The 119,011-nt window shown below is 52.9% G+C and overlaps 5 protein-coding genes and 1 non-coding gene across 10 annotated transcripts; 3 read left to right on the top strand and 3 right to left on the bottom strand.

The window, feature by feature from the left end:
* Positions 1-6,734: 6,734 nt before the first annotated feature.
* Positions 6,735-28,788, top strand: TRPM2 (transient receptor potential cation channel subfamily M member 2). Of its 2 annotated transcripts, XM_036388846.2 has the most exons (33): positions 6,737-6,855; positions 8,832-9,098; positions 9,436-9,521; positions 9,964-10,132; positions 10,683-10,863; positions 11,661-11,827; positions 12,248-12,428; positions 13,044-13,105; positions 13,286-13,486; positions 13,802-13,904; positions 14,126-14,247; positions 15,189-15,539; positions 15,854-15,991; positions 17,221-17,350; positions 17,605-17,750; positions 17,867-17,979; positions 18,463-18,682; positions 19,255-19,373; positions 19,665-19,797; positions 19,933-20,104; positions 21,000-21,183; positions 21,364-21,542; positions 21,692-21,824; positions 21,943-22,030; positions 23,060-23,147; positions 23,446-23,597; positions 24,088-24,164; positions 24,254-24,355; positions 24,892-24,978; positions 25,120-25,225; positions 26,127-26,228; positions 26,814-26,930; positions 27,537-28,788. In XM_036388846.2, exons 2-33 carry the CDS (start codon positions 8,904-8,906, stop codon positions 27,660-27,662), a joined length of 4,530 nt encoding a protein of 1,509 aa, XP_036244739.1. In that variant the 5' UTR covers positions 6,737-6,855; positions 8,832-8,903; the 3' UTR covers positions 27,663-28,788. The 2 variants fall into 2 exon arrangements, with proteins under 2 accessions (XP_054371884.1, XP_036244739.1); XM_054515909.1 differs by lacking the exons at positions 26,127-26,228; positions 26,814-26,930; positions 27,537-28,788 and having other exon boundaries at positions 6,735-6,855; positions 25,080-25,160.
* Positions 26,085-26,170, top strand: LOC118690455 (Z6 small nucleolar RNA). The gene has a single exon (XR_004980811.1). It is a non-coding gene; the product is annotated as a Z6 small nucleolar RNA (small nucleolar RNA).
* A 747-nt stretch (positions 28,789-29,535) lies between the features above and the next one.
* On the top strand, positions 29,536-34,121 carry LOC118690181 (leucine-rich repeat-containing protein 3-like). Its single transcript, XM_036388933.2, has 2 exons — positions 29,536-29,799; positions 32,039-34,121. Exon 2 carries the CDS (start codon positions 32,052-32,054, stop codon positions 32,907-32,909), a length of 858 nt encoding a protein of 285 aa, XP_036244826.1. The 5' UTR covers positions 29,536-29,799; positions 32,039-32,051; the 3' UTR covers positions 32,910-34,121.
* Positions 33,069-50,455, bottom strand: TSPEAR (thrombospondin type laminin G domain and EAR repeats). Its single transcript, XM_036389193.2, has 12 exons — positions 50,206-50,455; positions 46,627-46,847; positions 46,315-46,553; positions 45,318-45,408; positions 44,767-44,923; positions 43,966-44,097; positions 41,488-41,720; positions 40,032-40,218; positions 37,419-37,648; positions 37,155-37,342; positions 36,514-36,615; positions 33,069-36,289 (listed from the first exon to the last, which is right to left on the bottom strand). Exons 1-12 carry the CDS (start codon positions 50,297-50,299, stop codon positions 36,136-36,138), a joined length of 2,028 nt encoding a protein of 675 aa, XP_036245086.1. The 5' UTR covers positions 50,300-50,455; the 3' UTR covers positions 33,069-36,135.
* An 11,014-nt stretch (positions 50,456-61,469) lies between these two features.
* On the bottom strand, positions 61,470-102,531 carry UBE2G2 (ubiquitin conjugating enzyme E2 G2). Of its 4 annotated transcripts, XR_008508557.1 has the most exons (8): positions 101,223-102,531; positions 98,370-100,927; positions 92,022-92,093; positions 89,181-91,726; positions 82,751-82,822; positions 75,251-82,455; positions 74,309-74,344; positions 74,207-74,222 (listed from the first exon to the last, which is right to left on the bottom strand). XR_008508557.1 is itself a non-coding variant. In XM_036388642.2 (6 exons), exons 1-6 carry the CDS (start codon positions 79,959-79,961, stop codon positions 63,264-63,266), a joined length of 498 nt encoding a protein of 165 aa, XP_036244535.1. In that variant the 5' UTR covers positions 79,962-80,703; the 3' UTR covers positions 61,470-63,263. The 4 variants fall into 4 exon arrangements, 3 of the variants coding, with proteins under 3 accessions (XP_036244535.1, XP_036244534.1, XP_036244536.1); XM_036388642.2 differs by lacking the exons at positions 82,751-82,822; positions 89,181-91,726; positions 92,022-92,093; positions 98,370-100,927; positions 101,223-102,531 and adding exons at positions 61,470-63,376; positions 65,231-65,371; positions 68,825-68,943 and having other exon boundaries at positions 74,177-74,222; positions 79,919-80,703; XM_036388641.2 differs by lacking the exons at positions 82,751-82,822; positions 89,181-91,726; positions 92,022-92,093; positions 98,370-100,927; positions 101,223-102,531 and adding exons at positions 61,470-63,376; positions 65,231-65,371; positions 68,825-68,943 and having other exon boundaries at positions 74,177-74,222; positions 75,006-80,701.
* A 4,225-nt stretch (positions 102,532-106,756) lies between these two features.
* PTTG1IP (PTTG1 interacting protein) lies at positions 106,757-116,154 on the bottom strand. The gene is made up of 7 exons (XM_036389236.2): positions 116,061-116,154; positions 113,642-113,694; positions 112,243-112,351; positions 109,552-109,657; positions 109,381-109,446; positions 108,965-109,011; positions 106,757-107,525 (listed from the first exon to the last, which is right to left on the bottom strand). The coding sequence occupies exons 1-7, from the start codon at positions 116,137-116,139 to the stop codon at positions 107,482-107,484; spliced, it is 504 nt and encodes a 167-aa protein (XP_036245129.1). The 5' UTR covers positions 116,140-116,154; the 3' UTR covers positions 106,757-107,481.
* Positions 116,155-119,011: the final 2,857 nt, after the last annotated feature.

Here is a 119,011-nt window from a genome sequence, read left to right as displayed (position 1 = left end):
CTTGAATATCAAGAGAGAGCACCTACACCTTGCTCTGGGAGTTTGTCGAGCAGTTTGAGGGGAATTGCTGCAGTGTGGGAGGGATATCAGAATATCACAAGAGTTTGGGGGACAACTGTGAGCCAACAAGCAGGAGAAACTGCTAACAGTGGGTTTCAATCTCCAACTCTCAATTTCCAGCTCTGGAATCAGGATGCAGCCTTTGTGAGATCTGTCATCAAGTCCCTCAAAAATGAGGGAGCCAAAGGACTAATCACTGCTGGCCTACAGCAGAGACTCTTCAGCAGGGGCTTGGGCCAGATGGCCTCTGGAGGTCCCTGCCAGCCCCAGGCACTCTGGGAGTGTAACAGTGGCACAGCCCCACCCCAGCAGGGACCGCCTGGAAGGGATCTGGGCAAACACTGAGGTGTGCAGCCCACTGCCAGGTGGGCTTTGTGCCACAGGATCTGCCTGTGGATGGGGGAGCTCCTGGCTGTGCCCCTCAGAACCCCGTGATGCCACCAGAGCCAGGATCACTCACCTGCAGTGGGTAACCATAAACAAACTGTGACCAGCAGCACTGGGCAGTGCCAGAGCACCCAGGCTGTGACCCACGGCAGCCGAGGAGCTTCAGAGTGACAGCAGTGACTGAGGAACCTCTGAGTGACAGCAGTGACTGAGGAACCTCTGAGTGACAGCAGTGACTGAGGAACCTCTGAGTGCTGCCAGTGACTGAGGAACCTCTGAATGACAGCAGTGACTGAGGAACCTCTGAGTGACAGCAGTGACTGAGGAACCTCTGAATGACAGCAGTGACTGAGGAACCTCTGAGTGACAGCAGTGACTGAGGAACCTCTGAGTGACAGCAGTGACTGAGGAACCTCTGAATGACAGCAGTGACTGAGGAACCTCTGAGTGACAGCAGTGACTGAGGAACCTCTGAATGACAGCAGTGACTGAGGAACCTCTGAGTGACAGCAGTGACTGAGGAACCTCTGAGTGACAGCAGTGACTGAGGAACCTCTGAGTCCTGCCAGAGACTGAGGAATCTCTGAGTCCCACGAGAGGTTGAGGAACCTCCGAGTGCCCCGAGTGGAAGCCAAGCCTTCGAGTCCTGCCAGCGGCTGAGAGCAGTCAATTCCAGGAGCAGCAATGTCGGAGGCCAGGGAGGAGCCAGCGGCGCCCCGAGCCGTCCGGGTGTGCCGCATCTGTGTGGATTTCCTGCACAGCCCCGCTGCTGCCGTGGAGCCCTGCGGACATGTGTTCTGCCACGCCTGCATCCAGCCCCAGGCCGCCCCTGATGCCGCCGCCACCTGCCCGACCTGCCAAGGGCCCATCGGGAGCATCCGCGTCCTGCAGGATCAGGAGAGCCGCCCCGGGCCGGTCCCGCGCCGCCCCCATCCCTTCGTGGTGCGCTGGCGCCAGCGGCAGCAGCGGCAGCAGCGGCAGCAGCGGCAGCAGCGGCAGCAGCGGCAGCAGTGGCAGCAGCGGCAGCAGCGGCAGCAGCAGCGGCAGCAGCAGCGGCAGCGGCGGCAGGAGCAGCAGCAGCAGGAGTAGGCAGCTCCTGGAGGTGGCCAGCCCTGGACATTCTCCGATGGGGACAGGGTGCCGAGCCCCCCCTGGCCCCAGCAGCATTCCCAGAGAGTGTCAGGGGAGGTGGGCAGAAACGGGCCAGGGCAGGAATGTCCATCGTGGCCACCGAGGGAGTGAGGAAGAGCTGGCCTCGGGACCACGTGCACCTTCCTCCCCTTGATCCCATTTGATGTGGATCCTCCATGGCCCCTCTGAAATGAAAACCAGGATGCTGAGAAGGGCCTCGCCTGGTTTCTTCTGTTCCTTTCTCATTAGTGCAGGACTGGGGGAGTGGGAGCTGTGGGAGAGGGAAGGATATGGCTGTGGGAACTTGGACAGAGGGTGGGATAAGGCTGAAGAACTGGTGGAGAAGGGTGAATGTGGATGTTGAAAATGGGAGAGGGGCTATTCCTGGTTGCTTCTGTGCTGCTTTGCTTATTCCTGAGGGGATGCAGCCCAGCAAGAGAAGAGGAAGGGGAGAGCCCCCTGGATCTCTCAGCAGATTCCTAAGGGGGTACTGTCTGCTCTTCCCAAGGGCCAGGGTGAGGACAGAGACTGAGATGGAGATTGGGGCAGACCCTCCTCTCCTTGCCCCACAACAGCTGGAGGAGGCAGCCCTGGCACAGCCACCAGCTGCAGGGCACTGCCTGTGGGAGAAGGGACAGCCAGGACAGACCTGTTCAGGGCATCTCTTCTGAAGAGTCCCAGAGCCCTTCCCCATGTGGCACATCACCAGGAGCTGTGTGGTGGCTCCCAAAAGCTGCCAGGTCCTCATTGTCACCCTACTCCATCCCCTTCTACAACCCAGGTGGCTGCAGAACTCTTGGCATTGGGGCTGAACTTCTGCCCACGCCTCCCTGCTGCCTTGGCAGACCTTGTTTCCCAGGAATAGCCCTCAAACACGGGTTTCAAGAGTGTTGGGGGCTGTGTCTGCCCCAGCCAGGGCAGCCAAGCATGGAGTGAGGCTTCTCAGGGCGACCACAGCCTCATGGTGCCTTCTGCCCTGGAGGTGGATGGAAATCTGGAGGTGTAGGTGGGAAAACCCTGGCAAGCAGGAATTGGCTCTTTGGTACTTCCCAGAACCCTCCTGCTGCAGGTCCCAGGCTGTCTGTAGCAGATCCCTTGGAAGGAGACATCCTTCATGGGAGCTGCTCAGAGACAGGGATCCAAATGGTGTCTTTGGGGCATGGAGGAGAGAGGCAGGAGGGATCACCTGCCCCTAGCAGGCCAGGCACGTGTCCTCCCTTGCCAGGACATCAGAATGGCTTCACCCCTGAGGAGAGGGGAAGGGCATGGACTCCCCTGAGGTCCATGCTCTGCAGAGAGGCTCCTCCTTGGGAACACAGGACAGCCTGTGGCACCCAGCAGTGCCAAGGCAGCACCACGATGGCTTCTGGGGGGATGGAGAGGGGTCATGGCTGAGAGAGGCTTGGAGTGAGATCCCAGCTCCAAAAATCCCCATGAAGCTCCAGATCCTCATGAAGCTGATCTCAGCTCTGCAGCACTGGCAGGAGGTTTGCTGTGCTTTGGCAGGAAAAAGCACCCTGGATCCCAAACATTCCTATGGCTGAATGTGACCTGGGGCAGGGGATGTGTGTGATGCGTGTGCAGGCACAGCCCCTGGAGCACAGCCAGCCCTCCATGCTCCCACTCCTGCAAATGGGTGTTAACTTGCTGGCAATTGCTCTCAGCCTCGCTGGTTTCTAGCTGGGCTTTTAGGAGGAGCAGTGGGAACCACCCTAGAGCTGGCTCCAGGCGAGTCCCACTGGCCCATGGTGGTTTTGGCATGTGCAAATATGAAATAAAAGCCCTGTTCTCTGGGGAGCCAGCCAGCCCAGAGCGGATGAGCACTCCCATTAATGTGTCATTAATGTGCAGCCCTGGCATCCGCTCTCTTGGCACTGCAGAGGTAATTACAACCCAACTATAAAGCCCTGCACATGGATTTATTTACTGCCTTATTAGCAGCATCTGTTCTCCCACAGAAGTGGCTCAGCTGTTTGCTCTTGTTCAGGGAGAGCAGTGGAGCTCACCTCCTTGGGCTGGAGAGTGAGCTGAGCACACCACTGTGGTTCCATTCCCACCCTGCTTGTTGGTTTAGTGCCTCTGCCCAGCACAGGATGAGGGGGGCACAGAGCTTCACCCCAAACCTGGAGGACATGACTGTGTTTGAGATCCAGCAGCATTTCTCTTCCCACCTCTCTCCTAGCACATCCCCACAATGTTTTACCATCAGGGAATCCCAGAATCATGGAATCATCAAGGTGGGAAAAGCCCTCTAAGATCACTGAGTCCAACCATCAACCCAGCACTTCCACTAAACCATGTCCTCAAGTGCCACATCCACACATTTTTTTTGAACACTTCCAGGGATGGTGACTCCACCACTGCCCTGAGCAGCCCATTCAAATGCTTGACAAGCCTTTCAATGAAGAATTTTTCCTTAATTTTCAGCTTAAACCTCCCCTTGTGCAGCTTGAGGCCACTTCCTCTTGTCCTGTCCCTGTTCCCTGGGAGCAGAGCCTGATCCCCCCTGGCTGCCCCCTCCTGTCAGGGAGTTGTGGACAGTGAGAAGGTTCCCCCTGAGCCTCCTTTTCTCCAGGCTGAGCCCCTTTCCAGCTCCCTCAACCATTCCTTGTAAGGCTTGTGCTCCAGACCCTTCACATCTCTGTTTCCTTCTCTGGACACAGCTCTCTCCTCCAGCAGGAGCCATGGGATGAGTGGCCCTGGTGCTGCAGGACCCTCAGCTCTCTCAGAGCTGCAGCTGCCCAGGCTCCCAAGTGTTTTTCTGCTGCTGCTGCTGAGCCACAGCAGCCAAATCACTGCTGCAGCATCCACTGCCTTGGCTGCTGGCCTGGCCTGGCTTTGCTGCTAAGCACATTTCCCAAGGAAAACGGATGCTGGGTTTGTTAACTGAGTGCTGTGGCAAATGCAAGTTAAGTAGCTGCAAATCCACCAGAGAACCAGTTCATTCAGGCCACAGAGCATCACAGCAGGAGGGAAGCACCATCCAAAAGGCTTTTGTTGCCTATGGTGGGACATGAGGTTCCTCAATAAAAATTCAGATGTGGCCCATGCCAACCAAGGTGCCAGGTTGGGATGCAAAGCTTGGAATTAAGAAGTGTCAGTATTTATTCATGGGTGTGAGATGTCCCAGCCAGATCAGGGCACCCAGGTAGGGTTTTTTATGAGGTTCTTTAGTCCATCCCATGCTCGGGTACAACACAAATTGACTGAGCACTGACACCCACACTAACAGATCTCAAATCACAGTAAAACTTGGCAAAGCTGCTCTGTTTCTGCTCGTCCATGGATCCAGGTGTCCTTGAGTCCCTCTGGCTGCAGTGACTGAGCTGGGAGGGTCTCAGAGCCTGGGATGCTGTGGTACCTTGGTCATTCCAGGGATAAAGCTGTTCTTTAGCCCTCAGGGACTGCTCTAAGCCTCCAAAAGCAAAATCCTTCTCTTCAGGGCCAGGCTATTTGTTTTACTTCAGCACAAACAATCCCAAAGTCTTCAATAACACTCAACTGCTTCTTTACATCAGTGTTTAATTAATACATATAATATATGTAAAGTTAATATACTTTTTCACTATAAATGATATTTGACAGTTAGAAAAGCGATTTTTCATCACATTTACCAAGCCTGTCACACACCTGGGCTTCCATCAGCACCACCAGGCTGCTGCTACTTTCTGTCACCATCCATCCCCCAAGTAGCCCCTGCTCATCATATCAGCCAGTAGAGAATGAAACAGCTCATGCCTCAAACACTAATAGCTTTTTCTCATTATAAAAAAAAACTGTATAAAGGAGCTACTAGAAAAGAAACCTCCCTGAAGATGCCTGACTGGGACTTTGGACTGAAAGTCAAACTGCTGAGATTAGATAAAGGGAAAACCCTGTCACAGCACATGTCACAGTTGAGATGGCCACAATACACAGAGCATCACCACACAGTTTCAGAAAGCTTCAACCCAAACAGAGTTAACACCTTACCTCATCAGAAGGCTGCAAGGGGCTGCCCTCTTGTTCTTTAGCCCAGCCTTTTATCCCTGCTGTTGATGCCCTGCACCTGTGTGCCCTCTGCTCCCTTTGGTGGTTGGGCAGTGCCCCTGGGCACTCCATGGCTCATTGCTGTCAGTGCTGCTCACCTGCTGCTCACAGCTGTGCCCATTGAGGCTCAGCCCCACTCCCAATCGCCACAAACTGTGTGCCTCCAAAACCCATTCCTCAATCACCTGAAACAAACAAGTAAACAAGGAAAAGAATGTGAGCCAGCCCCAGCAGCTGTGCTAAGAATCTGGCTTCTTTGGAATGGGGGAGGCCATAGCCCACAGACCCATTTGCTGGGAGTGGGTTTGCACAGATTTCTCCCCCAGCTGAGGTGGAGGAAGAAGTTTGGGTGTGCTGTGACCTCTGCTCAGGGGTGAACCCATCCATCCTCCCTTACACAGATTGCTGTGGAACCCCCAATCCCAGGAGGGCCACATCCACAGGACATTCATATGAGAGGCAGCTGAGGTTAATTAATCCATTAATCCATCAAAGGCCCCCCCAAGTCATCCCTGAAGCCTTGCACCACAGGGCTGCACAGGATGCAACAAACCCAAAATCTGTTGTGAGAGACAATGGCAAACTCACCCCTGCCACCCCCACCCTTCCCCCGGGGAATTACCTGGATTTTCCTACCTGGCTTGAGCATATATTAAACCACTGAATTCTATGCTTTTTGGAGGGGATCTTCACCACCAAGAAGACCAGCAGGAGAGAATCAGCAGAACATCACTGAGATCCACAGAGAGCTGATATTTTCCTTATTCTGTCCCTCACCACCTATTTCTTATTTCTTTATTTCCCATATGGGGTTTACTTACCAAATAAACCCCATACCATTGTCACTGGCCTATGTGACAGTGACATTTGCACTTCTGACAACCTCAATAACCCCATCCCGACATCTGCCCCGAGGGGTTTGGGTGCAGTGAGCCCTGCCTGGAGCTGGGGGCAGCGGGGCTCACTGCGGGCACTGCCAGGGTGACTCAGCCACTCCAGCAAGCTCGGGACCGCCTGGGCTCTGCGGCTCCCCGGCACGGATCGCTCCTGCAGCCTGATTCGCTGGGAAGCTGCCAGCGGCTGCCGCCTCCTCCTCCTCTCTGCAGGCAGCTCTGCCCCGCTCCCCGCCGCTGCCTCCGGCGACAAAATGACAAAATGACCCGGCGGAGCGGAGGGACACGGCGCTGAATCGCTGTGGGGACACGGAGCGCAGAGCCGGGGATGCGGCCGGAGGATGCGGCACGAAAGGTGCGGGCAGCGCGGCGGGGTGCGCTGGGGAGGGGCAGGAACTGGGGCACTTTGCAGGGGTTTAGGATCGGGGGCAGTTTTCAGGGGGTTTAGGATCGGGGGCAGTTTTCAGGGGGTTTAGGATCGGGGGCAGTTTTCAGGGGGTTTAGGAACAGGGGCAGTTTTTGGGGCAGGAAGCATCACAGGCAGTTTTCAGGGGGTTTAGGATCACAGGTGCTTTTCGGGGTTGGCAGGATTATACCGGCAGTTTTCATGGGGGTAGGGGCAGTTTTCAGCGGGGGCAGAATCAGGGGCAGTTTTCAGGGGCTTTAGGATCACGGGCAATTTTCGGGGGGGCAGAATCAGGGGCAGTTTTCAGGGGGTTTAGGAACAGGGGCAGTTTTCGGGGTGGGAAGCATCACAGGCAGTTTTCAGGGGGTTTAGGATCACAGGCGCTTTTCGGGGTTGACAGGATTATACCAGCAGTTTTCAGCGGGGGCAGAATCAGGGGCAGTTTTCAGGGGGTTTAGGATCAGGGGCAGTTTTCAGGGGACAGGAGCAGAGGGGCAGTCTTTGGGGGTTTTAGGATCACAGGCAGTTTTTAGGGGGGGCAGGATGGGGGCAGTTTTCAGGGGGTTTAGGAGCACAGGCAGTTTTCAGTGGGGGCCGAATCAGGAGCAGTTTTTAGGGGGTTTAGGCTCAGGGGCAGTTTTCAGCCTTGCACTCCATCCTGCTGGGCGCTGTGGCCACCCCATGCGACCCAGGGCTGACCCGACCCCCTCAAGCTGGGGGGCAGGCAGTGTGTGCCACGGGAGGGGCTCTGTCCTTGTCCCCAAGCCCCTAAGGACAGGAATTCCAGGTGCTGGAGGATGGACAGGTATTCCAGGTGCTGGAGCCCTTCCTGCATGGGCTTATGAGCTGTTTGTGGCCATGCCCCAAGCCCCCACGAGCCTGTCTGCCTTGAGGGGCCATGGACAAGAATTAGGAGTGCCTTTGACCTTATTTCAACTGCTCTTTCTCCAAAAATCAGATCTGCTGGGGGTTGTGCTGATGCAGAAATCCAGCCTGCCAAAATCTGCCTCCCAAGGTCAGTGGGGCTGTGGGAGATCCCAGGAGGAGGCTGATAAAAGAGCTTTTCATTGCTACTCCATGATTTAGCATCAGCACTCCTTTTTCCCACAAGGACTCCCCACCCCTGGGTGAAATGCAGGATGTGGCTTGAAGAAAGCAGAAAAAATCCTCCTTAAAAACAGACCCCACAGCTTGACCAGAGCATCACCTGAGCCTGGTGCTTCTTCCTCCATTACCTAATCCCAGCTCTCCTGAGAGGACACCACCCCCCTTGGGCTCCAGAGACCCCAGGAGCATTTCCACCTTTGCTCCAGCAGCTCTCCCATCTCAGCAAAGGAGACTGTGGATGGTCAGGGGGCTCCGGAGTTTTGCAGCAAGCCCATGTGCATCTTGGGGCTCTCAGGGCACCTTTGCAGGGGACACAGGACTCCAGCACCGGGTCTCTGCAGCCTTCATGTCCATATCCCCAGATTTTCCATGCAGGGCCATGCTCAGGCTGCTCACACAAGAGACCTAGTTTCTGCTCTCCCTGCTGCCAGAAATATCCCAGCTGCCTGCAGTGGAGAGCAGGTGAGAGAGCCACAGGCTGGCCGTGCTGGGGCACTTTGTGGGCATTGAGGGGCTTCCCTGGGGAAGAGTGGTGCATGCTGGGGTCACCACACGCAATCCTATGTCAGGATTGTGCTGAGGAGATGGCAGGTGGACCAGTTTCCACCCTGGCAATGATGATGGATGGAGCACCTCAGTGCTCTTAGCTCATGGGCATCCTTTATTTCTTTGAAGGCCAGGTTGGATGGGGCTTGGAGAAACCTGCTCTAGGGGAGGGTGTCCCTTCCCTTGGCAGGGGGGTGAAAGGAGATGAAATTTAAGACCACTCCCCATCCAAAGCATTCTGGGATTCTCTGATTCTCCTCCATTGCCCTCAGGATGGGGATGTTGAGGCGCTCCCAGCCTAGGAACAGGAGAAAGGAGGCCGAGAAGGCCGAGCCACAGGAGCCATGTCCGCGCGCGGCCGCTGCGCCCGGGTGCTCCCCTCCGAGCTGAACAAGGTGTGCCCCGAGAGAGGAGATGAGCCTGCCACGCACCCCAGCAGGATGAGCGACTTCGAGGTGGTCCCCAACCTGCAGCAGAGCAGCAGCAGTGTCTCCAGGAGCAGGAGAAAGGCTCATTTCCCCGCTGGTAGCAATGAAAAGGCAAGTTCAGGAGGTGCTGGAAGAGGGGGTGGTTGGGCACACGCATGAAACAGTGTTAATGAGTGGCTCACTTACAGGAGCATTAATAACTGATCAGGTTGGTTTTAGGGATGGACAGAAAACCTGCAGATGCCTGAGGCACATGGCCAGCACTCATATTATCCCTCCTCCTTGGAGTGCATCTGGCTTTGTGCTTGCAGACAGCGATGAAGCTTTCATCCTTCACACCCCAAGGAGCGCCCAGATGTGCTCCCATCCCCATGGTGTCTGACCCCTGGAATAACTTTTGGCCCTTTCCAGAAACCCTGAACCCTGGCTGCTTTTCTTGCTCCACCAGGAAAATCTCATCTCCTGGATTCCTGAAAACATCCGAAAGAAGGAATGCACCTATTTTGTGGAAAGCTCCCAGACATCAGATTCTGGGTAAGTGAGGCACTCCCTCCTTCCATCCCCTGCAGGAGAGCAGAAGTGAGGGTTGGTGATAAAGCTACAGCACCAGAAAATCCCAGCTTTCTGTCACAGGGATTCAAAACCCTCTTTTTAACTGGTCCTTCAGCATGAGGTGAGTCACCACGTGGCTGAGATTCATGTCCCAGGGAAAAACATTTCCAATGCTTTTGCAGGCAGTCATTTCCACCCTAAAGATTTCCGTCCTAAATATCTACCCATGGAAATATTTGGATTTTTTCCTTTAATTTCCCCCCAAACATTGCCCTTGTTTCTGCACAAGTTCTGAGCTGGAGGAGCAGCTGGGTGGGAGATGTGGGGTCTGTGATGTTCCTGAGGAGAACAGCACCTCCTGCCCAGGCTGAGGCCGGGCTTTGCCTTTGGGGTTTCTCCATGGAGCTGTTGGTGTGTTTTTCAGGAGGATCGTTTGTGAGTGTGGCTATCTCAGGGAACAGCACCTGGATGATGCTGCCAAACCTCCCATCTTCCTGGGGAAGGAATGGGACCCCAGCAGGCACATCCAGGAAATGCCAACGGATGCCTTCGGTGATATCCGCTTCATAGGGCTGGGACAGAAGACAGGGAAGGTGATCTGCTTGTCCCTCTGTGGGTGTGTGGGGAACCAGTGCTTGGGTCAGTGAAGAGCTCACAGGTGTCATGGAAGAGGACACTCAGTTTGCCCTGGATCAGGGCGATGGTTATCTTGGCCATGGGCAGGTTGGCCACCTGCACGATGACATGGGAGATGGCACAGGAACATTTCCCTCCTGGGTGAGAGGACATTGGGAAGGGCTGGAATTGCCCCAAAGGCAACCGTGACTCAAGCAGTGGAGGGGCTGAGACAGGACCCCTCCTCCCAGCCTTAAACCCTTTCTGAAGCCGCAAGACTTGTGATTCAAGGAGGGACTGTTCCATGTCCTTGACCTCAGATTTGTCTGGGGAATGCTTGTTCCAAGGAAAGTGAACAGGAATAGGGTCATGGATAAAGACCTGGACCAGCAGCAGCAGGACTCTGCTGTGGAATGGTGTTGGGAAGCCTCTGGGGTGGGACAGGAGGAATTGTGTTGGAGGAGGTGTCCTGTTACCCTGACCCTGTTGTTTATACCCAAAATGTGTTTATGGTCCCTTTTTCTGCAGTACGTGCGTGTCTCCTCGGATACCCCCCCAAGGGTCATCTACCACCTCATGACACAGCACTGGGGCCTCGACCCCCCCAACCTGCTCATCTCAGTCACTGGGGGAGCCAAAAATTTCGTCATGAAGCCAAGGCTGAAGAACATCTTCCGGCAAGGGCTGGTCAAGGTGGCCCAGACCACAGGTAAGAGACTTCAGAATAATCAAATTGCAGAATCATAGAATAGTTTGGGTTGAAAGGGACTTTTAGAGGTCATCTGGATGCAGAGGGTCTGTGGTGGTGTCCACAGGGGTCCCAGGAAGAGGGAAGAGATGAGGAGCTGACTCCATGTTTCAGAAGGCTAATTTATTATATTATGACATATATATATTATATTAAAACTATACTAAAAGAATAGAAGAAAGGAATTCATCTGAAGGCTGAAAGGAAAGAGAATAGAAAGATAACAAAAGCTTGTGACTCTCAGAGAGTCTGAGACAGCTGACTGTGATTGGCCATTAATTAGAAACAACCACAGGAGACCAATCACAGCTGCACCTGTTGCATTCCACAGCAGCAGATAACCATTGTTTACATTTCTGTTCCTGAGGCCTCTCAGCTTCTCAGGAGAAAAAAATCCTAAGGAAAGGAGTTTTCATAAAATGTGTCTGTGACAAGGGTCTCCCTGTGGTTGTACCTGGCCAGGCCAGGTTCAGTAAGCTGGGCTGTTCTGGTGATGCTGAGCTGCTTTAGGAGCCCTGTAGGTCCTACCTGGACCACGACCACCAGGGATGGGCTGCTCCTTCTCAGTCACTGCAAAGAGGCTCAAAAGGAGCTGGACTCAGAGAGGTGCTGAAGAAGGCATTGCCTGTGCTGCCAGGGCAGGGAAGAGACATCTTGTGGGGGATGGAGCACCCCAGGGACCCACAGCCACACGGGGGAGGCTGGGAGATCACCGTAGGCAGAGCCTCTCCCTTCCCATGGCCCTCTGTGACCCCCAGGAGCCTGGATCATCACAGGGGGGTCCCACGCTGGTGTGATGAAACAGGTGGGCGAGGCAGTGCGGGACTTCATGCTGAGCTGCAGCCACAAGGAGGGCGACATTGTCACCATTGGCATTGCCACCTGGGGGACCGTGTACAACCGCGAGAGCCTCGTCTGCCCCATGGTGAGCCAGGCAGCCCAGGAAAACCCAGCTGTGCCACAAGCGATGCTCACAGAACTCCAGAATGGGTTGGGTTGGAAGGAACCGTATGGCTCCCCTTGTTTCACCCTCTGCCATGGGCAGGGAACCTTTGCTTAGACCAGGCTGCTCCAAGAGCCATCCAGCCTGGCCTTGAACTCTTCCAGGGATGGTCCCAGGCTGACATTTGCTGAGAAGCCCCTCCACCCTGCCCAGTGGTTCCGTGCTTCTCCTGGGTGGACTCTTGTGGGTGTGAGGGCCAGCCAAGCATGGGGCTTGGCTGATGTGAGCACTGTGGGGGCACAGGGACAGTTTGGCCAGACTGTCCCCACGTGCTGGTTACCTTGGCTATCTGCTGCTCCTCTGCCAGGCTCCTCCCAGAGTGTCTCCTCCTGCACCTTACAGGGGGGCTTTCCTGCTGAGTACGTGCTGGATGAAGAGAACCAGGGCAGCCTGTCCTGCCTGGACAGCAACCACTCCCACTTCATCCTGGTGGATGACGGGACCCACGGGAGGTACGGGGTGGAAATCCCCCTGAGGACCAGGCTGGAGAAGTTCATTTCAGAGCAGACCAAGGTGAAAGGAGGTAATGGCAGCACACAGCCTGGCCTGAGGCAGGGATGGGCCATCCCCCTGGAATGGTGTCCTTCCTGGGCTCCAGCAAGGGGCTGTGGCTTCCCCAGAGGATCCAGGCACAGGGTCTGAGAGGATTGCCATGATAAATGTGGAACCTGGTTCCTCCATGACACAGAGCAAAGAACCTTTCTCTGCCAGACTTATGGGATCACTAAAGGAGTCCCCAAACCTTGTGATGCTGAGTTGTTCAGGGAAAGTCATTTCTCCCAGAGGGCCAGGTCCCAATGGAGCTTCCAGGCATCATCCTCTCACTGTGCAGATGATCTCCTGCCATAACACAGGCATACCTGTTCTCATAGAACCCCAGAACCCCCTGAGCTGGAAGAGACCCTCAAGGATCCTCTAGTCCAACTCCTGGCCTTGCACAGAACACCCCCAAAAATCCCACCATGTCTCTGACCTGCCATGCCAGACAAACACTGGGCATGGTTTTCCTCCCCTCCCCTGAAGCCTGACATGTCAGGGACACTGCTCCCACCTTGCCTTCTGCACTCCAGCACTCAGAGGAGACCACACGGGGGGATCAGCCCTATGGGAAGGTCACCCTGGACTTGCTTCCCTGCAGGTGTTGCCATCAAGATCCCCATCGTGTGTGTGGTGCTGGAAGGAGGCCCTGGGACTCTTGATGTAAGGAACTGCTTGTGGCAAGCTGAGGGAGAAGGCAAAGGAGGGACAGCTCCTTCCCGGGGTGCTGCTCCTGTTGGTGCTGCACTGACAGGAGCACTGGGAGCAGCAGAGGGTCCCAGCTCAGAGAGGGCTTGCAGGTGTCTGGTGGGGATCCTGACCAAGCTCCCTGCTCTGCTGCAGACCATCTACAATGCCATCACCCACGGGACCCCCTGTGTGATCGTGGAAGGGTCGGGGCGCGTGGCCGATGTCATCGCGCAGGTGGCCAACCTGCCCGTGGCCAAGATCACCATCGCCCTGATCCAGAGCAAGCTCAGTGTCCTCTTCCAGGACACCTACGAGCTCTTCACTGAGAGCAAACTGGTGGAGTGGACCAAGAAGGTGAGTCCCTTGCAGCCTCCTCTGGGCTTTGGGAGACCAAAGAGCTCCCAGGGTCATGCCCTATGAGCAGCAAGGGTCCCAGTGGGGAGTTTAAGCCTCATCTGCCCCCAGCCACCCTCATCATTGTCCTGGTGGGCTCTCCAAGGGCTCAGGCTCCCTTTGGGCACAGAGGGAGTGTTTGTGACCCGCCCATGGTGGAGGACACAGCACAGGGGTTCTGCAGGAGTGGAGGGCAGTGAGGAATTGCCCAGCACAGTGGGGAGCAGCAGGGAGGAGATGCTGCTGCCCACTGCTTGCCCGCGGCTCTCCTTGTAGATCCAAGACATAGTGCGGAGCCGGCAGCTCCTGACTGTCTTCAGAGAGGGCAAATATGGCCAGCAGGACGTGGATGTGGCCATCCTCCAGGCCCTCTTCAAAGGTGAGGGCTGGGGGCCTCCCTGGGAGGGTGGGGCAGGGTGAACAGGACAGGCCTCAAGTCACCTCCTACCTCTGCTTGACTCATGGGGTCACCAAAGAAGTCCCCAAACCTTGTTACTGGGGAGAGATGATTATCCAAAGGGCCACACGTCCAAGGAGGCCCCCAGGTGGTATCTTCTCACTGGGTGATGCTCTGTTCTAACCCGTGCACTTTGCATGCAGCATCCCGAAACCAGGACCACTTTGGACGGGAGAACTGGGACCACCAGCTGAAGCTGGCCGTGGCCTGGAACAGGGTGGACATTGCCCGAAGTGAGATCTTCACAGATGACCACGACTGGAAGGTAGGGCCACGCCTGTGCTGCTTGTCTGGTCAGGCTTACAGCTTGTCAGGCACTTCTCACCTGTGCCTGTGGGAGAGTTTTCGAGGGATTTCTTCGGGACCCTGAACTCCCAGTGCATTAACTGGGGCTGTTCTTCAAAAAATGCTCTCAAACACCCAGGGCAGAGCTAAACACACACAAAGGCAATTGGTATTTTGTTCAAAACCAGTGTTTTTAAAGATCCCACCCAGAACCTAAAATACCTCTTGACAGCTCTGCCCTGTGGTGCCTGCTCAAACAGCAATTTGTCTCTAAAGTCATCTCATCCAGCCTGGTGCTTCCCTGCTCAAACCTTACTACAGAGTGGGGCAGGGGCCAGCTCTGCCATCCCTGCCTGATCCTGCTGTTGAGAAGCCAAGGCTGAGCAGTGCTTTCTGTCCTTCCTGATGGGGCTATGGAACTTGGAAGGGATTTTCCTATAGCAGTCAACAGTGTGGGTTCCCCCAGCTCACACACCTTTGGTGAGACTGGGAAGGGCTGGTGGGAGCTGGGAACCCAAAAGTGAAACATTGGAGGATATATGCCCCAAATGTTGAAGGTCAAGCTGGCAACCTGGACACCTGCAAGGTGTCCCTGCCCCTGGCAGGGGATTGGAATGAGATGAGCTTCCAACCCAAAATGTCCTGTGATTCTGTGATATTCCTGAACTTGGGATAGGTGGTCTCTACCCTACCCATCCCTCTGCCCAGCAGCCAAGGGGGCAGAGGGCTCCACTGCCACAGAGGAGTGCCCTCTTCTAACACCCTGGGAAGATCCCACAAGTTTTAGTGCATGCCATGTGCTCTTTCACACCCAAAGACTCCTCCTGTGCTCAGGGACAAAATCTCCCCCGAAGTGAGGAGCACGGTAGGGTAGCTGCTCTGAGACCAGGGAGCCCCTCACCTCTGCCTCTGGCCTGCCAGCCCTCAGATCTCCACCCCGTGATGGCAGCTGCCCTGATTTCCAACAAACCCGAGTTTGTGAAGCTGTTCCTGGAGCAGGGAGTGCGCCTCAAGGATTTTGTCACCTGGGACACCCTGGTTTACCTCTACGACAACCTGGCGCCGTCCTGCCTGTTCCACAGCAAGCTGCAGAAGGTGCTGCTGGAGGAGAGGGAGCACACGGCCGGCTCCAAGGTGCCGAGGCTGCAGATGCACCACGTCTCGCAGGTGCTGCGGGAGCTGCTGGGCTGCTCCACGCAGCCGCTCTACCCCAAGCCCAAGCAGGCGGAGCGGCCCCGGCTCTCCATCCCCGTGCCGCACATCAAGCTGAACGTACGCATCTCAGGTTACCGCTGGGGAGGGGAGGGACACCGCCTCCGGGTCTCTGTCCTCCTGTCTGCTCAAAAATGGTACTAAAAGTGCCCTTTAGTCGTCTAAAAGGTGCAGCTCCCAACAGCTGTAGCACTGTGTGGATGCGCGATGCTGGTGGGGTGGGTGCACGGTGGATGCACAGATCCACCCGATCCCACTAGAAAAAGGGAAAATCCCGGGACTGATCCAGTCTTGGCCACCCCTGTAGCTGGGCAAAGCCCTTTGCATGGGTGGTGGAGGCAGCAGCAGGGGTTTGAGCATGGCCCACCTTGCAGGTGCAGGGCTCCAGCCTCAGGTCCCTCTACAAGCGCTCTCCTGGCCGAGTCACCTTCACCATGGACCCCGTGCGGGACCTGCTCATCTGGGCCGTGGTGCAGAACCGCAGGGAGCTGGCAGAAATCATCTGGGCACAGGTACTGTAGGAGCCAGGGGGGTGGGACAGACAGAGACAAGAGATCTCTGCAGCCAGGTCAGGAACTTGGGGTTCATTGCAAAGGGCCTGGGTGCAGGGCCCTGCTGGGAGCTGCCACAGCTCAGAGCAGGACTGAGAGAAGAGAGGGGGAGAGAGGATGAGAGGGTGAGAGAGTAAAAGGGTAAGAGAGTAAAAGAGGCAAGAGAGCAAAAGCATAAGAGAATAAAAGGGGTAAGAGAGTAAAAGGCAAGAGAGCAAGGTTCCCGTTACAATACAATAAATCTTCTTCTGTGTTGAATATTCTGATTCTCACTAACCAATCTAGCACAAGATACAAATCCTATAGCATTTCCATACAGCCTATAAGAATCATTACATTACCCCACTGTGTTACATTTTAAACCCTAAAAACTCCTCTTTGGCCCCTTCTGCCAAGCTGGCAGGGTCTGCTCTGACCCTTGGAGCTGTCTGCAAGCACAGGGTGTTGTTCTATCAAAAGGGGATCACCTTCAGCTGGCCACAGCCATTGTTTTCCTGTTGTTCAGTAACTAAAGGATCTCAAAGCTTGCTTTCATTTCAATCTCACTTATAGTTTCCATATTCTCAAAATCTTTTGCCAGGCAATCATATTTGTAAGGCTTTCCTGTTTCATCTTCCCCAACAAGGTACCACAGCCCAGAGCTGAGGGGCTCACATGGAGCCAAACCTCACAGCCCCACTGGGATTTGGGGTAGTGGGAGAGCTCTCCTGAGCCTGACCCCAGCCAAACAGGAGCCAGCCAGCCTGAGGGCACTTAATGTCCATCCCCAGCCACACCATGAGGCCAGATCCCTCATTTCCTGGCCAAAACAGGCACAGGGGATGTGCTGGGCCAGAAGTGGGCTAAGTCAGGCTGAGAGAGCCCCCAGGGACATGGCAGCTGGGGTCGAGAAGGCTTCCGCCATAAACAGCATTCCTGGAGAAGAGGCAGTGTAGCTGGTGGCACAGTGGGCATGCCAGGGAGCCACTCTGTCCCATCAGCTGAGGGCAGGGCTGTTCCATATTCCCCAGGCAGGGGGTTATCCACAGGTGAGCGTGGCTCAGCCCTTGTCATGGCAAACTGTCCACCCTGAGCACCAATCTGCTTGGGCCACCCTCCTTCGTTCCTGTGGCAGCTGGGCAGGGCTTGTCAAGGCTTCTGGGACGTGACAGACAGAGTGTCCATGCTTTCCTTATCCTCTTCTGTGCCAGAGCCAGGACTGCATGGCAGCTGCACTGGCCTGCAGCAAAATCCTGAAGGAGCTGGCCAAGGAGGAGGAGGACACGGACACCACTGATGACATGATGGCCCTGGCTGAGGAATATGAGCACAAAGCAATCGGTGAGCAGGAGGCCACCAATGCCCCCAGATCTGCTCCTGCCCCCCATGGCTGGTGAGCCAGGAGATGTCTGGGGGGTGAGAAATGAGGGTCCCATCCCCACAGCTGGGGATTATGCTGCACAGGCCATGCCCACACGCTGGTGGGAGTACAGGGAGTGTCAGTGTGTGGTGCCATGTCCTGGTCCTGCTCAGAAGGGTGAGGACTCTGTGAGCCCCAGAGCTCAGGCTCCTCCTGCTGGTCCTGGCCCTTGCAGGTGTGTTCACAGACTGCTACCGCAAGGACGAAGAGAGAGCCCAGAAGCTTCTCACCCGTGTCTCTGAGGCCTGGGGGAAGACAACCTGCCTGCAGCTGGCCTTGGAGGCCAAGAACATGAATTTTGTGTCCCATGGGGGCGTTCAGGTGGGCTGCCAGCAGTGGTCCTTGGAGGGAATGTGCCCAAGAGCTCCTCATGGGTGGCTGTGTGACTCTGCCCTTCAGCCTCTGTAAGCAGCACTCCTCTTTGTCACCCTTCACAGGCTTTTCTAACCAAGGTCTGGTGGGGGAAGCTGTCTGTGGACAATGGCCTTTGGAGGGTGATCACGTGCATGCTGTTCTTCCCACTGCTCTACACCAACCTCATCACCTTCAGGTATTCTGGCAGCGGGGACACTCTTGCACTTGTCACAGACATGTTTGATGAAAAATCCTTTTTAGGATTTTTTCTCCTGAGAAGCTGAGAGGCCTCAGGAACAAACTGTAAACAATAATTATCTGCTGCTGTGGAATGCAACAGGTGGATCTGTGATTGGCCATTAATTAGAAACAACCGATGTGGACCAATGGATTGGCCATTAATTAGGCGCCACCAACATGGACCAGTTGATTGGCCATTAATTAGAAACAACCCCATGAGCCCAATCCCAGATGCACCTGTTGCATTCCACAGCAGCAGATAACCATTGGTTACATTTTGTTCCTGAGGCTTCTCAGGAGGAAAAATGCTAAGGAAAGGGTTTTTCATAAGACATGTCTGTGACAGTGCACTGAGGCAGGGCTTCCTGCAGCTGGCTGGGCTTGGGGAGCTGCTGTGGCACCTCCTGAGCAGCTGAACCCACGTCCACCCCTCCTGCAGCAGGGAGAAGAGGCTGCAGCCCCCCATGGGCTGCCTGGCGCGCCTCCGAGCCTTCTTCACAGCGCCCATCGTCATCTTCCTCGTGAACACCCTCTCCTACTTCACCTTCCTCCTGCTCTTCGCCTACGTGCTGATGGTTGACTTCCAGCCCGTGCCCTCCTGGCGGGAGTACCTCATCTACTTCTGGCTCTTCTCCCTGGTGTGCGAGGAGACCCGCCAGGTGTGGGCAGGCACAGCTGGGGCTGGCAGGTGGCACAGGAGGGGACACAGCCCTCTGGGTGCTCTGGGAGGTGCCACCACATGGCTCATGGTCCCATGCTGCTTCTTGTGTCACCCCCTGTTCCGAGAGGTCCTGGCAGTGGAAACACCCGATCCCCCATCTCTGAGGCCAGGGATTCTCCTTGGCTGCAGCTGGCTTGGCCCTGTGTATTTGCAGAAGAAAATGCTGTTGGGCTGGTGGGCTTTTCCCAGGAGGTGTCTGGTGTCTGTTTTGGGAATGTCAGGAGATGGAAGGAGCTCATCCTTTGGGTGAATTCCCAGCAGGATTTCCAGGTTTTGCTTGACATTGGATTCCAGATTTGCTCATCTCAGTGCCTTTCTCCTCCAGCCTGAAGAGCCCCAATGTCCCAGGTGTCCTCATGCTCCTCCCATGCCCCTAGAGCATACCACATAGGCTCAGGTTGCCTTTGGGTCAGCAGGAGTGTCCAGTGATGGCCAGATGACCTGTGTGGTCCCTCCCCTCCATGAGACACGTGAGTATCTTACACCCAGCCCCTTTTCTCTTCCCAACAGCTGTTGTATGATCCAGATGGACTCGGGGTTGTGAAAATGGCTTCTCTGTACATCAAGGACTTCTGGAATAAGCTGGATATCTGTGCCATCCTGGTCTTCATTGCAGGGCTGACTTGCAGGTGAGCTGCAGAGCTCAACAGTATTTTCACAGAATTATGGAATCTCAGAGTGATTTGGGTTGGAAGGGACCTTAAAGCCCATCCATGGGCAGGGACACCTCCCACTCTCCAGGTTGCTCCAAGCCCCATCCAGCCTGGCCTTGGACACTGCCAGGGATCCAGGGGCAGCCACAGCTTCTCTGGGCACCCTGTGCCAGGGCCTCACTTCCCTCTCAGCAATTCCAACCTAAGTGATTCTGCGTGGTTCTATGGTGGCACTGAGGTGTTTCCTTTCCTCTCTTTCCTGTCCAGGCTGATCCCATCAACGTTATACCCTGGGCGCATCATACTGTCCCTGGCTTTCATAATTTTCTGCCTGCGCCTGATGCACATTTTCACAGTCAGCAGAACACTGGGGCCCAAGATCATCATTGTGAAGCGCATGGTGAGAGCTCCCCTCTGTCCTGGGGGGTGAGGCTGGACCCTCCTGCTGCAGCAGCTGGGTGTGCCACCCTTGTCATCCCATCCTGGAGAGGGGCTTGCTCCAGGACACAGCCATCCTCCCCCTCTGTCTTTGCAGATGAAGGATGTCTTCTTCTTCCTCTTCCTGCTGGCAGTGTGGGTGGTGTCCTTTGGGGTGGCCAAGCAGGCTATCCTGATCCACAACGAGGAGCGCGTGGAGTGGCTTTTCCGTGGCGTGGTCTACCATTCCTACCTGACCATCTTCGGGCAGATTCCCTCCTACATCGACGGTACAGGACACTGGCTGTGGCAGCCATGCCACGAGCAGGGTGGCTGTGACAGCCATGGCAGCGTGGCTGTGACAACCATGCTACGAGCAGGGTGGCTGTGATAACCATGCCACAAGCAGGGTGGCTGTGGCAGCCATGCCGTGAGCAGGGTGGCTGTGATAACCGTGCCATGAGCAGGGTGGCTGTGGCAGCCATGGCACGAGCAGGGTGGCTGTGATAACCATGCCATGAGCAGGGTGGCTGTGATAACCATGAGCAGGGTGGCTGTGGCAGCCATGCCGTGAGCAGGGCGGCTGTGATAACCGTGCCATAAGCAGGGTGGCTGTGGCAGCCATGCTGTGAGCAGGGTGGCTATGGCAGCCATGGGATGAGCAGGGTGGCTGTGACAGCCATGGCAGGGTGGTGGTGGCAGCCATGCCGTGAGCAGGGTGGCTGTGATAACCGTGCCATGAGCAGGGTGGCTGTGATAACCATGAGCAGGGTGGCTGTGGCAGCCATGCCACGAGCAGGGTGGCTGTGATAACCATGGCACGAGCAGGGTGGCTGTGATAACCATGGCACGAGCAGGGTGGCTGTGGCAGCCATGCCACGAGCAGGGTGGCTGTGATAACCATGGCACGAGCAGGGTGGCTGTGGCAGCCATGGCACGAGCAGGGTGGCTGTGATAACCATGCATGAGCAGGGTGGCTGTGGCAGGGCTGGTGTACCAAACTCATGCCGTGCTGGCCCATGGAAGTGCCGCAGAGCTGGCAGCGAGCAGAGCACCTGGTATGGTGCAGATGGAGGTCAAGTCCCTGCCTGGTGCTGAGCTCCCTGGAGCTGTCTGAAAACAGAATGTGCTCCCCAAGACACCCAAGGTTTGGCCGCCGTAGAATCACGCTGTGCCCTCCCACAGGGGTCAACTTCAACATCGACCAGTGCAGCCCCAACGGGACTGACCCCTACAAGCCCAAGTGCCCGGAGACAAACGGGGACAACAAGACACCCATCTTCCCAGAGTGGCTGACAGTCATCCTGCTGTGCCTGTACCTGCTCTTCACCAACATCCTCCTCCTCAACCTCCTCATTGCCATGTTCAAGTGAGTCTGGGGGGCCCTAGATGTGGTGGAAGCAGTGGGATCCCACCTGGGGATTGTAGACGTGGTAGGAGCAGCTGCAGCTCAGGGCTGATGAGGGAGCTGGGTAGAGCTGGGACACCATCCAGCCACGATGTGCCCCCTCATCCCCATGGCACGGCTGACACCTGGGCTGTGCCCCAGCTACACCTTCCAGCAGGTGCAGGAGCACACGGACCAGATCTGGAAGTTCCAGAGGCACGACCTGATCCAGGAGTACCACGGCCGCCCGCCCGCGCCGCCGCCCCTCATCCTGCTCAGCCACCTGCAGCTCCTGCTGCGCCGGGGCCTGCTCCGCCAGCCTGCCACCCACCACAAGCTCAGTGAGCACCAGCATCCCCCTCCTGCCCTCTGCCCCCTCCTCGGGGCATGGTGCCACGCACCGAGGCACAAGGCTGGGCACAGGGGCTGTGCTCCTGGGGTTTGGGATGGCCAGGGGTGTGACAGCACTGCTGTCCTCTTCCCTGGGCAGAGGAGAAGCTGGAGAAGAACGAAGAAGCTGCCCTGCTCTCGTGGGAGATGTACCTGAAGGAGAGCTACCTGCAGCACCAGCAGTGCCAGGAGAAGCAGAACACGGAGCAGATGATCCGGGACATTGCACAGAGGTATGGCTGCCCCCTGGGAAGGAAATTCCTACTGTCCTTCAGTGTCCTGGGCATGGAAGAGTTGGGATCAGGGCAGGGGTGGCTGCTGAGGGTGTTCCAGCCTGCACTGTCTCTCCAGGGTTGATGTGCTGGCAGAGCTGCTGGACTTGGACAGGGTGAAGAGGACGGGGGTAGTGGAGCAAAGACTGGGCTCTCTGGAGGACCAGGTGAGGCAAAACCAGGGCAAGAAAGATAAATTTTTTCCAGGGTCTGAGTCAATTGAAAGGTGGAATTTTTCCAGGGTCTGAGTCAATTGAAAGGTGAAGTTTTTCCAATTTTTCAATTTTTTCAATTGAACCAGAACATATAATCTCTCTGAGTCAACACCCTTTGAGACAGTTTGAGTTTCCTTGCTATTAGCCATCTGAGGGTTAAAGGTTTATAGGAAAAGCTCTGTTTGACTCCAAAGTAAACAGGATGCAGGTGGGAAGTGCTGGGATGGGCCACTGCCCCCACTGGTCACCCAAAGAGTTAGAGCTGACCCAGCTCTTCTCCTTTATTGTAAATCAAAGGCAACTCTGGCGAAGGGGAGAGACTGATGAGGAGGACTCCATGGATATCAGAAGGCTAATTAATTATTTTATTATACTATATTATATATATTTCATCTAAACTGAATCTGCCAAGCACTTCCTCTGCACACACCTGCTCACACTGCACTGAATCTTGTGACTGTCAGTGACAGTCCCAACACACACACACACACCTGGCCCTGACAGGCCAAGGGAACAAAGCACCATCACTGTGGGTAAACAATTTCCATATTGCATTCTACTGTGGCACAAACACAGGCACAGCAAGTGATAAGAATTGTGGTTTTCCCTTCCTCTGAGGTTCAGAGAATGTGAATCTCAGAAATCCTCGGGAAGAATTGTGCCTTGCTTTTCTTGTGAAGAGAAATGCGGCAACACTCCTTGGCCTGAGAGGGCCCTCCAGAGCTCCTGGGGACAGAGGCTCTCTGTCCCCTCCCTCTGGAGCACTGGGGTGCCCAGGGAGCCAGCCCATCTGTTTCCATCTCCCTTTCCACCTGCTCTGTAAGAATATTCCCCTGGAGAAGTTTTTCCGAGGCAAACACCAGGACACAGCCAGGCTCACAGGGCGCGGCGGTCGGTGCCCAGGGTGGCAGCGCCAGGGCAGGGTCCCGTGGCACTCGGGGGACAGTGGGGCTGGAGGTGACCCTGTGCTGTGCCCTGCAGGTGCATCAGAGCGCCCAGGCCCTGCGCTGGATGATGCAGGCGCTGCGGGGCAATGGCTTCAGCTCGGCGGAGGATGTGCCGCCCGTGGGTAAGCACAGCCGGCTCCTCCCCAGCAGCACCGGGGCTGGGCTGCCCCCCACGCCCCTCTGCCAAGCAGGGAGACACGGGTTCCTTTGCTCCTGGGAGGTTTGGTGCCTCCATGAGGTCATCCAGCCCCTCCTGAGGCCGTTCCCACCCTCCCCGGGGTTTAATGCCAGAAGGGAAGCCAGGGGACACCAACATCCCCATGGAGAGACCCAGGCAGCCCTCTCAGCAGGGCCCCAGCCCACAGCGCTGGACGTGGGGCCCTGCTTTGTGGGACCCTGCAGTCTGTGTCTGCCCCACAGGCTCCTCCACAGCCCTGGGCACCAAGGAGATTGCCCTGGAGGGGAGAGCTGAGGAGAGGCAGCCCCCGTGCCACGTGCTGGCCCGGAACCTCCTGTATCCAGGGTCCCACATTCTCCGCTTCCCTGTGCCCGATGAGAAGGTGCCCTGGGAGGTAGGAGCTGAGAACAGGGGCACTGGGGCAGGGAGGAGAAGGCTTGAGGCACATCCTGACTGGTGGCAAGAAGAGCCCATCATCCCATTTGGGAGCTGTTGTTCTTCCCAACCCTGAGACCCTTGGCTTCCCGGAGTTGCTGTTTGAGTGACCCCAGAGAAAAGGGCTGGGATCCATTCCTGCCAGGACCTGCAGTGCCAGGAGTGCCTGGGGATGCTTAGTGGGACACAGGGGGTACAACCAGCCACCTCTGCATTTCCTGAAGCACGGCTGGCTCAGGGGCAGGGACAGGATCCAGTACTGGCTTCCATGGGGGTGTGTGAGTCCTCCAGCCAGGACTCTGAGCTCAGCCCCCAGCAGAGCCTGGAGCATCCCACGAGCTGGGCAGAGGAAGAGACTGTGCCCTGAGGTGTCCCTGGGGTCCCAGCCCCTGCCTGCTGTGAGAGCAGGGGCACAGTTCAGGGGCCTGACCCAGCCATGTGTTGTGCAGGTGGATTTCCCGCTCTACGACCCCCCTGCCTACTCGGCTGAGCACAAGGACATGGCAGTGCAGGACCCCTTCAGCCTGTGAGTGTCCCCCCACGGCTCCCCAGCCCTCCTCCCTTCCCTGGGTGGCACAGCCAGCCCTCCCAGCCGGGCTGCCTCCCACCCTGCAGCTCCTTGGAGTCTCTGCTGAAGATCAACTACAACACCATGGACGGGCTGATCGACCGGCAGAGCTTCCACGGGCTGTACACCGTGCAGGACGGGCTGCCACTGTGAGTGTCACTGTCACTGTGTGCCACTGTGAGTGCCACTGTCACTGTGAGTGCCACTGCCCCTGTGAATGCCACTGTCACTGCCATTGTGAGTGCCACTGTGAGTGCCATTGCCACTGTGTGCCACTGTGAGTGCCACTGTCACTGTGTGCCACTGTCACTGCCATTGTGAGTGCCACTATCCCTGTGAATGCCACTGTCACTGTGTGTCACTGCCACTATCACTGTGTGCCACTGCCACTGTGAGTGCCCCTGCCACTGTGAGTGCCCCTGTGAGTGCCACTGCCACTAAGAGTGCCCCTGCCACCGTGTGTGCCACCACCATGGCAGCTGCCTGGCAGGACAAGCACGGGCACACAGAGAGGCCAGGGCTGCCTAGGCACATCCATCCCATCCCATCCCGTCCTCACTTTCCTACGGGGCTGGGATGATTGCATGCACTGTCCTTAGGGCTGAACCCCAAAAACACCCCCAAAATGTGGGGTTCAGGGGTAGGGAAGGGGTGCACAGAGGGAGCCCTCACTGTCACCCTGCAGGAACCCCATGGGCAGGACGGGGCTGAGAGGCCGTGGGAGGCTGCACTGCTTCGGGCCCAACCATGCCCTGCACCCCGTGGTGACCCGGTGAGTGTGGGGTGAGGATGTGGGGCGGAAAAGGGACCATGGGGTCACCCCAGAGACATGGCCCAACCCCACACTGCCAACGAGAGCACTGCTGGGCACAGGGGAGCCACAGCTGCAGCATGACAGGGGCCTGTCCCACAGCTGGAGGAGGAACTTGGATGGGTCCATCATAAGGAAGAGCCTGAAGAAGATGCTGGAAGTCCTGGTGGCCCAATACCCCCTGTCAGATGTGTGGGCTCTGCCTGGGGTGAGAGCTGGCAAAAAACAGGGAAGGGAAGGGAAGGGAAGGGAAGGGAAGGGAAGGGAAGGAAGGGAAGGGAAGGGAAGGGAAGGGAAGGGAAGGGTCCCACAGAAAAGGGGGAATCACAGGCGTGTGTCCCAGCCTGGCTGAGGAGGTACCTCTGCCCCCCCTGCAGAGCACCTCTGTGACCGTGTTCACAGGGGTCTTAGGATGAGGGAAGAGATGAGGATCTGACTCCATGTTTCAGAAGGCTGATTTATTATTTTATTATATATATTATATTAAAACTATACTAAAAGAATAGAAGAAAGGATTTCATCAGAAGGCTGGCTAAGAATAGAAAAAGAAGGAATGATAACAAAAGCTCTGTCTTGGACTCTCTGTCCAAGCCAGCTGACTGTGATTGGCCATTAATTAGAAACAACCAACATGGGCCAATCCCAGATGCACCTGTTGCATTCCACAGCAGCAGATAACCATTGGGTACATTTTGTTCCTGAGGCCTCTCAGCTTCTCAGGAAGAAAAATCCTAAGGGAAGGATTTTCCATAAAAGATGTCTGTGACAGACCTGCATGCCAGGCTGCTGGGGGAGCAGTGCTCTCCTGACATTCCTCCACTCACCCTGACCCCCTGCCTTTCCCTCCATGGCTTCAATCCTCACATCCTTCATGTGAGCCTGTTAAGCCATTGGCAGAGCATCCTTTGGCAGACACTGGATCAGGCAAACTCAGACATCAGCTTGGGCAGAGCTGAGGACTTTGGGCAGCAGAGGGAGGGTGGGAGGCACCAGCAGACCTTGTGGCATCTTCTGCAGCAGTGGCAGGCCTGATGGCCAAGCTGTTGGCAGGGAGGGAGGCTAGAGTGTGCTGGTGGCAGCCCCCAGCGCTGACATCTGCTTTGTCACAGGGCTCCCTGGAGCCAGGGGAGACGCTGCCACTGAAGCTCAAGTGGATCCTGCGCAGGGAGTTCTGGCCCCAGTTCCAGAACCTGCTGAAACAAGGCACTGAGGTGGGGACACACAGGGGTCCCCGTGGTGTGGGGTCGCAGGAGGGCTCAGGGGTGTGGGCATCACCCTGGGTGACACACAGGTGTCATGGGCACATCACCACGGCACGGGGACATGTGGCATCATGGTGTCACAGGGCTACATGGGTGGGCCAGGGTACAGAGGCAGGGTGCATCCCTCATGGCCACTGCTCCCACCAGAGGGGAAGGGGCAGGGGAGGTGAGGATGTGCCATAATTTGTGTCTGGGGGTCAGGGAGCAGCCCAGAGACCCCGGGGGAGGGCTGCCCACACCAGTCTGTGCCTGCAGCAGTAACACCCCATGGCTCCAGGGGCAGAGGAAGGGGCAGGGGAGGTGAGAATGGGCTGCTCCCTGACCCTGAGACATGAATTATGGCACAGAGACTCTGGGGGAGGGCTGCCCACACCAGTCTGTGCCTGCAGCAGTGACTCCCCACGGCTCCAGCTGCACTGGGAGTGGGGCTCTGGTCTCCAGCAGGGCGGACCTGCAGGACAATGCCCCACCCACCCCCAGGGTGCCCTCAGAGAGGTGATGAGGGCTCTGCTCAGGTGTCATCCCCATGCACAGGTGCACAAGGGGTACCTGGACGACCCCCGGAACACGGATAACGCCTGGGTGGAGACGGTGGCCATCAGCGTGCACTTCGACACCCAGCACGACCTGGAGATGAAGCGGCTGAACTCGGTGAGGGGCTGCCACCCCCGGGGCTCCCTGGGCACAGCAGCCACATCTGCAGAGCCACAGCCCCACAGGACTCTGCTGCATGCAGCAGGAGAGGAACGGGGGATGAACGTGGGGTGGCACCTCAGTGTGTGCCCCAAAAAGAGGCAGGAGGTTGGGGATGGGAGGTGCTGTTGGGTGTGGCTGGCAACACACGTGTGACCCTGTTCACAGGGGCCTTGGGTTGAGGGAAGAGATGAGGATCTGATTCCACTTTTCAGAAGGCTTGATTTATTATTTTATGATATATATTATACTAAAACTATACTAAAAGAATAGAAGAAAGGATTTCATCAGAAGGGTGGCTAAGAATAGAAAAAGAAGGAATGATAACAAAGGTTTGTGGGTCGGACTCTCTGTCCAAGCCAGCTGACTGTGATTGGCCATTAATTAGAAACAACCCCATGAGCCCAATCCCAGATGCACCTGTTGCATTCCACAGCAGCAGATAACCATTGGTTACATTTTGTTCCTGAGGCCTCTCAGCTTCTCAGGAGGAACAATCCTAAGGGAAGGGTTTTCCATAAAAGATGTCTGTGACACACATTTGTGCCATCTGTCCCCCTGCAGTTCCTCCAGGGCTGTGACCCTGAGCTGTGCATCCGCTGGCAGGTGCTGGACAAGAGGATCCCCCTGCACGCCAACCACAAGGAGCTCCTGCACAAGGTCTCAACCCTCCTTGGTGCCTACTACTGAGGCCTCCTCGGGCACAGGGCTCCTGCTGCCCCACTCCAGGCTCTGGCTGGGACCTGCAGCTCTGAGAACACGGGAGCTGCTGGAGCTGAGGTGCTCTGGGTGTCTGTGTGAATGTATGCTGCAGGTGTCTGGGAGGAAAAGTGTCCCCTCCCTGCCACCTGAGCCACCAAGTTCAGCCCCAGCTGGTGTCTTGGTGCTTCTACATCAGCCCTCAGCACTAGCCCAGAGCTTGGGGCACACAGAGCCACAGGGCTTTTCCTGTGAGATGGTCCTTCTGTCCACTCCAGCCTGCTCTTGGCTTTGGGGTGGGCACTGGGGGCTCACCAGCCCCAGCTACCCCTCCTCCAGAATATCCATCCCTGCTCTCTGCTCCTGCTCCGAGCCCTGGCAGCCCCAGTGCCACAGATCCCAAAGGATTGCTCTGGGGAAGGCCTGGAGCCACTCCTGTGGTGGCTGCACCCGTACCTCTGGTTGCCTCACACCCAACAACATGGTCCTGAGCTGTGAGCCAGCACTCCTGAAGGTGTGAGCAGCTCTTGGCTTCTATACCTATGGTTTCACAGCCCTGCACAGGCCCACCTGCCATGCCCCAAACTGTGTGTGATCCTGCTTGTGTATGCTGAGCACTGGCTTGTAGCTAAACTTCCCTCCTCTCTCTGAGCTAAGTGTCACCTGCCTGTCCCCACCCCTCGTGCACACGGGTGGGAGGTGGCAGCTTGCTGGGACACAGGTGCTCCCTGCTCTGTGGTTCCTTGGGCAGGTGGGGACAGGAGAGGGGACATCTGTGTGTCAATCCCAGACATCCCTGCTTTTTAGGGGTCTTTCACTCATGTTTTCTGCTGCTGCCTGCCCTGGGTAGAACAAGGCACAGTGGACACATTTCCTGATCATCCAGAAGAGCCCCACGATGGTGTGTTATGCCTGGGACTGCTCAGGAGGGGATTTTGGTCCCCCACCGCCTGCCCGTGGATCAGACCCTGGCCAGCCAAGGCTGCTCATCCCACGCTGGTGGCCACCAGAGCACAACTGCACTTTCACCAGTGCTGCACGGGGCTTTGGCAAGGGGAGGGGGCTCAGTTTGGCAATGTGTTCAACCCAGCTCAATAAACCATTATTAAACACTGCAGGCTGCTGGTGTCTGACAGCTGTTTAACCAGGGGCTGCTCCTGGGGGCCATGCTTGGAGCACACCTCAGGGATAAGCCCAATTCCCACCCCAGTCTTGCTGTACAAACTCACTTTGCCTGCAGACTCACCCCCAGGGATGGCTGAATCACAGAAGCGTTTGGGTTGGACAGGATTTCAGTGATGATTTCACTTCAAGCCCCCTGCCATGGGCAGGAACAGCTTGCAGCAGCCCAGGCTGCTCGAGAGGACTGGCCCCGTTCAAAGCTGGTATGGGAGCTGTGCTGGCAGGGCACCTTCTCCTACTGCTCCTGGACTGATGTCTGCTCCTGCTTTCCTGTCACCTCCAGGCCGGGGCCCGGCCGGGGAGGGACAATCGCTCCTTACAGCAGCTGATGAAGCTTCTAGACTGGCAGCCCGGACCGCAGCCTCCAAAACCTGCGGGAATCTCATTAGCAGCACTCAATTTGTGCGCACTGGGCTCGGCGCCGCCACTCTCCCGCAGCCCCCGGCTGTCCCACCACGCTGCTCCCGCCGCTCCGCTCCCGCACCGCCCCCATCCCCATCCCCGCACCGCCCCCATCCCCATCTCCGCACCGCCCCCATCCCCACCTCCGCACGGCCCCCATCCCCATCCCCATCTCCGCACCGCCCCCATCCCCATCCCCATCTCCGCACCGCCCCCATCCGCATCCCCGCCCCTATCCCCATCCCCATCCCCGCACCATCTCCATCCCCATCCCCGCACCGCCCCCATCCCCATCTCCGCACGGCCCCCATCCGCATCCCCGCCCCTATCCCCATCCCCATGCCCGCCCCCATCCCTATGCCCGCCCCTGTCCCCATCACCTGCCGCTGCCGCCGCGGCGGGGCCGCCCGGCCCGGGGAGCGGCCGCAGCAACAGGTGGGGCCGGCCGGGACCGCGGCTGAACGGAACCGAACCGAACCGAACCGGCACTGACACCGGCACCGAACCAACAACCGGAGCGAAGCAGAGCCGCCCTGCCGAGCCGGTAAGCGACCGCCGGGCTCCGGGGTCGGCGGTGCTGCGCGGAGGAGCCCCGGGTCCCCGGCAGGGCAGCGGGGCGGGCCGGAGCATCTCCCCCGACAGCCCCGGTCCGGAGAGGCTGCGGCTCCTGAGAGCCCCCGGAGCCCTTGCATGCGGTGGGAACCGGCATAACGCGTCCTTGTTCCCCCGGAGAGACGGAGCTGTGAGAGCTGCCAGAGCCAGGGGCATTTTGCAGGGCCGGAGGGATTCCCGGGAAGCCCAACTTCCATTTTCCCGGGAAGCCCAACTTCATATCCCGGGCTGAATCCACTGCTGTGGGCAGGGCTGAGGGCAAAGCTGCAGACAGCATCCCTCGAGTCTGAGCACACCTCGGGTGTGAGCATCCCTCGGGTATGAGCATCCCTCAGGTATGAGCATCCCTCAGGTGTGAGCATCCCTCGGGTGTGAGCATCCTTCAGGTGTGAGCACATCTCAGGTGTGAGCATCCCTCGGGTGTGAGCATCCCTCGGATGTGAGCATCCCTCAGGTGTGAGTATCCCTCAGGTATGAGCACATCTCAGGTGTGAGCATCCCTCGGATGTGAGCATCCCTCAGGTGTGAGCACATCTCAGGTGTGAGCATCCCTCGGGTATGAGCATCCCTCAGGTATGAGCATCCCTCAGGTGTGAGCATCCCTCGGATGTGAGCATCCCTCAGGTGTGAGCACATCTCAGGTGTGAGCATCCCTCAGGTGTGAGTATCCCTCGGGTATGAGCACATCTCAGGTGTGAGCATCCCTCAGGTGTGAGCATCCCTCGGGTGTGAGCATCCCTCAGGTGTAAGCACAACTCAGGTATGAGCATCCCTCAGGTGTGAGCATCACTCGGGTATGAGCATCCCTCGGGTATGAGCATCCCTCAGGTGTGAGCATCCCTCAGGTGTGAGCATCCCCCTGTGGTACCCTGGGCACACCTGAGGGATGCTGCTGTTGCCAGGGGAGTGCCATTAGCAGAAGGATTCTGGTGCCAGAGGGACAACTTGGTGTCCATAATGACATCACATGGGACATTTAATTCCTGTGAGAAATGTTCCCTTGGCCTCCCAGACCTCCCCTCAGTGAGGGTCTCTTCTGCCAGGCTGGCCAAGGCAGCAGCAGGGACATGAGCAGCACCAAAGGCAGAGGAAAGGTGCCCCACCTGCTCCACCTCCTGCCTTGCCACTGGCAGCACTGGGGTGCCCTTTGGGGCTCCTGCATCACCCCTTTTACTGTGCCAGGCAGTGGCTCCTCCCTTCCCCTCCCAGCCCCAGAGTCAGGCTGTCAAACCACACTCCTTGTTTACTTTAAAAACACAACTCACCTCCAAACACTTCTTTGGTGAAACTCGTGCAAACTTGGCTTGTACCAGCTCGCAGACCAGAAGGGAAGGGAAGGGAAGGGAAAGCAAAAGAGCTCCACATTTTGTTATTTAAAACCCTGGGGGTGATTAAATCACTCTGATGATTCTTGGAGTCTGACTCATAATTTTTTTTAAACATTCAGGGTTGGTGAGATAGGGATTTATTGCTGCTGTTCTCAGCAGCAAACCAATGCATCCCCCCTGGAAAATGGCAGCAGGATGGGGCAGAGGCTCCCAGCCCATCTCCACTCCCCATCCTGCAGCTCCCTTTGTCCACCTGGGTGCTCTCTGCAGAGACAGGGGTAGGGCAGCTGGGGTTTCTATTCCTAATTAATCCAAATTAAGCTGTCCTGGGAAAGACAGCCAGTGTCACTCCAGCCTCATGAGCCCAGCCTCTCACCCCTTTGCCAGGCACATCACACACGAGCCATGCCCTCTGTTCCAGGCAATAATGCTGTGTCACATTGTGCTGGTGTTCACAGGGGTCTTAGGATGAGGGAAGAGATGAGAATGGTGACTCCATGTTTCAGAAGGCTTGATTTATTATTTTATTATATATAGTATATTAAAACTATACTAAAAGAATAGAAGAAAGGATTTCATCAGAAGGCTGGCTAAGAATAGGAAAAGAATGATAACAAAGGCTTGTGACTGGCCGAGACAGCCCGAACAGCTGGGCTGTGATTGGCCATTAATTAGAAACAACCACATGAGACCAATCCCAGATGCACCTGTTGCATTCCACAGCAGCAGATAACCATTGGTTACATTTTGTTCCCGAGGCCTCTCAGCTTCTCAGGAGGAAAAATCCTAAGGAAAGTATTTTCATAAAACGTGTCTGTGCCATAACATCCCCTCCACCCACAGCTTCCCTCCAGCCATGGCAGAGGCCTTGCAGGGACACCCAGGGACCCTCCTGGTGCCCAGGAGCTGCTGCCATGCCCGGGGAGCTGCCAGGGGCCGTGCTCAGCTGCCTGCCTGCAGGATGACCCTCACCACCACCACCAGCGTGGCCCAGGCTTTCTTCTGCCTCCTGCTCTGCATCCCCTGGGGCAGCTCCTGCCCCCGCAGCTGCCGGTGCACGGAGCGGGCCGGGGCCAAGGCTGTGCTCTGCAGCTCCCAGCACCTGCAGGAGATCCCCAAGGACATCCCCAGGGACGCGGTGCTCCTCAAGCTGGATGCCAACAGCATCACCAGGATCCCCAGCAACGCCTTCAGGCACCTGTCCCACCTGCGGGAAATCGACCTGTCCGGGAACGCCATCGAGCACATCGACAGGGCGGCTTTCAGAGGGGTGGCAGCCGGGCTGAGGAGCCTGGACCTCTCCGGGAACCGCATCCGCAGCATTCCCAAGGAGGCGCTGCTGGCTCTCAGGGCCAAGCTGCGGCTGGCCAACAACCCCTGGCACTGCGGGTGCGCCCTGCAGGAGGTGCTCGGGGAGGCGCGGCTGGACCCCGACTCCGTGCGGGGCATCACCTGCCACACGGCCCCGCGCCACGAGTACGTGGGCAAGCCTCTGCTCCAGGCGCTGGACAGCGGCGCCAACTTCTGCAGCGTGCCACGGAGGAGCACGGACGTGGCCATGCTGCTCACCATGTTCGGCTGGTTCGCCATGCTCGCCGCCTATGTCATCTGCTACGTGCGCCACAACCGGGAGCGCTCCCGCGGCCACCGGGAGCACCCGCGGGCACTGCCGGGCACCCGGGGCCGGGCCGAGAGCTCCAGCACTGCCCTGTAGTGAGGGCTGGGTGCCAGCTCCAGGCTTAGCCACAGGGAGCCCACGGCAGAGAGCACCAGTCTCGGGGTCTCCAGCTGGTCAGAGTGACCCCAAAATAGGTTAGAAAGTGTGATGGTGTTCACAGGGGTCTGAGGATGAGGGAAGAGATGAGGATCTGACTCCATGTTTCAGAAGGCTTGATTTATTATTTTATGATATATATTATATTAAAACTATACTAAAAGAATAGAAGAAAGGATTTCATCAGAAGGCTGGCTAAGAATAGAAAAAGAAAGAATGATAACAAAGGCTTGTGGCTCAGACTCTCTGTCCAAGCCAGCTGATTGTGACTGGCCATTAATTAGAAACAACCACACAAGACCAATCCCAGATGCACCTGTTGCATTCCCCAGCAGCAGATACTCATTGTTTACATTTTGTTCCTGAGGCCTCTCAGCTTCTCAGGAGGAAAAATCCTAAGGGAAGGATTTTCCATAAAAGATGTCTGTGACAAGAAAGTCTCTTTTCCCAGTTCGGCACTCGAAGGAGTCAGAGCTCTTCATTTCTCAGTCTCAAGGTTGTTTATTGTTTCTTATCTATAAAAGTTTTTCTCCTGTCCAGCTGAGGTCCACTCAGCAGGACAGTCAGAGGCACTCTGCCCACCTTGGTGTTATCTTTTTATACTAAAATCTATGTGTACAATATTTACAATTACTCCCCAATACCTATCACCTATGTTAGACAGTGAGCTTCTACTCTAAACCAGTCCCAAAGTGCCACCATCACCGCAGAAGACGGAGGCCAAGAAGAAGGAGAAAGGCTGGACACACCCAGTTCCCTCCATCTTGCCCCCTGAACCCCCATACCAAAAACCCCAAAATCTACTTTTCCACCCTGTGATAACTTCACTATTATTCTGCCTAAACTGTTGTGGCTTGCAGATCTTCATCTAAGGTTGGTAATTTGCTCCACGGGCCACAATCAAACCCACAGGTGTTTTGGGCTCTGTGCCAGGGCTTCTGAGCCCCCTGGCAGGGGTCTTGGCCATTCTGGACAGCCAGAGGGATGTGCTGGTTTCCCACACCATCACAGCAGAAGATGGAGGCCAAGAAGAAGAAGGAGAAAGGCTGGACACACCCAGATTCCTCCATCTTGCCCCCTGAACCCCTATTCTTAAAACCCCAAAAATCTATTTTTTCACCCTGTGATAAATTCACTATCATTCTACTGAAACTTTCATGGCTTGTAATTCTTCATATAAGGTTGGTAATTGTTTTTTCCAAGGGATAAATCAAAGGCACAGGGGTCTTGGGCTCTCTGCCAAGGCCTCTGAGGCCCCTGGGCAGGGGCTCAAACCCTCCAGGGCAGCCAGAGGAATTTCCTGGGTTCTGACACACCAGCACCACCCTGTAGTGAGCGCTGGGTACCAGCCTCCAGCAGCTCCACAGAGAGCTCATCACCACCTGATGGGCATCAAAGCTTCTCAGCAGGATTCTCCAGTGCCTTCTCCAGACCAGTGCCCCAGTCCTCCCTCCCCAGCAAGGCTGGACTGAGTGTAAGCAGGTGACATGGGACACCCCACGTGGGTCTGTCCATGGTGAGCAGCCTCTGGGGACAGACAGCCCCAGCCAGAGCCTTTTTCCCTACCTGGCTCGCAGGGAATGCAGCCCCAGGCACACCCTTGTGGTGGGAGAGATGCGTTGTGGGGCCAGGAGGTCCCTGCAGGGGTGCACAGGGGTGACCCCATCCTGGCTGCAGCGAGGCATCAGCCTTGCCAAGGGCAGGACAGGCTCCCCAAGGCCCTCAGCACCAGGGAAACTCCAAAACCTCTGTCTCCTCAATAAAGGCCTGCACTTAGGGAAAAGCCCTCAGGGTTTGTGTTGTGCTGGGAGATGGTGGAGCTCATGGTGCTTGGGGGGCTTATCTTAATCCAATCTGTCCCAAAGCAGACCAGCCTAAATTCAATGTACCAGCACAATTCCCATTAGGGGCCATCCCCTCCCACCCTCAGCCCAAATACATCTGGTCTTGCCTTATCTTGCCCTTCTCAGGGCTGGATTAGAGTTGTTGCTCAGAGCTCAGTGATGGAAGCAAATCAAATTCTCCCTTTTCTCACAAGGGAGAAATGGTCCTTCCTGGCAGAGCCAGCTGCACTGAACAGGGACAGGAGGGAGGGATGCAGAGGCTCACCCTGCAGCTCAGGACCCTGCACAGGCTCAGGCTGTGACCCCCCCAGCCCTTCTTGATGGGGCTGGCACCTCCTGAGTGCTCCCAGTGCTCAGCTCTGGGGAAGGCTGAGAGGTGCTCTGGGACACTCCGTGGGGCCTGGGTGGGGGGAACAGAGGGGCACCCCCAGCCCAGCACACTCCTGAGCTCAGGGCCACCTCATCCTCACTGGCCATGGCCATTCAGGGGTGATTTGATGGGTGAAGGGATGCAGAGCAGCTGGATTACCCATGTGGGAGAGAGGCTGGGTGCACACAGTTTATTAGAGCTCTGGTTAAGCAAAAGAGTCCCCCCCAGCAAAGGTGAGGAAAAGAGGCCACAGTTTCACCTGAAGCAGGTTTGGGTTTTTCCCCACTCCCATGCAGGTGGATGGGTCCAAATGCAAAGCAGGTTTTCTCAGGGGTCCCTAACCCCAGGCAAAGGTGCATGGAGCAGCAGTGGCCCTGGAGCACACCCACAGCTCTGTACAACACACACAACACTCGTTGAGGGACACCCAACCCACAGAGGGAGGGTGGGCAGGCCCTGTGGCACGAAGGTGACATGAAGAATGGCTGCAATGCCAAACCAGATGATGCTCAGGAACATCACAGCCCCAGGCAGACAGGGCCAAGCCTGGACACACTTTTCCCCCCAATTTCTCACGTGTTTACTCCCCTGTGCCATGCACCCATCCCAGCAGCTCCTGCTCTGCTCTGCCTCTTCCTTCCCTGCCTTTGTGCAGGCTCTGGGTCCCTCCTGGGCACTGGAAATTGCCAAGCACCATGGTCCTGGCTAAGCCAGGGGATGCGCCCAGGCTCCAGCAACCTTGGCTAGGACATGGCTCTGGAGCGTGGTGGCAGAGCTTTCCCAGGAGAAACAGCCCCTGGACAAGGCTGCAGGGAGCCTGGAGCTCTCCCCTCCTCCTCCTCTTCCTCCTCCCTTCCTGCAGCAGCCCCTGCCCGGCTGATGCTCTGATGCTGCAGCCATTCCCGGGCTCCGTGTCCATCTGCGCCGATGGGCTGGGCGTGTCTCAGCTGCCTCAGGTGGTTTTCAGCTTGAGCACCTTGGAGAGCGGCTCCTTGGCGCTGGAGTAGAGCAGGAAGGAGCCCTCGGCGGTGTGGAACGCCTCCCAGTCTCTGCAGCCCACCGTGGGGAGCTGGTGGGCGGCCACGAAGCCTTCGTAGCCTTGCCACCTGCACAGGGAGGGCAGTCAGCTCCTGGGGGCGGGGAGGCACCTGGGAAGTGCCAAGGGGATGCCAGCTACCAGCTGTGGCTCAGGGTGGGATGTCCCTCACCAGAGCTTCCATGCCTGCCTGAAAGCAGGGAATAATCCTGCCCACCCTCCCTGGGCAGGTGCAGCAGGGTGTGCCCGGGTTGTCCCTGCTGGGAGCAGCCCCCAGCCCGCCCTGTGCAGTACCTGTAGATGATGCTGTTGACAGAGAAGGTGAAGCCATCGAAGGAGTTGGCCACCACCAGGAAAGAGTCGTCTCCCACCGAGAAGAACTCCCAGTCCAGGGCACTGGGGAGGGAATGAGCAGAGGGACAGGTGAGGTGATGTCATGTGGCCACCCCACCCCAGTCTCTGACACCCTGAGGACACACAGAAAACCCTGCTCTTCCCCCCAAGGCTGTTCCTGAAAGAAATCCACCCTCATTCCCAAATCTAGGCCCTTCTCCCAGTCCCCACTGGGATTTGGTGCCAAGGAGCCATCACCCACCACCCTCCCCACCAGTCCCAGTCCCTGGGAGTGTGAAGCCTGCAGGAACCCTCCAGGAGACAAGCAAGTGCAGATTGAAACTGAAAGAGGAGAGGCCCTGGCACAGGGTACCCAGAGCAGCTGTGGCTGCCCCTGGATCCCTGGCAGTGCCCAAGGCCAGGCTGGACAGGGCTGGGAGCAGCCTGGGACAGTGGGAGGTGTCCCTGCCATGGCAAGGGGTGCAATGAGATGGGCTTGAAGGTCACTTCCCACCCAAACCATTCTGGGATTCTGTGAGACCTTTGGGGTGCTCAGGGGAAGGGCACAGACCAAGGAGCACCCTGAATCCGTGCACAGGTACCTGTAGGTGAGAAGGTCCTGGAATTTAACAAACATCTGGGCCGTGATGTTCAGCTCATAGATGGAGGAGTTGATGGCATAGAAGTTGGAGGGTGCTGGCATCCCACTGTCATAGCTGTGGCTGTTGGCAACAGCCAGGAACACTCTGTCCCCAATGTGGAAAACCTCCCAGTCAGCTGCACCAAATGTCTGTGGGGAAGGAGGCCATGAGGAGCTGGATGTGGCTGCCCTGTGTAAACACAGAGGAGCAGGGGCCAAGCCTTACCAGGATAGACTGGAAGAGCTGGAAGGAGCCCCTGAGCCAGATGTAGATGTGTGAGTAGATCCTAGTGGACGTGCCATTGAATGTGTTGGCTACAGCCAGGAAGGAATATGGCCCAATGGTGAAGAACTCCCAGTCGTAGGCTCCAGAGGTAGGAATGGTCTGGTTAGTTTCAAACAGCCCTGTCCTGGGGTTCCACCTGTATATCACACTGTCTATGTTGTGGTTGTTCCCTGGGGGAGACAGATGGGCACCATGAGGGAGAGCAATTCCTGCTTTGTGTAGGAAACAAGACCTCAGAACAGGCTCAGCTACCTTAACATTTACCAGCAGGTCACGAGGCTGTTTGCAAGTGACCTGCTGCTCCCCAGGAAGCAGCCAAGAGATCCTACAGCCTCCATTCCTACCTAAAGACCCCTCCATCCCTACCCAGAGTCTCCCTTCCTAGAGCCTCCATCCCATGGAACACACCACAGCCTGGCCCACGTGCACAGTGGCAGCAGCAGCTTTGTGGCAGCCCTGGCAGAGGAGGGACAGGCAGGGGCTTTGTCCCCACTCAAGCAGCACTCCAGAGGCTCCCTGCCAGCAGCCCAGGGTGGACAAGCTCTGCTGGCTGTCCCACAGATGCGTCCCTACACCACAGCACATGTCACAGTTGAGATGGCCACCATACACAGAGCATCACCACACAGTTTCAGAAAGCTTCAACCCGCACAAGAGTAACACCACAGCACTTCAGAAGGCTGCAAGGCTCTGCCCTTCTTGTTCTTTAGCCCAGCCTTTTACCCCCTGCTGTTGATGCCCTGCACCTGTGTGCCCTCTGCTCCCTTTGGTGGTTGGGCAGTGCCCCTGGGCACTCCATGGCTCATTGCTGTCAGTGCTGCTCACCTGCTGCTCACAGCTGTGCCCATTGAGGCTCAGCCCCACTCCCAATCGCCACAAACTGTGTGCCTACAGCCCCAACATCCTGACACTGGGGGCTCCCCCCTGCCTTAAAGCTCCATCCAGCTCCTGGACTCTGCTCGAGCATCTCCACCTCACGCCTGTGTGGGACCCAAAATCCTCATTGCAACAGGGACTTGGGCAAAGAAGGGCAGCAGGAAGAGTGGCAATGGCCACATGGATGAGTGGCAGCTCCTCAGGGACTGAACCCCCAGCCCCCTCTAAGGGAAACATCCCCAGCTTGGCTTGGCCATGATGGTCTCACGCCCTGTGTGATGTGCATGGCTGCCACAAGGGAAGATCTCAGCCACCTGGTCCTGATGGAGTCCAGCAGGTGACACAGGGACTTTCCAGCCCAGCAACCAGCTCTGAGCCTGGTGCCAGAGGCAGTGATGCCCCCTGAGCCAGCCCTGGTGGCAGGGAAGGAGCCAGTGGCCATCACCTGAACCCAGCTGGGAGCATCCACAGAGCCAGGGCTGTGCTGTCAGCCAGGGCTGCACATCCCAGCCCAGAACGACTCCCTGGGGAGGGGAAGGAGGCTGGATCATGGCTGCAGGGTAGCCAGGGAGGGAGGTCAGCTGGCTCTCACTCAGTTTCCTGTGTGCTCACAAGGCTGAGGATCTGGCCTGACCAAAGGCTCAACCTGTGGCACTACCAGGTTACACAGAATTGGGAACAAAAATGAAAATAAACAGAAAGATTCAGCACAGACCCCCTCCCCACTCTTTCCTTGTCCCTTGCAGCCAGAACCCCTGAGGGTCACTGTGTCAGCCACCTGCTCAAGAGCTTTTCTCTCCTCCCAAGGCATTGGGTGTCCTGGGGGACCCCAGGCTGAGTGCTCACCTCCCCGGCCCCCCTGGGCATGCACGGGGAGCCTCCTCTGAGCAGGGCACTGCCAGGCTCCCAGGCTGTTGGGAAGGATGAAAGTTTGACAAGAAAGTCTCACAGATATGTGTGCTTAGCAGAAAGATTTTTGAATGGGGAGCCTGAAGAATAGAAATGAAAGCAAGTTTTGATATAGAAGAAAAGAATTGCTGAGCCAGTCTCACTGGATAACCAAGGAGGCAAAGGGTGTGCTAGTTAGAAGGGGTTTTTATGCCTTAGAGCAAAGGATAAACCCACCCCAAACAAGAAGATCTTTTTACCAAGCACAAAGATAGCACAGGCAAACAAGGCAGCAAAGTTGCAAGTAGAAAAAAGGTCTCAGAATTTTCCTCTGCAAGAAAACTGAAAACCAACTTCTAGCTTAAACTGTAATGTACTAACTTTTAGTGATTGGAGAACAGTAACATGAATATGGTAATTATAGTAGTTATGATAGGCTATAGATAACAATTAAGGTATAGATTGGTTCTACTGTATGAAGATGCTCAGCAAAGAAAAGTATAAAATGCATTGTAACCAAAACCAAAGGGTCTCCAGGCCTGCCTGCAGCTGGAGCTGACAGCTGTGGGCACAGCTCTGTCACCCACAACCCTACACTGCTGTAATGTCTTGGATGGAATAAACTGCATTTTGGATGGAATAAACTGCATTTTGGATGGAATAAACTGCATTTTGGATGGAATAAACTGCATTTTGGATGGAATAAACTGCATTTTGAAGAGTCCCACATCCCTCATTTTGGCTCCCACACCAGACACCCCCCTGCAGGGAGCACTGAGGGCTGGCTACCTTCTCTGTGGTTGACCACAGCCAGGAAAGCCTCTCCCTGGATGACAAAGGCCTCCCAGTCGCGGGCGCTGTGCGTGCTGATCCTCTGGTACGCCAGGAACTTCGCCTTCCTGCGGCTCCACTTGAAAATCACTGAGAACTCCTGGCCCCTCTCGTTCTGCTCAAAATTCGCCACTGCCAGGAAGATCTGGAAAAGGAAAAGGCAGGATGGCTTGGGTTTCTCCTCTCAAAGCAGCATGGGTAAGGAAATGCAGGGGGAGGTGGGATGGAGGTGGCTGGTGTGGGATGAGATGGTCCTTGGGCTGTCCCCAAGCAACACAAAGTGGGGACAGGGACCCAGTGGCCTGTGGGGGTCTTTGTGCATGGCAGGGGCACAACTGGCAGCCAGCAGCTCTTAGACAAGGAGTGGGAGAGCTGAACTGTCTGCATGCACACCCTCCAGCCCCAGGAATGGGAAGCTTGGACATGAAATGCACTGGGGAAGGAGGGAGGTTCAGCTGACAAACCCCCCTGTAAGCAAAGGTGGTTCAGAACAAAAAAAGGCAGATGTGATAATAATAACAATGACAATAATGATAACAATCCCCTGAGACAAAACATCTTCCAGACCAAGAAACCCAGCAGAGATGGCCAAGTGCAAGGCAGGGAGCACATCCAAGCTCTGTCATGCTGTGCCAGCCCAGTGTCCTTCAGATGGAAGGAGATTATGCAGGATTATGCCCCAGTTTGGGCCACAAAGAGGCACAGGGCCACAGCCCACAAAGAGGAAGAGTCAGTGGGGGTGTCTGCTGCCTCCTGGCCTGTACAGGACCAGGGCTTTGTTCAGCCATCGCCAAGGACAGGGCTCTGCTGGGCTGTCCCCCTGTCCCTCCACAAAAGGTGAATCCCCAGCTCTGCTCTCTCTGCAAGCACCAGTCCAGGGAGCCCCTTTGGAGCATCTCCAGAAACAGCTTCAGTGGGAAGAGAAAACCCTGGGGACAAAGCCAGAATGGGTCACAGCAAAGGGGGAACAATCCCAGCTTCCCTGGGAGCCCTGCACAGAGCTGGCTCTCAGCTGATGGCTTTCCTGGGCTCCCCCAAAGTGCTAAGTAGCTTCCCAGGGAGAGAAACCAGGCAAATCCTCTGCTCAAGCCCCAGGGCAGATTGCCCAGGGGAGGAGAGGTAGCTCTGAATTCCTGGAATAATTTAAAAGCAAGAGAATTTAAAAATGCAACAGGTTGGACTCAGTGGGTCTCAAGAGGGAACTGCAGGTCCTGATGGCTCTTTAGGACCACAGGCAGAAGATCTCTGAGATGCAGCTACCTATATTCCCTAAACCTATATTCTCTAAACCACACCCAAGACTCCAGGCTTCAGAGAACCCAGTGTTGGGCAGCTGCAGTTTATACCTTCAGTTTATACTTTACACCTTCAGTTTTTATACTGAAACATGGGAGCACCTTCCTGGCAGCCTCACCTTCTTCCCAATGGTGAAATACTTCCAGGACTGGGCCTGGTGTGTGGGGATGTTCTGGTAGTGCACAAACTTGCCGTCAGTCCACCTGTAGATGGCTGACCCCGGGGGTGTCAGCCGGTTGGCCGTGGCTGCAAACAGCCCCAGCCTGGGGATGCTGAACACCTCAATGCCCATGGTCTCCGAGTTGGTCACCAGCTTCTGGTGCTCCTCCACGTAGTCCAGCCTGGGTTGGACTGGGAGCACACAAAGAGAGGGATGAGGTTAGAACCAGGTGGGTTTTAGCTGGAGAGGAGCGACATGAGGGGGGCTTAGTGTGGGTATTTTTGCCCCCAGCAAGTGAGAGGAATGGTGAGGAGGACTCCATTGATATCAGAAGGCTAATTAATTACTTTATTATACTGTATTATTCTATAATATATTACATCTAAACTGCAGCTGCCAAACACTCAACTGCCCAGAATTGTCGCCATGATATTTTCTGAAAAATCACTTTGCCAGGATTTTTTCTCCTGAGAAGCTGAGAGGACTCAGAGGAAAAGAAAAAACAATGGTTATCTGCTGCTGTGGAATGCAACAGGTACATCTGGGATTGGTCTCATGTGGTTGTTTCTAATTAATGGCCAATCACAGTCCAGCTGTCTCAGACTCTCTGGTCAGTCACAAGATTTTATTATCATTCCATTTCCTTTTCCTGTCAAGGCTTCTGATGAAATCCTTTCTTCTATTCTTTTACTATAGTTTTAATATAATATATATCATAAAATAATAAATCAGCCTTCTGAAACATGGAGTCAAGATTCTCATCTCTTCCCCTGTCCTGGGACCCCTGTGACACCACCACACAGAATCTGGTGACTGTCAGCCCACAGTCCCAACAAACAATTGGATTCAATTGGTCAGTGAATCAAAACACTCACACCAGAATCCAATTAATTACCAATTCCCTTCAGGTAAACAATCTTCCACAATGCATTCCACTTGTGAACAACACAGGAGCAGTAAATGAGATAAGAATTGTTTTTTCTTTCTCTGAGGCTCAGAGGATGTGAAACCCAGAAATATTCCTGGCCAGAATTGTGCCTTGCTTTTCCCTGTGAAGAGAAATGTGGTGACCCTGGCTCAGTGGCACCTGCTGCTGTGCAGAGCTCTGTGGGGCACATGAAGGTCCTGGTGCCACTGGGGGTGAAGGGCCAAACCCAGGGGTGGGAAGAGGCTGACTGCAGCACATCCAGCCCTGTTCTCCAGCAGAGAGCAGAGCTGTGTCCCTGGGAGCAGGGAAGAACCACATGCCACAGATTTTGATCACTTTGATGTATTTATCCTCAAGAGAACAAGGAGGAGATGACAGCAGGAGAGGTTAGGGGAGGCTAAGACAGAATTCATGTCAGAAATTGGAGCAGAAACCTCCAGAGTGGCCCTGATAGCAGACAGATGGGCACTGAAGGGGCAGTGTTGGTGGCAGCAAGGGACACAGGTCAGTAAGACCCCACCATGAGCTCTCCTTGGGGAAAGAGGGAAACTGTGCCAATCCTGATGGCCTCCAGAGGTAGGGAAGGAAAGGGGGTCCCATCACTGCTGTGGGGAACAAATGGCTCATCCAAACCCACCCTGTGGGTACCAGCAGAAGAAATATGCTGGGAGAGGAGGGAAGGGAAGGACAGCTCAGTTAGGGACTTATCCCATCCTCCATGTCCTCTCCAGGGATCCTGGGAAGACAGCCTGGAGTGAGTGAGAGTGCCAGTGGATGAAATCCATGTCATTATTGAAGAGCACCCATCCATCCCAGGCTCTGGTTGCCTTTCCCACCTTGGTACTCCCACTGATTTCCTTACCAGAGGCCAGATGACATTGAGACCTGTGTCTGCCACCCTCCCAGTCACCTCCAGCATTTCTGGCAGCTTTGGGGCCTCTTTGTTTCCCCTTATCCACCCCACAAATGCTTCAGCACTGGGGCAGCACCCCAACACCCTGAGCATGGCTCTCCATGGGGTAAGCTGTCCTGCTCAGACAGGTCAGGAGCTCATCCAGCCCAGAAAATTCCCAGGAGGGACAGATAACATGGAGAACATCCTTCTTCTCTGTGAGACAAGCAGAGAAGAAGGAAAACACAATTCTTATCACTTGCTGTGCCTGTGTTGTACTAAAGTAGAATGCAATATGGAAATTGTTTACCCAAAGTGAGGATGTTTTGTTCCCGTGGCCTATCAGGGCCAGGTGTGTGTGTGTGTGTGTGTGTCAGACTGTCATGGGGGAATCAGAGATGAGTGCAGTTCTGTGCAGCTCTGAGCAAGAGTGAGTGCATGGCAGATTCAGTTTAGATGAAATACATGTAGTATAGTATAATAAAGTAATTCTTTAGCCTTCTGATGATGGAGTCACATGCATCATTCTCTCTCCCTTTTGATTTACAATAGCAAAGCTCAGCTCCTGCTCTGCTGCAAGGGTCTCCTTCCCTTCCCCAGAGCCTCCCCTGGGTACCTTCCAGCATGGAGAGCCAGGTGCTGCCGTTGCAGAGGTAGAGCCCTCGCTGGGAGGCGTTGAACCAGAACTGAGCCTTCTCCTGCTTGGAGCAGCGGGGCCGGGCCCCCAGGGTCACCTTCATGTCAGTCTCTGGGCATGGAGAGTGTTGTCATTACATTGCAAGGGTTCCATATTGCTAGAGTTTTTTGTACCTCCTTGATGTTTCTTGCAGGCAGCTCCTCCAGGCACTGACCCTTCCTCATCCTCACAGCAGCCAACTGACTCCAGTTCCCCCCTCAACCCACCAATCCACTCTTTTGTAACACTCTTCTTTTTGGCTGCAGCTGTCGGCCTGTTAACATCAGGCCTGCTCCTAATCTCTAATAATTAACCCAGCTGCAACTCTTTAGGGGGTAAGATTATTTTCTATACTACCTTTATTTGCTTATGTTCTATCTCCCTACAGGAGAGGAGCCAGGCAGGAGCCTCTCAGTGCACACAGTGCAGGAGCACAGAGGCAGGAGGGGCGAACATCCTGCTCTCATCCTGATGATGGGCATGGGGGGAAAATGGAATCCCAGCACAGATCTGGGAAGCCACAGACTGGGAGAATCTGTGTGGGGCCACTGACACGAGGCCAGGGAGCCAGGCAGGGCCACCTTGCCTGTTCAGGGAGATTTTGGACAGGGATCCCAACACACACACACACTGAGAGTGCTGGGAACAGGAACACCCTCCTGCCCTCTGCTCCTGCTTCATTCCCAGCCCCTTCCTGCCAGAGGTGGAGGAGGCCAGCAGGGCCTGCCATGGGGCACTGACCGTAGGGGTATTTGAGCACCTCGTTGCTCACTGCCTTTGCAGGCACATCCTGGAGGACACTGGGGACAGAGAGCGTTGCTACTTTGAAGTTCAAGCCGTGGCACATCCGGGGGGTGGCATCAGCTCCTGGCAGCAGGACAAGCTGTCTCAGCAAGCCCTGGGAAAGTGGGAGCAGAGGGATGGAGACCAAGTGCTACAGATCACAGGATGGGACCTGCAGGCAACCCATGCCTTGGACTTCCTGCCTGCCTCCTGCTGCCCTCCCTGCTGGCATGCACAAGTGCCCACGGGATTCGTGCACATCTGTCAGATCCCAGATGCACAGCTGGGGCAATCTAACAGCTGGAGTAAGGGGAGCATTGGCACGGGGCTTGGAGCAGCTGCCTTGCAGTGCCCTCACATGGGAGGGACCCACAGGAGGGACTCTGCCTCCTGTGCCATGGCCCAAGCCCTGCCAGCACAGGGGACTGACTGTGGGTCACCCCAGAGCAGCCAGGAGCAGCCCTGAGCCCGCTGGGCACCCTGGGGCAGCCCACAGCAGGGGCACCTACCGTGAACAGGCCTTTCCTCCTCCTCCTGTTGCCCAGGTAGAAGCTGGCTCTCCTCACGGACAGCGAGGCTGGAAATGGGGTCTCCACCACCCTGGGGACAGGCAGAGGAGATGTCTCACAGAAAAGGACAGTTTCAAAGCATCTATTGGTGGCCAGAGGAGATGTGGGTTAAATGGGAAAATAATCTAGGTGTCAGGTCTTAATTGGATAGTTTAGCCTTAAAAGATCTTATAACAAGAGATTGTTGGCCATTTTGTGCCTTCTAATGAAAAGCTGCCAAACTCACAGTAATGAGACTGTTTTACTGATAATAAATAATAAAAAAATAATAAACACCTGAGTGTGAACACGAATTACTGTCTCAAGTCTTCAATCCAGACCCAGAAAAACCAACGACTGGTACCCCCAGAGTGGAACAACATCACCCTGCCCACCCCACTGAGCCCCCCAGTGCTGCCCCAACCTACACATCCTTGGGGTTCTTAATTGGATAGTTTAGTCTTAGAAGACCTTGGAACAAGAGATTGTTGGCCATTTTGTGCCTTCTAATGAGAAGCTGCCCAACTCACAGTAGTGAGACTGTTTTACTGATAAGAAATAATAAACACCTGAGTCCAAAGATGAATTACTGTCTCAAGTCTTCAATCCAGACCCAGAAAAACCCACAACTAGGACCTTCACAATGGAAGAACATCACCCTGCTTGCCCTGCCGAGCCCCCCAACCTACACATCCTTGGGGTTCTTAATTGGATAGTTTAGTCTTAAAAGACCTTGGAACAAGAGATTGTTGGCCATTTTCTGCCTTCTAATGAGAAGCTGCCCAACTCACAGTAGTGAGACTGTTTTACTGATCAGAAACAATAAACACCTGAGTGTGAACACGAATTACTGTCTCAAGTCTTCAATCCAGACCCAGAACCAACGACTGGTACCCCCAGAGTGGAAGAACATCACCCTGCCCACCCCACTGAGCCCCCCAGCGCTTCCCCAACCTACACATCCTTGGGGACGCTGCAATCCACCGTCAGGGAGAAGGACTGTCCGGACACAGCCAGGACGAGCGTGTGCCAGCGGCTGTCGGAGAGGGACACGTTGGGGAAGGTGACGCGGCTCTGCCATCCTCCGGCGCGCTCCTGGCTCCAGAAGAGGAAGTGCAGCTTGTCGGGGGCGTAGCGCAGCCCCACCAGCACGCCGGGGCTCTCCTCCCCCATCAGCGTGAAGATGTACTCGTTCCTCTGCGGGAGGGCACGGGCTGGCACCTGCGGGGCCGGGCCGAGCCGAGCCGTGCCCAGCCGTGCCCGCGCTCACCTGGGCGGGGCGGCGCAGCGCCCGCAGGGTGACGATGATGGAGAACTCCTCGGGGAAGCGGTCGCAGTGGATGAAGAGCCTCGAGGCGGGGAAGGCCAGCGCTCGGGGCCGCGATGCCGAGAGCTGCAATCCTCGCAGCCCCTGCGCCTGCAGGACCCGCATGCCCCGGGCCAGCCCCCCGGCCGGCACCGCCTCCGACAGCACGTCCAGCGGGCGCAGGTCTGTGCCGAGAGACAGCCCGGGGGGTTAGCCCCAGGTGGGATGTGCGGGAATTTATAAAATTAGAGGGCTTGGGGAAAGCTGCAAAAGGCAGGCTTTAGATAGCAGCAGAGCTAAAGCAACAGTCATGAGATAGGTCAGCAGAAAAAGTATTTAAACTGTGGAAAAAGCAAAGGCAAATAGAAGAATAGCTTGTGTATTAATGCTTGTCTGAATAGCTTTCTAAGCTGCAGAAAGTTTATCTAGCAAGATATTAAGAAGGTTAAAACTTAATAATGGAGCTCTGTGCGTTGAGGCTTACAAGCAGGTATTGTATTGGAAATAAGCAAGCATTGTTTTAACCAAAGGCACGAGTGCTTATGGTGATTGATAGAACTACTGCCAATGTGCTTTTGCTTTGTGTGATTGGTCAAGAAGCTTATAAAGTAAGTTGTAACATTAAGTTTTTTGGCCTGCTGCCTAGATTGTGAGCTGCTGGCATCTTCCCATTGTCATAATCATGCAATGAGACTGATGCTGAAAAATAAAACAGCTCGAAGCACTGTCCATAGCAGCCCCATCTCGTTCGTGTCTGTAAATAGCCCCCAGCCGGTGTCAGGATGGGGTACCCGGCTCTGGCAGAGCAGCAGGATGGGCTGGTGTGCTGCAGGAGCATGCCAGTCCTTCAGTCCTTCCCTGGAGTCTGCCCCGAGCCCCTGCTCCAGGGCCAGAGGAGAGATTTGCCCTTCAGACACAAGGCTGGCGTCTCCATCGCCACAGGGGAGCAGTGGGAGTGCAGAACCATTCACTGAGGCAGCTCTGAGTGCTGACACTGGAGCTGGGAGCTGCCAGCCAGGCCCTCCCTCGGGATCCCCCGGCCCCAGCAGGCAGGGATGTGCTGTGATCCCTTTGGGATCAGTTCTGAAGGGGATTGGGGGAATTGTTCCCAGGGTGACATCCCCAGATTGCAGTTCCCCAAACCACACTGGGTTCAACAACTGGAACACCTTCCCAGCACGGTGGGATGAGGCCTCCATCCTCAGCTGCTTCCAAGGCTGCCACAGAGCTGCTCTCAGGGCAGTGGGGACAGCTCCACCCCTCCGGTGCCGCTCGGGCTCTCCCAGCCCAGCCCTCATTGCACACACGCACACGCACTCTCCCAGCAGGCACCAAAACCACTCATTAGAAATAATTACCCTCTCCCCTGAGAAGAGAACGCCGTGCCCAGCCCCAGGGCATCGCCCCGGTGAGAGCACACAGCACAACAGCACCAGAAAGAGCCACCCCATGGAACAATGCCAGGTCCAGCGTCGTGGCATAGGAAGGGCTGGAGCAGCTCTGGGGACTTCTCCTGGCCTTGGACCCTCCTGGTTTTATTTTGGAATGCTTTTCTGGCAGAGGAGAGAGATGGTGCCCGAGAGATGAAGCAGCTCTTGGCTGCACTAACCATCCCTGATTCGGTCCCACCCCGCTGAGACCTGGCTTTTAGCTCCAATTTGTACAAATAAATCCGGGCTGCCGGGGCACAGCAGGAGGGCTGGGAAGGAGGGAGCTGCGAGCAAGGCTGGGCTGTGTGTCTCAATCCAAACCAGCTGCAGAAGGGAAGTGCTTCCTCCAGAGACGCCTGGCCAGCACCAGCCCCGTTCCAGGTGGGCAGAGCCAGGAGGAATCTGCTCATGTGGCTCCATCCAGACCAGAGCAGGGACATGGGTGAGGTCCTCCCCACCCTGGCAGCTCTGTGTGCCCCCTGCCCACCCCACTGCTGGTTTAAGCTGTTCCTAAAGCAAAGCCCTGGTGGGGGGGGGTTAACTGGAACAGCTTATTTCAGAAATGCATTGCTCAGGCAATGGCCAGTTCCTGTTTTTCCCAGCAAAAAGTACAAGCTGAGCTCAGGCTTGGATTTGCAGAGGGGTTTAGGAGCCCCCAGTTGCCCCTGAGACGCTGAGGATGAGCTGGGGGAGAGCTCAGTTGTGGGCCAGGAAGGGGCCAAGTCCTGAAACCAAACCCAAATCCCTAACTCCAAAGGTGTGCCTCCCACATCCATCACTGCTAGGGCTGGCAGGGCAGCTGGGGTGCTCCAGCCCAGCTTGGGCAGCACAGGGGGGGGCAGGGGGCCAGGGGGCCTCGTGCTGGGGTCCCCAGGATGATGCTGGGGCCTCAGCACCCCCAGGATCCTCCCAGCCAAGGCTGCTTGGGGACAGCAGGGACATTCCCAGAGAGACTGGAACCCCTCAGGGAGGAGGCAGAAACTCTCCAATCCCTCCCTGTTTTTCTTCTCACATCACCTGGGCTGGAAGAAAAAGCAAACACAATTGCCATCAAACTGGGACAAGCCCTCAGCAGCCCCAAAAACGGAGCTCAGGCTTCGCTGCCTGCAGAGCACAGGGGTGGGGAGGGGATGGCAGAGCCGGGGCACCGGGACCCTCCTGGGCTCGGGAATGACGCCGGGGACGGCGGGACGGGAACTTCGGCTGCCGGGAGGGTGGGGATTGTGCCTGTCAGAGCACAGAAGAGTCCGGGCAGGAGGGACTTTCCAGGGGGACTTCATGGCTTTTTCCAGTCCTTCCCCTGCCCTGTGCCTCCAGCAGAACCCGGGACCAGCCCTGTGCAGCAGGGACAGGCACAGCTCTGCCCGCAGCTCCCAGAGGGCTGGGGGCTCCCCTGGTGGCCCTGCCGGGGCTGCAGGCCCGGCAATGACCCCACACCCTGCCACCATCCCTGGTGCTGGCATGCAGCCCCTGAGGCATCACTGAGCACCGAAACACCAGGGCTGGGCTGCCAGGAGAGGCTGACCCAAAACAGAGCACATCTTCTGGGCTTTGCCCCCAAATCAGAGCTCACCTCCTGGGCTTTGCCCCCCAAAACAGAGCTCACCTCCTGGGCTTTGCCCACCAAAACAGAGCACACCTCCTGGGTTTTGCCCCCCAAATCAGAGCACACCTCCTGGGCTTTGCCCCCCAAAACAGAGCACACCTCCTGGGCTTTGCCCCACAAAACAGAGCTCACCTCCTGGGCTTTGGCCCCAAATCAGAGCACATCTTCTGGGCTTTGCCCCCCAGAACAGAGCACACCTCCTGGGCTTTGGCCCCAAATCAGAACACATCTTCTGGGCTTTGCCCCCCAAATCAGAGCACACCTCCTGGGCTTTGCCCCCCAAATCAGAGCACATCTTCTGGGCTTTGCCCCCCAGAACAGAGCACACCTCCTGGGCTTTGCCCCCCAAAACAGAGCACATCTTCTGGGTTTTGCCCCCCAAATCAAATCACACCTCCTGGGCTTTGCCCCGGCAGCGTGGGGAGCAGCCCAGCGCTGGGAGCAGCCCGGTCCCGGCAGGTGAGCGCACCTGGCCCCGGTGCAGCATCCCCCGCGCTCGGCCCCTACCTGTGCAGTGCTGCCAGGTCCTGCCCGCCCGGATGAAGCCCCCGCCGCTGGCCCAGCGCAGCAGAACCACCCAGAGCAGCAGTGGCGCCGACATCGGGGCCCGCCCGAGGGGGGTCCATGCACCGGGACCCCCCCGTGTCCGCTCCGCCCGGCCCGGCCCGGCTCAGCGCCCCGGGGGCTCCGGCATGCGGGACCCCCGGGTCAGCCCCGGCGGCTGCAGCCCCGCTCTGTGCCCGTGCCCGGCCCGGGCATCGCCGCCGGGGCACGGCCGCAGAGGCAGTGCCGGCTGCAGCCTGCACACAGACATTTAAATGAGAGGTCGGTGGTGGGAGAGGAGGAGTCCCGGCTCCTCCGAGAGCTTTTATCTTTTGCCCAACCCTCTGGAAGGCGGCTTTGAGGAGGGATTTTTTAATCTTTTTTTTTTTTTTTTTTTTTTTTTTTTTTTTTTTTTTTGCTTGCTTTCTTTGCTTCCTTTAATTTTTGGTGATTCATTTTTCTGGGCTCACGTGGGAGTAGGTGAGAGATTCACCCCTGCCTGGAGAGAACCGGGTGGGAACCCTCCTGCCCCTAAAATGCATTGGTTTTCAGCTTGGATTGGATGAGAGACCCTCTGGACCACTCCACTGTGGCCAGATCCCCAAAACCGTGTATTTTTCCCTCAGAATTGTCCCAGGCAGGTGATGCACATCCCCCAGGCAAGGCTCCCTCCCAAGGGCCAGCCACCAGACCCAGCTCTGCCACCAAAGCGCCACCGACTGAGAAACCCTCCAGGTTCTGCTGCTGCAAGGGAAGCACCAGCAGTGGGAAAGCTCCCTGCACACAGTGAGCTCTGCTGGGCTCCACCATTCCCCAAACAATTGAAACAGGCTCCCACCCCCTCGTCCCCACAGCCTCCCTGCGAGGCGAGCGCTGGAATGGGAAGCGGATTTTTGGCGAGGACCAAACGCCAAAAACTGTGTCGCAAACTGGGGGTTTTGTCAGCGAGGAAGAGCCAGAGCCGGACCCACAGCCCTGTTTGCTGTCAGTCTGTCCTCACCCCAAAGTGCTGGGGCTGAGAGTGCAGCCCAAGGAGTGCAGCACCATGCCCACACCTTGGTCCCACAGCCCAACAGGAGCTGTGCTGAGCCCCATGAAGCACAAGAATGTTGGTGCCTCTGTCTCAGAGCTGGAGATGGCTGTGTGTCTGTCCAACAGCCCTAGCAGGGCTCCATGGAGCTTCCCCTTCCTAACAGCCTCCCTTGGGGCATCCCCCAAATTTGGGTTCTACCAGGATTGTGCTTAAACAGAGCTTGACATCTCTGCAAGAGACAAAACACTGCTGTCTCCTCATCCTCATCCTCGTGCTAGGGATGGTGTCCAGTGGCACAGACATAATCAAACCTGGGGGTCCCAAAAGGTAGGTGGGGGTCCTGAATGGCTCCTGGGAGTTCCAAATGGCACCTGGGGGTCCTGAATGGCACCTGGAGTTCCAAATGGCACCTGGGAGTTCCAAATGGCAGCTGGGGGCCCTGAATGGCAGCTGCTGGAGGTGAACACAAGGCATGCAGGAGGACAAACCGTCCCATCTCCCCTGGCAGGCACAGTCCCTCCTGATACTCCTCACAGCCCTGAGAGCACCCACCAGGGCTGGGACTGGGAGCAGTCACCCCACTGGAACCCCAGGCCATCTCCAGGATGGATTTGGTGTTCCAAGCATGTCTGGCAGAGAGGTGTGCACTGGAGGGAAGGCTGCTGTCAGGTTGGAGCTGGGGAAGGCATCACAAACAAGAATCAGAGCCACCACAGTTCCCAGGGCTGCACACATGTGTCAAGTTAAGCGTGGCTTTGGGAGCTGGCAGAACTGCCCTGAGCAAGGGAAGGATTTGGGGAAGGCTCCTGCTGAGGCTCTGCAAGGGTCCAGGGAGGGAGGCAGGGAAAGTCCTGGCAGAGATTCCGAGTCCATTGGTTTTCCAAAGAGGATGCAGCTACCTTTCAGTGCTTTCTTGGCCAAAAAAACCCAGTCAGTGGGGACATCCTCAGTGCCAAGGACATGCTGACACAGGGAGACCTGTGGATTTCCAGGCAAGAGGTGGAGGGACTGAAGCCCCCCAGTGATGAGCACAGAGGACATGGTGGGCTCAGGCTGCTGTTCAGCCACGTTAATGAACAGTCTCCATGTGAGGACAGGGACATTGAAGGACCTGAAGGGTTTTGCCCCTCCCTGGGCTGGGATGCTGGTGTGGCAGGAGATGGTGGAGTGGCTTGGCCAGGGCCTGGAGCTTTGCTGGAGTTGTGATGTGAAGTAAGGACAGGGACACATCGCTCCCCACTGTCACATTGGGTCCAGGACCTGCTCCTTGTCCCCAGGACAGTAGGAAGTGGTCTGCAAAATAGCTCCTAAGCACACAGGCACACATTCCTGTGTGCAGAAACAAGCACGAGGGGATGAAATAAAAGAGACAAACAGCGAGACGTTTGCCTAATTCTCATGGGGCGTAAATAAAACCATGTGGTGGCTCCACAGAACAAAATGATCCTTGGATTTTCACCAGAAAGGTTTGGCCCTCCCTGGGTTAGGAAAGGTTGAGAAAGCCATCTGCAGGCAATCCACTGCAAGCAGAGCTTTCCTGCAGGGGACAGTGTGAGGAGGGCACCTCGCCGACGCCAGGGGCCGGCTGGACCCTGCACACGGGGGAACGTTCCTGCTTGTCCAAGGCTGTAACTCATTCCTTATTATTTGCAGACACAAAGCCGTGTTTCAGGGCTTCATGCCTTATTCATTTCAGTCTTTATTCCTGACATCTGTATATAATCAGAGGATCCTTTAGGTTGGAAAAGACCTCTCTAAGTCTGTCAAGTATTTTTCCCTGAAACGCAGCGCAGGCATCAGCAAGGGCAAAGCTTTGAGGGACCCTATAAGTAACTGATGGACAAATGCCCAACCCATGGTGTCCCCAGCTTTTGTCTGCTCTGCTGTCTGCATCATCAGAGCCTGCCACACTCACATGCACGGGGAGAGAACTGGAGGTCAGTGATGAGCACGTGGAGCTGGTCTCACCTGTGTGAGCAGCAGGGTGGACATCAGCCCTTTGGGATCAGCTATGAACGGGATGGGGGGAATTGTTCTCAGGGTGACATCCCAGGTCGCAGTTCCCCAAACCACACTGGGTTCAACAACTGGAACACCTTCCCCAGCATGGTGGGATGAGGTGGACATCAGCCCTTTGGGATCAGCTACGAATGGGATGGGGGGAATTGTTCTTAGGGTGACATCCCAGGTCGCAGTTCCCCAAACCACACTGGGTTCAACCTTCCCCACCTTCCCCACCATGGTGGAATGAGGCCTCCATCCTCAGCCACTTCCAAGGCTCCTCCCTTGTCACCTCTGCCCTTTCTCCCAGGCTGAAAATCTTCCCTGGAGCAACTTGAGCTCCCTGAGTCCAACCCAGCACCATAAAGCAGTTCCGGCGAGAGATCCCCACCCCAGGGAACCTGTCAGCGTTGTACAGAAGAGCAAACGTCTTTAACCCCAACGCCTTTCAAAAGCTGAATTCCCAGAAGTTTTGGAGAGGTTCTGCCAGGAAAAGTTTTGTGAAAGACTGGGAGGATTGCAAAAGGCACCGTTTTTAGGAAAACCACCAAAAAAAAAAAAAAAGCACAAAGCCGCCCCAACACAGCAAGTCCTGCTGCCAGCTTCCCAGCATGGAGCTGCCTTCGGGAGCAATCCCTGCCAGCCACCAGCATCGTGTCCCAGAGCCCTCCCTGGCCCCACACCCACTGCCAGCCCCAGGGAAGGAAGGAGCTGGGAGCCCCCAGCCTGCTTTGGCCATGGGTTGCAGCCCATGTGCCTGTCCAGGCAGCCAGGAGGAAGCTGAGCATCCTGCCCTGCATTTGGAGGACACATGGCAGCTGAGCTGGCAGGCTCTGAAAGGGCTCCAGAAAGCAGACACTTAACTTTCACCAGTACAAGGGAAGACAGGCTTTGAGACCATGCTTTGAGACCACGCTTTGAGACCACGCTTTGAGACCACGCTTCCACACTGGAGCTGTTTCAGATGGGGCTGTGCAGCCCCCACAGCTGCATCTCCCCTCATTTCGCCCTGCATGTGACCAACAGCTCTTCACTATTGCCTGTCCCTTGTTGATGTAGTTGTTTTAATTTTTGTCACCTTCCTCCAGTGTGCCCAAACTTGTTGAAGAGGCTGAGCCACCTCCCCACAGCCACAGGATCCCCAGACTCACCACTTTGGATGGACAGCATCCAACCCAGGCAAACACGAGCACACCAACTGTGGGAACAGTGCTCTGGGTATTTTCTGTACATTTCAGAGGCAAAAGAGCAGGACAGGGGCTTACAGCTCACTGGGTGGTGGTGCAAGAGACCCAGGAGCTCTGCCTGGACCCTCTGCTCCACCTGCAGTGGGAAAATTCTGCTTGGCTTAGAGCTCAGCTGAGATCTCTCCACAAAGGGAATAAACAGAGTTCAGAGGCCAAGGGGAAGGAGGCAACACTCATGTTCCTTGCTCACTGCCTGTGCTTTAATCTCCTTCAGCAATGACTCTTGTCCCAACACCTGGGGCTGTGCAGAGCAGCTGGGTTTTGGAAACACCTGTGCTTTCCTCCCTGCATCAGGATCAGCAGCTCACCAGGCTGAGCATGCACACCCAGGGGCTCTGAGTGGGGAGCTGCCAGCTTGGCCAAACAAACCCCGCGCCAAGTGCTCTGTGCTGACTGTTGCTCAGAGATGTTGTGGGCTCTCCATCCCTGAAAATGCTCAAGGCCAGGCTGGATGGGGATTGGAGCAACCTGGGCTGGTGGAAGGTGGATTGGAGTGAGATGAGCTTTAATATCTCTCCCAACACAAACCACTCAGGGATCCTGATGCTGTGATCTCTCTCTGTAGGCTGCCTTGGAGTAACACCTGAGCCCCAGGGCTGGCTCTGGCATGGGGAATCTCCCTTGGCAGTGCAGGGGGAAACCCTCCCCCGCCTCTGCTTGCAGCCCTTTGATCTGGGCAGTGACCACAGCACCAGCTCTCAGCAGGCAGATGGCTGTCAGCAGCACAGGCAGCCACAGCAAGGAAACCCAGGGATTTTCCCCACGTGCTCGGGCCCACTGAGGGCTGGCAGGGATAGAAAACGGGAAGCACAGTGCTGAAATGATCCCATGGCTGCCAGGTTAGGGACAGTCAGCAACTTCTGTGCCACAAACCCACCTCAGACCGCCTGCCCTGGGAGAGTGTGGGCACCACAACCCCCAGTGCTGGCAGCAAATCTGGGCTGAGATCACGGGGTGAGGTCCCTGAGCAAACAGCAGCTTTAGCATCTGCAGCTATAAGAAAACCTCCTGCCCCCAGACACAGAGAACCACTGGCCAATTTTATCTCTGACTCGTATGACAATGTCAAACTTTAATAGGAAAAGTGCATATTATTATATGGCTCTACGCAGATATTTACTATATGTATTTTGTTGTATTGATTAGTAGTGCTGTATTAACATTTTAATAGAATGGTAAATGTAGTTTTGTAGTTGAAGGGTAACTTTTGTAGTTAAAATAGGAACTATGTATGTGGGGTATGTTTTTTTAAAGAAAGGAATGAGGTACTTGCACCAGATAGCAGCCACAGGACACCTAAATCTTTCAGAGAAAGAAAATTTATTGCTCTCTTATCAGAAGAAACGAACTTCCTGCCTCGCTCAGCCATGAAGACACCGTTTAGGATTAAGAGGAAGAAGTTGACACTGACCAGACAGAATCCTGTGTTGGAATGGAATTTATGCATCATGTATGAGATGTATGAATATTCAACAGGCTATTGCTTTTAAGGGTTAATCCTTTATTAATGGGTGTCCTTTTTTGGGCTTATGCTGCCCAGAAAAAGGTACCCGAACTGTCTGTAACTCTTTGTTTCTGTTGTCTCATATTGTCCTAATCCCAATTGTCCAAATCATTATTCCTCTAATTATATTACTATTTTATAACCATTTTATTACTACTAAACTTTTAAAAATTTTAACGCCAAGTGCTGGGCGTTTTCCCCGTTTAATTCCCGCAGGAGCGATGATCCCGGCGCGGGAGGAGCGGGGCAGGCGGGCTGCTGGTGCCACGCTCGCTCTGCTCTGCCCACCCGCCGGCTGCCTCTCCTCCGACATCCGGCAAGGAAAGCGAACAAAGGCAGAGAACAATTCCTATTGTTTTCCACGACTTTCTTCAGGGCAGCTCTTCCAGCGCGACGCTGCTGCCCAGGCTCTCCGGCTGCGGCACCGCGGCCCCCTGCGCTCCGGGGACGGGGTTCCCCTGCCACCGAGGCTCCGAGCTCTCCACCAGCGCACAGACAGCACTGTCAGCAGGGGCATCCACCCACCACAGCTCCTCTCCAGCTCCACAGCAGCGCTGGGCATTCCTGGGATGCTCATGCATGGGAATATGGCAGCGCTGGGTGGATGGTTCGTCTCGGCGATCTTAGAGGTTCTTTTCCAAATAAACGATTCTGTGATGACTCACAGATCCCTGTGACCAGCCTGGCACAGTGCCTGTGGTGGGGAAGGGGCAAGCTCAGCATGGACTCAAAGTGAAAGAGAACACCCTGATCACTTCTCAAAAAGGAGATCATCCTGATCACTTCTCCAAGCGAAGATCACTCTGATCATTTCTCAAAGTGAAGATCACCCTGATCACTTGGCAAAGGGAAGGAGATCACCCATATCACTTCTCAAAGTGAAGATCATCACCCTGATCACTTCTCAGTGAAGGAGATCATCACCCTGATCACTTCTCAAAGGGAAGGAGATCACCCTGATCACTTGTCAAATTGAAGATCACCCTGATCACTTCTCAAAGTGAAAGAGATCATCACCCTGATCACTTCTCAAATGAAGATCACCCTGATCACTTCTGTGTGTCTCCAAGGGGGAACAGAAGCCTTTCTACCATTCTTCTTCTACAGAAGAATGGTAGAATGATTTGGGTAGGAAGGGACCTTAAAGCTCATCCAGTTCCACCCTTGCCATGGGCAGGGACACTTTCCACTGTCCCAGGTTGCTCCAATCCTTGTCCAGCCTGGCCTTGGACACTGCCAGGGACAGGGCAGCCACAGCTTCTTCCCTGAGCAAAGAAGGGATCTACTGTGTGAGAGAGAATTCAACCTATGAGTCTTGTAGGATGGTGATGAATGGATAAAATAAAGCAAATGCCCCCTGGTCGCTGACTGGGTGTTCCAGGGACAGATGCTGAAAGTTTCAAATGCTATGTGAGGCTGGATAGGGACACTTTGGAGAAGTGGCTTCTCCAAGAATACTGATGTTTTTGTAAAGCCACTCTTCATACAGAGCCTTAGGAGCTTCCCACAGCCCACAAACCCCAGGCCTCCCACCAAGGCCATGCCTAGGTTCCAAGGAGAAGATCCCATATCAAACCAGGATCTGGCCAAGGACAAAGCTCAACTTCTAACTGCCTCTCCAGGCAAAGTGAGCTTGAAAACACCTGGACTGCAGCCTGCCTGTCTGCCCTCCTCCTCCATTGCAAGAACAGGTGAGAAAAGCCAAGCTCTGGCTGAGCAAGGCCCCTCTGGAGCCACCCTCAGAGCAAGCCTATTAGATACCAAGGAAGGATCTCCAACACCAGAGGTTTTTGCTTCGGAACAAGTTCACCTGATCCAACCCACTCCATATTTCACCATTTCCTAGCTCCCAGAAGGATGAAGGGCAAGGGGAAGCAAGGCATCCCTGGGGATGAGCTCTGCTGTTCATTTTCAGCTTGGAGACCTGGCCATGTCTCTAACACACCTGTCTCACAAAGGGAGATCCCCCAGCACCTGACCTGCTGACCAAGCTTGGAGGGATCCAATCTGCTCCGATCTCAGGGATCTGACCTGAAGATCCCTCAAGACAGGGATCCTGGTGAAGCACCACACCAGGAGAGGAGTCTGTGTGAGCCCATCCCAGGCAGACTTTGCAAAGAAACCCAGATTCATTCAACATCCCCATCCCAGCCCAATTGGGTTCAATCTGCCAGATTATTTTGGCATGGGGAGAACTGTTTGGGGCCCAAACTTCCATCCCAGCTGTGGGTGGAGAACCTCCCCATGCTGGGCCCTGCACACAAGTGCGTGGGTGCCCCCCATCCCCTGCATGTTGCATCCTGCATTTCTCTGCTTTGAACCCACCCCTGGCTGCAGCAGGGGTGTTTGCCTTCCCTCCTCAGTGAGCTCTGGCCCAGGACAGCCCTTCCTGGCTGTGGCATTCACATTCTCTGAAAAAATCCCTTCACCCAGGATTTTTCTCCTGGGAAGCTGAGAAGCCTTGGAGAAAATGAAAACAATTCTTATCTCATTTGCTTCTCCTGTGTTGTGCTCATGTGGAATGTGTTTGGAGATTGTTTACCCACAGGTGATTGTTTTGTTGGATTCTGCTGTGAGTTGTTTTTACTCATTGGCCTATCAGTGCCAGGCTGTGTTGGGACTCTGGAGAGTCACAAGTTTTCATTACTATCTTTTAACATTCAGTAAGTATCCTTTCTGTATTCTTTACTATAGTGTATTATACCTTAAAGCTCATCCAGTTCCACCCTTGCCATGGGCAGGGACACCTTCCACTATTCCAGGCTGCTCCAAGCCCTGTGCAGCCTGGCCTTGCACACTTGCAGGGATCCAGGGGCAGCCAGTTTCTTCTCTGAGCCACAGTTTCTTCTCTTCCTTCTGTATTCTTTAGTATAGTATATTATACTATAATATAGTATAATAAAGTAATAAATTAGCCTTGTAAGAACATGGAGTCAGATGCATCATTCTCTCTCCTCGTTGATGGACCCACATTTTCCAATGCCTGGCCACCCCCTGCAGTCCCTCCAGGCAGGGACACCCAGCTCTGGCCAGAGCTGTGACAGAGCCCCAGCCTCATCCCCCCCTCAGGATGGAGCATGGAGGAAGGGGACTGAGGACAGGACTTGGCAGGGACATGACCAGACAGACCTGCTCCCAAATCCCTGCTGAGAGCTCCCCCACACACACACACACACTGCTCCCTCCAGCAGCTCCCCTGTAATAACCCACAGGCCATGGCACTGCCATTCATTATCTATTAACACACCCCATCACCTCAGCTACTGCCCAGTCCCCTCTCAGGGCTGTGGGCCACCTTCAAAGCCACCTGGCTGGTTCTCCTGGGGCTCTTACACCCCCTGCCCAGGGAGAAGACCCATGGAGAGGCAGAAGATCACCAGGATTGAAAGGCACAGATCTCCCAGCCCTCCCACGCTCCTGTGGGGCCATGAGAGCACCAAGCAGGATCACCAAATGTCAGATGGCTTCAACAATTCCCTCCTCAGTGATGGTTTCATCCCTGCAGCACCAGGGAGCCTGGCACAGCACTTCTGGTGCCCAAGACATCAGGTGGCACCTGGCAGCAGGAGAGGGGGCATCAGGAGCCCTTGCAATGCCACATCCAAGACAATCCCAGTCTCAGCAGCACGGCTGGCACTGGGAAGGGACATTTCAGATCTCTGCTGCTTCTCCTTTCCATCCTCACAGGGGTAAAACATACAGAGCATCCTCACCAGGAAGGCACCTGGCACAGAGCTTCCCTGCTGCATCCATCCCAGAGCAGAACAGCACCTTCCATTCAAGACAGCACCCCAGAAAGGCAAAAAAAAAGCTGGCAGGGAGCCCAGAGCTGGCTCTGCCCCCGAGCTGCAGCCGTTTCATGTGGCTCCAACGCCTCTCACACTTTCAAAGGCACACCAACCCAGTTAATGGATGTCTCCCAGCCCACTGTGTGTGTTCTGACACAGCCCCTCTGCCAAGGAAAAACAACAGCGAGCGTGTGTGGATGTGTGTATATACAAAAGCTTGACAGAGGATGTTGCTTGCATTTTTACAGCTTTGTTGGAGGGTTTGGTTGGGGTTCTTTTTTTCAATATAAAAGCCTAAAGCAAATACAATCCAGAGAAAAAGATTTTTTAAAAAAAAAAAATCTTTAATACTTTCCTACATGCATGACACCTGTAGAGCTCTGACACTCCCCAAGGAACATGTTTTATAGTAAGTGTTTCAGGCTGAAAAAAGACAACTGCTCAGAAAAACATTGCTACTGGCCACTACTGCACATCCTGCCAACATGAGTGCTCATTCAGGGACACAATTAAGTCTTTCAGGGAAGTCTATCCCAGGAGCTACACACCTATTTGCCAAAAAGAACTAAAACTTCAGGTGTTCCCCACCTGCAGGAGCTGAACCCTCCTGCTCTATGCAAGGATTCAGTTTGTTGCAGAATAATGAAGTTTTAGTTCTTTTTGGCAAATAGAAGCAGGGAATCTAACCTTTAAACCTTCCACAGAATCCCAGAATGGTGTAGGTTGGAAGAGACCTTAAAGCTCATCCCACTCCATTCCTTGCCATGGGCAGGGACACTTTCCACTATCCCAGGTTGCTCCAAGCCCTGGCCTTGGACATTTCCAGGGATCCAGGGGCAGCCACAGCTGCTCTGGGCAGCCTGTGCCAGGGCCTCACCTCCCTCACAGGGAGGAATTCCTTCCTAAATGATCACAATGAACAATGAATTTCAATGCACACAAATGCTCACCCTCTGCCTGCAGCTGAGTAAACAGCCACCAGGGTAGGACAGTTCTCACGGCAACATCAAGTTTCAGTGCTCTGAGGTGAACTTCTGCCATCTTTAAGACTGAGAGGTAGATATTGTCACTGGGTGGCTTCAAATGCCCATCAGCAACCCCACTGCATGTCAGTCACTTAAAAAGAAAGTTTGGGTTTTTTTACTTTTGAACAGAGATTTGAGGACTATGGGAGCTCTGAGTAGGAACTGGGCATCTGAGAAACCTGCTTGAGTGGAAGTTGTCCCTGTTTGTGGCAGGGGGCTGGAACTAGATGGTCTTTAGGGTTTGTTCCCATCCAAACCTTTCAGTCATTCTATGATCTACGTGTTCTCCTCAGATCCAAGTGCTGATACCAGCACATTCTGAATGAATTCACCTGTTTCACGTTCACAAGAACTTCCTAGGCCAGACACATGGATATAATGACATAAACTACACCACATCTGCCCACCATCAGATTTTTATAGTTTTCTTTTAATTACCCAGCCACTGCCAGCATTAGAGACAAGACATTTGCCTGGAAAGTCCATGCAATCATGTCAGCTCTTTCACTGCTAAAGTATGCCATGTTTTAGCTGGGTTAGAATGAACCCTTCCACCCCTTTGGAGCAGGTCTCTTGCTGTGTGGTTACTCATATACAACACCCACTGCAATACATTTGTGTACAACTATAAAAGGAGAAAATATAAGCACTTTATTTTCAGTATACAGACTAAATCCCACCATAAAATCAAGATAATGAGCAAGCACACATGAATAAAACACTCAGCACTTAAGCAAACCCCACTTTTGCCATGTCTGTGTTTCTGCAGTGGCTGCTGCAGCTCTCCAGGGTTGTTCCCAAAGGTGGCTGCAGTACTCCCAGGAACAATCCTCCCTCTACTCCAGAAAACGCTCCCAGTTTGCATAAAGTGCTACATTTTCCTGTATGCCTTGAAATACTAGTTAGGTACAACACTATTTCATCATCTCTGCTCCCAAACTATGTCCAGTCCCACTTCCACCCTGACATCAAAGCCACAATTATTTCTACAAGGAGGTAAAATCAGCAGGTTGTAGCAATACAACTCTTCAGAGGTGCACAACAATGGCAAAGTGTGATCTGCAGCACAGGCAGCAAGACAGAAATGCTGAACAGTTGTACCACACACATGCACACGATCACCTCTGTAAAGCTTTCTTCATGGTGTGACTCCTTCCACATCACACTTTTTCACATTAAAAAAAAAACAACAGCCCTTGTCAAATTTAGCCCATTTAAAGCTGCCAACAAAATTGGATTCCATGTGCTATCAATGGGCATGTTATTGCTTGTAGTAAATTGGAGAAATTTGGACCTACACATGAGATTGGCTTGCAAAGCAGAAAGGTCAGCAGAGGCCCCTCAGCAGTTTTAGGAACTGACCAGCTGGTATTTCCTGCACCCTGCACGCTGGCTACAACACTGCAGATGTCCAAAGCACACCTGGTACCATCCTCCAGCAAACAGCCCATCCTCTCTGGCTCCTATTTAATACACAAGAGCACTCAGGTGATTTTTGTAAGTCCATCATGCTCACCTTGGCTCGTTCACCTGAAAATGGGGGACAGGTGTAATGGCAGAGCAGTGCCAAATCCTCTCAACACTCACATGTCACCAGAGCAAGCTGGTACTCTTGCAGAGCTGTGAACATGCCCAGCAGAGCAAAAACATCCTCACTGGATTTTGCAACTGCCAAGGACCTACCTCACCCAGGTGACCTTGCACAATGCAGCCTTTACACCTTGTGCCTCTGAGTGTGAAGTTTACAACTGAGTGTCCTCAAGGAGCAGCTCTTGGGATTTCTGCCAAGCCAGCACTGACTCAAAGGCTCAGTACAAACTCACAGTGGTACATGGGAACACCAGGCCATATCAGACCCCAACTAGCCCTCACAGCTCACTCCCTGAAGTTCCTTTCTTTGCTAACACACCTTGACTACAGCTCTGCTCTACAGCCTCTCCTGCTAACTATACTCTTCAAATCATTTCTGACTGCAACTGCTGCCCTTAACCTAACAAGTACAGAATGGATAGAGTAATTCCTGTCTACTGCTGCTCCAGATGCAATGCTACCTATAAAAACACAGCTAATTCTGCCAGCAGATGATCCAAACCAGCACTGCTCTCCAACAGCAGATGGGTGAGGGAGGGCTGCAGATTGCCAAATCTCCAGGCTTTCCACACCACAAAGGAAGGTAGCAACAAGCAGCCTTTGAAACAGCATTGTCTCTGTATTTTTCTCTACCATTAAATCCCTTTTCCACACAATTTAGTGAGTGAACTAGAGGCTTCTCTGGAGCAGTGGAAGAAAAGAGATGGTAAATAAATAACAAATTATAAGAACTAGGCCAATAGTTTTACAAAGTTTTCCTTTTTGGTACCAGCACTGAGCACTGCTCATTTCCAGGTGGAGAGAAATACAAAACGCTTCAGTCTCTCTGTGAGCTTAAAGTCCAAGTGACTTCTGCACAATCTGCTTGGCAATTTTGTTAAATTGTTCTCTGTCTTCCCGCCACATCTTGGAGGCGTCTACATTGGCTCCACTTTCATCATTTGGCTCTGAAACAAGAAAGACAAAAGTAGGTGGGCAATGGAGCTTCTTGCTTCCTCAGGAATGCCTCTTCCCCAGGGCTTTCCAACACTTCTCCTCCTTGAGGCTGCAGAAACATCACTACAGCAAATCCAGTGACAGCTCCTGCATTCCCAGAAGGCTCTGATTTGACCGACCACGAGAGAAAGGATATCACAACAAGTTTGAGTTTAGGCAAGAAACAAATGGCACAGGGGCAGCAGGGCTTTCTTTTGTTTGTGCTTTCAGCAGTGGAGCCCCACTATGCACATGGCCAACACAATGTGGCACCCCCAGTACTGTCAAGGGCTTTTAAAACTGTGTGTTTCTCCCTGCACAACGTTTTTTTCCTTATTCTCCAGCTTCCCAGACACAAAACCCCTCCAAGCAGGTCACCCAAACAGGCTGTCCCTTGTTGGGATGGTTTGGTCTATTAGAAACCCACAAAACAATCCAAGGAAACCCATGGAATATGCTTTCACTTCTGCAACATCTTTCATCAGATGATTTCAGAATGCTTTATGAAGCACAGGGAGGTCTCCATTTTTTATGGAGGTAAGCTGAAACCCAGGGTTTACAAGATCTGTGGGCAGCAGGACTCTATCCTGGGGCTCCAGAAGGCACTACCATCCTCTGCTCACCTCCCTTGACACACCAGTCACACCCACCCCAGCCCAGTTCATGGCAGTATCTGGGTTCCATCCTTCTCCACGTGGAATATGCCCCACTCTGCCATCTCTGGTTCAGAGGAAGGCTTCTTGAGAAGAGACCTGGGGTGAAAAACTTTTTGTGGAGCCTTTCAAATGGTGCACCTTAAAAGCCAGCAGGTGTGCAGGTCCTCCAGCCTGGTGAACCTGGGCTTACACTACCTGCATAGCCAGGGCTCAGAGATTTCCAGTGCCCTGAAAGAAGCTGGCCACTGGTGTTTTAGCCTAATTTCTCCAAAAGCCATGGGAAAACAGGATGCAGAGGCAGAGAAGGAGACCAGGTGACTCCCACACCTCCCAGTCCAGGTGAGGCTGCACCACAAACCAAGCTCTTGGAAGCCATGGGACTCCCATGGGTACTGCTTGTCTGCACAGCTTCCCAACTGCAGGTTACTATTCCAAAGCTGAAACAGTCCCATGCAGGAATCTGCTGCTTGCTCCTTGGCCAACTTTGCAGCTTCTAAACCCATTTATCCTTCACAACCAGTTCTAAGGGACATGGCTCTGCCCTCTTCAGGCAGTTCAGTGGCTCTGTCCACTGTGTGGAAAATGATCCATCTTTCAGAGAGCTGTACATGACAGAGCTGATCCACAGCCCTTGTTAGATTTATGAAAAACCATTTGAAAGGCTCCACAAAAAGTTTTTCACCCCAGGTCTCTTCTCAAGAAGCCTTCCTCTGAACCAGAGATGCCAGAGTGGGGCATACTCCCAAGCTAGGAACAACAAAGGGAAACAGAGTGTGCTGGCTTCTGAACCAGAGGCCATGGGCTCCAGTTTACTGTACTGGTTTGGTCTGATAATCCTTCAGCTGCCAAAGCCAAATCCAACACAGCTTTAAAACATAAAGAACAGCACAGCAAATACAGAGAGGGCTTTGTCCAGCTGAGCCTCTGGCACCACCTGACCCATCACTAGTTCCCAACCTGGAAGAAAAGCCTTGCAGTAACCCCCATTACTAATTCAGTTGCATTTTTCCCAACCCTTCTCAGAACACTGGTTCACTAATAAATAAATAAACCCCAAGGCTTTAAGAACTGTGGCTGCTGCTGAGCAGCTTTCCACATGCTTTGCTCAGTGAACAAAGCAAAAAGCAAGAGGCTACACTCAGGAAGGGCTGCCAGGACAGCAGGGCTCACCTGCCAGCATGCTGACAACAGACAAGAGGATCTTCTCCACGCTCTGCACGGGGCTCCACCGCTCCGCGCTGCTCTCGTAGCCCATGGGGTCATCCCCAGGAGCGTGAAGGATGGAGATGCACACTCTCCCATCTGGGTAAACTGCACAAAAAGTACACAGGATTGCTTGTTACTTGGTGGAAATGCTCAGCATCTCCATCTCTTAGGCACAGATCAGCCTTAAGACTTAGCTCTTCTATGATTAAAACTAAGTTGAGGTTTAAATTTCCTCTATAAGCAAGAGGACACAAAATATGATAAACAAAACCCCAGGGCAAATCTTCTTTAAGCAACTCCTTCTCCAAATGCCTGCTGGGAGCACTTGTGTCATTTAATAACCAGTGGAAGGCTCCATGGAAAAAATGAGTGATGGAGCCTGGTGGAATAAGGCAAGAATTTATGCACAGACACAGCTCCAAGCAGGTAACCAGTCCCACTTAAATGGAAATGAATGCACTGAATGCACATTGGAGTCCTCCACTGGACTGTGACCATGAAAAGGATTACACAAAGGAGGGAAAAGTGTTATGTTATATATATTATAAACATGAGAAAAAAATAAAGTGTTATGTTAAATATATTATGAACAGTAGAACTGATCTTTTTTTTAATATTACTGAGGTGCAATCAGAAGAATTCCCACTACTATTTTTTTTTTTTTTTTTGCTTAAAGCTCAGCTGCATTAAAGCACCTGGAAACAAGGAAACCTATGAATTAAGGATCCAGGTGCTTCCCCTCCCACCTTTAGCACAAGCAACAGTACAAGTTGTCTTCACAGAGACTGGACTCCACTGACTTGGTAATGAAACCAAACAAAGGTTAGGAGGCACCTCAAAAGAAAACACTGCTCTACCAACATGGCCTAATTCTCCTGCATGGCAGGCTCCTGAGGAATGACAACCTTAGCACAATAATTTCAGGGCTCCTATTCCTCAGGTGACCAAGCTGGTGCCATTGCCAGGAAAGCAAGACAAAACAAAAAGTGGGAATGACTGCCGGAAGCAGCTGTGCTCATTTCCAGCTCCTTCCATTCCCCCAGCTATGCCCAAGCACGTAAGCACTGTGGAGCACTTCAATTTACAGTCCTTCCTGCAGCCCCAGGCTGGGGACTGGAGCTGCTCTAAACCATAGCTGGAAGAGGTGAAAACAGCAGGGCAGGTGCTGAATCAGCACTTTCTGCAAGTCAGGAACCCACTGGCAGAAGGGATTTCACTCCTGTTCCTGTGCAGTGCCTCATTTAAAACAGCTGGAACACAGCAGCACAGTCAAGACATCAAAGGCTGATTGCAGGAAGATGTATGGAGCTTCTGTGCCTCTGCTCAGGTGAGACCCACCCCTGTCCAGCTGTGGGGCCCCAGCCTAAGGACGTGGAGCTGTTGGAACGAGTCCAAAGGAGGCCACAGAGAGATGCCCCAGAAACAGGCTGGGAGTGCTCAGCCTGGGAAAGAGAAAGCTCCAGGAGACTTCAGAGTCCCTGCCAGTGCCTAAAGGGGCTCCAGGAAAGCTGGAGAGGGACTGGGGACAAGGGGCAATGGCTGCACACTGCCAGAGGGCAGGGTAAGAGGGGATATTGGGAAGGAATTGTTCCCTGTGAGGGTGCTGAGGCCCTGGCACAGGGTGTCCAGAGCAGCTGTGGCTGCCCCTGGATCCCTGGCAGTGCCCAAGGCCAGGCTGGACAGGGCTTGAGCAGCCTGGGACAGTGGGAGGTGTCCCTGCCCATGGCAAGGGGTAGGACAGGATGGGTTTTAATGTCCTTTCCAACAATCCTTCCCAAACCACCTGTGATCCTGAGATCTCCCCACACTGATGCTCAGTGCCAATGCAAGCAATGCCTTTCATCACTATTCAGTTACTTTTGCCAGAGTATCCAAGGTCATTTTAATATAAGAGAAGACAGAAGTTCTGTGATATCCCAATTCCTCCTTCACATAAGATAAACTGCAAAGATGAGGGGACACAGCAGACTTTTTAAACATTTTCCTTGTGATTTCTCACAGGGGGAGAAATAAACAGAAAAAGCACAGCCCAGCCACCCCTTTCTGGGTAGAAGCAGCCCACCACAACCCCAGCTGAGAAGAAAGATTCAAGTGTCTACTTCAGGTGATCTCAGCTTCAGATTAAGAAGACTCAGAGACTCAGGGCTTTAAAGAGCTGAGCTGACCATCCAGTGTGTTCCAATTATCCCATGGAAGAAACACCCATGTGTAAAGCCACTCTTTAACACAGGAGTCAGGCAATTTGTGCTTCTCCACACCCCACTCCTCCTGGCAGTGCTGCACACAACACAGCTGCAAGCAGTGAACCTCAAGCCAAGGCCACAGCTGGAGCTGCAGGGACAAGGATTTGCTCAGGGAGACCAGTCCTGGCAAGAAGTTTGGGTAAATTAGTCCAGCTGGAGCAAGGTGCTGACATGGCCACACTGCTTCCAAGTGCCAAAGTGCTCCAGAAGTGATGCCACAATGCCTTGGGCATGTCCACACAGTTCTGTGCTGTAACATGCAGGTGTGTCCTCCACAGGAGAATAAAGATGTGGATTAAATGGGCAAGAACCTGCACAGGTGGTGCTTCCAGAAATGAATAACAGAGAAACTTCAAGAAATTGCAGAATTCCTTGTATATAGGGTGAAATAAATTGATTGCCAGCTGAGATTATGAGCTGTGTTTTCCAAGTGCAAGAATGTCAGCTGAAGAGGCAGCACTAGGCAGGAGCACAGCACTTGCCTTTTCCTTAAGGAACCTTAAGGGTTTTTAAAAAAAACTTAAGGTTTTCTTCATGTCCAGGGCTCAAACTTGTTAACTGTATTTCTTGTCACTGCAATTACTCCCACTGAAGAGTCTTCAGGAAATATTGTCACCATCACAGATTCACTAAGGTTGAAAAAGGTCTCTAACTCAATCAGTATCACAGAGCAAATGCCAGCAAAGTCTTAATATTAAACACCTGTAAATGTGTTGTCTGCTTGGACAGAGCACTCTATTTCAGAGAGATCCCTCAGAAAGGTTAAACCCGTGATTTCATGGGGCAAAAGCCCTGCTGCCTAATAAAGCTGGACCCATGAACAACCTTTCAGTCATCAAAATAACACCAAAATACCTAAATACAAGCCATAGAGCAAGACTGAGCTCATGGTGTGTTGGGACAATGCTCTCAGGCACATGGTGGGATTCTTGTGGTGTCCTGCATAGGGCCAGGCGTTGAACACCGTGATCCTGATGGGTCCCTTCAAACTCAGCATATTCCATGATTCTGTGTCTGGAAAGAGCCTGCATTAATTCACTAAGTCTCACATCCTGTACAGAAGATTTAAAGGCATGGAATTTGCTGGAATCCTTTTTGGATGAGCAAAAATTTTATGAGGAATAATGGGATAAAGATAAAAGGACCTTAAGACAGAGCAAAACTGCTGGGCAGCTGAATGCTCGTGCTGCCTGCTCAAGGTTGGGAAGGGAGAGAACCACCCTTGGGAAGGATGCCACATCTTCTGCTGCAAAAGTTTCTTTTTAAGCTGCACAAGCAACCCACCCCCATGGTCACCCTGTGGCATCAGACTCACTGTTGGGATGGAACATCTCACAGGTGAACCTCATCTTGGGAGGGCTCAGCGGGTAATCCAGCGGGAAACTCAGGATAGCAGGGAAAACCCCATACTCAAAACAGGTGTCTTCAGGACCCCTAGAAACAGAGAAAATGTTATTCACCAACCTTTTAAACAGCTCTTTCACCCAAATTCTTGTTTAATGAGACTTGTGAGGCATGGGTTACATCATCTTCTCCAGGAAACAAAGTGTTAAGGTGCTCTTACCCCACACCTCATAAACTTAAATCCAAATATGAGGCTTGGGAGGCAAGGGGGAAATCAAAGCTTGCACGCTAAATTACTAGGAAGGTCACAACACTGTTTAATTAGCAGGGTGTGTCTGGATATAATTGGAGTATCTGGCTCCAAGGCATGTTCCAGGATTTGAGTGTCTGCACGTCAGAAAGCAGAGGCAGGTGTGGGACTCCTGTGCCTTTGAAGATACTGTTATGCTCTGCAAGACAGAGATGTCAAATGCTGGAGATCAAAATTAATTTATAAATGCCACAGAGATCCCAACTGCCAGTATCTAGGACAACCACACAAACACTTATCACTGTCTGATGCAGAAAGCACAGCAAAGGTTTGTAAAAATAAAAACACAGCTCAGAGACCATAATTGTCAGAAGAGATGCAGGACAACAATGTGTCTTTGCAGACTTCAGCTACTGAGTTTGCCCTCCCTCGAGTGCAGGTGGAGAACAAATGGCTTCATCAGGGCTCTTGTAGAAACATTTCCTTATTGTGTTCAGAATCTAGTTCAAAGTGCAGTGGAGTTGAGAACTTAAAAACAACTATTTTACCCTGCCTACATAAAACACTTGTGGAAAGTGAGCAAAAAACAAGTTATTTGAGAGCAAAAAACGAGTAATAAATCATTAGCCATGATTTATTCAAACTTGATGAACCATCTGGAAGTTGTAACACAAACATGATTTCCCTTGATTGGACAGATGGCGAAAAAAGCTTCAGCACCAAAAATTGTTGCCAGGGAAACCTCATGTATTTAGTAAAAGGCCATTCAAACAAAGGTTCCACTGTCTGGAAAATAAGGGTTAGGAATATATTCATGTTTCCTCCTCCCAGTCCACATTCTCCACACAGAAAGAACATTAAAGTTGGAGAGCAGCAAATCCTAAAGCACTGGAAGACTGTCTCAAACTTGGGGATTCAAAAGACTTGGCTGGCAGATAAACACAAGAACTATGTGATTTAAACATGGATATTGACACTGGCAGGTAAGGTAAGAGAAATGCACCAACATTCTGCAAGAATGAAAGCTAAACTGTCTCAACCACTTTGCTCCCTTTCTGGCCTTTTCCCTAAATTTAGTCAGGATTCAAGTCACATCTGAGAGTAAACGGAATGCATTTTTTCCTGACCATTTTAATTCCAGCTGCATTTTAAAGGCTTATTGTTGAACTTCTGAGAGTATGTACATACAGGCATTGAAAAGCTGGTGGGAGTCTATGTTCTGTTTTGAGAGCAAACCCACAGCCTTAAGGGCTCTTCTGTCAAATACACTCAGCTCAACATACTCCATTTTAGGCCCTGTATTATGTGAGCAAAATGCTTTTGTTTTAGCCACTCAGCGCTGCCAGGATCAACTTCAAAGAAATTATTAAAGTTAATCCAAGACAGCATTTGCAGCTACAAAACACTCAGCATTTGAACTTGACAGCATCACTTTTAGCTCACAAAGGACATTGGCAGGGCCAGGGAGGTAAGAGCATGGCAGCTGCTGCAATCACCCCCTGCTCTGCAGTGATTCCAAAGCTGACAAGAAGACAAAGCATGAAAATGAGAAGCTCTGCCCTCCAGGAGCTGGCTGTAACTCATGCAAGGGGCAGAGAAGAGTGGTGGGTATCTTCCAAACAGGAGAGAGAAGTACCTTGAGGAGGACAGCTAATGGGAGTTTGGACAAAAGGCACCTCAGGGGGGACCTTCTACACCTGCCTCACAGGAGGGTGCAGCCAGGTGGGAGTCAGGTTCTGCTCCCAGAGGACAAGAGACAAATCAAGAAGAAACAGCCTCAAGTTGCAACAGGGGAGGTTTAGGTTGGATATTGAAAAAAATTTCTTCCCTGAAAGGGTTGTTTAGGATGCCCAGGGCAGTGGTGGGGTCACCATCCCTGAAAGCATTCAAAAACCATGTGAATGTGGCACTTGGGGACATGGTTTAGTGGTGGATTTGTCAGTGCTTGGGGAATGGTTGGATTTGATGTCTTAAGGATTCTGTGATTCTAATTCTATAATCACAGCTTCACATACATTTGCAAATGGCTTATTTGTGAAAAGATGCTGGAAAAACACCAAACCCCACAATCATCAGATGCCCAAAAGGGGAATGGAAACAAAAGTCATAAGCCTAATTATAGATCTAATTACCTTTCTAAACAGCTTTGTGATAAGTTGACTTCAATTTATGCTGTTTAGTTTTCAAGCAATCTTTAGGCTAATAAAGTTCTTAACCATTGCATGCTTTTGTGTCTTTTGGGGATAAACTTTAATAGCAACACACATTCATACATGCCAACCAAAGAGGGCAAAACTTGGCCTTGAAAAGTTAAATCCATGAACACAACACAGCCTGGAGGACCTCACGCAGCGCTAGGGAATGGAGCAACATAAGGCAAACTCTCCTGAAATGATGTTGCAAAGACCTGGCTTTCAACAATGCTCCCCACCTCTGGTCTTCAGAAAGGTTTTCACATGGGTATTTTCAGTTCTGTGCCCACCACACTCATTTTAGGAGTGTAAGATTAGTTCTCTATTTTATTATGGTCTTAACATTCATATGTTTCACATTCCTCCAGCATTGCTGCTGCAGACCAGAACACTGGAGATACAAATAATTATTATTTCCATTATTTAAAAATGCATTGCTTTATCTCCAAGTCAAGCTCTTACATCAATCTATGTAACATTACCCAGCCTACCTTTGAATTGATAAATGAGAGATGTCTTTTCTCTCTTAGGTCTCTTTTTTAAAGTTATGTGCCATTATATGTGCTCCAGCTTTATATAAATTGGGTGAAGGAAAGAAAGTATTCTGCTCTTTTCACAATTATGTCTCTTACCATTTGCACTTCATCTGTCTAAAAATTTGAAGGCAGCTTTACTCCCATTTTCTCATCTGCACACCTCATTCCCTGAATCTCACACAGCACATCTGAGATTACAAAACACTGGAGGGAGACCACCACAGACAAACACAAACAAGTCATGTAACTTACTTTCCAAAGGTATTGCAAACACTGCTACTAACAAGATTTGTAAAGAGATGAAAGTAACCAAATGTGTTTGGGGTAAACATGTTTCTATTGTATCACACCTTCAAAATTGAGCAGATCTTAAAATATAACTTTATTATGACACACACACCATATAGAAACCAAAATTAAAGCACCTCCGCCTCTCATTTTACGCTGACAAAGACCTGAAGCTCAACACTCAGCACTTTAAAGGGCTTTCAAGTCTGCAGAGCAGCTCCTCTGTTCTCTAAGGATGTGACAGTAAACATCAGAAAAGGTATTTTCTAGGCAATTCAGGAGTACCTCTGAGCGTCCCTCAGGAAACCTCTACTCAGCCACAGCACTTTGCTAGGAGGAAGCACTAATAAGCAGGAATTTCCTTCCATGTTCCAAGAAGTGCATTAAACCCTCTGGGATTTCCACACTGCCAGCAATCACAGCTGTCTGACCTGAAATCTGGCCCATTACAAAGCAAATGTGCTGACTATGCCTCTCACAGAAAGCCCAAGACCCTGCAGCCAAAATCTCTGATGTCAGGCAACAGAACAAACCAATTCCCATGCTAAGTGTTTCTTTTCAGGGGACTGAGCTACCAGGAAGCACAACCTGTTATCCCAGGAGAAATCACTGCACATAAGCAGAGGCATTTGCCAACTCTTGCCATCACTGAGCAAAACAAGCAGTGGTAATCAAAACCTCCACTCAGCAAGGTCTAAAATAACTCAGAGCTGTGCAGCAGGATCACCCACACAGGCACTTTGTGTGGAATAGGGAACTCAGCTTTTGGATTGGTTGCACCCCTGAGCCCAAGAGACAGAAATCTTGTTTTTCATCCCTAGACAACACATCCCAAGCAAACCCAGCTAGGAAAACTCTGCCACCCACACCAACTGAGAATCTCCCCAGTCAGCACTGGTGGGTGCAGGGAAAACCTGCCCAGATCACAGCAGACACACAGAGAGCAGGGTCACAGCCACTGCCTGCTGTCCCCAGAGCCCTCTGGGACAACCCAGGCCTGGCTGAAGGAAAAGAAATCCCCAATTCTTACCAAAGGAATCCTGAAATACAGAGCCAGGATCCACTCCAACAACAGACCAACAGACCACCAACTACAAGATGGGCTCAGTGGTCTGGAGCTTCTTCATCTTTTAATTGTGCAGTATTTGCATAAATTGTCAGATGTGAATGACAGACTTTTTTTTTGCTCTCCTCTAGCATTTTAGAAGTTTATTTTGTAAAAATCACTGGTTATTCCACGTACTCAAAGTGCCCAAAGGAGGTACAGCTTGAGTAGGAGTACAAGAAAGAGAGAAGACAACCTGTAAGATGCTGGGCAAAAAGATTTTGTCTTTTCATGGCAAATTTTGCCACCACCAACCACACCCATCAGCTGGGGAGTGGAAGAGAGAGAACACAGCTTTGTAAAGGAGTTTTCATCAGCCCCAAAACACAGCAGGTCAGGATCAGAGCTATTCACCAACAGAAGAGTGAATCTTTTTCTACACAAAACCACTGGATCCAACTCTTGGCAACACCAACTGATTCATGAAGGGTAAAGAACTTCAAAAGAATTTTTACTTTAATTTCAATACTTTTTCTGATCAGAACATTTCAATATTTCAAGAAAAAAAAATAGTAAGTAAACTAATTTTAGACATTGATTTTTTTTCTCCTGTCACTAATAATTTGTGTATTTTGCTCCACTCAAAACTTGTCCTGCACTTGCAGTTAGGTAATGTTCCAACAGGTATGTGTGATCTACAAGCAATTGTTTGTTTCCTACAGTGTTTGTAAATGTAACATATAGCCAAGGGAGCCCAAATGAGGATTCCTGACAAATTTGTGAGCTTGTTATTATGACACCTGTACAACAAGTTGTACACATCACCAATGCTGCCTCTGTCACTCTGTTTAAAGTCCAAATTAAGTCCCTGTTTGGATCAGAGGAGTTTCCAGCCCAATGCAGGCCAATGCTGATGTCACATAGAACTGAAAGTACTTTTTTAAATTCCTGCCCTCCTAGAAGCTCATCACAGCAACTGCTGATTTCAGACACCAAACAGAATTTAACTCACATGATCAGGGCTTCCCATTCAAAGAAGTTCTCTTCATTCATGGGACCTGTGAAACAGAACAGAACAATGCTCAGAGCTACCTGAACACAAGGTCACAGCTCCAGAGGGCACAAACCCTGCTCAGCTCCTCACCTGCCACAATCCCTTCTGGTGGGTTCAGGGTCAGCTCTGCAAAAACAGAAACACAAAGAAGATTGAGGTGACTTGTGAGCCCAAGAATTTCAGGGAGTGTGAGAGTGGCCCTGGCTTAGCACAGGGGCCCCACCACCATTGCTTAATGCAGCACAGTGTTCTAGACAAAATGATTTGGCACTTTGGGGTTTTCCAGGCTCCTAGAACTAGCCTTGGAATCGCAGAATTGTTTAGGTCGGAAAAGACCTCTAGGATCAAGTCCTCTGTCTTCACAGAGGCAATAATTTAAACCTGAGAAGGAAGCCAAAATCATTTCACAACTCCTGGGAAAAGCTCTACTCTTGCACCCCTGTGGTATCTGCTGGATACCATAACAGCCTGAAGTTTGTATTTCTGTAACCTCTCCAGGTTTGATGCACCTCAGTGCAAAACCCAGAACAACACAAAAACAGGAGAATTCAATCCAACCTCCTGCATGGCCTGGAAAATGTGAGTTTAAAAAAAGCAGCATCAATAAAACAGCCATGGCTGCACAGCAAGTTTGGATCCATCAATCCTCACTTTCTCTAGGAAACTGATACAATTCCAAATTCATGAAACAATCTTCAGCATCAGTCCCTTACTTCAAGCTGGTGAAGGCCAGTACACCAGGTGCTGATAAAATAACAACCAGGTTTTCTCTATCTAGTAGACTGACCATCAGTTTCTAGGTTCTGATGTTCTGCAGGGAGGCAGCAGCAGCTGAAGCACAGCTCAGCCACAAACAGGCAACCAATTCCTGGGGGCTCAACACCAACCCCAAGACTCTGAGTGAGCCAGGGGGCAGCTGCTGCAGCTGGTGGCAGGAGGTGACACTCCCAGCTGCTTATCCAGCACTGTTTCCTCATCAATGACCTCTGGAGCACCTCAGGAACACACAGAACACAGCCAGAGACACTTGACCTAATTTCTGTTCAGGCTGTAGGTGAAAGCTGTATGGGCAGTGCTGCACAGAACAGACTTCTGTCTTGAAACAGCTCCTTTAGTGCAGCATTCAAAGAAGATGCTGAGATGCATTGCCAGGAGAGATCTCCAGTTTCCTCAGAGTGCCCCTAACCTTGGCACAGCCCTCTCTGAAGTTCCAAAGGCCAGCAGCAGACTGAAACTCAGCCCTGCTGTTTTCCACACTTCTGACATTCCATGGCAGGCTTTTCCAGCTTCACAGTGGGTCTCCAGTAGCTTTTCTTGTTGATGTTTTTAGACAGAAAGAGGGAGATGTCAAACACAGGAGCTCCTGGAATCATTTTGCTCCATCTTGTGGTTCTCCCTAAGAAGAAAATCCCTCTGATGTCTCCCTGGAAAAGCTGGCAGCAGTCCCTGTGGTGGGCAGCCACATGGAATTGTGTCAAACAGGACAGCACTCCAAGGAGAGCAGGGGCAATGGGAATAAACAGCCAAAGCCCACAGAGCAAAGGGTCCTCATGAGGACAGAGGTTCCATTCTCCACTTCCTTGCTCAGCTCTCCCCTCAGAGAAAGGTTTCCATCCTTGAAGATCAGGTAAAGCAGAATCTGGGCACTCAGGGGGAAAAGGTACTTTGATTTTCCATCTTGTTGTTCTCCCTAAGAAGAAAATCCCTCTGATGTCTCCCTGGAAAAGCTGGCAGCAGTCCCTGTGGTGGGCAGCCACATGGAATTGTGTCATACAGCACTCCAAGAAGAACAGGAGCAATGGGAATAAACAGCCAAAGCCCACAGAGCAAAGGGTCTTCATGAGGACAGAGGTTCCATTCTCCACTTCCTTGCTCAGCTCTCCCCTCAGAGAAAGGTTTCCATCCTTGAAGATCAGGTAAAGCAGAATCTGGGCACTCAGGGGCACAGGAGCTTTGATTTTGAGTGGCTGCACATGATCACTGAGAAAGGTCTCCATGGGGACAGTGACATCCTACCCTGTGACTTCCCCAGAGCTGCTCAAAAGGAAACTGAGAGCCCAGTGAAGCACTAGGAGCTGACCCAGCATCAGCTCACCAGAGCCTCCAAAACAGGGTCACTCCAATGGAATGTCAGGGAGGTGTCCAGCTATTTGTAAGTGAGCAGCAGAAAGCAGGGAAAGGCTAAAACCAGTGTTCTGATCACATGCACAGTGACTCTGACAGAGCAGCTAGGCCAAGCAGTCCCACTCAGTGCAGAAATCTTCCATAATAGCCAATCTAAACCTCCCCAGGTGCAACTTTTTTATTTGTTCCCTGGGAGCAGAGCCAGATCTTGTGAGCTTAAAACAGAGAGCTGACATCAGACAAGTGTGATGCCTCTATCAGGAATTCAGGGCAAATTTGCTGCACACACAATCAGCCCCTTCCTTTTCATGTCACTGCTCTTTGTGGAGTCATTATCAGCCATTTCCACTGTGGAGACGGTTCTCAGGGGAACTGAAAACACATTTTGTGAAAGCACTGAAGAGACTGAGATCATCCTTAAAAGAGAAGTTCAGCAGTATCCTAAAAACTGCAGCAAACCTGCAAGGGGATTAAAAGCCCAGGACTCAGGAAATATTATGGGTATGTGCTCAGTGCAGTATCTGACAGCATCTGGACTGAGAAAAACAGTGAGTTTTCTTCTGACTCCACACAATCTCCCCAGGCACTAAGGATGGGAGGTACCCACTGAAGCCCTGCCAGGTTCAGAAGCTTTATTGTTTCTGTGACTTCCCAAATCTCACAATTCACATAAATCTTTTATTTTCAACATGACAGCACTTCCAAAGAAACCTGTTGGCATTACAATCCACTGCCCTGCTGCCTGTTTGTACCAGGAAGGAAATCCAGTGCACACAGTCAGGGACTGCATTTCTCAGGTCTCTAGAGATTTAATTCTTCCACAGTGACCCATTTTAGACTTGAAATTTCAGCCAGCATAAGACATCTTCAAGATCTGGCATCAAGAAACAGTAAACACAGAAAAATAAGGTTTCCAATTTTTAACTCTCACAAAAATAAGCTACTGAGGGACTTAGGTCAAGCTTTAATACTATTATACATCTAGAATTAACAACAGGCACATGCTCTAATAAAAATGATGCCCTTTTTATATCTATTTTTTTTAAAGCTTTAGCCAAACTAACTCTGGCAGAGTAGAGAGTAAATCTGAGAAAGCAAAAAGTCAAACATGCAAAGATCTAAATGAGGACAAGAAACCAAATCTGTGTCATCTGGATGCCCACAGCTTCCCTTCCTTCTTTAAAAGGAAAGAAAACCAGTGCAATTTCACAGCCTCTCCCAAAATGCAGTAATATATCTGGGCTCCACCAGGTAGAAACTCCTCACAATGTCAAGAATTTTTCACAGAAGGAAACAATCAATCTTTAAATTAAGACTTAAACATGAGTGTGTGGGCATGCACAGAAAAAGATGAAAGACAAAAATTGAAAAAGGAAAAAATGGAAAGAATTAGAAGTCTGGTAAGGAAAATACACCCACCAGCAAGGCACTGACAGCCACACTGTCACAATTAGAAGTAACTAAAGGGAAGAGCTGGAGGGGAGGAGAGGAGGGAAAATGAAGAAAAAAGAAGTGTCCACAACTTTGTAGACAACACATACAAGATTTCACCCAAGGTGAGCAGGCAACAGAGGGTCACTGAAAACCATTCCCATGCCCACATTCACCCAGGGCAACACACATCATCAGGAGGGAGAAACTTCACACTGAGCTGAACCTCAGACTCCAGCCCTGTCCCAAGGCAGGACTGGCTCCTTCTCTGCAGAAAGAGGCAGCAGAACTACCTCCAACCAGGAGCTATTTTTATTTTTCACTATAACTTCAGCTGAAAATCTCTAGAGGGCTGAGAGATTCTGCAGAGCTACAATTAACTGCCAGTCTTTAGAGAGACACGAGGGAAAGGTTGTAAGTCAGGCTTGATTCTGGGGTTTGTGCTAAAGGAAAATAACAAACATGCAGCAGAGGGGAATCCACAGACACCAAAATGTCTGTTTTACTGCACTGCTGCAGCTCAGGCTTCCAGAAAGCACTGTGCACTCAGCCACTGCCAGTTACATTCATTTTTTACAATACTGTGTTTTATTGGGCATGGGAAAGTGCTTGTAAAGGCAGATCACAGACAAAACATTATCTCTGTTCCTGCCTAGTGTTACCCTGGGAAACTAGGCAGAGAAGATTCACCACATGCCTGCCTGTGGCATTAAGTCAAAATCTTTCTGAGATCATTTTATATCATTTTTCCTAAAGATTTTGTTCATACAAGACACTCCAGTAAGATCTCTGTGCTCCTCAACAACAAAGGATCATAAATGCTTTTTTGAGACTTAGGGCATTGATACGAGAGGACAGAAGCAGTGCCAGGACTTTCTGTGGTTGTTTTTCAGGTCACTGCCTCTGGATTACAACAGGAAAATGCAGATTTCTAGGACACACATTGTCAGCACAAAATACAGCCAGCTGGGTGGGGAGTCTTGGCTGCCCAAACACCTGTGTGACAGCTCAGCTTAGAGAACTGCAGAGCACCCTGAGAGCAGGCACAGTGCTGGCAGAAAATGTGTGTCTATAAATGCTCTCCTTCACACAGGCTGGAGTATTGCACTGAATGATGACAGAAACAAGTCCCTGCCTCTGGACAGAGCACAGGAAGTGATCTTCCCTGGAGCAGAGAGTTCTTACAGCCCCATCCCCACCAAACATTTCTTTCCTCCATTCTACTTCCTTGCTGTAAATAAAAGCCAGAGCATTAAAGCCCAAAAGCACCTAGGTACACAAACAAGTATTTCTTGCCAACAAAAGGCACCTCTGGACACGTCTCAAACCCATGAGGGAGCAGATGAGCCATCCCAGAAGCTCTGGGATTCCCAGAGGTCTGGTCTCTGGTCCCTGTGGTGAGCATCACTGCAGCCACCCCCTGCAGCCACATCCCACAGTGGTTTTTAAACAAACAAGTCTAGTCTTTCACTACTAAATTCGAGTTTAAATCCTTTTACTAGCCATTCTGCTTCCATTAAAGACTCCAAAGAATTACAGAATCATTCAAGTTGGAAGGGACATTAAAGTTCATGTCATTTCACCCCTGCCATGGGCAGGGACATCTTCTACTGGCCCAGCTCGCCCCAAGCCCTGTCCCACCTGGCCCTGGACACTCCCAGGGATGGGGCAGCCACAACCAGAAGGATCTGCCCTGACAAACACCTCGACTTATCTTTGCTGTAATAACAGAGCTCTGCAACAGAGATTTCCATACCTGTATTCTGTCCCATCTGGAAAATTTAACAAGGAAAACATCAAAATAACTTGCCGCTTGCCCAGGGTTCCCAGCCTCCCCGTGGAACAGCGGAATCCCAGAGGTGTCACCCACACACCGAGCTGTCCCCTCGGTGTCCCGGTGGGACACGGGGCAGGACTCCCTTCCCACAGCCCCCTCAGAGCGGGCAGTGCCCCGGACCCGTCCGTGACCCTCAGCCCGCCCCGGGAGCTCTGCACGGAGGCAGAGAGGACGCGGGGCACGGCGAGGCCCGCGGCCCGGCCTGCCCGGCGGCCGTCACGGCCCCGCCCGGCCCGCGGGCCCTGCCGGGCTTTGGGAGCGCTCCCCTTCGGGAGGGCAGCGCCAGGGGCCCAGGGAGCGCCACTCACGCTTGTACTCGGCCATGAGCCGCTTCAGCGCCGTCCCCGCCATGGCGCGGCCCCGCCGCCGCTTCCGGGTGCGCGGCCGGAGCGGCCGCCGGCGGGGCGGGGCGGAGGGCGGCGCTCTATCCGCCCTTATCGCCTCTATGGTAGCGGCCGGTCCTCCAGCCGGCAGCAGGTTGGGGGGGGGAAACCTCGGGAATTCCCTGTGGGAAATGTGAAATATAAAGCTGTGTTTCGTGTCAGATACATACAGGCAATGTGTGTATTTGTGATTGTGAGATGTGTGGAGACCGACAATGGGACAGTTGCGAATTCTAATAATAACTGAGGAAAGTAAAGCATGGAAGAAGGCCTTTGAACCTATCTTTTGTTTGCAATTAACCTTAGTTGATTTAGGAGCATTGGAATTAAAGCGTTAAGGATGTTGCTTTTTGCTTGTAGTTAATCCTTACAGAGTTCTGCAATAATAACCTTTTGAAGTATAATTTTAGAATATTGCTTGTATCCTTAAAACTATAGCTTTGGAATATATCTAAAGGAAATATGCTTATCTCACGCCTTAATAAAGCAGAGAAAAGCAGCTTGAGAAAGGAAGATGACCATCACCTCAAGGATTTATAGTTTCGACCAAGGGAATCCGGACATCACTGTTGTTAGATTATAGTCCTTGCAATTAAAAGGTGGACCCACATCTGGGGAGCTGGACTTCACCAGATGGGATTCATCTTTCTTCTTTTGGAAACTGGACCACCACCATCTGGAGATGCTCCTTTTGGGATACATCCTGAGAAAAACTAAATCACAATAGTGTATAGAACTGTGATGTAAAAATTGGGAATAGAAACTGCTGAGAAAGCTGATGAGTACCCCTATAAATACCTGTAAGCCTCAACTATGGGTGTGCAGTTGGAGGGAAAACTTCCCCCACTGTACCCAGCGCTGTATTGCTCATACTTTACCGTGTTAATTAATAAATTGATTGCTGCTTGAATATTGGCCTGGTCAAGCTTCTCCTTTATAACAGCAACAACGGGGAGGATGCAGGAGAATCTGCAAAACGCCCCAGGGAGCGGGGGTAGTGCGGGGCGGATTGGCCGGAGTAGCCCCCACGCCGCCTTTCCTGCACAGAGAGCGGACCCGAGTCCCGGAGGGGATCCGCGGGATATCCCACCCCAGCTCACCGCCACCCCGAGAAGGGAACAGGGACCTTTCCAACCAGATTTCAGCAAGAAGGAGCACAGCTAATGTGAACAAATGGAAAGAGAAAAGGCTGGGGATGATTCCATGGAGCAGCAGGACAGCCTGAGTTAAAATTCCTCTGGAACAGGCTTCATGGAGCCCAAACCACCACACAAATAATTAAACCTCAGCAAGGCTGGAGGGGCAGGACAGCCGTTTATTATTATTATTATTATTATTATTATTATTATTATTATTATTATTATTTTGAAGACACCTAAATGTCTCTCCTCACTTACTAGCTCTTCTGCAGAGTTTGGTGACATTAAAAGGCATTTCCCCCCTCTCATTTACCAAGTTTATATACCAGAAAAGAGGAATTAAAAAGAAACCTGAGGCCACAGACTTCCAGTGCCCACAGAAAAAGACTCAAAGTTAAGGGAGCAGGGCAAAGGGACAGATGCTGCCCAGCCCTCAGCAAACAGCTGGAATTTCAGTGATGGGATTTTTTTATAACCTTGCACAACAAAAAAACACAGCTACTCTATCACAAGCATTAAGTTTTTAGACCAGCTGTCCTGCTGCTACATCCAGTTCTGCAATAGTGCAAGCCAAAAAAAAAAATCTAATTTCTGCACTTAAAAAGTATATTTTGGCCTACTTTATCATAATATGAAAAAACACATGTAAACCTTTAGTATTTAAACACTATCCCTAAGCATTGTATTGTGTTCTAGCCCCAGTCAAGGGCAGGATGCTGCCCAAGGGACTGACTGAATTTGTAACATGAGCTAAAAATTTAAAACCTGTATCTGTGTTCCTTCTCTCATGCACATCTTTAAAGGAAACTTTTACACTCACACTTGGCATGAAAATACATTGAACTATTTATATAGTTTGAGTTAAAACAGAGGGACAAGACCAACCAGAGACAGGAATGAACACTCAGTGTCCCAGCACATGGATGAATGCTTAGGCCACAAGTTTAAAGAGAGAGTGAAAAAAGATAATACAACACATTTTAAAAAAGGCTAACAACAGAGAGACAACACATATTACTTAATCTGAATTTTAAATGGTGAAATTCAGACACAGCTCAATCCCTGCAGATACTATTTTGACTTGTGCACACAGAATGTCAAAGACAACAAGCAACTTTGGTAAATATCCTGTGAAGCTTCAAAGAACCCTGTGTGATTGGCACATTCATCTGTTGCCTAATCAAACAGCAAATCCAAGGAGAGATGAGAGAGTGGGGTGTGATGAGGATCCTCAAAGTGTTCCCCAAAAGATGCTGTGTCTTAGCACCCTCCTCCTGTCTGCTGCTGGTACACTTCGATCGTGTCATCGTGTTCCATCTCCAGCTGTGGGAGTAACACAGGGATTATTTTAACATTTTAAAAATAAAGAAATTATAAGAAATATAGAAAACTTGAAAAACATGTGGTGACAAAAGCACGTGGCTCTCTGCTCCTAATCAGCACTGCAGGAATAACTAAGACATGAAACACTTTCCGTCAGTCACCCTGCACACATTTGTTGGACCATGCTAAACTCACAGCAACTATTTCAGGATCATTTTGATTTCAAGCCCCTTTGATCACCACTCAGACACCCGAATATCTGTGTAACAATTTGCAGTAAGAGTGTTTTTCATACCTGTGCAGGTGTGTCTGCTTCTTTAATGGGCTGTCCATCAAACAGGAACATAATGTGCTTCAGTGACAAGCCCTGCAAGTTCAAAGTTATAGATGAGAAACCACACTTGATTTCTGAATGCAAACTAAGTGTTCATGGATTTACTGTCAGGACACATGGTAACAAAATTAACACTCAAGAGACAAGGGGGATGACACAAGATAGATTTAGATTAGGTATTGGGAAGAAATTCTTCCCTGTGAGTGTGCTGAGGCCCTGGCACAGGCTGCCCAGAGCAGCTGTGGCTGCCCCTGGATCCCTGGCAGTGTCCAAGGCCAGGCTGGACAGGGCTTGGAGCAGCCTGGGATAGTGGAGGGTGTCTTCATGGCAGGGGGTGGGACTGGATGGGCTTTGGATTCCCTTCTAACCCCAAACCATCCAGTGATTCTCTGATTAAGCTTTAACCACCAGGACACTGAGCATATTTGTCTGGCTGTCTACACTGAGGGAAGGTTAGATGCTGTTAACTTTACATTACCCTTAAAACCTGAGTTACCACACTACTGAATCCTGTTCTGACAGTGTTTAATCACATGAGGAAATCTTTATTCCCTGCATCAGGGATTGGGGACCTTGCTCTGTCCTCTAAAATCCATGTGATTCACACTTCTGTCACACACAGGAATGCTAAAACTCCTGTACCTCTTGCAGCACTTTGGGCTGGAAAATGAAGTATTGGGACTTGCCTAAAAGAGACAGTCTCAAGAAAAGGGGGGACTTGATAAATAACACAGAGACCAGAAATTTTCAGTTCCCCTGAAGATGCTGAATAGAGCTTTAGGGCTAACTAGCAAAAAAGATTAAAGGTATGTATAAAGGAGGATAAATGTAGCTGGAACCAGTGGAGAAAAAGATAGAGGACTACAGAGGGGTTTTTGCAAGTTACGTAACAAAAACCAATAGTGCATACCAAAGAAAAAGTTCAAAGAAAGGTCACCAGTAATACTGAAGCATTCAGTGAATATGACCATGAGACCCCCCTGTTAGATGACCTCCAGGACCAAAAAAAGACTTCCAGTTAAAGGTGAATGCATGCAAATTAGTTCTAGGGAAGTGGTGTTAGCGTATTAGGTAGGAGACACATTGTAATGAATATGTATGATCAGGATGGAATAAATACCCTGTTGTGAATTTTCACCACACACATCAGATTAAAGGAGATAGATACACTTCTGTGTGTCCAGCACTGATAAAGAATGACTGCTTTCTAACGCTTTAAATTGAAAAAACGTTTATTTCATAGCGAACATCCGAACAAACATCCTAACATCCTAATAAACATCCTTAACATCCTAAGAAACATCCTAACATCCTAATATCCTAATCTCCTAATATCAATATCGAACTCTATCCCCAAGTTTCTACAACTACATGCTTTCCCTCCCACAGTTCCCATTCTCCTAGTCTTGAAGTAATATGCAAAGGGGAAGAAGAAATCAGACGAGGCCCTTCTCAGCATGCTGATTTTCAGTTCCGACGGGCCGTGGAGGAGCCACATCAAATCAGATGACATGGGGGCGGTGCCGGTTGTCCCCTGCGGCCATGGCTTCATTTCCCCATGGTGGCCGCTGTCCCAGCCCGTTTCTTCTCAGGACATCCAGCTCTCTCCGGGGACGCTGGCGGGGCACAGGGCTTGGGGCCCTGTCCCCATCAGCCAGTCTGCGGCGCCGGCCACCTCCAGGAGCCGCATCCTCCTGCGCCTCCTGCTGCTGCCGCTGCCGCCAGCGCGCCACGAAGGGATGGAGGCGGCGGCGGGGGCGGCGCGGGACCGGCCCGGGGCGGCTCTCCTGATCCTGCAGGACGCGGATGCTCACGATGGGCCCTTGGCAGGTCGGGCAGGTGGCGGCGGCATCAGGGGCGGCCTGGGGCTGGATGCAGGCGTGGCAGAACACATGTCCGCAGGGCTCCACGGCAGCAGCGGGGCTGTGCAGGAAATCCACACAGATGCGGCACACCCGGACGGCTCGGGGCGCCGCTGGCTCCTCCCTGGCCTCCGACATTGCTGCTCCTGGAATTGACTGCTCTCAGTCTCTGTCAGGACTCAGAGGTTCCTCGGTCACTGGCAGGACTCAGAGGCTCCCTGGTCGCTGGCAGCACTTGGAGGTTCCTCCTCAGTCACGGGCAGACTTGGAGGTTCCTCACTCACCGGCAGGACTTGGAGGTTCCTCAGCCACTGGCAGCACACAGCAGATGATCGCTCGCTGGTAGCACAGAGGCTCCTCAGATGCTGGCAGTGCTTGGAAGCTCCTCAGCTGCTGTGGATCACAAGCTGAGTGTGCTGGCACTACCCAACGCTGGTGGTTATAGTTACGCAGGTGGCGTCATAATGACCATGAGTGACACGGCCTGACATCACAGGGCTCTGAGGGCCACACCCAGGAGCTCCCCATCCACAGACACATCCTGTGGCACAAGGCCCACCTGGCAGTGGGCTGCACACCTCAGTGTTTGCCCAGATCCCTTCCAGGCGGTCCCTCCTGGTTTCCATGCCATGTGCTGGGGTCTGGGGCTGCACCTCCCCAGCGGGAGGACTCTGTTCAGCCCTTGGTTGAACTTCAGGAGGTTCCGTCAGCCCATTTCTCCGGCCTGTTGAGGTCCTTGTGGGTGCAGAGTCACCTTCTGGTGTCTCAGCAGCTCCTCCCACTGTAGGAAATTCAGCAAACTTGCTGAGGGTGCCCTGGACCCCTTTATTCGGGCCACTATCAAGAAGGAAGAGGACTGGTCCCAGTGCTGATGCCTGGGCTACACTGCTGATGATCAGCCTCTATCTCAGCTTCATGCTGCTGATCAACATCCTCGACTTAAAATCCAGTGTCAACAGTTAAAATCACTTCCTCACAGGGCAGAGCTTATTTGCAAAGTTCTGCTTCCTCCAAGCCTCCTGCTTTCTCCAAACTCATGAGAAATGTCTGGCTGATCATTTATCAGCCCCAGTGAGCATTTTCCCCTTCAAATACAGCAGCTCTGGAATACAGCAAAGGATCTGTTGAATCATTTGCCTCTTCCACCACTTTTCCTGAAATATACCTGAAACATACCTGGTATTTTCCTGAAAATACCATTGTAGCACTACACACCGACACCAGCTCTTGGAATCTTTTTGTGCCCTTTGCAAAGAGACTGAGGTTGTTTGGCAGAGACTCTCCAGGACCAGGCAATACAACAAGGCACCTCTAGGGCCCCTGCTGCTGCTGCTGCCACCATAGCCCTGCTGTGGATGGAATGGAAGAGGCTGTGATGGCAGCAGGCCACCCCAGCACAGTTATCCACCTGTAGCTGGGCAGCCTGTGCTCACAGCTCAGTCTGTCCCTGGGATTTCACCCCTCAGAGTGCTGGCTGTTTGTCCCACCTTTCCTATCACATGGCTGGAATTGGCCTAGTGCCGGCTTTTTGTGGCCTTTATGTGCAGGGCTGTAGAACTCCCCTTGGGCTCAAAGCCAAGCTCCCTGTTACATCTCATTAACCCCTTCTTTCCAAGTTCCCTTGTGCGTCCTCCTAGTACCCAGTGCAGGTGGTGGGGCACTGTCCCACTCCTCAGCTGTGATGTCCCCATCACTATCTGCTTACCCATCCCACTCAGGACAGATTTCCATTGTGGCAGCCTTGCAAGGGACCAGTTAATCCTCATGAAATGTCTTTTTAGCTGCCAGGCTCCACTCTCAGTTACACTGCAGGCACTTCTTCCCAGACCTGACTGGCACCTTGGCCACCCAAGGACACAACTTCACTTCCCCACCATGGCCCAGCCAAGCCAAAGGGTTCACCAGCTTTGCAGGGCCTCAGCCACATGATCCCTGCACACAGAAACATTCACAGGAGGAATTAGAAACATCAGTAGCTCCATGCCAGCCTATGGGAAGCAGCCCCTGGGATGAGGATGCTGGAGCCCAGGACAAAGCTCCAGGATAAGAGCAGAGGACACAGTGCCTCTGTCCAGGGACACTGGGTGCTGCCCTGGCAGCATGGCCTGGCCTCTGCTTGTCCCCAGGGCATGGCCACATTCCATCCACCATCCACCCTGGCTCCCAGCAGGTCTCTCTGCTGCCCTGGCTCGGCAGAGGAGGACAGAGACAGTCACAAGTGGGGTTTCAGGAAGAGGAACTCGCTTGCAGGGGTCTCCCATCCCTGATAGGTTTGGAGACATCACCCCTTAGTGCCAGTGGGGGCACTTAGGGAACCCAAAATGAATTTACTGGTCCCAGTCCCAGGGCAGGAGGGGGACTGGACCCTCGTGCAGGGGAAAGGCAGTTCAAAAGGATTTAGCACCAGCTGTCCCTGGATGTTGCTGGCCCTCAAAGTCCTCATAGCTTTCCCTGTACCTTTGGTGGGCAGAGACACCATGGGTCCTTTGGGCCAGCAAATGCAGGACCCCTATCAGCACTTTCCCTTCTCTTTACTGGGCTCCACGGTCCATCCTCCATGCCCAAGGGGACTCCAGCCAAACGGGGATGGATCTCTTTGGATCATCACCTCCGTGCCGAGCACACCCGGACACGCTGCTCCCGGCACCGCCCCCGGCTCCTGCCGGGCAGCACCGAGCGCAGCCCCTGCCCGGACACAGCGAGGGAGAGCAGCGCCCAGAGAGCCTGGCAGGGCCAGTCCCTTTGTTCCTCCCACCCCAGCCTCTTCTGGCATAGCCTGGGACGATCTGGATCAAAAGTCACCTGCGAGTCCTGCCCTTGGGGCGTGCTGGCAGCAGCCAGGGCTCCCCAGCTCAGCTGGAGCAGCCCTGCTGAGCTCCACAACCATGCACAGGGAGAGTTTTATCCCAGCCAGGGCTCCCGGCCCTTCAGCTCCCCAGCTCAGCTGGAGCAGCCGTGCTGAGCTCCACAAACGTGCACAGGGAGAGTTTTATCCCAGCCAGGGCTCTTTCAGCTCCCCAGCTCAGCTGGAGCAGCTCTGCTGAGCTCCACAAACGTGCACAGGGAGAGTTTTATCCCAGCCAGGGCTCTTTCAGCTCCCCAGCTCAGCTGGAGCAGCTCTGCTGAGCTCCACAAACGTGCACAGGGAGAGTTTTATCCCAGCCAGGGCTCTTTCAGCTCCCCAGCTCAGCTGGAGCAGCTCTGCTGAGCTCCACAGCCCAGCCCTGCACAGGGAGAGTTTTATCCCAGCCATGGGAGTCCCCTCACGGGCAGCTTTGCTCAGCCCAGCCTCTCCTGTCCTGCCCAGCCTCACACGGGGCTGTGGGTGCTGCATGGCCAGCCCTGGGCAGCTCCATCCTCCTTCCCAGCCCAGCTCCCTTGCACTGCTGGGGCTGCAGGCTGAGCCCCCAGGCCACCCCAGGTACACAGGGGCTCTCTCCTAGAGATGCCAGGGGACAAAAGGCCAAACTCTTGCCACAACACCCAGCTCCTTCCTTAGAGAGCAGCCTCGCTTCCATCCCAAGCTCTTCCTAACACCTGAACATCTCTGGGAACTGACTCCTCCTTTCAAGTCCAGCAGGAGCCCATCAGCCTTGCATCTATTCTACTTCCTTGCTGTAAATAAAAGCCAGAGCATTAAAGCCCAAAAGCACCTAGGTACACAAACAAGTATTTCTTGCCAACAAAAGGCACCTCTGGACACGTCTCAAACCCATGAGGGAGCAGATGAGCCATCCCAGAAGCTCTGGGATTCCCAGAGGTCTGGTCTCTGGTCCCTGTGGTGAGCATCACTGCAGCCACCCCCTGCAGCCACATCCCACAGTGGTTTTTAAACAAACAAGTCTAGTCTTTCACTACTAAATTCGAGTTTAAATCCTTTTACTAGCCATTCTGCTTCCATTAAAGATTCCAAAGAATTACAGAATCATTCAAGTTGGAAGGGACATTAAAGTTCATGTCATTTCACCCCTGCCATGGGCAGGGACATCTTCTACTGGCCCAGCTCGCCCCAAGCCCTGTCCCACCTGGCCCTGGACACTCCCAGGGATGGGGCAGCCACAACCAGAAGGATCTGCCCTGACAAACACCTCGACTTATCTTTGTTGTAATAACAGAGCTCTGCAACAGAGATTTCCATACCTGTATTCTGTCCCATCTGGAAAATTTAACAAGGAAAACATCAAAATAACTTGCCGCTTGCCCAGGGTTCCCAGCCTCCCCGTGGAACAGCGGAATCCCAGAGGTGTCACCCACACACCGAGCTGTCCCCTCGGTGTCCCGGTGGGACACGGGGCAGGACTCCCTTCCCACAGCCCCCTCAGAGCGGGCAGTGCCCCGGACCCGTCCGTGACCCTCAGCCCGCCCCGGGAGCTCTGCACGGAGGCAGAGAGGACGCGGGGCACGGCGAGGCCCGCGGCCCGGCCTGCCCGGCGGCCGTCACGGCCCCGCCCGGCCCGCGGGCCCTGCCGGGCTTTGGGAGCGCTCCCCTTCGGGAGGGCAGCGCCAGGGGCCCAGGGAGCGCCACTCACGCTTGTACTCGGCCATGAGCCGCTTCAGCGCCGTCCCCGCCATGGCGCGGCCCCGCCGCCGCTTCCGGGTGCGCGGCCGGAGCGGCCGCCGGCGGGGCGGGGCGGAGGGCGGCGCTCTATCCGCCCTTATCGCCTCTATGGTAGCGGCCGGTCCTCCAGCCGGCAGCAGGTTGGGGGGGGGGAACCTCGGGAATTCCCTGTGGGAAATGTGAAATATAAAGCTGTGTTTCGTGTCAGATACATACAGGCAATGTGTGTATTTGTGATTGTGAGATGTGTGGAGACCGACAATGGGACAGTTGCGAATTCTAATAATAACTGAGGAAAGTAAAGCATGGAAGAAGGCCTTTGAACCTATCTTTTGTTTGCAATTAACCTTAGTTGATTTAGGAGCATTGGAATTAAAGCGTTAAGGATGTTGCTTTTTGCTTGTAGTTAATCCTTACAGAGTTCTGCAATAATAACCTTTTGAAGTATAATTTTAGAATATTGCTTGTATCCTTAAAACTATAGCTTTGGAATATATGTAAAGGAAATATGCTTATCTCACGCCTTAATAAAGCAGAGAAAAGCAGCTTGAGAAAGGAAGATGACCATCACCTCAAGCATTTATAGTTTCGACCAAGGGAATCCGGACATCACTGTTGTTAGATTATAGTCCTTGCAATTAAAAGGTGGACCCACATCTGGGGAGCTGGACTTCACCAGATGGGATTCATCTTTCTTCTTTTGGAAACTGGACCACCACCATCTGGAGATGCTCCTTTTGGGATACATCCTGAGAAAAACTAAATCACAATAGTGTATAGAATTGTGATGTAAAAATTGGGAATAGAAACTGCTGAGAAAGCTGATGAGTACCCCTATAAATACCTGTAAGCCTCAACTATGGGTGTGCAGTTGGAGGGAAAACTTCCCCCACTGTACCCAGCGCTGTATTGCTCATACTTTACCGTGTTAATTAATAAATTGATTGCTGCTTGAATATTGGCCTGGTCAAGCTTCTCCTTTATAACAGCAACAACGGGGAGGATGCAGGAGAATCTGCAAAACGCCCCAGGGAGCGGGGGTAGTGCGGGGCGGATTGGCCGGAGTAGCCCCCACGCCGCCTTTCCTGCACAGAGAGCGGACCCGAGTCCCGGAGGGGATCCGCGGGATATCCCACCCCAGCTCACCGCCACCCCGAGAAGGGAACAGGGACCTTTCCAACCAGATTTCAGCAAGAAGGAGCACAGCTAATGTGAACAAATGGAAAGAGAAAAGGCTGGGGATGATTCCATGGAGCAGCAGGACAGCCTGAGTTAAAATTCCTCTGGAACAGGCTTCATGGAGCCCAAACCACCACACAAATAATTAAACCTCAGCAAGGCTGGAGGGGCAGGACAGCCGTTTATTATTATTATTATTATTATTATTATTATTATTATTATTATTATTATTATTATTATTTTGAAGACACCTAAATGTCTCTCCTCACTTACTAGCTCTTCTGCAGAGTTTGGTGACATTAAAAGGCATTTCCCCCCTCTCATTTACCAAGTTTATATACCAGAAAAGAGGAATTAAAAAGAAACCTGAGGCCACAGACTTCCAGTGCCCACAGAAAAAGACTCAAAGTTAAGGGAGCAGGGCAAAGGGACAGATGCTGCCCAGCCCTCAGCAAACAGCTGGAATTTCAGTGATGGGATTTTTTTATAACCTTGCACAACAAAAAAACACAGCTACTCTATCACAAGCATTAAGTTTTTAGACCAGCTGTCCTGCTGCTACATCCAGTTCTGCAATAGTGCAAGCCAAAAAAAAAAATCTAATTTCTGCACTTAAAAAGTATATTTTGGCCTACTTTATCATAATATGAAAAAACACATGTAAACCTTTAGTATTTAAACACTATCCCTAAGCATTGTATTGTGTTCTAGCCCCAGTCAAGGGCAGGATGCTGCCCAAGGGACTGACTGAATTTGTAACATGAGCTAAAAATTTAAAACCTGTATCTGTGTTCCTTCTCTCATGCACATCTTTAAAGGAAACTTTTACACTCACACTTGGCATGAAAATACATTGAACTATTTATATAGTTTGAGTTAAAACAGAGGGACAAGACCAACCAGAGACAGGAATGAACACTCAGTGTCCCAGCACATGGATGAATGCTTAGGCCACAAGTTTAAAGAGAGAGTGAAAAAAGATAATACAACACATTTTAAAAAAGGCTAACAACAGAGAGACAACACATATTACTTAATCTGAATTTTAAATGGTGAAATTCAGACACAGCTCAATCCCTGCAGATACTATTTTGACTTGTGCACACAGAATGTCAAAGACAACAAGCAACTTTGGTAAATATCCTGTGAAGCTTCAAAGAACCCTGTGTGATTGGCACATTCATCTGTTGCCTAATCAAACAGCAAATCCAAGGAGAGATGAGAGAGTGGGGTGTGATGAGGATCCTCAAAGTGTTCCCCAAAAGATGCTGTGTCTTAGCACCCTCCTCCTGTCTGCTGCTGGTACACTTCGATCGTGTCATCGTGTTCCATCTCCAGCTGTGGGAGTAACACAGGGATTATTTTAACATTTTAAAAATAAAGAAATTATAAGAAATATAGAAAACTTGAAAAACATGTGGTGACAAAAGCACGTGGCTCTCTGCTCCTAATCAGCACTGCAGGAATAACTAAGACATGAAACACTTTCCGTCAGTCACCCTGCACACATTTGTTGGACCATGCTAAACTCACAGCAACTATTTCAGGATCATTTTGATTTCAAGCCCCTTTGATCACCACTCAGACACCCGAATATCTGTGTAACAATTTGCAGTAAGAGTGTTTTTCATACCTGTGCAGGTGTGTCTGCTTCTTTAATGGGCTGTCCATCAAACAGGAACATAATGTGCTTCAGTGACAAGCCCTGCAAGTTCAAAGTTATAGATGAGAAACCACACTTGATTTCTGAATGCAAACTAAGTGTTCATGGATTTACTGTCAGGACACATGGTAACAAAATTAACACTCAAGAGACAAGGGGGATGACACAAGATAGATTTAGATTAGGTATTGGGAAGAAATTCTTCCCTGTGAGTGTGCTGAGGCCCTGGCACAGGCTGCCCAGAGCAGCTGTGGCTGCCCCTGGATCCCTGGCAGTGTCCAAGGCCAGGCTGGACAGGGCTTGGAGCAGCCTGGGATAGTGGAGGGTGTCTTCATGGCAGGGGGTGGGACTGGATGGGCTTTGGATTCCCTTCTAACCCCAAACCATCCAGTGATTCTCTGATTAAGCTTTAACCACCAGGACACTGAGCATATTTGTCTGGCTGTCTACACTGAGGGAAGGTTAGATGCTGTTAACTTTACATTACCCTTAAAACCTGAGTTACCACACTACTGAATCCTGTTCTGACAGTGTTTAATCACATGAGGAAATCTTTATTCCCTGCATCAGGGATTGGGGACCTTGCTCTGTCCTCTAAAATCCATGTGATTCACACTTCTGTCACACACAGGAATGCTAAAACTCCTGTACCTCTTGCAGCACTTTGGGCTGGAAAATGAAGTATTGGGACTTGCCTAAAAGAGACAGTCTCAAGAAAAGGGGGGACTTGATAAATAACACAGAGACTAGAAATTTTCAGTTCCCCTGAAGATGCTGAATAGAGCTTTAGGGCTAACTAGCAAAAAAGATTAAAGGTATGTATAAAGGAGGATAAATGTAGCTGGAACCAGTGGAGAAAAAGATAGAGGACTACAGAGGGGTTTTTGCAAGTTACGTAACAAAAACCAATAGTGCATACCAAAGAAAAAGTTCAAAGAAAGGTCACCAGTAATACTGAAGCATTCAGTGAATATGACCATGAGACCCCCCTGTTAGATGACCTCCAGGACCAAAAAAAGACTTCCAGTTAAAGGTGAATGCATGCAAATTAGTTCTAGGGAAGTGGTGTTAGCGTATTAGGTAGGAGACACATTGTAATGAATATGTATGATCAGGATGGAATAAATACCCTGTTGTGAATTTTCACCACACACATCAGATTAAAGGAGATAGATACACTTCTGTGTGTCCAGCACTGATAAAGAATGACTGCTTTCTAACGCTTTAAATTGAAAAAACGTTTATTTCATAGCGAACATCCGAACAAACATCCTAACATCCTAATAAACATCCTTAACATCCTAAGAAACATCCTAACATCCTAATATCCTAATCTCCTAATATCAATATCGAACTCTATCCCCAAGTTTCTACAACTACATGCTTTCCCTCCCACAGTTCCCATTCTCCTAGTCTTGAAGTAATATGCAAAGGGGAAGAAGAAATCAGACGAGGCCCTTCTCAGCATGCTGATTTTCAGTTCCGACGGGCCGTGGAGGAGCCACATCAAATCAGATGACATGGGGGCGGTGCCGGTTGTCCCCTGCGGCCATGGCTTCATTTCCCCATGGTGGCCGCTGTCCCAGCCCGTTTCTTCTCAGGACATCCAGCTCTCTCCGGGGACGCTGGCGGGGCACAGGGCTTGGGGCCCTGTCCCCATCAGCCAGTCTGCGGCGCCGGCCACCTCCAGGAGCCGCATCCTCCTGCGCCTCCTGCTGCTGCCGCTGCCGCCAGCGCGCCACGAAGGGATGGAGGCGGCGGCGGGGGCGGCGCGGGACCGGCCCGGGGAGGCTCTCCTGATCCTGCAGGACGCGGATGCTCACGATGGGCCCTTGGCAGGTCGGGCAGGTGGCGGCGGCATCAGGGGCGGCCTGGGGCTGGATGCAGGCGTGGCAGAACACATGTCCGCAGGGCTCCACGGCAGCAGCGGGGCTGTGCAGGAAATCCACACAGATGCGGCACACCCGGACGGCTCGGGGCGCCGCTGGCTCCTCCCTGGCCTCCGACATTGCTGCTCCTGGAATTGACTGCTCTCAGTCTCTGTCAGGACTCAGAGGTTCCTCGGTCACTGGCAGGACCCAGAGGCTCCCTGGTCGCTGGCAGCACTTGGAGGTTCCTCCTCAGTCACGGGCAGACTTGGAGGTTCCTCACTCACCGGCAGGACTTGGAGGCTCCTCGGTCACTGGCAGCACACAGCAGATGATCGCTCGCTGGTAGCACAGAGGCTCCTCAGATGCTGGCAGTGCTTGGAAGCTCCTCAGCTGCTGTGGATCACAAGCTGAGTGTGCTGGCACTACCCAACGCTGGTGGTTATAGTTACGCAGGTGGCGTCATAATGACCATGAGTGACACGGCCTGACATCACAGGGCTCTGAGGGCCACACCCAGGAGCTCCCCATCCACAGACACATCCTGTGGCACAAGGCCCACCTGGCAGTGGGCTGCACACCTCAGTGTTTGCCCAGATCCCTTCCAGGCGGTCCCTCCTGGTTTCCATGCCATGTGCTGGGGTCTGGGGCTGCACCTCCCCAGCGGGAGGACTCTGTTCAGCCCTTGGTTGAACTTCAGGAGGTTCCGTCAGCCCATTTCTCCGGCCTGTTGAGGTCCTTGTGGGTGCAGAGTCACCTTCTGGTGTCTCAGCAGCTCCTCCCACTGTAGGAAATTCAGCAAACTTGCTGAGGGTGCCCTGGACCCCTTTATTCGGGCCACTATCAAGAAGGAAGAGGACTGGTCCCAGTGCTGATGCCTGGGCTACACTGCTGATGATCAGCCTCTATCTCAGCTTCATGCTGCTGATCAACATCCTCGACTTAAAATCCAGTGTCAACAGTTAAAATCACTTCCTCACAGGGCAGAGCTTATTTGCAAAGTTCTGCTTCCTCCAAGCCTCCTGCTTTCTCCAAACTCATGAGAAATGTCTGGCTGATCATTTATCAGCCCCAGTGAGCATTTTCCCCTTCAAATACAGCAGCTCCGGAATACAGCAAAGGATCTGTTGAATCATTTGCCTCTTCCACCACTTTTCCTGAAATATACCTGAAACATACCTGGTATTTTCCTGAAAATACCATTGTAGCACTACACACCGACACCAGCTCTTGGAATCTTTTTGTGCCCTTTGCAAAGAGACTGAGGTTGTTTGGCAGAGACTCTCCAGGACCAGGCAATACAACAAGGCACCTCTAGGGCCCCTGCTGCTGCTGCTGCCACCATAGCCCTGCTGTGGATGGAATGGAAGAGGCTGTGATGGCAGCAGGCCACCCCAGCACAGTTATCCACCTGTAGCTGGGCAGCCTGTGCTCACAGCTCAGTCTGTCCCTGGGATTTCACCCCTCAGAGTGCTGGCTGTTTGTCCCACCTTTCCTATCACATGGCTGGAATTGGCCTAGTGCCGGCTTTTTGTGGCCTTTATGTGCAGGGCTGTAGAACTCCCCTTGGGCTCAAAGCCAAGCTCCCTGTTACATCTCATTAACCCCTTCTTTCCAAGTTCCCTTGTGCGTCCTCCTAGTACCCAGTGCAGGTGGTGGGGCACTGTCCCACTCCTCAGCTGTGATGTCCCCATCACTATCTGCTTACCCATCCCACTCAGGACAGATTTCCATTGTGGCAGCCTTGCAAGGGACCAGTTAATCCTCATGAAATGTCTTTTTAGCTGCCAGGCTCCACTCTCAGTTACACTGCAGGCACTTCTTCCCAGACCTGACTGGCACCTTGGCCACCCAAGGACACAACTTCACTTCCCCACCATGGCCCAGCCAAGCCAAAGGGTTCACCAGCTTTGCAGGGCCTCAGCCACATGATCCCTGCACACAGAAACATTCACAGGAGGAATTAGAAACATCAGTAGCTCCATGCCAGCCTATGGGAAGCAGCCCCTGGGATGAGGATGCTGGAGCCCAGGACAAAGCTCCAGGATAAGAGCAGAGGACACAGTGCCTCTGTCCAGGGACACTGGGTGCTGCCCTGGCAGCATGGCCTGGCCTCTGCTTGTCCCCAGGGCATGGCCACATTCCAACCACCATCCATCCTGGCTCCCAGCAGGTCTCTCTGCTGCCCTGGCTCGGCAGAGGAGGACAGAGCCAGTCACAAGTGGGGTTTCAGGAAGAGGAACTCGCTTGCAGGGGTCTCCCATCCCTGATAGGTTTGGAGACATCACCCCTTAGTGCCAGTGGGGGCACTTAGGGAACCCAAAATGAATTTACTGGTCCCAGTCCCAGGGCAGGAGGGGGACTGGACCCTCGTGCAGGGGAAAGGCAGTTCAAAAGGATTTAGCACCAGCTGTCCCTGGATGTTGCTGGCCCTCAAAGTCCTCATAGCTTTCCCTGTACCTTTGGTGGGCAGAGACACCATGGGTCCTTTGGGCCAGCAAATGCAGGACCCCTATCAGCACTTTCCCTTCTCTTTACTGGGCTCCACGGTCCATCCTCCATGCCCAAGGGGACTCCAGCCAAACGGGGATGGATCTCTTTGGATCATCACCTCCGTGCCGAGCACACCCGGACACGCTGCTCCCGGCACCGCCCCCGGCTCCTGCCGGGCAGCACCGAGCGCAGCCCCTGCCCGGACACAGCGAGGGAGAGCAGCGCCCAGAGAGCCTGGCAGGGCCAGTCCCTTTGTTCCTCCCACCCCAGCCTCTTCTGGCATAGCCTGGGACGATCTGGATCAAAAGTCACCTGCGAGTCCTGCCCTTGGGGCGTGCTGGCAGCAGCCAGGGCTCCCCAGCTCAGCTGGAGCAGCCCTGCTGAGCTCCACAACCATGCACAGGGAGAGTTTTATCCCAGCCAGGGCTCCCGGCCCTTCAGCTCCCCAGCTCAGCTGGAGCAGCCGTGCTGAGCTCCACAAACGTGCACAGGGAGAGTTTTATCCCAGCCAGGGCTCTTTCAGCTCCCCAGCTCAGCTGGAGCAGCTCTGCTGAGCTCCACAAACGTGCACAGGGAGAGTTTTATCCCAGCCAGGGCTCTTTCAGCTCCCCAGCTCAGCTGGAGCAGCTCTGCTGAGCTCCACAGCCCAGCCCTGCACAGGGAGAGTTTTATCCCAGCCATGGGAGTCCCCTCACGGGCAGCTTTGCTCAGCCCAGCCTCTCCTGTCCTGCCCAGCCTCACACGGGGCTGTGGGTGCTGCATGGCCAGCCCTGGGCAGCTCCATCCTCCTTCCCAGCCCAGCTCCCTTGCACTGCTGGGGCTGCAGGCTGAGCCCCCAGGCCACCCCAGGTACACAGGGGCTCTCTCCTAGAGATGCCAGGGGACAAAAGGCCAAACTCTTGCCACAACACCCAGCTCCTTCCTTAGAGAGCAGCCTCGCTTCCATCCCAAGCTCTTCCTAACACCTGAACATCTCTGGGAACTGACTCCTCCTTTCAAGTCCAGCAGGAGCCCATCAGCCTTGCATCTATTCTACTTCCTTGCTGTAAATAAAAGCCAGAGCATTAAAGCCCAAAAGCACCTAGGTACACAAACAAGTATTTCTTGCCAACAAAAGGCACCTCTGGACACGTCTCAAACCCATGAGGGAGCAGATGAGCCATCCCAGAAGCTCTGGGATTCCCAGAGGTCTGGTCTCTGGTCCCTGTGGTGAGCATCACTGCAGCCACCCCCTGCAGCCACATCCCACAGTGGTTTTTAAACAAACAAGTCTAGTCTTTCACTACTAAATTCGAGTTTAAATCCTTTTACTAGCCATTCTGCTTCCATTAAAGATTCCAAAGAATTACAGAATCATTCAAGTTGGAAGGGACATTAAAGTTCATGTCATTTCACCCCTGCCATGGGCAGGGACATCTTCTACTGGCCCAGCTCGCCCCAAGCCCTGTCCCACCTGGCCCTGGACACTCCCAGGGATGGGGCAGCCACAACCAGAAGGATCTGCCCTGACAAACACCTCGACTTATCTTTGTTGTAATAACAGAGCTCTGCAACAGAGATTTCCATACCTGTATTCTGTCCCATCTGGAAAATTTAACAAGGAAAACATCAAAATAACTTGCCGCTTGCCCAGGGTTCCCAGCCTCCCCGTGGAACAGCGGAATCCCAGAGGTGTCACCCACACACCGAGCTGTCCCCTCGGTGTCCCGGTGGGACACGGGGCAGGACTCCCTTCCCACAGCCCCCTCAGAGCGGGCAGTGCCCCGGACCCGTCCGTGACCCTCAGCCCGCCCCGGGAGCTCTGCACGGAGGCAGAGAGGACGCGGGGCACGGCGAGGCCCGCGGCCCGGCCTGCCCGGCGGCCGTCACGGCCCCGCCCGGCCCGCGGGCCCTGCCGGGCTTTGGGAGCGCTCCCCTTCGGGAGGGCAGCGCCAGGGGCCCAGGGAGCGCCACTCACGCTTGTACTCGGCCATGAGCCGCTTCAGCGCCGTCCCCGCCATGGCGCGGCCCCGCCGCCGCTTCCGGGTGCGCGGCCGGAGCGGCCGCCGGCGGGGCGGGGCGGAGGGCGGCGCTCTATCCGCCCTTATCGCCTCTATGGTAGCGGCCGGTCCTCCAGCCGGCAGCAGGTTGGGGGGGGGAAACCTCGGGAATTCCCTGTGGGAAATGTGAAATATAAAGCTGTGTTTCGTGTCAGATACATACAGGCAATGTGTGTATTTGTGATTGTGAGATGTGTGGAGACCGACAATGGGACAGTTGCGAATTCTAATAATAACTGAGGAAAGTAAAGCATGGAAGAAGGCCTTTGAACCTATCTTTTGTTTGCAATTAACCTTAGTTGATTTAGGAGCATTGGAATTAAAGCGTTAAGGATGTTGCTTTTTGCTTGTAGTTAATCCTTACAGAGTTCTGCAATAATAACCTTTTGAAGTATAATTTTAGAATATTGCTTGTATCCTTAAAACTATAGCTTTGGAATATATGTAAAGGAAATATGCTTATCTCACGCCTTAATAAAGCAGAGAAAAGCAGCTTGAGAAAGGAAGATGACCATCACCTCAAGCATTTATAGTTTCGACCAAGGGAATCCGGACATCACTGTTGTTAGATTATAGTCCTTGCAATTAAAAGGTGGACCCACATCTGGGGAGCTGGACTTCACCAGATGGGATTCATCTTTCTTCTTTTGGAAACTGGACCACCACCATCTGGAGATGCTCCTTTTGGGATACATCCTGAGAAAAACTAAATCACAATAGTGTATAGAATTGTGATGTAAAAATTGGGAATAGAAACTGCTGAGAAAGCTGATGAGTACCCCTATAAATACCTGTAAGCCTCAACTATGGGTGTGCAGTTGGAGGGAAAACTTCCCCCACTGTACCCAGCGCTGTATTGCTCATACTTTACCGTGTTAATTAATAAATTGATTGCTGCTTGAATATTGGCCTGGTCAAGCTTCTCCTTTATAACAGCAACAACGGGGAGGATGCAGGAGAATCTGCAAAACGCCCCAGGGAGCGGGGGTAGTGCGGGGCGGATTGGCCGGAGTAGCCCCCACGCCGCCTTTCCTGCACAGAGAGCGGACCCGAGTCCCGGAGGGGATCCGCGGGATATCCCACCCCAGCTCACCGCCACCCCGAGAAGGGAACAGGGACCTTTCCAACCAGATTTCAGCAAGAAGGAGCACAGCTAATGTGAACAAATGGAAAGAGAAAAGGCTGGGGATGATTCCATGGAGCAGCAGGACAGCCTGAGTTAAAATTCCTCTGGAACAGGCTTCATGGAGCCCAAACCACCACACAAATAATTAAACCTCAGCAAGGCTGGAGGGGCAGGACAGCCGTTTATTATTATTATTATTATTATTATTATTATTATTATTATTATTATTATTATTATTATTATTATTATTATTTTGAAGACACCTATATGTCTCTCCTCACTTACTAGCTCTTCTGCAGAGTTTGGTGACATTAAAAGGCATTTCCCCCCTCTCATTTACCAAGTTTATATACCAGAAAAGAGGAATTAAAAAGAAACCTGAGGCCACAGACTTCCAGTGCCCACAGAAAAAGACTCAAAGTTAAGGGAGCAGGGCAAAGGGACAGATGCTGCCCAGCCCTCAGCAAACAGCTGGAATTTCAGTGATGGGATTTTTTTATAACCTTGCACAACAAAAAAACACAGCTACTCTATCACAAGCATTAAGTTTTTAGACCAGCTGTCCTGCTGCTACATCCAGTTCTGCAATAGTGCAAGCCAAAAAAAAAAATCTAATTTCTGCACTTAAAAAGTATATTTTGGCCTACTTTATCATAATATGAAAAAACACATGTAAACCTTTAGTATTTAAACACTATCCCTAAGCATTGTATTGTGTTCTAGCCCCAGTCAAGGGCAGGATGCTGCCCAAGGGACTGACTGAATTTGTAACATGAGCTAAAAATTTAAAACCTGTATCTGTGTTCCTTCTCTCATGCACATCTTTAAAGGAAACTTTTACACTCACACTTGGCATGAAAATACATTGAACTATTTATATAGTTTGAGTTAAAACAGAGGGACAAGACCAACCAGAGACAGGAATGAACACTCAGTGTCCCAGCACATGGATGAATGCTTAGGCCACAAGTTTAAAGAGAGAGTGAAAAAAGATAATACAACACATTTTAAAAAAGGCTAACAACAGAGAGACAACACATATTACTTAATCTGAATTTTAAATGGTGAAATTCAGACACAGCTCAATCCCTGCAGATACTATTTTGACTTGTGCACACAGAATGTCAAAGACAACAAGCAACTTTGGTAAATATCCTGTGAAGCTTCAAAGAACCCTGTGTGATTGGCACATTCATCTGTTGCCTAATCAAACAGCAAATCCAAGGAGAGATGAGAGAGTGGGGTGTGATGAGGATCCTCAAAGTGTTCCCCAAAAGATGCTGTGTCTTAGCACCCTCCTCCTGTCTGCTGCTGGTACACTTCGATCGTGTCATCGTGTTCCATCTCCAGCTGTGGGAGTAACACAGGGATTATTTTAACATTTTAAAAATAAAGAAATTATAAGAAATATAGAAAACTTGAAAAACATGTGGTGACAAAAGCACGTGGCTCTCTGCTCCTAATCAGCACTGCAGGAATAACTAAGACATGAAACACTTTCCGTCAGTCACCCTGCACACATTTGTTGGACCATGCTAAACTCACAGCAACTATTTCAGGATCATTTTGATTTCAAGCCCCTTTGATCACCACTCAGACACCCGAATATCTGTGTAACAATTTGCAGTAAGAGTGTTTTTCATACCTGTGCAGGTGTGTCTGCTTCTTTAATGGGCTGTCCATCAAACAGGAACATAATGTGCTTCAGTGACAAGCCCTGCAAGTTCAAAGTTATAGATGAGAAACCACACTTGATTTCTGAATGCAAACTAAGTGTTCATGGATTTACTGTCAGGACACATGGTAACAAAATTAACACTCAAGAGACAAGGGGGATGACACAAGATAGATTTAGATTAGGTATTGGGAAGAAATTCTTCCCTGTGAGTGTGCTGAGGCCCTGGCACAGGCTGCCCAGAGCAGCTGTGGCTGCCCCTGGATCCCTGGCAGTGTCCAAGGCCAGGCTGGACAGGGCTTGGAGCAGCCTGGGATAGTGGAGGGTGTCTTCATGGCAGGGGGTGGGACTGGATGGGCTTTGGATTCCCTTCTAACCCCAAACCATCCAGTGATTCTCTGATTAAGCTTTAACCACCAGGACACTGAGCATATTTGTCTGGCTGTCTACACTGAGGGAAGGTTAGATGCTGTTAACTTTACATTACCCTTAAAACCTGAGTTACCACACTACTGAATCCTGTTCTGACAGTGTTTAATCACATGAGGAAATCTTTATTCCCTGCATCAGGGATTGGGGACCTTGCTCTGTCCTCTAAAATCCATGTGATTCACACTTCTGTCACACACAGGAATGCTAAAACTCCTGTACCTCTTGCAGCACTTTGGGCTGGAAAATGAAGTATTGGGACTTGCCTAAAAGAGACGGTCTCAAGAAAAGGGGGGACTTGATAAATAACACAGAGACCAGAAATTTTCAGTTCCCCTGAAGATGCTGAATAGAGCTTTAGGGCTAACTAGCAAAAAAGATTAAAGGTATGTATAAAGGAGGATAAATGTAGCTGGAACCAGTGGAGAAAAAGATAGAGGACTACAGAGGGGTTTTTGCAAGTTACGTAACAAAAACCAATAGTGCATACCAAAGAAAAAGTTCAAAGAAAGGTCACCAGTAATACTGAAGCATTCAGTGAATATGACCATGAGACCCCCCTGTTAGATGACCTCCAGGACCAAAAAAAGACTTCCAGTTAAAGGTGAATGCATGCAAATTAGTTCTAGGGAAGTGGTGTTAGCGTATTAGGTAGGAGACACATTGTAATGAATATGTATGATCAGGATGGAATAAATACCCTGTTGTGAATTTTCACCACACACATCAGATTAAAGGAGATAGATACACTTCTGTGTGTCCAGCACTGATAAAGAATGACTGCTTTCTAACGCTTTAAATTGAAAAAACGTTTATTTCATAGCGAACATCCGAACAAACATCCTAACATCCTAATAAACATCCTTAACATCCTAAGAAACATCCTAACATCCTAATATCCTAATCTCCTAATATCAATATCGAACTCTATCCCCAAGTTTCTACAACTACATGCTTTCCCTCCCACAGTTCCCATTCTCCTAGTCTTGAAGTAATATGCAAACGGGAAGAAGAAATCAGACGAGGCCCTTCTCAGCATGCTGATTTTCAGTTCCGACGGGCCGTGGAGGAGCCACATCAAATCAGATGACATGGGGGCGGTGCCGGTTGTCCCCTGCGGCCATGGCTTCATTTCCCCATGGTGGCCGCTGTCCCAGCCCGTTTCTTCTCAGGACATCCAGCTCTCTCCGGGGACGCTGGCGGGGCACAGGGCTTGGGGCCCTGTCCCCATCAGCCAGTCTGCGGCGCCGGCCACCTCCAGGAGCCGCATCCTCCTGCGCCTCCTGCTGCTGCCGCTGCCGCCAGCGCGCCACGAAGGGATGGAGGCGGCGGCGGGGGCGGCGCGGGACCGGCCCGGGGCGGCTCTCCTGATCCTGCAGGACGCGGATGCTCACGATGGGCCCTTGGCAGGTCGGGCAGGTGGCGGCGGCATCAGGGGCGGCCTGGGGCTGGATGCAGGCGTGGCAGAACACATGTCCGCAGGGCTCCACGGCAGCAGCGGGGCTGTGCAGGAAATCCACACAGATGCGGCACACCCGGACGGCTCGGGGCGCCGCTGGCTCCTCCCTGGCCTCCGACATTGCTGCTCCTGGAATTGACTGCTCTCAGTCTCTGTCAGGACTCAGAGGTTCCTCGGTCACTGGCAGGACCCAGAGGCTCCCTGGTCGCTGGCAGCACTTGGAGGTTCCTCCTCAGTCACGGGCAGACTTGGAGGTTCCTCACTCACCGGCAGGACTTGGAGGCTCCTCGGTCACTGGCAGCACACAGCAGATGATCGCTCGCTGGTAGCACAGAGGCTCCTCAGATGCTGGCAGTGCTTGGAAGCTCCTCAGCTGCTGTGGATCACAAGCTGAGTGTGCTGGCACTACCCAACGCTGGTGGTTATAGTTACGCAGGTGGCGTCATAATGACCATGAGTGACACGGCCTGACATCACAGGGCTCTGAGGGCCACACCCAGGAGCTCCCCATCCACAGACACATCCTGTGGCACAAGGCCCACCTGGCAGTGGGCTGCACACCTCAGTGTTTGCCCAGATCCCTTCCAGGCGGTCCCTCCTGGTTTCCATGCCATGTGCTGGGGTCTGGGGCTGCACCTCCCCAGCGGGAGGACTCTGTTCAGCCCTTGGTTGAACTTCAGGAGGTTCCGTCAGCCCATTTCTCCGGCCTGTTGAGGTCCTTGTGGGTGCAGAGTCACCTTCTGGTGTCTCAGCAGCTCCTCCCACTGTAGGAAATTCAGCAAACTTGCTGAGGGTGCCCTGGACCCCTTTATTCGGGCCACTATCAAGAAGGAAGAGGACTGGTCCCAGTGCTGATGCCTGGGCTACACTGCTGATGATCAGCCTCTATCTCAGCTTCATGCTGCTGATCAACATCCTCGACTTAAAATCCAGTGTCAACAGTTAAAATCACTTCCTCACAGGGCAGAGCTTATTTGCAAAGTTCTGCTTCCTCCAAGCCTCCTGCTTTCTCCAAACTCATGAGAAATGTCTGGCTGATCATTTATCAGCCCCAGTGAGCATTTTCCCCTTCAAATACAGCAGCTCTGGAATACAGCAAAGGATCTGTTGAATCATTTGCCTCTTCCACCACTTTTCCTGAAATATACCTGAAACATACCTGGTATTTTCCTGAAAATACCATTGTAGCACTACACACCGACACCAGCTCTTGGAATCTTTTTGTGCCCTTTGCAAAGAGACTGAGGTTGTTTGGCAGAGACTCTCCAGGACCAGGCAATACAACAAGGCACCTCTAGGGCCCCTGCTGCTGCTGCTGCCACCATAGCCCTGCTGTGGATGGAATGGAAGAGGCTGTGATGGCAGCAGGCCACCCCAGCACAGTTATCCACCTGTAGCTGGGCAGCCTGTGCTCACAGCTCAGTCTGTCCCTGGGATTTCACCCCTCAGAGTGCTGGCTGTTTGTCCCACCTTTCCTATCACATGGCTGGAATTGGCCTAGTGCCGGCTTTTTGTGGCCTTTATGTGCAGGGCTGTAGAACTCCCCTTGGGCTCAAAGCCAAGCTCCCTGTTACATCTCATTAACCCCTTCTTTCCAAGTTCCCTTGTGCGTCCTCCTAGTACCCAGTGCAGGTGGTGGGGCACTGTCCCACTCCTCAGCTGTGATGTCCCCATCACTATCTGCTTACCCATCCCACTCAGGACAGATTTCCATTGTGGCAGCCTTGCAAGGGACCAGTTAATCCTCATGAAATGTCTTTTTAGCTGCCAGGCTCCACTCTCAGTTACACTGCAGGCACTTCTTCCCAGACCTGAGTGGCACCTTGGCCACCCAAGGACACAACTTCACTTCCCCACCATGGCCCAGCCAAGCCAAAGGGTTCACCAGCTTTGCAGGGCCTCAGCCACATGATCCCTGCACACAGAAACATTCACAGGAGGAATTAGAAACATCAGTAGCTCCATGCCAGCCTATGGGAAGCAGCCCCTGGGATGAGGATGCTGGAGCCCAGGACAAAGCTCAGGATAAGAGCAGAGGACACAGTGCCTCTGTCCAGGGACACTGGGTGCTGCCCTGGCAGCATGGCCTGGCCTCTGCTTGTCCCCAGGGCATGGCCACATTCCAACCACCATCCATCCTGGCTCCCAGCAGGTCTCTCTGCTGCCCTGGCTCGGCAGAGGAGGACAGAGCCAGTCACAAGTGGGGTTTCAGGAAGAGGAACTCGCTTGCAGGGGTCTCCCATCCCTGATAGGTTTGGAGACATCACCCCTTAGTGCCAGTGGGGGCACTTAGGGAACCCAAAATGAATTTACTGGTCCCAGTCCCAGGGCAGGAGGGGGACTGGACCCTCGTGCAGGGGAAAGGCAGTTCAAAAGGATTTAGCACCAGCTGTCCCTGGATGTTGCTGGCCCTCAAAGTCCTCATAGCTTTCCCTGTACCTTTGGTGGGCAGAGACACCATGGGTCCTTTGGGCCAGCAAATGCAGGACCCCTATCAGCACTTTCCCTTCTCTTTACTGGGCTCCACGGTCCATCCTCCATGCCCAAGGGGACTCCAGCCAAACGGGGATGGATCTCTTTGGATCATCACCTCCGTGCCGAGCACACCCGGACACGCTGCTCCCGGCACCGCCCCCGGCTCCTGCCGGGCAGCACCGAGCGCAGCCCCTGCCCGGACACAGCGAGGGAGAGCAGCGCCCAGAGAGCCTGGCAGGGCCAGTCCCTTTGTTCCTCCCACCCCAGCCTCTTCTGGCATAGCCTGGGACGATCTGGATCAAAAGTCACCTGCGAGTCCTGCCCTTGGGGCGTGCTGGCAGCAGCCAGGGCTCCCCAGCTCAGCTGGAGCAGCCCTGCTGAGCTCCACAACCATGCACAGGGAGAGTTTTATCCCAGCCAGGGCTCCCGGCCCTTCAGCTCCCCAGCTCAGCTGGAGCAGCCCTGCTGAGCTCCACAACCATGCACAGGGAGAGTTTTATCCCAGCCAGGGCTCTTTCAGCTCCCCAGCTCAGCTGGAGCAGCCATGCTGAGCTCCACAAACGTGCACAGGGAGAGTTTTATCCCAGCCAGGGCTCTTTCAGCTCCCCAGCTCAGCTGGAGCAGCTCTGCTGAGCTCCACAGCCCAGCCCTGCACAGGGAGAGTTTTATCCCAGCCATGGGAGTCCCCTCACGGGCAGCTTTGCTCAGCCCAGCCTCTCCTGTCCTGCCCAGCCTCACACGGGGCTGTGGGTGCTGCATGGCCAGCCCTGGGCAGCTCCATCCTCCTTCCCAGCCCAGCTCCCTTGCACTGCTGGGGCTGCAGGCTGAGCCCCCAGGCCACCCCAGGTACACAGGGGCTCTCTCCTAGAGATGCCAGGGGACAAAAGGCCAAACTCTTGCCACAACACCCAGCTCCTTCCTTAGAGAGCAGCCTCGCTTCCATCCCAAGCTCTTCCTAACACCTGAACATCTCTGGGAACTGACTCCTCCTTTCAAGTCCAGCAGGAGCCCATCAGCCTTGCTTCTGCCTCCCCCAGCTACCCCCAATGAGTCAGAGCCACATACCAGTGACAACTCCATCTGCCACTACTCCCAACCCGTGCCTGCCATGGAAGCAGAATTAAACTCTTTCAGACCAGAACAGTAATTGAATCAGTTTAATATACAGTCAGCATATTGTAAATGCACTTGAAACTTACAGTATTGCTAACAGGTGTGGCCATTGAGCCCAAGACCACCTTTCTAGAAAGGCACAGAGAGGTAGGAAAGTTGAGGCATTTCCCCAGATTAGTTGCAAGTGAGAAGGTGCACATAAGACCTTCCTCCTGGAAGCACCAGATCACCAGAAACTTGTGCTCTTTGAGAGGACTGTTAATGTGCTGGGATAAGTGCAGGCACCTGGAGTGACAGCCAAAGCCTCCTGCTGACCCTGATGTCAGGAAACTCATGCTGGCTTTTGCAAATACTAGAAGAAAAAAGAAAGGGAGGGCAGAGCAGAAGAGCCTAGCTCTGTGTGCATGAAGTGTTCTTGGTGAGGCAGGAGTGAGGGAGAGGTGTGACATTGCTTTTGCCCTTGGCTGGGACAAGGAGTGTTCTGTGCATTGCTTTGGACACCACAACCACCCTGGGGTGAGTGAGAAGAAATGCTCCATCCTCCAGTATTGCCACCATAATTTCTTGCACCAGCAGGGCAAGAGCAAAGCTCTGGCCAGACCAAGCACCTGGAGTGGGGACAATGGTGTCACCAAGGATTTGGGTCATCTTCTGTGGCAGTTGAAGTGGCACCATGGTGGTGGGGGAAGCCTGGAGACTTTTGGCTCTGCAGAAGGCACTGTTCACCAGGGTGGGTGGGTGTGTCTGGAGATGCTAATTCTCAAATTTTGCATAAGGGTTCTCTTCCTTGAACAGGCCTAGAAGAGAGGAGAGATTTGTTCACACAGCAGCTCCCACAGTGGTCACAGCCAACAAGAAAACCAGTCCTGGGAAACAACTCTTTGTCATTTAAGCCTCCTCAAGCCTCCCAGCTGCAGTTCTCCCAAAACACCTGCTCTTACTGCTGCCCACAGTCAGCACTGTTTCACTCTTCCTTTCTGCACAAGAGGAGACATCCATAGAGAAGCTTGACCTGATGGCAAACTCCTCTCCTAGGCAGTCCAGGTAAAGCAGCCTGCCTAATCTTCCAGAGTGCTCCCTCTGCACACCCCTTCTGTCAGACTGGACTTAACAAGCAGAAAGCCCAGACCCAAATTAAATTAAAACTGTTCTTAGACTTGCTTCCCTGCTCCAGCATTGAGACTAGGAAGCAGCAAGGCAGGGTATGGGGCTGGCTTTTAGGCTAGCAACAAGCCATGTGCCGTGCTGTTTGCTGCTTTCCCAGCTCAGCACTTTTGAGGAGCAGCCACAAAGGACAAGATTGCAAACTGGGGTCAGGCTGCAGCAAAACAGCCCTGACATAGCAATACAGGCCCAGAGCACAGCTCTTCCACGGGAAGATGCTTCCCATCCAAGAGCTCCTTCAGGCACAGCTTTGCCTGCTCTTTCTTCCCCAAAGGAGCCTGCCCATCCAGAGGCCCTGGGATCTGCCTAACCTGGACCTGCAGCAGGCAGCAGTTGCAGGCAGAGAAAAGGTCTCTAGTGTTCCCTACAACCCCCCCAAAGCCAGAGACCACCAAATGCAGCTTGCATGACCCCAACTGCCCCACAGCCAGACACTGGCAGAGCCCCTGGCAGCCCCAGTGGGCAGGCTGTCCCCTGCACAGAGCAACTGGCTGTTCCCTGCTTCCTTCCAAGCTGATGTTCCCCTCAGCTAGGTCCAAACCTGGCCCAGGTCTGTGGGGCTCACTGTGCACTCCCATGCCCAGGGGACTGAGACACCACTGCTGGCACAGAGGACCAGAGGGATTGGGGTGGGATTGGTGCCTGCTCTGTGCTCCTGCAGCTGTGGCCATTCTGATTCCTACCTGGCCCCACACCCCAGGCTGCTGGCTCACCACAGGGCTACTGGAGGGCTGTGCCTGAAGGGTAACAGCATCATGATGGTGCTGTGTCTGCCAGCTTCTGCTTCTCCCCTCCAGTCAAGCTCCATCAGCTTCTCCCACAGGGTAAGCTTGGAGGACACATTCTGGGGAACATTATACACTTCCTCTTCCCTGCCTAGGGAAAATAGCCCTGTGTGGGCTCACACACCATGAGCCCAGCATCTCTACACTTACTCTGAGCCAAGAGAAGCAGGGACCATGTTTTCCCTGCTGGCCAGGTCTCATCTACAGCTGTGACCATGGCAAGGAGCACAGTTACAGAGGCTGCTTCATCTAAAGCTTAGTTTGCATCACTCATGTCAGCACTGTACCGTATTTTCTTCGGATTTCATCATGCCGTGATTTCATCTCCGCTCTCCTGTGAGAGGCAAACAGAAAAGCCATGAGTCAGTAATTGCTGATACAAAAGGGAACAAAAAGAGCCAGAGCTCCTTGCTTGTTCCCAACCAAGGGAGCTCCAGGCTGGCAGGTTTGCTCAGCCTCCCACCTCAGGGAGGCTCTGGGGACCAGCAGAGCAGCCCTTGGGGAGCTGCACACACAATACTTGTGATGCTACATCCACGAGTCACCCCAGCATGACATTCCTAATGAGGCTTAAGTGTGAGCTGGGGCTGAAGCAGCCACTGACTGCATGTGCTGAGCCCCATGTGCCTCCTGGCATGACGTTTGATGGCACAGACAGGAGCCAAATCATCCTGCATCCTCAGGGCCTGTGGTACAAACTCACCTCTCCTCCTGCCGCACTCGCCTCTTCTCCCGCTCCCTGGCTGCTCTCTCGTCATCCTTGTCTGGCCTGGTAGACAAAAAAAAACCCTCAGTGCTCTCAGCACTCAGTTCTGCAGCAGCACATGGCTGCATCTGAGCTGCCCCACGATCAGGGGACCCCCCCAATACTTGCTTTTTGCTCTTCTTCTTGCAACAGCAGCAGCAGCAGCAGACCCCCAACATGATCACAAGTGTTCCTCCCACCACGGACATTGCAATGATCAGGGCTTCAAAGTTCACTGAAGGATTTGACAAAAACATGTTTAGCACACATGGACACATCTGCCTGGGGTTACAATATAGGATCACAGGATCATTAATGTTGGTAAAGCACTCAAAGATCATCAAGTCCAACTGTTCCCCCAGCACTGCCAGGTCTTCCAGTAAACCATGTCCTCAAGGGCAACAGATCTGTGTTTTTCAAATGATTCCAGGGATGGTGACTCTACCACTGCCCTGGGCAGCCTGTTCCACTGTCTGACCACCCTCTGAGTGAAGAATCTTTTTCTTACTAGAACCTAAACCTCCCCTGGTGCAACTCGAGGCCATTTCCTCTTATCCTACAGCCATTTTCTCTTGAACATAGAGCTACTGTCACCAGCAGCTTCAGTGACTGGGCTGTAGATGTGCAACCACCTGGGAAAGCAAATGGACATTTTTAGCTGCAGATAACAATTGCCTGATGTATACCAATGATGATATAGCAAGTGTTGGTACCCACAAATAAACACCAGCTGAGCACATGTCCCTGCTAACAGGAGTGCTCAGTTACTGGCTGTGAAGAAAGACAAGGAAAAATGTACTCAGGTCAAACTCCTCTGGCAGAAACAGGAGCAAAGCTATCTTAATCACTAATCCAGGTAAAAAGTAACCATCAAGGGAAAAAACCCAACAACTGAAGGGTTCAGGGCCAAGGAAGGATATCTGACAGGGAGGAATTACTGTCCATGGGAGCCAGCCTCAGAAGTCATCTCTGATGAGATGAGCACTTTGAGGTGTCTGAAGTCCTTGGGCAAGGGAGAAACTGAAACAAAAGCTGTTGGGATTTATCAGCTTGGGGGCAGCAGTGCTGCTCAGGCAGCTGAAGGCCAAGTCCTCCTTCCTGCTCCTGACTGCCATGTCTCCCCAGGGCTGGGGGGCTCTGCTTGCCCACACAGACATCAAAGCCTGCTGGAACATGGTGAGGCAGCAGCCACGAGCCCTGGTCCCTGCTCATCCTGCTCAGCTCCTGCAGTAATGGCAGTAGAGACACCGGCCAAAAATGACACATCTAGATGCCAAGGATTTCAGGCCACAACAAAGAGGAGTTTCTTCCAAGCGTGGTTCGGGCTGTTCAGAGACTTGTGCCTGTGGAAATATTTGTTTAGGAGCCACTTTGCACACAACAGCCAGGCTACAGAAATCTCAGTGCATCTGAACCTGCTCAGAGCATGTTTGAAGGTCATTTAGTCCAACTCCCTGCCATGGGCAGGGACATCTTTCACTAGACAGGCTGCTCACAGTCCTGTCCTGCCCTTGAATGTTCCCAGGGATGGGGCATTCACCATCTCTCTGGGCAGCCTGTGCCAGTGCCTCATCACCCTCATTGTAAGAGACTTTTTCCTTTTATTTGTTCTCAATAGATCCTCTTTTAGGTACTCAGCTTTAGCTGACTTCACCACTGAAATTGTCTTCAAAGCCTGCAGCAGCATCAGTGCTTCTGAAAGCCTTTTGGGGTTTCAGGATGAGCCTGGGGTTCAGCTCCCCCCTTCCCACACAGAGAGGTCTGTGCAGAGCACCAGGCACTCCTCCAGCCGATGACAGACACTAAGTCACACACACCAAAAATGCAGAATCACATAAGAGCTAATCTCCCACAGGACTAATCTCCTCACAGCAAGTTTTGCAAGCCAAGGAATGTGATCTTTTATAATGAAACCTTTTGTGAAGCTACTCACATCAAAACTAGTATTTCAAGGACTTACAGAAGTTTCAGAAAAGCATACCACAGGGCTCACAAAGAGGAGATTCTTCCTCCACAAGCATAAGAGCAGTTTGAACTCCTGTGGGCAGACAGGAGAGCCCAGCCTCGAGCATAAAAGATGACAGGCCATGGCAATTCAGCTCCAGGCTCCTCATCAAGGGGGTGGATAAGGGCAACCACTCCCCAGCTTGCTTCCTTCCTGCTCCAGCCCCCAAAAGCTGGTTCCTATCTGAGCATGAACATGCACTAAGCTTGGTCTAAACAAGCCACCAATCTCTCCAGAAATCCTCCAGAAAACAGAGCAGCAGGGAGGAGAGGCAGCTGTCCATCAGAAAAAGCTCCCAGAGGAGACCTGCATGTGCAGGGGTAGTTTTAGAGAAGGTTTTTTCTCAGGTGGGTAAGAGCTGAGCAGAAGCACAGTACACTCAGCACTAGAAGCACACACAGGCTCCCAGAGAAGTCACCACACCTCTGGTTCCAGGAGCCCACCTGGGACAGCAGCCACGTGAAGAGCCAGAAGCAGAGCACAGAGTGACATGCCAGCTGCAGGGGAGAGATCTTCTTGGACTCAGACACCAGGAAGGGCTGCACAGGCCCACACAGAACCTTCCACTCCTGTTCCCAGGCGCCAGCCACGTCTGGAGCCTCCATCACACCACAGCAGAAGGGATGTATTTTGGAGCAGCTAAATCCTCACGGGTCCTACTTGCCAGAAGGCAGGAACTGCTCATACTCTGCTTCCCCGCCCACACTTCAGCAAGTTAGCAGAACCTTGACTGCCTTCAGCCTGTCACTGCTGCACTGGCAGAGACATGGGAGGCAGGGGAACCTCCCACAGCAGCAGCCCAGGCTGGCACTTACCCCAGCAGACTCCCCAGCGGGCAGAGCGGAGCTCACACAGGTCAGCCGGGGGGAGGATCCTTCTGACAGGGTACTCCATGCACCTCCTGCTGCTGGCACACCACAGGCACTAGGAGACAGGGACCAGGCAGCACAGAGTTACTGCTGCACTGCCAGTGAGCCACGCTTTGCCCTGGCAGCCACAGCACTGGGCCACCTCTGCTGGTACCACCCAGCAGACACAGGGTGCTCAGGAGTAAGAGCTGTGTCAGCACAGATCACACCAGGAGAGGGGAGTGCAGAGTTAAAGATGCTGAGAGTCCTTCTCCTGGCTTAGAATTGTAGACTGTCCTGAGCTGGAAGGGACTCAAAGATCATTGAGCCAACTGCTGGCCCTGCCCAGGACAGCCTTAAGAATCCCACCATTAATAACACAAATCCTTTACATCTATTTTTGGGATAAGAAGAAAGCCTTTGAGACACTCCACACACACAAAGCTAATGAGCAGGACAGGTGTGCATGTGCCCAGCTGTCACAGACATCTTTTATGAAAAATCCTTTCCTTAGGATTTTTCCTCCTGAGAAGCTGAGAGACCTCAGGAACAAAATATAACCAATGGTTATCTGCTGCTGTGGAATGCAACAGGTGGATCTTTAATTGGCCCATGTTGGTTGTTTCTAATTAATGGCCAATCACAGTCAGCTGGCTCAGACAGAGAGTCCGAGCCACAAACCTTTGTTATCATTCCTTCTTTTTCTATTCTTAGCCAGCCTTCTGATGAAATCCTTTCTTCTAGACTTTTAGTATAGTTTTAATATAATATATATCATAAAATAATAAATCAAGCTTTCTGAAACATGGAGTCAGATCCTTGTCTCTTCCCTCATCCTCAGACCCCTGTGAACACTGTCACACCCAGCCACTACAGACCATCTGCAGAGCTTTGCATGCTCCTCTCCTGGTGGCTCCAACCCCCAAGCCCAGCATTCAGTAGGGTTTGGTCAAACTGGTTCTGGTTACATCAGCTCCAAGATCTGACTCAAGTTCAAGTTTGCTGATATCTGTGATAAGGCAGCAGGGACTGGCAGGACACCAGTACACATCCTGCACCCACCCAGTGCCACAGCCCAGCTGCTGGAGGGGAACCTGACCAGCCAGCCCTGCCCACTCAGTCCCTTCTCCAAGCCCATCCATCAGGAAGCAGGTCAGCAATTCCATTACTGTAATCAAAAAGCACACAACAAAACCCACCCAGTTTCTAGCAACCTCTTTCCAGAGCACCAGAGAGGGACTGCCCTCTCACCCTCATAGCTGGGTGGAATTTGCAGCATGTCTGGGACAAGGGACTAGCCCTGCTTCCAGGAAGGAAACTTTTTCAGGTGTGGTGAGAGGTTGGGAGTCTCACTGCTGCTACTCACAGTGACATTTTTCAGGCATTCTTCACAGCTCCTGTTCGTATACTGGCGACAATCTGCAGGAAGGAAAAAAGACACCTCAGGACTTTGAAGAACTTCAGTGGTTTAAAACTCTGGGTTCCTCCAAGCCTGCTCCTGCCCACCACTGGGCCAGCAGCAGTGCATGCTGCTGCTGCAAGAGCCACCAGCTTCAGCATGTGCTCTGTGTCACGGTGGGAAGCCCAAATGCAAGGCAAGTTCTGCCTTGCTCTGCTGACAAAGCCCTAAACTGTGAGTTCCTCTCTTGGGTTTTATTTCCCTAAAAGCCTGAGCATCAGCTGTGACAGTAGGGCAGCCAAGGGACACAACCAAGGGACACAGTAGGTCTGGAGGGACCCTGTGAGGATGAGGGCAAGCAGCTCAAGCAAACAAGCCCCAGAAGTTGCCCCAAACAAGACACAAGTTGCTACCAGGAGAAGTAGAGGAGCACATGGGGACACACAGAGCTACAGATCCTGCAGGAAGCCTCCTGCTGCACCCTACCCCAGCCAGTTCATCCAAATCTTCCTTCAGCAGGACACAGTCCAGGCAATGGGAGCAGCACTGCAGCCAAAATCTGTGCTCATGTTCAGAACCTGTTTTCATCCCCTCCTCTTTCCAGACCTCAGTTCTACAGACACAGGTGGCTCTCAGGACCAGAGCCACCATGGATGAAGGCACCCAGCTGGGCAGGGGAATGGATAAAGTCTGAACACAGGACAAGCTGGCCCCATTCTGAGCTTAGCTACATCTCCCAGCAGTGCTCCTGGAAAACGTCTTCCTACAGATATTCACCTGCAATTCATTGGTGTGCCTCCCCAGATGTGGAGGGAAGGTGCTTTGCCAAGCCTCAAGAATGAGACATTTAAAACTGACTCCTGCTTAAGAGTCTAAGCAGAAGTCTGTTTGACAGTGGTTTAAAAGGAAAACTCAATTTGCCTGAACACTCACTGCTGGCTGAAGGATCATTGCTTTGCAGTGTCGTAATCAGGAAAAAATCAATCCCAGAGGTGCTTGTTTTCCACTCTCACAATCAGCAAAGCTGGATTTTCTCCCTCCAGCTGGCAGGAACCCTCAGCTATGACCCACTGTCAGCAGTCACATGCTCTGTATAGCCTTCCAAACAACTGGGCAATTGATTAACATAGCTCAGATAAGGGTGTTTACACACCAGAGAGGCTGAGATTGCAGGTTTTAAACACTCTGAAGCTGCATCTTCCCTATTTCTTCAACTGAGGCTGGAAAAACACAGCGGTGCCTCTGCTGCTCCAGTGCTGTTCTTTACCAGGAGTCACAAAACACCCTCCCACACCACAGGAGGCCAGTGGTGGGCAAAAGTAGAACTTGTGGTTTTAAATAGGTTTTGCTTTCCCCCAGGACATCCCCTCTCCCTAGCTTGGGGCATCATCCTCCAAGTCATTAGGTCAAAGGCAGTGAATTACAGCTGTTTGGGAATGGACTGCTTCGAGGACACCACAGCCCTTCAGGATTTGTCCCAATGTCCCATCTCAGGTGAGCAGACAGCTCACATGGCATGGCACAGGAAGCCCTGCACTCCTCAGGGACAGAGACACGACAGCAGCTCTTGCTGTGCTAGAACCCCCCTGGGTAATGCTTTTGACAGCTGGCTACAGGAGGAGTGAAGTGAATGGAGAACAGCTCCTGGCTTGGAAGAGGGGGCAGACTTCTTAGGACACACTGAAGGCAGTCATCCCCACCCTTTGCTACAGCTTCTTCTCCACCTGGTGCAGCACCTCTGGGGGCTCTGCTCCATCCCCAGCCACTAAGGAGGAGCAGCCGGACACCCGTCCATATCCAACAACACCCATCTTCTTCCTGGTCAGAGGCTGCCCAGCCACTGTCCCACACCCTCCAAAGGGCCATCAGCAGGAGCTTGGCTGCCCCCTGGTCAGGGAAAGTCAGCAGCTCTCTCACCTCAGCTGTTATCATCACTAAATCATGGAATCATAGAATGGTTTGGGTAGGAAGGGCTTCAAGCCTACCATAGGCAGGGACACCTTCCACTATCCCAGGCTGCTCCCAGCCCCGTCCAACCCGGCCTTGGACACTCGCAGGGATGGGGCAGCCACAGCTCCCCCCGGCATGGAAGTCCCATTGCAGTGGAAGCCGGAAAAGCGGCGAGCAAAGCTCCACTTGCAGCACCCACCCAACTTTCCCGACTTCAAGGGGACACACGGGGCTGCACTGGGTCCCGCCCTGCGGAACTGCCACCGAGGGACACGGCCATCCCTCACTGCCCACAGCCCCCGACCAGCTGCTACCGGCCTGCTTGCCGCCCCTGCACCCCACAGACACGGGCTTCAGAGCCACTGCCCGCCCGGGATTTTGGGGCGCTGTGCGAGGCCGCCGCCAGCCCCACGGCGGGGCCGCGGTCACCGCTTACCTCCGGCCGCCTCCTGCGCGGCCACGGCGGCGGGCAGCAGGGCCAGGGCCAGCGCGCAGAGCGGCAGCGCCGGGGCCATGGCGGAGCGGGCCGGCACCGGGGGCGGCCCCGCCGCTATGTAGGGCCGGCCGGGGGCGGGCCGGGGGCGGCCCCGCGGGCCGGCGAGGGCCGGGGGCGGCGGGCGGAGCAGCTGTCACCGGGGAGAGACCTCCGGGGTTGTCGGAGCCTACCGGGATTCTCTGGCCCTTACCCTTACCGGGGACCTGCCGGCCCTTACCCTTACTGGGGACCCGCTGGACCTTACCGGGACCCACCGACTCTTACCGGCGATCCTCCGGCCGTTACCGGGACCCGCTGGCCCTTGCCCTTACCGGGGACTCGCGGGACCCTTACCGGGACCCCGCCGGCCCTTACCCGTGCCGGGACCCCGCCGGCCCTTACCCTTACCGGGGACCCGTCGGCACTTGCCGTTACCGGGGACCCGCCGGGCCCTTGCCCTTACCGGGACCCCCCGCCGACCCTTACCGGGACCCCGCCGACCCTTGCCATGACCGGGACCCACCGGCCCTTGTCCTTACCGGGGCCCCGCTGGGCCCTTGCCTTTACCGGGACCTTCCGCACCCGCGGCCGCCCGCAGGAGGGGGCCAGACCCCCGCGGGAGGAGGAGCGGGAGAGACCCGGCCTTTCCACAAGCTCCCCGGTAAATCACTCCGGGAAACCCACCCCAAAGGGTCCCGCATCCCTTCCCGCACCAGTTCATCGATCTTTACAGCACGGAAGTGTGTTAATGGGAAAATAAATATTAGTGCTCATGGCACACCGCGGTGTGATGGGGTAGTGGAGTTTTATTGAAGACTTTGGGATTGTTTGTGCTGAAGTGAAACAAACAGGCTGGCCCTGAAGAGAAGGATTTTGCTTTTGGAGGCTTAGAGCAGTCCCTGGGGGCTAAAGAACAGCTTTATCCCTGGAATGACCAAGGTACCACAGCATCCCAGGCTCTGAGACCCTCCCAGGCTGGTCTGGTGTCACAGCTCAGTCACTGCAGCCAGAGGGACTCAAGGACACCTGGATCCATGGACGAGCAGAAACAGAGCAGCTTTGCCAAGTTTTACTGTGACTGGAGATCTGTTAGTGTGGGTGTCAGTGCTCAGTCAATTTGTGTTGTACCCGAGCATGGGATGGACTAAAGAACCTCATAAAAAACCTACCTGGGTGCCCTGATTTGGCTGGGACATCTCACACCCATGAATAAATACTGACACTTCATAATTCCAAGCTTTGCATCCCAACCTGGTACCTGGGTCACCACTGGCCAGGCGTGAGTTTTGTGCTAGGAGCTCCCTCCTGGGCAAAGCCCTGGCCATACACCCATGTGTTCCAACATTCAAGACATGAGAAGCTGCATCAATATAAATAAGGATTTTCACATGCTGTAGGTCAATAGTGAGCTGGGCACTGCCCTGGCACCCCCAGATGCCCCCCTCGAGGAGCAGGCAGCCTGGCACAGGCAGTGGGATGCTGAGATGTGAGTTACCCTGGCACTGTGGCCAGAGCCTCCCTTGGGTTTAGGCTGAGGGACTGAGCACTGCAGGGTGTTTCTCTCTGGGAAAGCTGGCTGGGTTTTGCAGGGCAGGTGAGGGGTGCTGTGAAGGTACCTGTAGGTGAGGATGGGAGGCAGCTCTGCAGAGCAAAGTGTGGGTGCCAAGGAAAAGCTCTGGCTTGGAGAGTCACTGACCCCTCGGCATGGAGGCAGCTCAGGGAGCAAGAAGAGAATATTTTAGATTGCCCTAAACAAAATGAAGAAGATAACCAATATTTTTCAGCAAAACCCCAAAGAAAGCAATCCTCTATCTTGAACAAACAGTGACACTGGCCACCCCTGCATCGTGGAGCTCACCATCCATCTGCTCAGAAAGCTTTGTCCTCCCTGCTGTGTTCTTGGTGTCCTTGAGAGCCAGATGGGCTGGCTGCCAGTGACAGAGCTCCTGCAGGCTGGGAGCATGAGTGGCCAAAGGCGCTGAGGGTTCGCATGTTGGGGAAGATGAAACAGGAAAGCCTTACAAATATGATTGCCTGGCAAAAGATTTTGAGAATATGGAAACTATAAGCGAGATTGAAATGAAAGCAAGCTTTGAGATACTTTAGCTACTGAACAACTGGAAAACAATGGCATGGCTGGCTGAAGGTAATCCCCTTTTGATGGAACAACACCCTCTGCTTGCAGACAGGCCCAAGGGTCAGAGCAGACCCTGCCAGCTTGGCAGAAGGGGCCAAAGAGGAGTTTTTAGGGTTTAAAATGTAACACAGTATGGTAATGTAATGATTCTTATAGGCTGTATGGAAATGCTATAGGATTTGTATCCTGTATTAGATTGGTTAGTGAGAATCAGAATATTCAACACAGAAGAAGATTTATTGAATTGTAATGGGAACCTCACTCTTTTACCCTTTTACGCTCTTACCCTTTTGCTCTCTTTCCCTCTCATCCTCTCTCCCCCTCTCTTCTCTGGGCCTGCTCTGAGCTGTGCCTGGCAGCTCCCAGCAGGGCCCTGCACCCAGGCCCTTTGCAATGAGCCCCCAGTTCCTGCCCTGGCTGCAGAGATCTCTGCTCTCCGTCCGTCCCCCCGTCCCAGCCCCCGGCTCCCCCAGGGCTGCACGGGGCTGAGCCGGGCTGTGTGTGTGACACTGAGGTGCGTTCCTTCCTCTTCCTCCCTCCGCCACAGGCGAGCGCTCTGCTGCCAGCAGCCGGCTGTGCCTGTGCCTCACATCTTGGCAGCTCCTCAGGAGAAACACGGGGCTCTTCACGTGTGATGGGCACTTGGGCTGTCAGAGACATGGGAGCTGTGTGTTTGCTGCTCTGAAAGCAGCTGGTGCTTGAAGCTGGGCAGGCACTAATAATCACCCTGGTGTTTGCTGGCACAGGGGAGTCTCCCTGAAGCCCTCTCTGGGGC

This window comes from Molothrus ater, chromosome 10 (assembly GCF_012460135.2).
Source record: "Molothrus ater isolate BHLD 08-10-18 breed brown headed cowbird chromosome 10, BPBGC_Mater_1.1, whole genome shotgun sequence".
In the NCBI taxonomy this organism is placed as follows: domain Eukaryota; kingdom Metazoa; phylum Chordata; class Aves; order Passeriformes; family Icteridae; genus Molothrus; species Molothrus ater.
Note: the sequence above shows the minus strand (reverse complement) of the source record. Positions and strands in the feature narration are given on the sequence as shown.

Bases quoted from the DNA above. Each gene is read 5' to 3' on its own strand.
- UBE2G2 (XM_036388641.2), bottom strand. From the start codon at position 75,195: ATGAGGAAACAGTGCTGGATAAGCAGCTGGGAGTGTCACCTCCTGCCA. The intron at 74,223-74,308 runs GTGAGGAGCTGA...TCTGTTTCACAG, and splicing joins ACCAGAAGGGATTGTGGCAG to GTCCCATGAATGAAGAGAAC. The intron at 63,377-65,230 runs GTGAGCCCTGCT...TTCTTGTTTCAG, and splicing joins TGTTGTCAGCATGCTGGCAG to AGCCAAATGATGAAAGTGGA.
- LOC118690181 (XM_036388933.2), top strand. From the start codon at position 32,052: ATGGCAGAGGCCTTGCAGGGACACCCAGGGACCCTCCTGGTGCCCAGG.
- TSPEAR (XM_036389193.2), bottom strand. From the start codon at position 50,299: ATGTCGGCGCCACTGCTGCTCTGGGTGGTTCTGCTGCGCTGGGCCAGC. The intron at 40,219-41,487 runs GTGAGGCTGCCA...TTCCTTTTCCAG, and splicing joins ATTTCACCATTGGGAAGAAG to ATCTTCCTGGCAGTGGCGAA. The intron at 37,343-37,418 runs GTAAGGCTTGGC...CCTTCCCCACAG, and splicing joins AGCTCTTCCAGTCTATCCTG to ACATTTGGTGCAGCTGACTG.
- PTTG1IP (XM_036389236.2), bottom strand. From the start codon at position 116,139: ATGGCCCCGGCGCTGCCGCTCTGCGCGCTGGCCCTGGCCCTGCTGCCC. The intron at 109,658-112,242 runs GTAAGTGCCAGC...CAAATCCTTCAG, and splicing joins CCGCTGGGGAGTCTGCTGGG to TGAACTTTGAAGCCCTGATC. The intron at 109,012-109,380 runs GTGAGTTTGTAC...TGCCTCTCACAG, and splicing joins CGAGTGCGGCAGGAGGAGAG to GAGAGCGGAGATGAAATCAC.
- TRPM2 (XM_036388846.2), top strand. From the start codon at position 8,904: ATGTCCGCGCGCGGCCGCTGCGCCCGGGTGCTCCCCTCCGAGCTGAAC. The intron at 15,540-15,853 runs GTACGCATCTCA...CCCACCTTGCAG, and splicing joins TGCCGCACATCAAGCTGAAC to GTGCAGGGCTCCAGCCTCAG. The intron at 20,105-20,999 runs GTACAGGACACT...GCCCTCCCACAG, and splicing joins GATTCCCTCCTACATCGACG to GGGTCAACTTCAACATCGAC.